Consider the following 144,179-nt stretch of genomic DNA (forward strand, 5'->3'; position numbering starts at 1 on the left):
TGAACATGGTTCAGTCCTGGATGTAAATAACAATAGCAATAACAGCAGAATCCAACCAATCACTTATGGACTCACTGGTGTCTTAGCATGTGGAATGACTGAGTGAATCCCTTCCTACATACAGAGTAGGTGAACGGCCTCTCCCCTGTGTGAACTCACTGCTATGTGAGTAGGTTGGATGACTGAGCGAATCTCTTCCCATACACGGAGCAGGTGAACAGTCTGTCGCCAGTGCGTTGGTGTGTTAGCAGTTCTTTTTTCCTTTTAAAGCTCTTCTCACAGTCAGAACATTGAAACAGTGTGAACTTACTGATGTGTCTGCAATTTTGATACATCAATGATTCCTCTCCCCAGTGTGACTACATCAATGAATTTCCTGCTGTGATAGATAATTAAATCCCTTCCCACAGTTTCCACATTTCCACAGTTTCTCTGTGGTGTGGGTATCCTTGTGTCTCTCCAGGTTGGAGAATGAGTTGAGGCTTCATCCACACACAGAATAAATCCACCCTTTCTTACACTACAAAAGACATCACTGTAAGTACAGAAGAGAAATTCAGAACAGACAATTCTAGTTTCTATGCAACATTTTTTTCCTCTCTTGTTTCCACACTCTCCCTCCTCCCTGTGCTGAAATCCAAATCCATGGCACCATCTGCACCATTTCTTTTCTCACTCAGTTTTCTCCCTCAGCCTCTAAGTTCTATGCCTGCAGGTTCCTGTCAAGGAGGCATGAGGTCACTGACAGTTTGGGAAATGATGGCTTGGTGTTCAGTCATGGGATTGTAGACCAGGGAAGGCAGAAAGAGTCATTTCTTTGACTTCACTGGCTCTTTAATTTCTTTACTGTCTCCCATTGTGCCTCTTTTTGTCTGTTGCTATAATAACTTGTGTCATTTACTCACTTCCTGCTCCCTGCCCAAACACTCAATCTTTTCCTTGCCTTGCATATGTTCTCTCTCTCTCTCTCTCCTGATTCCCTCGCTCTATTGGTCTCTCTAAGCTGTCGATCTGTAAATAACTTCTCGTTCTGGTTAAGGTCTCTCCCTGACCCTACATACTTTCATTTTCTTTATAGATGCTCCCTGACAAGTTTCCATTTCAGCTTCATTGACAGGCACTCCCTAACGACTTCCCATTTCACCTCCATTTACAGACGCTCCCTCACTAGTCCCCATTTCACCTCCATTTACAGATGCTCCCTGACCAGTCCCCATTTCACCTCCATTTACAGACGCTCCCTGACCAGTCCCCATTTCACCTCCATTTACAGACGCTCCCTCACTAGTCCCCATTTCACCTCCATTTACAGATGCTCCCTGACCAGTCCCCATTTCACCTCCATTTACAGGCGCTCCCTGAGCATCCCCATTTCACCTCCATTTACAGACGCTCCCTGACCATCCCCATTTCACCTCCATTTACAGACGCTCCCTGACCATCCCCATTTCACCTCCATTTACAGACGCTCCCTCACCAGTCCCCATTTCACCTCCATTTACAGACACTCCCTCACCAGTCCCCATTTCACCTCCATTTACAGACACTCCCTCACCAGTCCCCATTTTACCTCCATTTACAGACACTCCCTGACCGTCCCCATTTCACCTCCATTTACAGACGCTCCCTGATGAGTTCCTATTTCACCTCCATTTAGAGACAAACAAATTTCCTCACGTTGCCTCTCATTATTTCACCAATCATCTGAAAGCTCTGCCATAAAAACTGGAAAGTGCTGGAAATGCTCAGTGGCTCTGGCAGCTTCTGGTGAGAGAGAAACAGTTAATGTTTCAGTTCGATGACCATTCATCAGACCTGGAGCCAGAGATGGATCAAGTATTAAACAAAGAAAGAAGCAGGGAAAGGAGGGCGGGGAGGAAAGAACACAAGGGAAGGTCTGAGATGGGGTTGAGGGCAGAACTATCAAAAGGGATGATGGTGTAAGGCATAAGGAGATAGTAATGGAACCAGAAAAGAAACAAAATATAGATCTGGAGGCAGTGTAAATGAGAAAAACAGAATAATCGCCAAAAGCTACCATCCAAAAGTAAAATAGGGCAGAGATATGAAGGCTGCAAAATGCCTAATCAAAAAATGAGCTGCTGTTCCTCAAGCGTACGTTGAGCTTCATTGGGTTCATGTAAGAGGCAGAACATAGCAAGGTCAGAATGGAAGTGGGGGGTAGAATTAAAGTGACAGGTGTCCAGAAGCTTGGGGTCACCCTTGCCGACTAAACGGTCACCCAATGTGTGCTCAGTCTCCTCAATGTAGAGAAGACTAGATCGTGAGAAGCACAAGTAAAAGAGTTGTTTCACTGGGAAGGAAGGTTTGAGGCCAGGGATGGTGAAAAGGGAGGAGGGAAAAAGACAGCAGTTGCATCTCCTGTGCTTGCATTGCAAGGTTCCATGAAGAGGGGCTGAGAACCAGGCTGAATAAAGAACAAAAAGAACAAAGAACAGTACAGCACAGGAACAGGCCATTCGGCCCTCCAAGCCTGCGCCGATCTTGATGTCTGCCTAAACTAAAACCTTCTGCACTTCCGGGGTTCATATCCCTCTATTCCCATCCTATTCATGTAAAATGTAGAAGGTTCAGAGGGGAAATTAAAAAACAAAATAAGAGAAGCAAAGAGGCAGTATGGGATTAGACTATCAGCTGACATAAAAGGGAAACTCAAAGTCTTCTATGGGCATATAAATAGTAAAAGGGTGATAAAAGGAGTAGTGGGGCCGATTAGGGACTGAAAAGCGGATTTACGCATGGAGTCAGGGAATATGGCTGAGGTACTAAATGAGTCTGTCTTTACTAAGAAGACACTGCTCGAGTCATGGTAAAAGAGGAGTTAGTTGAGACACTGGATGGGCTAAAAATTGATAAAGAGGTGGTACTAGATAGGCTGACTGTACTTCAAGTTGATACATCACCAGGACCCGATGAGATACTGAGGGAAGCAAGGGTGGAAATTACAGAGCTCATAGAGTTATACAGCACAGAAACAGCCCTTCAGCCCATCATGTTCATGCCGGCCATCAAGCACCTATCTATTCTAATCCCATTTTCCAGCACTTGACCCATAGCCTTTTATGCTATGGCGTTTCAAGTGCTCATCGAAATACTTCTTAAATGTTGTGAGGGCTCCTGCCTCTACCATCCCTTCAGGCAGTGTGTTCCAGATTCCAACCACCATCTGGGTGAAACATTTTTTCTTCAAATCCCCTCTAAACCTCCTGCTCCATACCTTAAATCTATGCCCCCTGGTTATTAACACCTCCACGAAGGGAAAAGGTTCTTCCTATCTTTCCTATCTATGCCCCTCATAATTTTGTAATCCTCAATCAGGTCCCCCCTCAGCCTTCTCTGCTCGAAGGAAAACAACCCCAGCCTTTTCAGTCTCTCTTCATAGCTGAAATGCTCCAGGCAACATCCTGGTGAATCTCCTCTGCACCCTCTCCAGTGCAATCACATTCTTCCTATAGTGTGGTGCCCAGAACTGTACACAGTATTCCAGCTGTGGCCTAACTAGCATTTTGTACAGCTCCATCATAACCTCCCTGCTCTTCTATTCTATGCCTCGGCTAATAAAGGCAAGTATCCCATATGCCTTCCTAACCACCTTAAGTACCTGTGTTGCTGCCTTCAGTGATCTATGGACAAGTACACCAAGGTCCCTCTGACCCTCTGTACTTCCTAGGGTCCTATCATCCATTGTATATTCCCTTGTTAGTCCTCCCGAAATACATCACCTCACACTTTTCAGGATTAAATTCCATTTGCCGCAGCTCCGCCCATCTTACCAGCCCATCTATATTATCCTGTAATCTAAGGCTTTCCTCCTCACTATTTACAACACCACCAATTTTCGTGTCATCTGCGAACTTACTGATCATACCTCCTATATTCACGTCTAAATCATTAATGTACACGACAAACAGCAAGGGTCCCAGCACCGATCCCTGCAGTACACCACTGGTCACAGGTTTCCAATCGCAAAAACAACCCTCGACCGTCACCCTCCCTGATCTCTACACCTACATCGTCCTTCTCCATAGTGAACACATTTGAAAAGTAATCATTTAAAACCTCACCTACATCCTCCAGCTCCACACACACATTGCCACTTTGGTCTCTAATAGGCTCTACTCTTTCCCTGGTTATCCTTTTGCCCTTAATATACTTACAAAATGCCTTGGGATTTTCCTTTACCTTGCCCGCCAATGTTTTTTCATGTCCCCTCTTCGCTCTCCTAATTACTTTTTTAAGGACCTCCTACACTTTGTGTACTGCTCTAGGGCCTCCCCTGTTTTTAGCCCTATGAATGTGCCATAAGCTTCCTTTTTTTTCCTTATCCTATCCTCTACATCCCTTGACATTCAGGGTTCTCTGGACTTGTTGGTCCTACCCTTCACCTTAACGGGAGCATGTTGGCTCTGAACTCTCACTATTTTCTTTTTGAATGACTCCCACTGGTCTGATGTAGACTTTCCTACAAGTAGCTGCTCCCAGTCCGCTTTGGAGGTATTGGCCTTAATTTTCCCATCCTCCTTAGATACAGGCATGGTGCCAGTGGACTGGAGAATTGCAAATGCTACATCCGTCTTATAAATAGGTGTAAGAACAAGCCCAGCAAATACAGGCCAGTCAGTTTAACCTCAGTGAAGGGAAAGCTTCAAGAAATGATAATTTGGGACAAAATTAACAGTCATTTGGACAAATGTGGATTCATTAAGGAAAGTCAGCATGGAATCGTTAAGGGAAAATCATGCTTAATTAACTTGTTTGAGTTTTTTGATGAGGTAACAGGGAGGGTTGGTGAGGGTAATGTGGTTGATGTGATGTACATGGACTTTCAAAGGGCATTTGATAAAGTGCCACATAACAGGCTTGTCAGCAAAGTTAGAGCCCATGGAATAAAAGGGACAGTATCAGCATGGATACAAAACTGGCTTAATGACAGGAAACTGAGAGTAGTGGTTGTTTTCAGACTGGAGGAAGGTATATAATGGGGTTCCCCATGGGTCTGTACTAGAATCCCTGCTTTTCTTGATATATATTAATCAACTAGACTTGACTGTACAGGGCATAATTTCAAAATTTGCAATTGACACTAAACTTGAAAGTATTGCAAACTGTAAGGAGGATAAACTTCAAGAGGACATACTTAGGCAGGTGGAATGGCGGACAAGTGGCAGATGAAATTTAATGCAGGAAAGTTTGAAGTGATCCATTTTGTTAGGGAGAGTGAGGACAGGTAATATAGAGAGTTGAATTCTAAAGGGGTTGCAGAAGCAGAGGGACCTCGGGTATTTGCTCACAAATCCTTAAAGGTGGCAGAGCAGGTTAATAAAGCACATGGGATCCTTGGACTTATAAATAGGAGCATAGATTAGAAGAACAAGGAAGTTATGATAAACCTGCATAAAATACTGGTTCGGCCTCAACTGGAGTATTGTGTCCAGTTCTGGAAACCATACTTTAGGAAAGATGTTAAGGCAATAGATGGGATGCAGAAAAGATTCACGAGAATGGTTCCAAGGATGAGGATCTTCAGTTACGTGCAAAGGTTGGAGAAGATGGCCCTGTTCTCCTTAGAGAAGAGAAGATTAAGAGGAGATGTGATAAAGGCGTTGAAGATCATGAGGGGTCTGGACAGAGTAGACAGGGAGAAACTGTTCCCATTGGTCAAAGGATCCAGAACCAGAGGACATGATTTAAGGTGACTGGCAAAAGAATAAGAGGCAGCGCGTGGTTAAGATCTGGAATGCTCTGTCTGATCGTGTGGTGGAGGCAGGTTCAATCGAGGTGTTCAAAAGAGAATTAGATAATTATCTGAAGAGAAAAAATTTGCAGGGCTACGGGGAAAAGGCCGGGGAGTGGGATGAGGTTAATTGCTCTTGCAGAGAGTTGGCAAGACATGATGGGCTAAATGGCCTCCTTCTGTGTTGTAACAATTCTATGATTCTATGATTGGGGTGATTGAGGAGTGCATTAGCGTGTTGCAGAAAGAATGGTCTCTTTGGAATGCCTAAAGTGGAGAAGATGTGTTTGGTGGAGGCATCATGCTGGATGATGTGGAAAACGCAGAGGACGATCTGTTGAATGTGGAGGCTGGTGGGGTGGTAGGTGAGGACAAGAGGAACCCTATCGTGGTTCTGGGATGGAGGGGAAGGGATCAGAGCAGATGTGTGAGAAATGGAAAGCACACGGACGAAGGCAATGCCAACCAGGGATTGGGGGTGTGGGGTGGGGTTGGGGTGTGTTGGTGGAGGGAGTCCTCGGTTGAGGAAAAAGGAAGAAATATCAGAAGTGCTGGTATGGAAGAATAGGTACAATGAAGATGGAGAAACTGGGAGAAGAGAAGTGTCCTGCAGGAAGCAGGGTGTGACAAAGTGAAGACTAGGTAACTGTGAGGATCAGTGGATATTTGTCGATAGTTGTGTCCAAAAATGGAGACGGGAAGTTGAGGAAGGGAAGTGTCGGAGATGAACCACTTGAAGGTGAGGGAAGGGTGGAAATTAGAAACAAAGTTGATGAAATGTTCCAGTCCGAGATGACAGCAGGAAATGGCACCAATACAGTCATCAATGTGTCAGAAAAAGAGCTGAGGAAGGAGGTCTGAGTAGGACTGGAACAAGGAGTGTTCCACATATCCTGCAAAAAGGCTGGCATAGCTGGAACCTATCTGGGTTCCCATGACAACACCTTTTATTTGGAGGAAGTGAGAGGAGTTAAAGGAGAAGTTGTTCAACGTGTTTAGCCCTGATTCTTGGCGTGGCAGAATGTGCCCTGTCAATGGCTGCAGGAGCAGAGTGTGCATGCTCAGCACTGGACTTTACTCTGAGCATGTGCAGTGTGATTCTCACTCTACTCACAGGGGAAGAACAACAGAATCCAATTAGAGTAGAGGGAAGGAGAAAACTGGCATGAAGAAAAGAAATGATGGAGATGGTGCGATGAGTTTGGATTTCTGCACAGGGAGGAGGGAGAGTGTGTGGGATTTACAGCTTTGGGGGAATAAGACAGGAAAAAAAATATCATAAGAAATAAAAGCAGGAGTAGGCCATTCGGCCCTGCTCTGCCATTCAATAAAATCATAGCTGATTTGATTGTGGCCTTAACTCCACTTTCCTGGCATCCCCTCATAACCCTTGACTCTCATAGATCAAAAATTTGTTTAACTCAGCCTTGAATAATCGAGCCTCTACTGCTCTCTGGGGTAGAGAATTCCAAAGATTAACGACCCTCTGAGAGAAGGAATTCCTCCTCATCTCCATCTTAAATGAGAGACCCTTATTTTGAAACTGTGCCCCATAGTTCTAGATCCCCCCATGAGGGGAAACATCCTCTCAGCATCCACCTTGTTAAGGCCCCTCAGAATCTTATATGTTTCAAAAAGATCACCTCTCATTCTTCTAAACTCCAATGAGTATAGTCCCAACCTGCTCAACCTTTCCTCATAAGGCAACCCTTCATCCCAGGAATCAGCCGAGTGAACCTTCTCTGAACTGCCTCCAATGCAAATATATCCCTCCTAAAGTAAAGAGACCAAAACTGTACACAGTACTGTAGTGCAGACTCACCATTGCCCTGGACAGCTGTAGCAAGACTTCCCTACTTTTATACTCCATCTCACTTGCAATAAAGGCCAACATTCCATTTGTCTTCTTAATTACTTGCTGTACCTGCATGGTAACATTTTGTGATTTACATTATGAGGATACTGTGTACTGCAGCATTCTGTAGTCTCTCTCCAGTTAAATAATATTCTGCTTTTCTATTTTTCCTGCTAAAGTGGATAACCTCACATTTTCCCACACTATACAACATCTGCCACTCACTTAACCTATGGATATCTCTTTAGACACTCTTTGTATCCTCCTCACAATGTACTTTCCGACCTATATCTGTATCATCCATAAATTTGACTACAATACACTCAGTGTTTTTAGGAGAGCTGACAGGGAAATGACTATGGGTATTATTTATATTGACTTCCAGAAGTTATTTGATAAAGTCCCTCATAAAAGACAGATAAAGTTGAAGCTCATGGAATTGAAGACTAATTATTGACCTGGTTCGGGAATTGGCTAGCAACAGGAGGTAGAAATCAGGAATAATGGGCAGGAATTCTAATCAGCAGGATGTGACTAGTGATGTGCCACAAGGATCTGTGTTGGGGCTTCAGTTAGTCACCATATTTACCAGTGATTTAGATGATGGGACAGAAAGCCACATATCCAGGTTTGCTGCTGATACAAAGATGGGCAGCATTGTAAGCAGTGTGAATGGAAGCACAAAGAGATATTGACATCAATGGGCAAAACTGTGGCAAATTGATTTCAATGAAAGCAAATGTGAGGTCATCAACTTTGGAACAAAAGAGGATAAAATAGAGTACTTTCTAAATGCTGAAAAGCTCGAAACAGTGCAGATTTAAAGAGACTTGGGAATCCAGGTACATAGATCATTAAAATGTCATAGAAACATAGAAAAATACGAGCAGGAGTAGGCCATTCGGCCCTTCGAGCCTGCTCCGCCATTCAATACGATCATGGCTGATCATCCAAACTCAGTAACCTGTTCCCGCTTTCTCCCCATATCCCTTGATCCCTTTAGCCTAAGAACTATATCTAACTCTTTCTTGAGTATATTTAATGATTTGGCTTCAACTACTTTTCATGGTAGAGAATTCCACAGGTTCACCACTCTCTGGGTGAAGAAATCTCTCCTCATCTCTGTCCTAAATGGTTTACCCCTTATCCTTAGACTGTGACCCCTGGTCCTGGACTGCCCCGCCATTGGGAACATCCTTCCTACATCTAGTCTGTCCAGTCCTGTTCGAATTTTGTGGGTTTCTATGAGATCCCCTCTCATTCTTCTAAACTCGAGCGAATACAAGCTTAATCGACCCAATCTCTCTTCATACGTCAGTCCTGCCATCCCAGGAATCAGTCTGGTGAAACTTCGCTGCACTCCGTCCATAGCAAGAACATCCTTCCTCAGATAAGGAGACCAAAATTGCACACAATATTCCAGGTGTGGTCTCACCAATGCATTGTATAATTGCAGCAAGACATCCTTGCTCCTGTATCGAATCCTCTCGCATTGAAGGCCAACATACCATTTGCCTTCTTAACTGCCTGCTGCACCTGCATGCTTACTTTCAGCGACTGGTGCACAAGGACACCCAGGTCTCGCTGCACCTCCCCCTTTCCCAATCTATCGCCGTTCAGATAATAATCTGCCTTTCTGTTTTTGCCACCAAAGTGGATAACCTCACATTTATCCATATCATACTGCATCTGTCATGTATTTGCCCACTCACTTAACCTGTCCAAATCACACTGGAGCTTCTCGGAATCCTCCCCACAGCTCACACTTTCACCCAGCTTTGTGTTGACTGCATATTTGGATATATTACATTTAATTCCCTCATCTATATCATTAATATATTGTGAATAGCTGGGGTCCTAGTACTGATCCCTGCGGTACCCCACTAGTCATACAGTCATAGAGAGATACAGCACTGAAACAGGCCCTTCGGCCCACCGAGTCTGTGCCGACCAACAACCACCCATTTATACTAATCTTACATGAATCCCATATTCCCTACCACGTCCCCACCATTCTCCTACCACCTACCTACACTAGGGGCAATTTACAATGGCCAATTTACCTATCAACCTGCAAGTCTTTGGCTGCCACTCGGAAAAAGACACATTTATACCTACTCTTTGTTTCCTGTCTGCCAACCAGTTCTCTATCCATGTCAGTACCTTACCCCAATCCCATGTGCTTTAATTTTACACGCTAATCTGTTATGTGGGACGTTATCGAAAGCCTTCTGAAAGTCCAAATCCACCACACCCACTGGTTCTCCCTTATCTATTCTACTTGTTACATCCTCAAAAAATTCCAGTCGATTTGTCAAGCATGATTTCCCTTTCGTAAATCCATGTTGACTTTGTCCGATCCTGTCATTGTTTTCCAAGTGCTCTACTATTACATCATTTATAATGGACTCTAGCATTTTCCCCACTACTGATATCAGGCTAACCAGTCTATAATTCCCTGTTTTCCCTCTACCTCTTTTTTAAAATAGTGGGGTTACATTAACAACCCTTCAATCCGTTGGAATTGTTCCAGAGGCTATAGAATTTTGAAAAATGACCAGCAATGCATCTACTATTTCTAGGGCCACTTCCTTAAGTACTCTGGGATGTGGATTATCAGGCCCTGGAGATTTATTGGCCTTCAATCCCATTAATTTCCCGAACATCATTTCCCTACTAATACTGATTTCATTCAGTTCCTCCTTCTCACTAGACCCTATTTTCCCAAACATTTCTGGGAGGTAATTTGTGTCCTCCTTTGTGAAGACAGAACCAAAGTATGCATTTAATTGGTCTGCCATTTCTTTGTTCCCCATTATAAATTCCCTCATTTCTGACTGTAAGGGACACACATTTGTCTTCACTAATCTTTTCCTCTTCACATATCTATAGAAGCTTTTACAGTCAGTTTTTATGTTCTCTGCAAGCTTACTCTCATACTCTATTTTCCCCTTCTTAATCAATCCCTTTGTCGTCCTTTGCTGAATTCTAAACTGCTTCCAGTCCTCAGGTTTGCTGCTTGTTCCGGCCATTTTATATTTCTCCTCCTTAGATCTAATACTATCCCTAATTTCTTTTGTAAGCTACGGCTGAGCCACCTTTCCTGTTTTATTTTTGCACCAGACAGGAATGAACAATTGTTGTAATTCATCCATATGCTCTTGAAATGCTAGCCATTGCCTATCCACTGCCAACCCTTTAAGTAACGTTCCCCAATCTATCATAGCCAACTCGCGACTCAGACCTGCATAGTTTCCTTTATTTAGATTCAGGACCCTAGTCTCTCACTCTCCACCTTAATGAAGAATTCTATCATGTTATGGCCGCTCTTCCCCAAGGGACCCCACAAACAAGATTGTTAACTAATCCTTTCTCATTACACAATACCCAGTCTAGAATGGCCTGTTCTCTAGTTAGTTCCTCAATGTATTGGTCCAAAAAACCATCACGTACGCACTCCAGGAATTCCTCCTCTACAGTATTATTGCTAATTTGGTTTACCCAATCTATATGTAGATTAAAGGTCACCCATAATTACAGTTACACCCTTATTGCATGCGTCTCTAATTTCCTGTTTAATGCCAACCTCTACATCACCACTGCTGTTTGGGGGCCTATATACAACTCCCACCAACGTTTTCTGTCCCTTCGTGTTTCTTAGCTCCACCCATACAGATTCCACAGCACCATTCTCTGAGCTAATATCCTTCTCCAATATTGTATTGATTTCCTCTTTTACTAACAACGATACTCCACTTCCTTTCCCTTTTTGCCTGTCCTTCCCAAATATTGAATACAGAAAATAATCAAAAAGGCTAATAGAATGCTGGTCTTTATATCTACAGGACGAGAATACAAGGGGGCAGAAATCATGCTTCAGCTATACAAAAACCTGGTTAGACCACACCTGGAGTTACTGTGAGCAGTTCTGGGCATCACAGCTCAGAAGGATACATTGGCTTTGGAGGGAGTGCAGTGTAGATTTACCAGAATGATATCTGGACTCCAAGGTATCAAAGATATTACACAAACTAAGGTATTCCCTAGAATTTAGACGGTTGAGCGGTGATTTGATAGAAGATTTCAAGGTAGTCAGGAGAACAGAAAGGATAGAAAGAAACTAATTCCACTATTGAGGAAGTCTAGGACTAGGAGACATAGTCTAAAACTTAGAGCCAGCCCTTTCAGAAGGGAAATCAGTAAATACTTCTACACGCAAAGGTGTTCAAAGTTTGGAACTCTCTTCCACAAATGGCAATTGATGTGAGATTAATTGTTAATTTTAAATCAGAGATTGATAGATTTCTGTTAACTCAAGCTTTTAGGGCTATGGGGCAAAGCCAAATACATGGAGTAAGGTCACAGATTTGCCACTCATTGCATGGAAGAAACAGGCTCGAGGAGCTAAATGGCCTCCTCCTGTTCCTGTGTTCCACAGAAACAAGAACCGTCTGTTCTGAATTTCTATTCTGCACTACAGTCATGACCATTGTAAATTCCTTTTATAGAATCTTAGAAGGGGATGATCAGGCATGATGTAATAGAATGGTGGACTGTGGGAAGGGGCTCAGTTCCCCATTCAAGCTAGAAACTCATCGCTGGACTCACACTGGGGCGAGGCCATTTGAGTGCTTTCACTGTGGGAAGAGTTTGAGGCAGTCATCCCACCAAACACACCAAAGCACTCACACTGAGGAGGCCATTCACCTGCTTTGTGTGTGTGAAGGGATTTACTCAGTTCACTAACCGAGTGGAACACCGATGGGTTCAAGGGGGCAGAAACCAAACAACAAAGAACAGTACAGCACAGGAACAGGCCATTCGGCCCTCCAAGCCTGCGCCGATCTTGATGCCTGCCTAAACTAAAACCTTCTGCATTTCCGGGGTCCGTATCCCTCTATTCCCATCCTATTCATGTATTTATCAAGATGCCTCTTAAACGTCTCTATGGTACCTGCTTCCACCACCTCCCCCGGCAGCAAGTTCCAGGCACTCACCACCCTCTGTGTAAAGAACTTGCCTCTCACATTAAACCTATGTCCCCTAGTAACTGACTCTTCCACCCTGGGAAAAAGCTTCTGACTATCCACTCTGACCATGCCGCTCATAACTTTGTAAACCTCTATCATGTCGTCCCTCCACCTCCGTCGTTCCAGTGAAAACAATCCGAGTTTATCCAACCTCTCCTCATAGCTAATGCCCTCCAGACCAGGCAACATCCTGGTAAACCTCTTCTGTACCCTCTCCAAAGCCTCCATGTCCTTCTGGTAGTGTGGCGACCAGAATTGCACGCAATATTCTAAGTGTGGCCTAACTAAAGTTCTGTACAGCTGCAGCATGACTTGCCAATTTTTATACTCTATGCCCCGACCGATGAAGGCAAGCATGCTGTACGCCTTCTTGACTACCTTATCCACCTGCGTTGCCACTTTCAGTGACCTGTGGACCTGTACTCACAGATCTCTCTGCATGTCAATACTCCTAAGGGTTCTGCCATTTACTGTATACTTCCCACCTGCATTAGACCTTCCAAAATGCATTACCTCACAATTGTCCGGATTAAACTCCATCTGCCATTTCTCCGCCGAAGTCTCCAACCGATCTATATCCTGCTGTATCCTCTGACAATCCTCATCATTATCCGCAACTCCACCAACCTTTGTGTCGTCTGCAAACTTACTAATCAGACCAGCTACATTTTCCTCCAAATCATTTATATATACTACAAACAGCAAAGGTCCCAGCACTGATCCCTGCGGAACACCACTAGTCACAGCCCTCCATTCAGAAAAGCATCCTTCCACTGCTACCCTCTGTCTTCTATGACCGAGCCAGTTCTGTATCCATCTTGCCAGCTCACCTCTGATCCCGTGTGACTTCACCTTTTGTACCAGTCTGCCATGAGGGACCTTGTCAAAGGCTTTACTGAAGTCCATGTAGACAACATCCACTGTCCTTCCTTCATCAATCATCTTCGTCACGTCCTCAAAAAATTCAATCAAATGAGTGAGACACGACCTCCCCTTTACAAAACCATGACGCCTTTCGCTAATAAGTTTGTTTCTTTCCAAATGAGAGTAAATCCTGTCCCGAAGAATCCTCTCTAATAGTTTCCCTACCACTGACGTACGGCTCACCGGCCGATAATTTCCTGGATTATCCTTGCTACCCTTCTTAAACAAAGGAACAACATTGGCTATTCTCCAGTCCTCTGGGACCTCACCTGTAGCCAATGAGGATACAAAGATTTCTGTCAAGGCACCAGCAATTTCTTCCCTTGCCTCCCTCAGTATTCTGGGGTATATCCCATCAGGCCCTTGGAATTATCTACCTTAATGCTTTGCAAGACACCCAACACCTCCTCCTTTTTGATAATGAGATGACTGAGACTATCTACACTCCCTTCCCTAGGTTCATCATCCACCAAGTCCTTCTCTTTGGTGAATACTGATGCAAAATACTCATTTAGTTCCTCTCCCATTTCCTCTGGCTCCACACATAGATTCCCTTCTCTGTCCTTGATTGGGCCAACCCTTTCCCTGGTTACTCTCTTGCTCTTTATATACGTATAAAAAGTCTTGCGATTTTCCTTAATCCTGTTTGCCAATGACTTTTCATAACCCCTTTTAGCCCTCCTGACTCCTTGCTTAAGTTTCTTCATACTGTCTTTATATTCCTCAAGGGATTCATCTTTTCCCAGCCTTCCAGCCCTTACGAATGCTTCCTTTTTGTTTTTGACGAGGCTCACAATATCCGCATTATCCAAGGTTCCCGAAACTTGCCAAACTTATCCTTCTTCTTCACAGGAACATGCTGGTCCTGGATTCCAATCAACTGACGTTTGAAAGACTCCCACATGTCAGATGTTGATTTACCCTCAAACATCCGCCCCCAATCTAAATTCTTCAGTTCCTGCCTAATATTGTTATAATTAGCCTTCCCCCAATTTAGCACCTTCACCCGAGGACTCCTCTTATCCTTATCCACAAGTACCTTAAAACTTACGGAATTATGGTCACTGTTCCCGAAATGCTCCCCGACTGAAACTTCGACCACCTGGCCGGGCTCATTCCCCAATACCAGGTCCAGTACGGCCCCATCCCTAGTTGGACTATCTACGTATTGTTTCAAGAAGCCCTCCTGGATGCTTCTTACAAATTCTGCCCCATCCAAGCCCCTAGCACTAAGTGAGTCCCAGTCAATATAGGGGAAGATAAAATCACCCACCACCACAACCCTGTTACCTTTACATCTTTCCAAAATCTGTCTACATATCTACTCCTCTACCTCCCGCTGGCTGTTGGGAGGCCTGTAGTAAACCCCCAACATCGTGACTGCACCTTTCCTATTCCTGAGCTCCACCCATATTGCCTCGCTGCATGACCCCTCCGAGGTGTCCTCCCACAGTACAGCTGTGATATTCTCCTTAACCAGTAATGCAACTCCCCCACCCATTTTACATCCCTCTCTATCCTGCCTGAAGCTTCGAAATCCTAGAACATTTAGCTGCCAATCCTGTCCTTCCCTCAACCAAGTCTCTGTAACAGCAACAACATCATAGTTCCAAGTACTAATCCAAGCTCTAAGTTCATCTACCTTACCTGTTATACTTCTCGCATTGAAACAAATGCACTTCAGACCACCAGTCCCGCTGTGCTCCGCAACATCTCCCTGCCTGCTCTTCCTCTTTGTCTTACTGGCCTTATTTACTAGTTCCCTCTCATTTATTTCACTTGCTGTCCTACTGCTCTGGTTCCCACCCCCCTGCCACACTAGTTTAAACCCTCCTGAGTGACGCTAGCAAACCTCGCAGCCAGGATATTTGTGCCCCTCCAGTTTAGATGCAACCCGTCCTTCTTGTCCATGTCCCATCAGTCCCTGAAGAGATCCCAATGGTCCAGATATCTGAAACCCTCCCTTCTACACCAGCTGTTCAGCCACGTGTTTAGCTGCACAATCTTCCTATTTCTAGCCTCACTGGCACGTGGCACAGGGAGTAATCTCGAGATTACAACCCTAGAGGTCCTGTTTTTTAACTTTCTACCTAACTCCCTAAACTCCCCCTGCAGAACCTCATCACTCTTTCTGCCTATGTCATTGGTACCGCTGTGTACCACAACGTCTGGCTGTTCACCCTCCCCCTTCAGAATGCCCCCTGTCCGTTCAGAGACATCCTTGTCCCTGGCACCAGGGAGGCAACATACCATCCTGGAGTCTCTTTCACGTCCACAGAAGCGCCTATCTGCTCCCCTGACTATAGAGTCTCCTATAACTATTGCTCTTCTGCGCTTTGTCCCTCCCTACTGAACAACAGTGCCAGCCGTGGTGCCACTGCTCTGGCTGCTGCTGTTTTCCCCTGATAGGCCATCCTCCCCAACAGTATCCAAAACAGTAAACTTGTTAGAGAGGGGGATAGCCACAGGGGATTCCTGCACTGACTGCCTGCCCCTTCTAGCGGTCACCCATCTATCTGCCTGCACCTTGGGTGTAACCACTTCTCTAAAACTCCTGTCGATGACACTTTCTGCCACCTGCATGCTCCTCAGTGCAACCAGTTGCTGCTCCAACCGATCCATGCGTTCTGTGAGGAGCAGCAACTGGGTTGACTTCCTGCAGATGCAGGAAGTCTGGAATGCTGGAAGCGTCACGGACCTCCCACATCTCTCAGTTGAAGCGCTTTACCCCTCTAACTGACATTTCTAGCACTATTTAATAAATAAAAATAAATACTTATTAAATCCTTACTAAATTGTGATAATTAACTATATGTTCCCTAGTGCTAGATTCCTACTATAGAACACAGAACAGTACAGCACAGTACAGGCCCTTCGGCCCACGATGTTGTGCCGAACCTTTAACCTACTCTAGGATCAAACTACCTACCTACCCTTCATACGACTATCATCCATGTACATATCCAAGAGTCGCTTAAATGTCTCTAATGTATCTGCTTCTACTACCACCGCTGGCAGTGCATTCCACGCACCCACCACTCTCTGTGTAAAGAACCTACCTCTGACATCTCCCCGAAACCTTCCTCCAATCACCTTAAAATTATGCCCCCTGGTGATAGCCCTTTCCACCCTGGGAAAAATTCTCTGACTATCCACTCTATCTATGCCTCTCATCATCTTGCACCCCTCTAACAAGTCACCTCTCATCCTTCTTCGCTCCAATGAGAAAAGCCCTAGCTCCCTCAATCTTTCTTCGTAAGACATGCCCTCCAGTCCAGGCAGCATCCTGGTAAATCTCCTCTGCACCCTCTCTAAAGCTTCCACATCCTTCCGATAATGAGGCGACCAGAACTGAACACAATATTCCAAGTGTGGTCTAACCAGGGCTTTATAGAGCTGCAGCATAACCTCGCGGCTCTTAAACTCAATCCCCCTGTTAATGAAAGCCAACACCCCATACGCCTTCTTAACAACCCTTTGAGTGGCAACTTTGAGCGATCTATGGACACGGACCCCAAGATCCCTCTGTTCCTCCACACTACCAAGAATCCTGTCTTTAAGCCTGTATTCTGCATTCAAATTCGACCTTCCAAAATGAATCACTTCACACTTTTCCAGGTTGAACTCCATCTGCCACTTCTCAGCCCAGCTCTGCATCCTGTCAATGTCCCGTTGCAACCTACAACAGCCTTCCACACTATCCACAACTCCAGCAACCTTCGTGTCATCGGCAAACTTGCTAACCCAGCCTTCCACTTCCTCATCCAAGTCATTTATAAAAATCATAAAGAGCAGAGGTCCCAGAACAGATCCCTGCGGAACACCACTGGTCATCGAGCTCCAGGTTGAATACTTTCCATCTACTACCACCCTCTGTCTTCTATGGGCCAGCCAATTCTGTATCCAGACAGCCAACTTTCCCTGTATCCCATGCCTCCTTACTTTCTGAATGAGCCTACCATGAGGAACCTTATCAAACGCCTTGCTAAAATCCATATACCCCACATCCACTGCTCTTCCTTCATCAACGTATTTTGTCACATCTTCAAAGAATTCAATAAGGCTTGTGAGGCATGACCTGCCCCTCACAAAGCTATGCTGACTGTCTCTAATCAAACTATGCTTTTCCAAATAATCATAAATCCTGTCTCTCAGAATCCTTTCCAATAATTTGCCCACCACCGATGTAAGACTGACTGGTCTATAATTCCCAGGGTTATCCCTATTCCCTTTCTTGAACAAGGGAATACATTTGCCACCCTCCAATCATCTGGTACTACTCCAGTGGACAGTGAGGACGCAAAGATCATCGCCAAAGGTGCGGCAATCTCTTCCCTCGCTTCCCGTAATATCCTTGGGTGTATCTCGTCTGGCTCCGGGGACTTATCTGTCCTCATGTCTTTCAAAATTTCCAGCACATCCCCCCTCTTAACATCAACCTGTTCGAGCATATCAGCCTGTTTCACGCTGTCCTCACAAACGACCAGGTACCTCTCACTAGTGAATACTGAAGCAAAGTATTCATTTAGGACCTCCCCTACCTCCTCCGACTCCAGGCACAAGTTCCCTCCACTATCCCTGATCGGCCCTACCCTCACTCTGGCCATCCTCTTGTTCCTCACATAAGTGTAGAACGCCTTGGGATTTTCCTTAATCCTACCTGCCAAGACTTTTTCATGTCCCCTTCTAGCTCTCCTAAGTCCATTCTTCAGTTCCTTCCTGGCTACCTTGTAACCCTCTAGAGCCCTGTCTGATCCTTGCTTCCTCAACCTTAAGTAAGCTTCCTTCTTCCTCTTGACTAGCTGTTCCACATCTCTTGTCATCCAAGGTTCCTTCACCCTACCATCCCTCCCTTGCCTCATCGGGACAAACCTATCCAGCAGTCGCAGCAAGTGCTCCCTAAACAACCTCCACATTTCTGTCGTGCATTTCCCTGAGAACATCTGTTCCCAATTTATGCTCCCCAGTTCCTGCCTAATAGCATTGTAATTCCCCCTCCCCCAATTAAATATTTTCCCATCCCGTCTGCTCCTGTCCCTCTCCATGAATATAGTAAAGGTCAGGGAGTTGTGATCACCATCACCGAAATGCACTCCCACCGAGAGATCTGCCACCTGGCCTGGTTCGTTGCCAAGCACCAAGTCCAACATAGTCTCCCTTCTAGTCGGCCTATCTACATATTGAGTCAGGAAACCTTCCTGGACACACCTGACAAAAACTGCTCCATCCAAACTATTTGCACTAAGGAGGTTCCAATCAATATTAGGGAAGTTGAAGTCACCTTTGACAACAACCCTGTTACTTCTGCACCTTTCCAAAATCTGCCTCCCAATCTGTTCCTTTAGAGATACAGCACTGAAACAGGCCCTTCGGCCCACCGAGTCTGTGCCGACCATTAACCACCCATCTATACTAATCCTACACTAATCCCATATTCCTACCACATCCTCACCTATCCCTATATTCCCCTACCACCTACCTATACTCAGGGCAATTTATAATGGCCAATTTACCTATCAACCTGCAAGTCTTTTGGCTGTGGGAGGAAACCGGAGCACCCGGAGGAAACCCACGCAGACACAGGGAGAACTTTCAAACTCCACACAGGCAGTACCCAGAATTGAACCTGGGTCCCTGGAGCTGTGAGGCTGCGGTGCTAACCACTGCGCCACTGTTCCTCCGTGTCTCTGTTGCTATTGGGGGGTCTATAGAAAACTCCCAATAAAGTGACTGCTCCTTTCTTGTTTCTGACTTCCACCCATAATGACTCAGTGGACAAACCCTGCTCGATGACCTCCCTTTCTGCAGCTGTGATACTATCCCTGATTAGCAATGCCACTCCCCCACCTCTTTTACCTCCCTCCCTATTCCTTTTGAGACATCTAAACCCCGGAACATCCAACATCCATTCCTGCCCCTAAAATAATGGTAGAGTGGGGGATATGCCAGGACATGAGGTTACAGATTGTGGACTGCTCCAAGTGCTTTTCTGCAGTCGCTCAGTACTAGTCATAAATCAACTGGTGGCATCGATGCTGTAGTCCTGGTTGATCACTTTGGTCCCGCCCCCTACATTTGCCACAAAGATCCAGAAAAAGCTCGTCAATTTCTTCTGGGGCAAGAGGAAACACTGGGTCTCTACCATGGTCCTGAGTCTCCCGATTGCGGAGGGCAGTCACCAGTGTGTGTCTGTATCCAGGCTGCAAATCTCTGCCTTCGGACCCTGCAGGCATACATGCCCATTTAACATCCTCCTAGATGGTGTGCACTGGCAATGTACCTTTTCCGCCATGGGGTACTGCCTTCAAGACAACACGCTGCTCCCGGCAGCAAAAGTTAGACGCACCTCTCTGAAGGATTTGCCGATCTTTTACTAGGATCTATTCAGAGTCTGGAATACGGTTGCCTCCAGTCTGGGCGCACCCCCGCCGGCTCTGGGGCCAGACCGATAGGCGGAGGAGTAGCCAAAGCCTCCAGTATGCACCTCACTGCAGGTGTGGAGGGAGCTTGGAGCGCTCATTGGACCAAGACCACTAAACGCTCCTTGGCAGCCAGTCCCACACAACCTGAGTCGCCCTCCATGCCATTCCACACTATGTGGAGGGTTTTCCTCTACAGGCTGCTCCTGCACACTCTCTCCTTCCTCTCCCTCGCCTGCCACCTTGACACACTGTGGCGGTCCTGTTCCCATCTGGTGATGAGTGGAATCCCGATGGGGGGGGTTTCGCTAAATAGGAGTCCTCCCTTTCACATTGTGTCTTGGGCTGGTTTACAGACTCCCAAGCCGCCTGCAATTTCTGCAGCCTGGCCGAGCCCATGTTCCATGTATATATGCAGTGTGTAAGGTTGCATGCCCTTTTTGAGTATTTAAGGGGACTGCTTCTCACGTTTTGGTTGCACTTCAGCCCCACACTCCTGATCTTTGGGCACCCAGTGTGGAGCAGGTTGGGCCAGGAGGAGGATCTCCTCTCGGTCTGCTCCTGGGTCTGACCTAGGTGGCGATTCACAGGTCCAGGCAATGGGCCATCAGGGGTCGTCCATCCTGAATGCTTGCCCCTCTTCCAAGGTTATGTTCGCGTCCGGGTGTTCCTGCAGAGAGAGAGAGCATGCAGTGTCTGCCGGTTCGCTTCAGGCCTTCTATGACCGGTGGGCACTACAGGGACTGGAGGGCATCAAAGATGCTGAAAATTGTATTTTAATTTGCGTTTTGTTTTATTTACCTGTTCTTAATAAAGTTATTTATTTAAAATACATATAAAGGGGGTCTGAAGAATGAAGGCCCCCTCGACAAAAATAAAGGGGACCTGAAGTGTAATGGCCACTTTCAAAAAGAAACCAGGGTTAGAGAGAGTAAAGCTCCCCTGCACTGTCCCATCAAACACTCCCAGGACAGACACATACATGTGTTACCAATACCTTCCCTGGATACCTAGGCTAGTAGAGGCCCTCTTGAAGGGATGGGGAGCTGAGACTTGCCCAAAGGCCTGAGAACTGAAATAATCAAGAGTAAAGGTGAGGTGTTAGTCGTGGCTCAGTGCTTACATTGTCATCTCTGAGTCAGTAGGTTGTGGGTTCAAATCCATCTTCAAAGACTGGAGCACAAAACCTAGGCTAATATTCCAATGCTGTGCTGAGGGAGCACTACGCTGTCAGAGGCTGTCTTTCAGATGACACCTTCAACTGATGGGTATAAAATATGTTATTTCAAAGATCAGGGGAACTCTCCTCAGGGTCTTGGTCAACATTTATCCTGCAATCAGCATCACTAAAACTGATTAACTGGGCATTATTACAATGCAGTCGGTGGGATCTTGCTCTGTGCAAATTAGCTGGTACATTTCCTGGATTCCAACAGTGACTACACACTTCAATGGAACTTCATTGGGACATCTGATGTTATGAAAGGTGCTACAAGAATACAAGTCTTTAACAGAGCAGAAAAGACTCAGAAATGGATCAGTGAATGACAGGATTTCAATTAGTCTCCTCCTTTCCTGGAGAAAACAAATACTCAACACACTGGCACATTATGTTGGAAACAAAGCTGATTTATTTGAATTTTTTTTTTTTTTTTTTTAAGAGTAATTAACATCAGCAAAAGCAGAATCCAAACCCTGCAGTCACTTGTGAACTCGCTGGTGTCTCAGCAGTTGGGATGAACGAATGAATCCCTCCCCACGCATGGAGCGGGTGTCCGGCCACTTCCCAGTGTGAGTGTGTTGGTGTGTCAGCGGATCCCTTTTCTTTTTAAAGCTCTTCTCACAGTCAGAACATTTAAAAGGTTTGTTACCTGAGTGAACAGATTGGTGTGACTGAGTGAATCGCTCCCCACAAACAGAGCAGGTGAACGGTCTCTCCCCAGTGAGAAGATTGGTACATCCACTGATTTGGTAGATGATTGAATTCCTTCCCACACACAGAGGAGGTGAATGGTCTCTCCAGTGTGAGTGGTTTGGTGTTGCATCAGGTGTCTTCTGCTTTTAAAGCTCGTCTCACAGTCACAGGTCTTTTATTCGTGTGAACTCGCAGGTGTGACAGAAAGTGGGATGGCTGAGAGAATCCCTTCCCACAAACAGAGGTGAATATTCTCTCCCCAGAGTAAGTGTGTTGATGTGTCAGCAGATAATTTTTACTTTTAAAGCTCTTCTCACATTCAGACCATTTATTTAAAAGGTTTGTTTTCAGTATGAACAAGTTGGTGTGTCAGCAAGTGGGATAACTGAGTGAATCCCTCCCCACACATGGAGCAGGTGAACAGCCTCTCCCCGTGTGAACTCGCTGGTGTCTCAGCAGGTTTGATCGATGATTGAATCCCTTCCCACACACAGAGCAAGTGAATGGCCTCTCTCCGGTGTGAGTGATTTGGTGTTGCATCAGCTGTCTTCTGCTTTTAAAGCTCTTCTCACAATCAGAACATTTAAAAGGTTTGTTATCAGAGTGAACAGGTTGGTGTGACAGAAGGTGGGATGACTGAGTGAATCCCTTCCCACACACGGAGCAGGTGAACGGCCTCTCCCCAGTGTGAACTCGCTGATGTGTCAGCAGGGTGAATGACTGAGTGAATCCCTTTCCACATACAGAACAGGTGAATGGCCTCTCCCCAGTGTGAACAGACTGGTGCATCCGCAGGTTTGATGACCGAGTGAATCCTTTCCCACATATGGAGCAGGTAAACGGCTTCTCTCCAGTGTGAGTGGTCTGGTGTTGCATCAGCTGTCTTCTGCTTTTAAAGCTCTTCTCACAGTCAGAACACTTAAAAGGTTTGTTATCAGAGTGAACAAGTTGGTGTGTCAGCAGGTGGGATGATTGTGTGAATCCCTTTCCACACATGGAGCAGCTGAATGGTCTCTTCCCAATGTGAGTGCGTTGGTGTGTCAGCAGATCATTGCTGCTTTTAAAGCTCTTCTCACAGACAGAACATTTAAATGGTCTCTGATCAGTGTGAACTTGCTGGTGTTGCTGCAGATTGAATGACTGAGTGAATCCCTTCCCACACACGGAGCAAGTGAATGGCCTCTCCCCGGTATGACTGCGCCGATGAGTTTCCAGCTGGGATGGAGAACTGAATCCCTTCCCACAATCCCCACATTTCCATGGTTTCTCCGTGGGGCAGGTGTCCTTGTGTCTCTCCAGGTTGGATGATCAGTTGAAGCCTCGTCCACCCACACAACACGTGTTACGTTTCACCCAGCTGTGAATGGTGCAATTTTTTTTTAAGACTGTGTAACTGGTTAACGTCGTTTCTACAGTAAGTGCACTGGAACACTCTCACTCAGTTGTGTGTATCTCAGTGTGTTTCCAGTCACAGTGATGTTTGAAATCTTTTCCCAGACAGAACAGACAAACATTTCTCCTTCCACATTCAAAGACTGATGATGTTCAGGTCCTGATTAATTGAGTGACTGTCAGATCTTGATGTGATGTTTGGTTTGGTTTTCCTGTCTGTAAATCCTCCGCTAATATTCTGCAAAAGGAATTTACAAAATCCATCAATATTAGTGCAGGATAGAAATTCAGAACAAAGGATTCTAATTTCTATGTAACATTCTTTCCTCTTTTGTTTCCCCAAACATGTAATCCAATCAAATTAAAATAAGGCAAAATAAACAACAAAGTCCCAAGAAAAGCATGAGGTGCCCACAGGTCTTGCAAGGTATCACGTCTACTGGTGGACATCGCATACTCCCTCGGACAAGACCACAGAAGGCAGACTGGTAGCCAGGGTGACTGCCCTCGCCCCCACAATGGCCCCCTTCTCCCATCTTGCAGCTACAAATTGCTGTTTTAGGCAGGTCCAAGAGAAAATCCTCCGACTTACCCACCCCACACCAAGCGACCAAACATGAGGAGCGTAATGCCAAAGTGTAACCAAAACTTTCAGAGCAGCCTCTTCAGGGATTGTAACTTCTCACACTCAATATTTAAATGGCCCATGGACTCCTCTAGGCTGTAAACATCACATGCAGCCTGGGAGTGGGTGAAGCTGCTGAAGTCTCTGTTGTCCAAAATGTTCTTCATCCCGGCACTAGGACCCTGAAGCCCCGCCCACTCTTTATGTCCTCACTAAGATGGCCGCGCATTCACCCTGCTCAAGATGGTGGCCGGTTCCCCCTCCCTCCCCCGGGCCTGTCACTGTGGGGTAAACACGGGGCCTCAGGCCTTCCATAAGTGTTTATGAAGCTTCTCAGCCCACTCACGGCTCTAATTCCTTCCCTGTGCTCACAACCTCCTCCGGCCTCCTGTTCCCTCAGCCTGTCAGTGTTTTTGTTCGCGGATATTCCTGATCTCCCTTCAATGGGGGAACTTAGTCCCTCCTTTTAATTTATTATTAGTTTCAAACAGAGCCTGTCACCAGGAGAAGCTGCCACCCAGCTGGGTGCAACCACGGGACCTGGAGCTTCTTATTCGGCCCTTTCGGCCGACACTGGGTATTTCCGAAGCCTCCCCGCTCACCCGTCCACTCAGCCGCTGTAAAAACTCCAGCACTCACACGGAACTGCGCATGCTCCAGATACAGGCTTGCATAGCGCCTGCGCACTGGGCTCCTGTAGCATGAAGAAAAGCAAAATACTGCAGTTGCTGTTAATCTGAAATAAAAACAAGAAATGCTGGAAACACTCAGCAGATCTGGCAGCATCTGTGGAGCGAGAAATAGAATTAACGTTTCAGGTCAGTGACTCTTCATCAGAACTCAGAATAGGGCACGTTCACTGCCACGGGGATGCTGGGTAACAGGTCCGTCATTTGCAACCTCCATGACGAAAAGTGATTGTGATGAAATTGTTTAATAACTCATACAGAAACGCAAATGCATGGACCCTCTGTGAAAATTGAGATCCGAATTTGATTAATAACACTTTAGATATACTTACCTTAGAGGGAATGCAACAAAGGCTCTCTGGGTTTATTCTATGATTGTCCTGTGAGGAGAGATGACTGGGAAAATTCTGAAGTGGCTTGACAGAGTAGATGCTGGGAAGATGTTGCCCCTGACTGGTGTGTGTATAAATTGAGATCACAGACTCCAATAAGAGTTACCTGGCAGGGGAGAGACCATGATCAGTGGCCTTTGATCCTGTTCCAGGTAGGCTTTGAGTAAAATGGCTGTAACCAATTCCAGAGCTTCAGGCCAGGGAGTGTATAACACCGTTCGGATGGTGGTGAAGGACAAGGAAGGAGATGCATCAGTTGACCGTACCTTCTTCATCAAGAAAATCCTTATTGATTGCTGTGGATTCCAAGCTGCAGACATCTTCTGCCTGCAGGAATTCCCCAGCAGTGGATATTTCGACGTGACTTTCAAGAATGTGACAGGATGCATCAAGTTCCTGAAGGTGTTCAAGGAGAAGGGAAACCAGGCACCGCTGTCGATTCACGCTGCCGTCTCAAAGTGAGCGGGTGGTGACAATTCAGCTCTGTAACCTCCATGTTCCTGTGGTGGATGTACTCACCTTCCTCGCCAGGTACGTTGAGGTGGCCGGCAGCAGCACTGATGCCAAGGACCCATTTGGGATTTAGACCAGCAAGCGGCAGGTCAAGGTGACCTTGAAGGTCGATGCCAACAGAGCCATCATCCAGCCTCCCTCCAGCTTCGCTATCGGGGGAAGTCGAGGCTTCTTGGTCTATGCAGGGCAGCCCAGAGTTTGTCGCACCTGTGGCAAATCTGGTCCTGTGGCAACAAACTGCAGCACAGTCGTCTGCAAGAAGGAAGGCCATCAGACCAAGGACTGTAAGCAGAGTAAGTGCTGCAACCTGTGCAATGAGGCAGCCACCTCTACAAAACCTGCCCCAAACGCTGCCTCAGTTATGCTCAGGTGGCAAGGTCCAAGGAAAGGCCCAGGACACTCAAACACTCCCAGGTCAGGTACAGCATGGGGTTAGATACGCTCCTGATCTTTGGGCACCCGGTGCGGAGGGGCTTGGGCCGGGAGGAGGATCTCCTCGTCGGTCTGCTCCTGGGCCTGGCCAAGGTGGCAATTCACAGGTCCAGGTTGCGGGCCGTCGGGGGGTCCGTCCTCCCCGATTGCCTGCCCCTCTTCCACGGTTACGTTCGCGCCCGGGTGTCCCTGGAAAAGGAGCATGCGGTGTCCGCCGGTATGCTTGAGGCCTTCCGCGACCGGTGGGCACCGCAGGGACTGGAGTGCATCGTCGACGCCGAGAATGGCATTTTAATTTGAGTTTTTTGTTTATTTATCTGTTTTAATAAAGTTATTTTAAAACTGTAAATATGTACATAAAGGGGGCCTGAGGGATAAAGGCCCCCTCGATGTGAAAAATATAAAAGGGGCCTGGGGTATAAAGGTCACAAAAAAAAAGAAAAAAACAGGGGTTAGATACAGAGTAAATCTCCCTCTACACTGTCCCCATCAAACACTCCCAGGACAGGTACAGCATGGGATTGGCTGGGCAATTTGGGAAGCACTTCCTGCCTGCAATCAGGGGGAGCAGCTGCACCTGCGTTGCTGCAACTGGAGAGGAGAGAGTGAAGTAACTGGAGAGGAGAAAGCTGAGTGGAGTTACTGCAAAGAGGTGACTGTAGAGTGGAGGCAGCTGCAGTTATTGTGGAACTTTTGCACTTTTTCAAGACTAAGAAGACCTGCAAGTCCTTTTGGAGAGGTGGGTGTTGGAGCACTAGAGAACTGTTGGTTGTTTGGACTGTTGGGGGAGGGAGGAGGCATCGGAAGATCCAGGGGTGGGGCTGCCAAATTCTATAGGGAGCCCTTGTATTTGCTCTTGTGTTTATCTGCCATCCTGCACAAAAGGGACTCCCTCCCCACCCCCAACTGTGTGGCTCAGGATGGCTGGAGCTGCCCGACTGAAGACAATCTTTATACAACAGCAGAAAAGGAAGCGAACCAGGCGGCTCTAGCTGACCCGGGCGAAGAGCCCTCCCCTAACTGGAAAATTGGACTGTAGCAAGGTGCTCCAACCACCAATTGAACTGTAAAATCCTCTCTCTGCTTCCGGTCTCGGCTCCGGCTGGATTTCCGGAGTCGGGAACTTCCGTCTCCCCGGACCAGTCATTGGCCTGGGGACGAAGGTGGAGGGGGGTCCTGAACCACTGGTGCCCACAGGCTCTAGTTTCACAGTAGAACCCAGAGAGGATTCCTCTGCAATCGATCCTGGGGGTGGGATCGTGACGGAGGTGGGACCAGCTGGAGCGGCCGGGACGTCCGCCCCACGGTGTGTGGTGGGCATGTCAGCCGCTGGCAGTGACGACCCGGAGGAGGACGGTGACTCGGTGTGGGGCAAGGAGGACGACCTTGATTCCATCGCCAGTGAGGTGGTGGAGTCCCTCTTGCCTCCCACCGAGTCTCCTCTCATCCCCAAGGCGGAACTCCGGGATTTCCTTGCGGCTTGCAGGGGTTGCCGCGATAAAGTTCAGCTGGCCCTCGGCCATTGGTTGAGTCTGGCGCTGATTATCCAGTCCGTCCATGCCACCCTAAAGAAAGCGGGCAAGGGTGCGGGCATGAAACTGGTTGAGAGGCGCTGGTTTAATGCGTTCCTCAATGGGTTGCTGGGGGAGTAGAAGGCCAGGTGCACTTCCACTCCCTCCTCACAGTGAGGTGTTAGTGACGAGTTTTAAGTACCTTTGACATGAAGATAACCATAGCCAGCCTCAACATCAACGGCAGCAGGGGGTCTCACCACAGATTTCACAATCTCTCAGTCCTCAGGGAAGGGAGATATGCGGTGAGCTTTCTGCAGGAAACCCACACCGTTCTGGGAGACGAAGCCACCTGGCTGCTGGGGTGGCAGGGTGGGGTCACCTCACCCCTATTTCTAGTGGGGTGGCTATCTTGTTGGCCCCGACTTTTCAGCTGGAGATCTTGGGGGTCAAGGAGCTAGTGCCGGGCCGCTTGCTCCACCTCGCCGTTCGCTTGGGTAGCGTGTCGCACCACTTTGTGAACGTGTACGCGCCCAGGCCCAGCGCGTTGCAAGCGCGCTTCTTTGAAGAAGTGTCCGCTTTCTTGAGCACCATCAATAGCGGCGAGTGCATAATCCTCGGGGGGGGGGGGGGGGGGGGGGGATCGCTCCGGTCCCCAGCGCAGCGAAGCATCGGTGGAGAAGTTGAGGGAACTGTTCAGCTCCCTCAACTTGGTGGACGTCTGGCAGAATCTCCATCCCAACTCCAGCGCCTTCAAGTGGATGTCTGTAGGAGGAGGGTCCCGAATCGACTGCTTCTACTTTTCGCAGGCGTACGTCTCCCGCGTCTCGGCGGCCTCCACGTGGCTGGTGCCGTGCTCGGACCAGCACCTGGCGTGGGCGGAGTTCACGTACTGGCACTTTAGCAACCGGCTGCTGGAGGACGAGCAATTCCGGGACTCGTTCCGTCGATTCTGGACCGACTGGAGAAGGAAGCAGGGGGACATCCCCTCCTTGAGACTATGGTGGGATGTGGGCAAGACTCACATCCACGTCTTCGGTCAGGAGTACGTGAAGGGGTCGACCAAGAGGCGGGAAGCCGAGATCGGGCGCCTAGAGAGGGAGGTCCTCGACTTGGAGTCCTGCCTCGGTCATGCCGTCGTGGACCCGGCCCTGTGGCAGGCGTATAAAGAGAAGGGCGCACTGTGGGACCTGCAGCACATAGGGACCCGAGGCGCGTACGTGAGGTCGCGGATCCAGATCCTGGAAGATTTGGACCACGCCTCACCCTTCTTCTACTTGCTGGAAAAATGGCGGGGGTCCGTAAGCAGCTCATCGATCTACACTTGAACCATGCTGGGACCACTGTTTTAGTGAGCCACGTAACTAGGGAAGTAGAGAGGGTTTAAAACTAAATAGAGGGGGCAAGGGTCGAAGTTGGGAAGATGTGGTAAAGAAGAAGAAAGAGGGAAAGGTATTAAAATGGGAAAAGATAAACAGACCATGATAGGAAGGGACAGCGAGTACAAATCTAAGAGTAAACCAGTCGATAAGGCTAGAGGCTACAAAAATAATAAAAGGTCAAAACTAAATGCTCTGTATCTGAATATACATAACATTCGAAACAAAACAGCAATTGTAGGCTTTTTCTTTAACTGTTTTAGTTAACCACGGATGGCAGCTCCCACCTTTGGAATTTTTCTTTCTCATTGAAATGTATCTATTCTGTGTATTCTAAAATATCCCCTTAAGTGTCTGCCACTGCATCTCTATTGACCTATCCCTTAACCAAATTTGCCAGTTCATTTTAGCTCGCTTTGCTTTCATCCCCTCATAATTGCCCTTATTTAAGTTTAAAATACTAGTCTTGGACCCACTCTTCTCCTCCTTAAACTGAATGTAAAATTCAATCATATTATGATCGGTATTACTTAGGGGTGCCTTAACTATAAGGTCATTAATTAATCCTATGCCGTGCACAATACCAGGTCTAGTATAGCCTGCTCTCTGGTTGGCTCCAGAATGTATTGTTCCAAAAAATTATCCCGAAAACATTCTGTGTACTCCTCATCTAGGCTACCTCTGCCCAACTGATTTTTCCAGTCTATATGTAGATTAAAATCCCCCATAATTATTGCTGTATCGTTCTGACAAGCTGCCATTATTTCTTCCTTTATGTCCCGACCTACAGTGTGGTTAATGTTATGTGGCCTGTACACCACTCTCACAAGTGACTTCTTGCCTTTATGATTTCTCATCTCTACCCAAACTGCTTCTACATCATGGTCTCCAGAACTTAGGTAATCCCTCTATATTGCGCTAATAACATCATTAATTAACAGAGCTACCTTTCCACCTTTTCCGAGCTTCTTGTACTTCCTAACTGCCATATACCCTTCAATATTCTGGTCCCAATCTATGTCGTCCTGCAGCCATAGCTCTGTAATGGCTATCATAGAAACATAGAAAAAATACAGCACAGAAGGAGGCCATTCAGCCCATTGTGTCAAGATCAGCCAAATAAGTTATCCACCCAAACTAATCCCACCTTCCAGCACCTGGTCCATAGCCCTGCAGGTTACAACACCTTAGGTGCAAGTCCAGGTAACTTTTAAAAGAATTGAGGGTCTCTGAGTGTCTGGCAGATCAGATCGTATTTATTTATTTCTATTTGCGCTATCAGTTCATCTGTTTTGTTTCAAATGCTACGTGCATTCAGATACAAAGCCTTTAATTTTGTCCTTTTTATTATTTTTGAGACCTCTATCCTTATCTGTTTATTTACTCTTTATGCTCTGTCCCTTCCTGTCAGAGTCTGTTTATCATTTCCCATATTAATATCTTTCTCTCTTGCCTTGTCTCTACTCCTTAATTTACCATATCTTCCCAAATTGATCCTTTGTCCCCACTATTCAGTTTAAAACCCTCTCTACTTCCCTAGTTATGTGGTTCATCAGAACACCGGCCCCAGCACGGTTCAGGTGTAGACAGTCCCAACGGTACAGCCACCAATTTCCCCAGTACTGGTGCCAGTGCCCCACGAATCCGAACCCACTTCTATCCCACACCAGTCTTTGAGCCACACATTAATTTCTCTAATCTTATTTGCCCTGTGCCAATTTGCATGTGGATCAAGTAATAATCCAGAGATTATTACCTTTGAGGTTCTGCTTCCTAATTTGGCTCCAGTTCCTCATACTGACTATGCAGAACCTCTTTCCTTGTCCTGCCTATGTCATTGGTACCGGCATGGACCTTGACGACTGGACCCTCCCCCTCCTACTGTAAGTTCCTCTCCAGCCCTGAGCAGATGTCCAGAACCCTGGCACCGGGCAGGCAACACAGCCATCTGGACTCTCGCTCTTTGCTGCTGAGAACAGTGTCAATCTCCCTAACTATACAATTCCCAAATACCACGACATTCCTTTTTTCTACCTCCACTTGAATGGCTTCCTATATCATGGTGCCATGGGCGGGTTGTTCATGCCGCTGCAGCCCCCACTCTCATCCAAAAAAGCGTGACAAGGTCCCTCATGGCAGACTGGTACAAAAGTGAAGTCACACGGGATCAGAGGTGAGCTGGCAAGATGGATACAGAACTGGCTCGGTCATAGAAGACAGAGGGTAGCAGTGGATGGGTGCTTTTCTGAATGGAGGGCTGTGACAAGTGGTGTTCCGCAGGGATCAGTGCTGGGACCTTTGAAGTTTGTAGTATATATAAATGATTTGAAGGAAAATGTAGCTGGTCTGATTAGTAAGTTTGCGGACGACACAAAGGTTGGTGGAGTTGCGGATAGTGATGAGGATTGTCAGAGGATACAGCAGGATATAGATCGGTTGGAGACTTGGGCGGAGAAATGGCAGATGGAGTTTATTCCAGACAAATGTGAGGTAATGCATTTTGGAAGGTCTAATACAGGTGGGAAGTATACAGTAAATGGCAGAACCCTTAGGAGTATTGACAGGCAGAGACATCTGGGCGTACAGGTCCACAGGTCACTGAAAGTGGCAACACATGTGGATAAGGTAGTCATCAAGCTTGCCTTCATCGGTCGGGGCATAGAGTATAAAAATTGTCAAGTCATGCTGCAGTTGTACAGAACTTTAGTTAGGCCACACTTAAAATATTGCGTGCAATTCTGGTCGCCACGCTACCAGAAGGACATGGAGGCTTTGGAGAGGGTACAGAAGAGGTTTACCAGGATGTTGCCTGGTCTGGAGGGCATTAGCTATGAGGAGAGGTTGGATAAACTCGGATTGTTTTCACTGGAACGACGGAGGTGGAGGGGTGACATGATAGAGGTTTACAAAGTTATGAGTGGCATGGACAGAGTGGATAGTCAGAAGCTTTTTCCCAGGGTGGAAGAGTCAGTTACTAGGGGAAATAGATTTAAGGTGCGAGGGGCAAAGTTTAGAGGGGATGTGTGAGGCAAGTTTTTTTACACAGAGGGTAGTGAGTGCCTGGAACTTGCTGCCGGGGGAGGTGGTACGATAGCGACGTTTAGAGGCGTCTTGACAAATGCATGAATAGGATGGGAATAGAGGGATACGGACCTCGGCAGTGCAGAAGGTTTTAGTTTAGACAGGCATCAAGATCGGCGCAGGCTTGGAGGGCCGAATGGCCTGTTCTTTGTTCTTGTTCTTTGAAAGAACCTCAAACCCGTTGGACAATCGCAAAGGCTGAAGCTCCTGCAATCCTAGAAATATAAAAACAGATAGTAAGAGTTTCAATGGATATTTTAAAAAAGAAAAGAGTTAACAAAGTGAGCGTTGGTCCTATAGAAAGTGAATCTGGGGAATTAATAATGGAAAATAAGGAGATGGCAGATGAATTGAATTCACTGTATTCACTAAAGGGGATACAGGTAACATCCCAGAAATAGCTGTAAATCAGGAAATGGAAGGGAGGGAAGAACGCAAGAAAATTACAAACACCAGGGAAGTGGTACTGAGCGAATTGTTGGAGCTGTGAGCTGACAAGTCCCCGGATCCTGATGGACTTCATCCTCGGATCCTAAAATAAATGGCTAGTGAGATAGTTGATGCATTGGTTTTAATTTTCCAAAATTCCCTAGATCCGGGGAAGGTTCAATTGGAAAATAGGGAATGTAACTCCTTTATTCAAAAAGGGCGACAGAAAGCAGGAAACTACAGGTGAGTTAGCTTAACATCTGTCATAGGGAAGATGTTAGAAGCTATTATTAAAGACATCATAGCAGGGCACTGGGAAAATTTCAAGGTAATCAGGCAGAGTCAACATGGTTTTGTGAAAGGGAAATCATGTTTAACCAATTTATTGGAGTTCTTTGAAGAAGTAACATGTGCTGTGCATAAAGGGGAACCAGTGGATGTACTGTTCTTAGATTTCCAGAAGGCATTTGATAAGGTGCCACATCAAAGGTTATTGCAGAAAATAAAAGCACATGGTGTAAGGGCTAACATATTGACATGGACTGAAGATTGGTTACCTAACAGGAAACAGAGAGTAAGCATAAATGGGTAATTTTCTGGTTGGCAAGATGTAACAAGTAGTGTGCCACATGGATCAGTGCTGGGGCCTCATTTTTACAATTTATGGAAATGACTTGGATGAAGGAACTGAAGGTATGGCGGCTAAATTTGCAGATGACACAAAGATAGGTAGGAAAGTAGGTTGTGAAGAGGACATATGGAGGCTACAAAAGAATATAGATAGGTTATGTGAGTGGGCAAAGATCTGGAAAATGGAGTATTATGTGGGAAAATGTGAAATTGTCCATTTTGGCAGGAAGAATAAAAAAGAAACATATCTAAATGGTGAGAGACTGCAGAGCTCTGAGATGCAGAGGAATCTGGTTGTCCTAGTGCATGAATCACAAAAGGATAATAAGCAGATACAGCACATAATCAGGAAAGCCAATGGAATGTTATCATATTAACAAATTCAATGTCTGACTGTAAACTTCTTTCATTTCATTGTTATACTGAACTATATATTTAATCCTGTTTGTAATACTCCCTGGGTAAAAGCAGCTGAGAGGTGACATGATGGGAATCTGTGGTTTGGGCCTTCATTGACCAAATGGTTTATTGGCCCGAAAGGTGTAAAAGGGATTCAAATGGTCAAAAAGCAAACTTTAGGAGAAATCTAGTAAAGTGTGAAAACAAACAGCTTGCTTTTTAAAAATTCATTCATGGGATGTGGGCATTGCTGGTGGTACGACTAAGGTGGGAGTAATGCACCGTTAATTCAGTCCCACTACTCGCACTGTGGGCGGCACAGTGGCGCAGTGGTTAGCACCGCAGCCTCACAGCTCCAGCGACCCGGGTTCAATTCTGGGTACTGCCTGTGTGGAGTTTGCAAGTTCTCCCTGTGTCTGCGTGGGTTTCCTCCGGGTGCTCCGGTTTCCTCCCACAGCCAAAAGACTTGCAGGTTGATAGGTAAATTGGCCATTATAAATTGCCCCTAGTATCGGTAGGTGGTAGGGGAATATAGGGACAGGTGAGGATGTGGTAGGAATATGGGATTAGTGTAGGATTAGTATAAATGGGTGTTTAATGGTTGGCACAGACTCGGTGGGCCGAAGGGCCTGTTTCAGTGCTGTATCTCTAAATCTAAAAATCTAAAACCTAAACTACTCCACAGGTCACAGCATATTCGTAAAGTTTCCCACCTATCGGAAATTAGCCAAATTAAACACTTTATTTCTCCCCCAGAATAAAGCACACCAAACCAATTTCTTTAAACAACAACAAAATTAACTATTTATTAATAAACTAAAATCTTAAACAATAATGGGATAGATCTATATATATGAAACGATTTTAGAACTCCTTATTCTTCCTAATCCTCAGGCACGCACACATACATTCAAAAATCCTTAACAGGGGAAAAAGGGTGTTTTGAGTTCGAATGGTTTCTTAGGAATAATAAAATAATTGGTTGGCACGGTCTGGTAGGATATTTCTGGATCGGTGAGGTGTCCCAGAGTCAAATAGTCGGATGCCACTCGAAGTCTCTCCAGACGGGTTTGATGGACAGTCTGTGATGGGTAGGCATTCAAGGCAATTCATCTGCAGCAGCTGTCACACAGATCTTTCAGAAAAAGGGTGCAGCAACAGGTCTTCTCAAATTTTGAAGTAACAGTCTAACAGTAGAAGCTTTCTTGAGATTTCAGGATCTCCCAAAACACAAAAGGTAACAAGAATCACTCTTGAAGCAGGGATTCTTGAGACTGGAGGCAGTAGAAATTTGTTGCCTTTAAAATGCAGGAGCTTTCTCACTGCAAAGCAGTTTTACTCCACAGAGTGCAGCAACTCCTCTGTTCCTGGGTCTTTTCTCTCTTTTCAGGCAGGTCAAAACCACACCTTAAATGTAGAACTTCTTTCTAAGAGATGCAAGGCTTCTTTTCCAGAGAGTAGTATCATTGTTGCTGTGTTTTCCTCTCTTTCCAGACAAGGCAAAACAAAGATTTCAAAGCCTGCTCCTTGTAGAGTTCACTCTTCTTTCAATCCCAAAACAAAACAAACCTTTCAACAACCAAGTCACAAGCCAGTCATTAAACCTTTCTGTTGCTTGGATACAAGTTTTACAGCCTACACACTTCAAAAAGCAAGTCTCAACAGTCAGTGTTCACAAAAAATCCCTTTTCCCAGCTTTTAAAGGCAGGCCTCTTAGGTTTAAAAAAAAACAAAAGTCTTGTGACACCAGCTAGAACAGCATTTACTGCCCATCCCTAATTGCTAAATAGGGATTAGCAATTCCTAATTTGTGAGCCACCTTCTTGAACCACTGCAGTTCTTGGGGTCTAGGTACACCCACAGTGCTGTTAGGAAGGGAGTTCCAGGATTTTGACCCAGCGACAGTGAAGGAACGGCGATATAGTTCCAAGTGGTGGGTGGCTTGGTGGGGAACCTGTAGGTGGTGTTGTTCCCATGCATCTGCTGCCCTTGTCCTTCTACATGGTAGAGGTCGTGGGTTTGGAAGGTAATGGCTAGGGAGCCTTGGTGCGTTGCTGCAGTGCATCTTGTAGATGGTACACACTGCTGTCACTGTGCACCAGTGGCGGAGGGAGTGAATGTTTGTGGATGGGGTGCCAGTCAAGCAGACTGCTTTGTTCTGGATGGTGTCGAACTTCTTGAGTGTTGTTGGAGCTGCACCCATCCAGGCAATTGGAGAGTATTCCATCACACTCCTGAGTTGTGCCTTGTAGAAGGTGGACAGGCTTTGGGGAGTCAGGAGGTGAGTTACTCGCCACAGGCTTCCTGGCCTCTGACATGCTCTGGTAGCCATGGTATTTATATGGCTACTCCAGTTCAGTTCCTGGTTAATGGTAATCCCCAGGATGTTGATAGTGGGGGAATTCAGCGATCATAATGCCATTGAATGTCAAGGGGAGATGGTCAGATTCTCTCTTGTTCGTGATGGTCATTGCCTGGCACTTGTATGGCACGAACATTACTTGCCACTTATCAGCCCAAGCCTGGATATTTTCCAGGTCTTGCTGCATTTCTACATGGACTGCTTCAGTATCTGAGGAGTCGTGAATGGTGCTGAACATTGTGCAATCATCAGTGAACATCCCCATTTCTGACCTTATAATTGAAGGAAGGTCATTGATGAAGCAGCTGAAGATGGTTGGGCCTAGGACACTACCCTGAGGAACTCCTGCAGTGATGTCCTGGAGCTCAGATGATTGACCTCCAACAACCACAACCAGCTTCCTTTGCGTTAGGTATGACTCCAACCAGTGGAGAGTTTTCCCCGATTCCCATTGACTCCAGTTTTGCTAGGGCTGCTTGATGCCATACTCTTGTCAAATGCTGCCAGTCACACTCTTCCCACCTCTTAAAATCAGCTCTTTTGTCCATGTTTGAATCAAGGCTGTAATGAGGTCAGGAACTGAGTGGCCCTGGCAGAACCCAAACTGAGCATCACTGAGCGGGTTATTGCTAAGCAAGTGTCATAGCACTATCGATGACACCTTCCATCACTTTACTAATGATCGAGAGTAGACTGATGGGGTGGTAATTAGCTGGGTTGGATTTGTCCTGCTTTTTGTGCACAGGACATACCTGGGCAATTTTCCACATTGCTGGTTAGATGCCAGTGTTGTAGCTGTACTGGAACAGCTTGGCTAGGGGCACAGCAAGTTCTGGAGCACAGGTCTTCAGTACTTTTGCCAGAATGTTGTCAGGACCCATAGCCTTTGCAGTATCCAATGGCTTCAGTTGTTTCTTGATATCATGTAGAGGGAATTGAATTGGCTGAAGACTGGCATCTGTGATGCTGGGGACTTCAGGAGGAGGCCCAGATGGATCATCCACTTGGCACTTCTGGCTGAAGACTGTTGCAAATGCTTCAGCCTTATCTTTTGCACTGATGTGCTGGGTCCCCCATCAGTGAGGATGGGGACATTTGTGCACCCAGCTCCTCCAGTTAGTTGTTTATTTGTTCACCACCATTCATGGCCGGAAGTGGCAGGTCAGCACAGCTTAGATCTGATCCATTGGTTGTGGGATCGCCAAGTTCAGTCTGTCTGCTGTGTGGGAACTAAAAGGTAAGCACCTCCCAGAGGCCCAGACAAAATGACTGAGTACCAAGTCCACCATTTGGCCAGCCATTTAGGTTGTTTACAAGGTGATAGGTGCCGGAGTGTGGGAAGCCCAAGATGTTGAGAATTAGACCTGGCTTGGGCGGGCACAGATGGTTCAATTGCATCTTTTGTAATTGGTCCGTGCAAATATAGTGAGGTAACGATTGGGTTAAATATTGCTGCGTAGACCTTGTCGAGAAAATAAAGTATCAAAAGGGATCCCCTGGGCAGGGAGAGAGATATTCGGCCATAGGAGGTTTGGGACCATCTCGCAGACAGACCCTCACAGGAGAGCAGAGTTGGCGAAGGGTCCCATGTGTCCATGCTGCATTGATTGGTGCAAAAAGGGAGTGATTACATACAGATCACACTTTTACCCAGACTGGAATGGTAATACTGCTGGGCTTTGATATTACTGTTCAGTCATCAGCATGTGTCAAGTTCTGTTTATACTGAATAAAAGATAACCATTATCATCAATAAGGGTAATCACTTCGAATATTTCAAAATTTGGGAAAAGAGGATAAAGATACGACATATTCAAGGTGTTCAGGAAATATAGGGAAGGAAAGAAAGGAGGAAAGGTGACAGTCTTGATTAGGGATAATATTACAGTGCTGTTAAGAGTGTAAGTCCCAGAGGCATCAAGAACTGACTCTGTTTGGTTAGAGCTATGAAACAATAGAGGTACTGTTACACTACTGGGTATATGCTATAGGTCATCAACCAGTGGGAAAGATAAAAGAAATAATTTGCATGGAAATTAGAGACTGCTGGAATGGGTGGACATGTGACAGATGAAATTAATGCAGAAAGGTTTGAAGTGATACATTTTGTTGAGAAGGATGAGGAGAAGCAATATAAACTAAAGGGGATGCGGAAAGAGGGACCTGGGAGTATACATAAACAAATCGCTGAAGGTGGCAGGGCAGGTTGAGAAAGTGGTTTCTAATCTTAATCTCTAACTCCTAATAACATCCTATTGACTACCCACAATTATTGATCCCAATTCCAATCAGTAACAACTAACCCTAGCCCCTGACCCCAATCCTAATCAATAACCACTATCCCAACCACTAACCCCAACCAATAACCACTGACCCTAATTCCAAACGATTCCTACTAACCCCAACCTAATCAATAACCACTGACTCCAACCACTAATGCAAATTCTAATCCACAACCACTAAACCCAACCAACTGACCTAATCCTACTCCATAACCACAAGTCCCAACCACTAACACATGAAACTACACCCTAAACCCAGTCCTTAACCCTAACCCCAGCCACTAACCCTACCCTAACCCCAGTGCCTAAACCTAAGTCTCTAATCCTAACACCAGTCCCTAATCCTAATTCCTGCCTCTATCCCCAGTCCCTAACCTTGACTCGAGAACCCTAACCACTGTGCCTAGCCCTAATCCCTGCCCCTAACCCCAGTCACTAACCCCTGTGCTTAACCCTACACCTCTAACACTAACCCCAGTCCCTAACCCTAATCCCTGTCCCTAACCTCAGACCAGAACCCTCGCCCCTGTGCCTAACCCTAACCCCAGTCCCTAACCCAAATCCCTGCCCCCAACCTGAGCTCCTAACCTAAACCCAAGCCCCTGTTCCTAAGCCTCTAACCCTAAATCCTGCCCCTAACCTCAGTACAGAACCCCAACCCCAGTCCCTAATCCCTGCCTCTAACCTCGGACCAGAACCCTAGCCCCTGTGCCTAATCCTAACCTCTCTAACCCTAACCCCAGTCGCTAACCCTAATCCCTGCCCCTAACCTCGGACCAGAACCCTAGCTCCTGTGCCTAATCCTAACCCTTCTAACCATCACCCCAGTCCCTAACCCTAATCCCTGCCCCTAACCTCGGACCAGAACCCTAGCCCCTGTGCCTAATCCTAATCCCTCTAACCCTAACCCCAGTCGCTAACCTTAATCCCTGCCCCTAACCCAAACCCAAGCCCCTGTGCCTAAGCCTCTAACCCTAAATCCTGCCCCTAACCTGAGTACAGAACCCTAATCCCTGTGCCTAACCCTAACCCTCTAACCCCTGCCCAGAATCCTAACCACTGTGCCTAACCTAACCCCAGTCCCTTACCCTAACCCTAATCCCTGCCCCAACCCCTGTACCTAACCCTACCCTATCCCTCTAAACCTAAACTCAGTCACTAACCCTAATCCCTGCCCCTAATCCGATCTCCCAACCCTAACCCCAGCTCTTAACCACAGTCCAGAATCCTAACCCCAGTGCCTAACCCTAATCTCTGCCCCTAACCCTAGCCCCAGCCCAGAACCCCATCCAAGGATTGTTGACAGGGATCAATGGAGGAGCTAAAGAGGTGATAAATGTAGAGTTTTAAACAATTCTCTCAATTAAAGAAATCATGCAAGGTATGTTAGTAACAAGAGACTAAATCAACAAAAGCATCAAAATCAGCAATGGCAATGACAAAGACCAGAACATTTCAAAGGCTCTCACGCGCAGTATGTGTGCAGGAGTTTCAATAAATCAGATCCATAAAGAGTGAAATGATACAGAAAATAACATTACAAATCTTATACAAAAATGTTCTATACAGGGGTGGTTAAAAGGAACTCCAGATGTGTGTAAAGTGAGACACGACAGTGCAGTCGATGGCACACACAATCTGTGGACTCAAACAGAACAAGCTTGGGGTTTGATATGGTGGAAGGTGAACTAGATGAGAATTGATAATTATCTCAAGTAAGGAAATACCCACAAATGGACCGTCAATAACAGAATATCAATGGAGAAATCTTAATGAAGAAATCAAATATTCCACACAGTGTTTGAAATAAAGGTAATTTATTCCATAATTAAACCAGAATATTAAACTCCAGCCCAGTTACGGTGATTATTAATATCAGCAAAAACAAACACCAGCTATCAGAATGAACATGGTTCAGTCCTGGATGTGATTAACAGCAGCAATAACAACAGAATCCAACCTCTGCATTCACTTGTGAACTTGCTGGTGTCTCTGCACTTGGGGTGACTGAGTGAATCCCTTCCCACACACTGAGCAGGTGAACGGCCTCTCCCCAGTGTGAACTCGCTGGTGTGTGAGTAGGTTGGATGACTGAGCGAATCCCTTCCCACATACAGAGCAAGTGAACGGCCTCTCCCCAGTGTGAACCCGCTGGTGTGCGAGTAGGTTGGATGACTGGGTGAATCCCTTCCCACACATGGAGCAGGTGAATGGCCTCTTTCCAGCGTGAACTCGCTGGTGTAACAGTAGGCTGGATGACTGGGTGAATCCCTTCCCACACATGGAGCAGGTAAATGGCCTCTCCCCAGTGTGAACTCGCTGGTGTAACAGCAGGCCAGATGACTGAGTGAAACCCTTCCAGCAGACGGGGCAGGTAAATGGCCTTTCTCCAGTGTGACTGCGCCGATGACTTTCCAGCTTGGATGGGTAATTGAATTCCTTCCCACAGTCTCCACATTTCCATGATTTCCCCATGGTGTGGTTGTCCTTGTGTCTCTCCAGGTGGACAATGAGTTGAGACTTTGTTGACACACAGAACAGGTGTACGGTTTCTCCCGCTGTGAATGGTGCAATTTTTTTCAGGCTATGTAACTGGTTAAAGCTCTTTTCACAGTCAGTGCACTGGAACACTCTCTCAGCTGTGTGTGTCGTTGTGCTTTTCCAGTCACACTGATGTTTGAAATCTTGCCCCACAGACAGAACAGCCAAACATTTCTCCTTCCACATTAAAAGGCCATGATATACAGGCCCTGATGAATCGAGTGATGGTCAAAGCTTGACGTGATGTTTGGTTTCAGTTTCCCCATCTGTAAATCCTCTCCTAATACCCTGTAAAAGGAATTTACAAACGTCATCACGGTCAGTCCAGGATAGAAATTCAGAACAGACAATTCCAGTTTCTATGGAACATTCTTTCCCCTATCGTTCCCCCAAAGCTGTAAATCCCTGTCCCACACATTCCCCCTCCTCCCTATGCTGAAATCATAGAATCATAGAATGGATACAAGCACAGAAGCAGGCCATTCGGCCCATTGTGTCCACGCTGGCACTTTGCAAGTTCAACACACCTTGTAACAGTCCCCTGCATTTTCCCCATAGCTGTGCAATTTTTTTCTCTTCACATAATTATCCAATTTATTTGAAGGCCTCGACTGAATCTGCCTTCACCACAGTCTCAGGCAGTGCATTCCACATCCTTATCACTAGCTGTGCTAAAAAGATTAACTTCATTTTGCCATTGCTTCTTTTGCCAATCAACCTAAATCTGGTTTTGGATCCTTACGCCAATGAGAAGTTTCTCCCTATCTACTCTGTCCAGACCTCTTATGGCTTTGAACGCCTCTATCAATTTTCCTCTCAACTTTCTCTTCTCCAAGGAGAACAACCCCAACTTCTCCAATCTATCCACATAACTGATGTTCCTCATCCCTGGAACCATGCTCGGAAATCTTCTCAGCACCCTCTCTAATGCCTTCACAACTTTCCTAAAGTGTGGAGTCATACCTAGCGCAAAGGAAGATGGTTGTGGTTGTTGGAGGTCAATCATCTCAGCCCTAGGGCATTGCTGCAGGTGTTCCTCAGTGTAGTGTCCTAGGCCCAATCATCTTCAGCTACTTCATCAATGATGTCAGAAATGGGGATGATCGCTGAAGATTGCACAATGTTCAGTACCATTCGCAACTCCTCAGGTACTGAAGCAGTCCATGTCCATATGCTGAAAGATCTGGACAACAGTCAGGCTTGGGCTGATAAGTGGCAAGTAATGTTGGTGCCACAAAAGTGCCAAACATTAACCATCTCAAACAAGAGAATTTAATCATATCCCCTTGACATTGGCATTGCTGAATTCCCCACTATCAACATCATTGACCAGAAACTGAACTGGACCAGTCATATAAATATTGTGGCTACAAGAGCAGGTCAGAGGTTCGGAATTCTGCGGCAAGTGCCTCACCTCCAGTCTCCCCAATGCCTGTCCACCATCTACAAGGCACAAGATAGGAGTGTTATGGAATACTCTGCACTTGCCTGGATGAGTGCAGCTCCAACAACACTCAAGAAGCTCAACACCATCCAAGACAAAGAAGCCCGCTGATCGATAACCCATCCAAAACCTTAAACATTTATTTCCTCCACCACTGGTGCACAGTGGCAGCAGTGCTTACCATCGACAAGTTGCACTGCAGCAACTCACCAAGGCTCCTTCAACAGCACCTTCCAAACCCACGAGCTCTCCCACCTAGAAAGCTAAGAACAGCAGATGCATGGGAACACCACAACTTGCATGTTCCCCTCCAAGCCACACACCATCCTGACTTGGATCTATATCGCTGTTCCTTTACTGATGCTGGGTCAAAATCCTGGAACTCCCTTCCTAATTGCACTGTGGGAGTATTACACCACACAGATTGCAGCGGTTCAAGAAGATAGCTCACCACCACCTTCTCAAGGTCAATTAGAGATGGGCAACTCCAGCTGAGGCCAATCCAGTATTTTATACATGTTTATCATACCTTCTTTGTTTTTGTACTCTATGCCCCACTCTTCCATTTACCATCTTTTACTATTAATATGCCAATAAAAGACTTTTGGATTCCCTTTTATGTTAGCTGCCAGTCTCTTCTGATTGCATATCATATTTGTTTGTTCACTTCCTCTATGAAGCTCCTATATTAAGCCTGGTTCTAATATCCATTTGCCATCTGTCACATGCAAACCCATGGCACCATCTGCACCATTTCTTTCCTCCACTCCCAGTTTTCTCCCTCCCTCTTTCTCCAGCCCCTGTGTGCAAAGAATAAATTCAATGAGTCAATGATTTTCTCTCCTGTTCACTGGGACCCTGAAACCCCGCCCACTATCTGTGCCATCACCAAGCTGGCCGCACATGCATGCTGCTCCCCGCTGCACCAAAATGGCAGCGCACTAAACCCTCCCGCCTTTCTTTACAAAGATGGCGCCCATTAACCTGGGCCTGTTCTGGGGAAAAAGTCCCAAAGCTGCAAATGCGGGATCTGGAACTTCTTATTCGGAGCTTACGGCCTACACCAGGTGTTTCTGAAGCTTCCCGGCAGCTCCATTCCTCCCCTGCAACCCACCGACTCTCACTGCTGCAAAAGCGTCTCCAGCACTTGCATGGCTCTGATCACATGTGCATGCTCCAGATACAGTCCATCACTTTGCCTGCGCACTGGGCTCCTGTGGAGTGAATAGGGCACACTGACTTCCACGGTAAATGCTGGGTAACAGACATGCCATTGAAATCAACAAGTATTCTCTCAAGGGATTGTGATGAAATCATTATATAGCTTATACAGAACGCAAGTGTTTGGGCCCTCTGCTAACATTGCGCGAAAGGATGTAATTCATATAGAATATAGAAGGTTCAGAGGGGAAGTCAAAAAGCAAATTAAAAAAAAGCAAAGAGAAAGTATGAAAGGAGAGGGGCAGTAAAGCCTGGCTGTGGTATAAAATTAAAACCCGACGCGGGCCTGACCCGACAACAGCCAACCCGACCCGGGCCCCAGTCCATTAATTTTTTTAAATGCCTGACCCAACCCAAAAATAACAAACATATTAATGAAACAGAAAAAAAATTGTATGTTAAAACAAAAACAATACGAAACAAAACAGTACAGTCCAGCCCAACCCGACTCAAGCCCGGATGCAGAATACAGAACCAACCCGAATGTGACACATATAGTCGGGTTCGGTTCGGGTCGGGTGGCCAGGCTTTAACTGGCAGCTAGCATAAAATGGAATCCCAAAGTCTTCTATAGGCATATAAACAGTAAAATGGTGGTAAAAGGAGGAGTGGGGCCAATTAGGGACCAAAAAGGGGATTTATGCATGAATGCAGGAGGCATAGCTGAGGTATTAAATGAATACTTTGCATCTTGACCAAGGAAGAAGATGCTACCTAGGTCATGGTGAAAGAGGAGGTAATTAATACACTACAAGGATTTAAAATTGATAAGGTGGTGTTATTGGATAGGCTGTCTGTACTTAAAAGTTGATATGGCACCAGGGCCGGATGAGATGCATCCAAGGATACTGGGGTAAGTGAGAGTGGAAATTGCAGAGGCACTGGCCATAATTTTCCAGTCTTCAGACTCAGGGGTGGTGCCAGAGGACTGGAGAATTGCAAACGTTACAAACTTGTTCAAAAAAAGGTGTAAAGATAAGCCCAGCAACTACAGGCCAGTTTAACGTCAGTGGTGGGGAAACGTCTAGGAAAAATAATTGGGGCCAAATTAAGAGTCACTTGGACAAATGCGGGCTCATTAAGGAAAACCTGCACAGATTTGTCAAGAGGAAATCGTGTTTAACTCATTTTCTGGAGTTTTTTGAAGAGGTAATAGAGATGGTTGATGAAGATAATACTGTTGATGTGATGTACCTTGGCTTCCAAAAGGATTTACTACAGTGCCACACAACAGACTTGTGAGCAAAGTTATAGCTCAAGGAATAAAAAGGACAGCAGCAACATGGATACGAAATTGGCTGTGTGACAGGAAACAGAGAGTAGTGGTTAATGGATGTTTTTGGACTGGCGTGGAGTTTTGTAGTGGAGGTCCCCAGGAGTTAGTGTTGGAACCCTTGCTTTTCCTGATATATATTAATTACCTAGACCTTGGTATTCAGGGCACAATATCAAAATTTGCAAATGATACGAAACTTGGAAGCATTGTGAACTGTGAGGAGGATAGTGCAGAACTTCAAAAGGACATAGACAAGTTGGTGAAATGAGCAGGTGGCAGATGAAGTTCAATGCAGAGAAATGTGAAGTGATTCACTTTGGTGAGAAGAATATGGAGAGACAATACAAAGTGACTCCTGACAACGCAGAGCACGCGCAGAGTAATCGCGGAGGTCATTAGTGCGTGCAAACATTTGCCAGCTTGCCAGTATGAATGCGCATGACATCACCACGCAGCTCACCACCACCTTCTCAAGGGGAATTAGGGATGGGCAATAAATGCTGGCCTGGCCAGCGACGCCCACATCCTATGAATGAATTTTTAAAAAATGATGTCCTCACCCCTTCATTCACCCGAGCAGTACCCCGCTCCCTCCCACCATCCCTGCTTCAATCACTGCTTCACCCTGCTTGACCGCTTGTTTCATGCCATGCCATTGCCTTCCCTCAGCCACTCGCTCCTCCTGCCCCCGGCCGCTTCCCCCCCCCCACTGGCCGCTTGCTCCAGGCCTCCCCGCTTCCCCCTACTCAGCCACTCACTCTGCCACCCCCCCCACCAGCCGCTTCCCCCTTAGACCGCCGCCTCCCCCTGTCAGCTGCTCGCTCCAGACCTCGCCACTGCTTCCCACTCCCCTTGGCCGCTCGTTCCCCACCATGCCACCTGAAAAAGCAAGGCTGGCTGTGAGGATTGACAGGGTGATGTGAGAGTGAGTGGCCAAGAGGAAGGAAGCGACTTGGCCTGGAGCAAGCGGGCTGGGGGGGAGGTTTGGGGGAGGGTTTGGAAGCGGGGAGCGAGCGGCCAGAGGCGGGGGGAGGGGTGAGTGGCTAAGGGAAGGCAGCGAGGAATGAGCGGCGAGAAGATGGACGCAGACGGGAGCGGTGAAGAGAAGTGCGATGGCAGGAGGGAGTGGGGAACTGTTGGGGGTGGGATGGATATGGCGATGGCAACCATTGAAGGGATTTTCAGGTTGATGGGGTCGTAGCGGCGAGCGGGAGTGAGTGGATGATACGGTTGGAGTTTGAAGCGGTGAGCGAAGCGAGCAGCTGATGGGGATGAAGCAGCGAGGGGGAGCAAGTGTCCAACAGGTGATGGGGGGGTGGGTGTCAAATCAGGAAGCAAGTGGCTGAGGGAAGGCAGCGGTGAGGCGCAGCGAGCAGATGGGCACAGGAGACAGCATCGGGATAGAGAAGTGGGATATTGTTTGGGGTGGGATCGCAGCAATTAAATTTAATTTGTTTTTTTATGTCCTTATGTTCCCTCTCCACAACACCATCCCCTGAAGATTGGGTTCAGTTCTACACTGACTGGTTCCCATCTCTCTCTCCTCTCCTGAAGGACCAAGCAGGCAGTGGGCATAGAGAAGGCGAGGCCCTCACCAGCCCTCCAGACCCACCCCCCTCTTCCTATTGGTCCGGAGCTGCCATCAATCACCTGGGCATTGTGAGCTGTCGGGTGAGAGGTCACTGGCGGGAGCTTCAGATACCGAGTGCGACCCCGAGCCCCAACATTAAACAAAGAACATTATCCACTCTCACTATCCTTCTCTTCCGTCTCCTCTCTGGCCCCAACCTGAACCAAAGGCCCGAAGCCCCTGGGCTGCTGCGACCCATGGGCAAACCTCTTACACAGTAAGTGGTTCAGATCTGGAAAGCTCTGTCTGAGAGTGTGGTGGAAGCAGATTCAATCGAGGCTTAAAAAGAGAACTAGATAACTAACTGAACAGCAAGAATTTGTAGAGCTACTGGGAAAGGGCAGGGAATGGGGGCTGGATGAGTTGCTATTACAGACAGCCAGCATGAAAATGATGGACTGAATGGTCTCTTTCTGTGCTGTAACCATTCTATCACCATCATGGAAGGCATCACAAAGCATGGCAGAGGAAAACATGCTGAAAAGGGTTGTTCTAGCACACAGCTCTGCTTAACTCCATTAGTGACTGTGACTGGGTCGGCAGTCTCACCTGCATCCAGACACGTGCAGGCATGCTGTCATGGAGCTGCCAAACCATTGTGATGAATTTTTCAGGCCAGCAGAGTTTCTCCAGTATCTTCCAAAGGTCCTCACGACTGATTGTATCGAAGGCCTTGATCAGGCCAACAAACGTAGTGCAGAGGCCCATGCTCTGTTCTTGGCATTTCGCCATCCCATGATGGTGATCCTGCCATTGAAATTAGATATCGTATGGACGGGAAGCTGCTCAATCCGAAAAGACTGCAGGCAAAATCCAAGATCTCCAAGGACATACTTTGCTATTTCCTGTTTGCCAATGACTGTGCACTAGTTTCCCGTTCAAAAGAACAGTACAGCACAGGAACAGGCCATTCGGCCCTCCAAGCCTGCGCCGATCTTGATGCCTGCCGAAACTAAAACCTTCTGCACTTCCGGGGTCCGTATCCCTCTATTCCCATCCTATTCATGTATTTGTCAAGATGCCTCTTAAACGTCGCTATCGTACCTGCTTCCACCACCTCCCCCGGCAGCAAGTTCCAGGCACTCACCACCCTCTGTGTAAAAAAAACAATTTGCCTCGCACATCCCCTCTAAACTTTGCCCCTCTCACCTTAAACCTATGTCCCCTGGTAACTGACTCTTACACCCTGGGGAAAAGCTTCTGACTATCCACTCTGACCATGCCGCTCATAACTCTGTAAACCTCTATCATGTCGCCCCTCCACCTCCGTCGTTCCAGTGAAAACAATCCGAGTTTATCCAACCTCTCCTCATAGCTAATGCCCTCCAGACCAGGCAACATCCTGGTAAACCTCTTCTGTACCCTCTCCAAAGCCTCCACGTCCTTCTGGTAGTGTGGCGACCAGAATTGCAAGCAATGTTCTGAGTGTGGCCTAACTAAAGTTCTGTACAACTGCAGCATGACTTGCCAATTTTTATACTCTATGCCCCGACCGATGAAGGCAAGCATGCCGTATGCCTTCTTGACTACCTTATCCACCTGCGTTGGCACTTTCAGTGACCTGTGGACCTGTACGCCCAGATCTCTCTGCCTGTCAATACTCCTAAGGGTTCTGCCATTTACTGTATACCTCCCACCTGTATTAGACCTTCCAAAATGCATTACCTCACATTTGTCCAGATTAAACTCCATCTGCCATTTCTCCGCCCAAGTCTCCAACCGATCTATATCCTGCTGTAACCTCTGACAATCCTCAACACTATCCGCAACTCCACCAACCTTTGTGTCATCCGCAAACTTACTAATCAGACCAGCTACATTTTCCTCCAAATCATTTATATATACTACAAACAGAGCTGGACATGCAAATGGAGCATCGAATTTCACTCCAATGTGTGCAACAACTTCAGCCTTATGATCAGCACAAAGAAAACTGAAGCAATGTAGCAGCCTGCTCCAGGAAAGCCCTATCTCGAGCCTAAAGTTTCAGTTCATGGCCAGAACTTGTCAGCAGCAGGTCAGTTCACCTCTCTCAGCAACACACTCTCTCGAGCTGTCTATACCGATGACGAGACACATGCAAGAATTACCAAAGCAATTGTAGCCTAAAGGTGACTTTGAACATCAGTCTGGGACCAGAGAAGAATGAGTCTGCATACCCAACTGTAAGTCTATAGAATAATTGTTCTGCCTATTCTGCTCTACAAATGTGAGACTTGGACTGTGTACCAGCATCATGCCAAAAAACTCATCCACTTTCACTTGAGCTGCCTTCGGAAGCTTCTGAAGATTAGAGGGCAGGACAAAATAGCAGACACTGAGGTGTTTACCTGAGCTGGCATGCCAAGCATCGACACCATATTGAGACAGTCACAACAGAGTTCGGCTAGTCATGTCGCCAGAATGCCTGACACATGCTCACCAAAGTGAATCTTATATGGAGAGCTTGAATCTGGGATGTGCTCTGATGGCGGTCAAAGGAAGTTCTACAGAGAAACTCTGAAAGCTTTGCTTAGGAGTTTTGATATTGACCCCGAGTCCAGGGAGTAGCTCACCCAGGAACGCTGCACCTGGTGCTAGCAAATTAAAAAGCATGCAGCCTCCTTCGAAAGCAAGCACATATCAGAGGCAGAGAGAGAATGCAAGGAGAGGAATTCCTGAGACAGCAGCTCATCCCAAACTCAATTGTCTGCGGCATCCTGCCCTATTTGCAGCAGAACCTTCCGGGTGCAGATAGGCCTTAGCAGTCACCTACGTACCCACTGCATCTCGACCAAACACCCCAGATGATGCACATGATCATCTTTGCCTCCAAGAATGATCAGCAACACCCATTCGATGAATCTGGGGCATTTAGAGAGGTTTCTGAGGTACATGGGATTGTGCCATTAGAAACTGATTCTCAGTGAATCTTTCTCTGAATCTGGGGACCTGAAGGTGAGATTCTGCATACATAGGGATTGTAAAATAAGAAAAACTAATTCCATTGCTTGCCATCTACACCATCTGATAATGGAGTTGTTGTCTAATCTTAACCAGTCTCTATCAATCAGTCTGTAACACACCAATACTCTTGCTAAGCTATGCATTTTAATGGGAATTACAAGCTGTTTGTGCCACTGTAAGCTTGGACTGAGCACAGTAACATCTTCACTCTTGTCTGCTGATCTTGTGCAGAAGGGCTGGTGTCGATAGAAGGACTTGGTCTGTGAGGTCTGTGTGAGAGTGATAATGGAATATTATTGGTGACCATCAGGTAGTCAAGACAGACCGGGCAAATAGTGCAGGATTCCCCAGAGTGCATCTCACTCACCAACTAGTATTCCATTCTCAATACTGGTGAGAGTGATGGTTCCTCTGGGGTGTGCAGCCAGAGTCTAGACCACGTCTGGCTAAGCTGTACACGGGGGCAGCAGGAAGATTGAAAAAGTAATAGTGATAGGGGATTCCATAGTTAGGGGAAAAGACAGGCATTTCTGAGGCCACAGAAGTGAACCAGGATGGCATATTCCCTTCCTGGTGCCAGGGTCAAGGGTGTCACGGAGCAGCTGCAGAGCACTCTGAGTGGAAAGGCTGAGCAGCCTGCAGTCATGGTCCATATTGGTATCAACGACATAGGTAAAAAGAGAGTTGAGGTCCTAAGGGCACAATTTAGGGAGCTAGGAAAGAAACTAGCAAGAAGGACCTCAAAGGTAGCAGTCTCCAGATTACTTCCAGTAACATGTGCGAGTGAGTATAGAAAGAGAAGGATAGAACAGATGAATGCATGGCTGGAGAGGTGGTGCAGGAGGGAGGGTTTCAGATTCATAGAGTCATAGAATCGTACAGCATAGAAACAGGCCCTTCGGCCCACTGCGTCCATGGCTGACCATAATGCCTATCTATACTAATCCCACCTGCCTGCATTAATTCCATATCCCTCTATGCCTTGCTCATTCAAGTACCTGTCCAGATGCCTCTTAAATATTGCTACTGTTCCTGCCTCCACCACCTCCTCATTCCAGATACCCACTATTCTTTGTGTGAAAAATTTACCTTTAAACCGCCTCCCTCTCACCTTAAATCTATGCCCTCTAGTTTTACTCACCCCTACCATGGGAAATAGACTCTGGCTATCTACCCTATCTATGCCTCTCATAATTTTATATACCTCTATCATGTCCCCTCTCAGCCTCCTTCGCTGCAGGGAAAACAGACCCAGGCTATCCAATCTCTCTTTCAACTCAAGCCCTCCAAACCAGGCAACATCCTTGTGAATCTTTTCTGCACCCTCTCTAGTTTAATCACATCTTTCCTGTAGTGCGGCGACCAGATCTGCACACAGTTCTCCAAATGTGGCCTAACCAACGTTATGTACAACTGTAACATGACGTCCCAACTCTTGTACTCAATGCCTCGGCCGATGAAGGCAAGCATGCCATACGCCTTCTTCACCACCCTGTCTACCTGTGTTGCCACTTTCAGGGAACTATGTACTTGCACTCCAAGGTCTCTCTGCTCAACAACACTCCACAGGGACCTGCCATTTACTGTTTCTGTCCTGTCCTGGTTTAACTTCCCAAAATGAATCACTTTGCACTTGTCTGCATTAAATTCCATTTGCCACTGCCTTGCCCACTTCCCCAGTTGAGCTATATCCTGTTGTAACCTTAGACAACCTTCTTCACTGTCCACTCAACCACCAATTTTGGTGTCATCTGCAAACTTACTAATCATGCCCCTTACATTCACATCCAAGTCATTAATATAACGACAAACAAGAGAGGGCCCAGCACCGATCCCTGCGGCACACCACTGGTCACCGGCCTCCAATCTGAAAAACAACCCTCCACTACCACCCTCTGCCTCCTATCACCAAGCCAATTTTGTATCCAATTGGCTAGCTCACCCCAGATCCCATGTGTTCGAACCTTCTTGACCAGCCTACCATGCGGGACCTTGTCAAAGGCCGATTTAAAGTCCATGTAGACAACGTCCACCGCCCTGCCCTCATCAATCCTCTTGGTCACCTCCTCAAAAAACTCAAATCAAATTCGTGAGACATGATTTCCCACGCACAAAGCCATGCTGACTATCCCTAATCAGACCTTGCCTTTCCAAATGCATATAAATCCTGTAACTTAGAATCCCTTCCAATAACTTTTTCACCACTGATGTAAGGCTCACCGGCCTGTAGTTACCTGGCTTATCCCTGCTGCCCGTTTTAAATAAAGGCACAACATTAGCTATCCTCCAGTCTTCCGGTACCTCACCCGTGGCTAACGAAGATACAAAAATCTCTGCCAGGGCCCCAGCAATCTCCTCCCTTGCTTCCCATCGCTTCCTAGGATACACCTGGTCAGGCCCTGGGGATTTATCCACCTTAATGCGCTTCAAAACCTCCAACACCTCCTCCTTTGTAATGTTGATATGCTCCAGGATATCGCTGTTCCCTCCCTTGAACTCACTAGCTTCCATGACCTTTTCCATGGTAAATACAGGCGAGCAATATTCATTTAAGACCTCGCCCATTCCCCGTGGCTCCACACATAGATTGCCACACTGATCCTTAAGGGGACCTACTCTCTCCCTAGCTACCCTTTTACTCTTAATATACTTACAGAATCTTTTAGGATTCTCCTTTATCTTATCTGCCAGGGAAATCTCATGGCCCCTTTTCGCCCTCCTAATTTCCTTCTTAAGTGTACTCCTACATCCCCTATACTGCTCGAGGGACTTGCTTCATCTCAGCTGCCTATACCTGACATATGTCTCCTTCGTTTTCCTGACCAGACCCTCAATATCCCACGTCAACCAAGGTTCCCTAAACTTGCCAGCCTTGCCCTTCAATCTAACAGGAACATGCCGGCCCTGAACTCTTTCTATCTCACTTTTAAAAGCCTCCCACTTGCCAGACGTCCCTTTACCTGTAAACAGCCTCTCCCATTCAACTTTTGAGAGTTCCTGTCTGATGCCATCGAAATTAGCCTTCCCCCAATTTAGGACTTCAACTTGAGGACCAGTCCTGTCCTTTTCCATAACTATCTTGAAGCTGATAGAGTTATGGTCACTGATCCCAAAGTGCTCCCCCACTGACACATCAACCACCTGCCCATCCTCATTTCCTAAGAGGAGGTCGAGTGTAGCCCCTTCTCTGGTTGGGCTACCCACATACTGCTTCAGAAGATTATCCTGGACACACTTAACAAATTCTTCCCCATCTGATCCCTTAGCACTAAGGCAGTCCCAGTCAATATTAGGGAAGTTAAAATCACCTACTATTACAGCCCTATAATTCCTACACCTATCTGTGATTTCCCTACATATATGCTCCTCCAATTCCCTCTGACTATTGGGGGGCCTATAGTATAATCCCATCAAAGTGATCACCCCTTTCTTATTCCTAAATTCTACCCTTATGGCCTCGCTAGACATTCCCCCCAGGATATCCTCTCTAAGTACTGCCGTGATGTCCTCCCTAATCAATAGTGTAACTCCCCCTCCTCTCTTACCTCCACCTCTGTCACGCCGGAATGATCGGTACCCCGGAACATTGAGCTGCCAGTCCTGCCCATCCTTCAACTACATTTCCCTAATAGCTATAATATCACAATCCCATGTACCGATCCATGCTCTAAGTTCATCTGCCTTACCTGTAAGTCTTCTTGCATTAAAGTAAATGCAATTTAGCCTACCAGACCATCCACACTCCCTGTCCTGCCCCTGCCCCTGCCCCTGCCCGGCCTGCCTACTGGACTTTCTTGCTTTAACCTCTACATTTGCCTCAACTATCTCATCCTGGGACATTGGATCAGGTCTGGGGGAGATAGGATTTATTTGGACTAGAAGGTTTGCATCTGAACAGAGCCAGGACCAATGTCCTTGTGGGACGATTTGCTGGTGCTACTGGGGAGGGTTTAACCTAACTTGGCAGGGGTGTGGGAACATGGAGGTAAATTTAGTGAGAAAAACCAAGGTACACAGAGAATCAGGAGAGACAGATGACACTCAAGTAGGAAATAGTAAGGTGGGGTCAGTGTAAGAGGGAATGTAATAGGTCTAAATTATGTTTACTGTGCATGTTATGTAAATGCAAGTAGTGTGGTAAATAAGGTCGATGAGCAGCAGATGCAGATACCACATGGAAATATGATGTAGCAATAATGGTGACCTGGCTCAAAAAAGGGCAGTATTGGACACTAAATATTACTGATACAAGGTCTTCAGGCAAGTTGGGGAAGGACGGAGGAGGGGCAGCTGTATTGAATTAAGAAGAAAATTACAATGCTGGAGAGAGGATGTCCTCGAGGGGTCAAGGACTGACTCTATTTGGTTAAAGCTAAGAAACAATAGAGGTCCCATTACATTGCTGAGGGTAGTCTACAGGCCACCAAACTAGTAGGAAAGTATGGAGGAACAAAGATGCAAGGAAATTACAGAGAGGTGCAAGAATTATAGAGTAGTTATAATGGGGGACTTTAATTATCCTAATACAGACTGGGATAGTAATAATATGAAGATTAGAGGGGAGCAAGAGTTTCTCGAGCGTGTTCAGGAGAATCTTCTACCTCAGTATGTATCCAGTCCAAAGGAGAAGGACACATTGCTGGATCTGGTTCTGGGGAACGAGGTGGGTCAAGTGAATCAAGCTACAGTAAGGGAACATTTAGGGGACAGTGACCATAGCATCATAAGGTTTAGGTTAGGTATGGAAAAGGACAAGGAGCAATCCAGAATAAAGATAATTAATTGGGGGAGGGCCAACTTCAATGAGGTGACAATGGATCTGACCTATGTAAATTGGAATCAAAGATTCAAAGGCAAAACTGTAACTGTATATAGAATGTACAGAGGGGAAGTGAAGCAAAGAGTATGAGACGAGACTCATGACGAACATAAAAGGGAATCTAAAAGTCTTCTATAGGTAGATGAATAGTAAAAGGGGTTGTAAAAGTATGAGTGAGACTGATCAGGGGCCTAAAAGGGGATTTACAAATGCAGGCAGAGGGTATGGCTAAGGTTCTACATGAGTACTTTGGATCTGTACTAAAGAAGATGCTGCCCAATTCATGGTGAAAGAGGAGGTAGTTGAGACACCAGATGGGTAAAAATTTATAAAGAGGAGGTATTAAATAGGCTAGCTATACTTAAAAGTTGATAAGTCACCAGGACGAAATGAGATGCATCCAAAGGTACTTAGAAAAGTAAGGCTGAAAATTGCAGAGGCACTGGCCATAATCTTCCAATCCTTCTTACCTACAGGTGTGGTACCAGAGGGTGTGGCAAAGGCAGATTCAATAGAGGCCTTCAAAAAAAAAAAGCATAATTATCTGAACCAAAAAAGATTTGAAGAGGTACAGGGAAAAGGCAGGGTTGTGGGACTAGCTAAGTTGATCTTGCAGAGAGTCAGCAGGGAGGTAATGGGCTGAATAGCCTCCTGCTGTGCTGTAACCTATGATTCTTGTGCCATTGTTCAGTGAGATCTGAACACTTACCAAGTGAGTGAATCCGTATAAATGTAATTCAGATAGACAGAGCTTGTTGGAACAGAATTGCAGAGAAGGAAGCTCTGAACTAACCACTGGACTTTCTCTTCTCTACAATTGGGAAAAGGTGATGTTTTGAATGCATACAGAACTACTAATAAAATCATTCATTTGTTGATGTGAGCCAAATTATTTAGTAGAATTGGAGTCAATGAGTGGAATTGAGCCACAGCCCGAGCCACCACATTAAGGACAGGAAGAGAGAAAATCTGCAGAGGAGAAAAGAATTAGGAGGAAACCAGACACTGAATCTGGAACAATGAGCAGAGAGCAGTAGGAGTAAGTGAGCCATGAATCTATAGATTTAATGGAATGCAAGGAGAAAGAATATTCCACAGAAACTAGATTTGTCTGCTCTGATGACTTTTGTAAACTCCTTTTACAGAGTATTAGAAATGTAAGATTTTCAGAAGGGAACTCAAACCAAAATCTCAGCAAGATCTTACAGAATCATTTAATTCAAATATGATCGACCTCTGATTATGGAAGGAAAAATGTTCTGTGTCGGAAAATATTTAAATGATCAGTGAGGCTGAAAAAGCACTGAGACACACACACCCAAGTGAGAGTGTTCCAGTGCACTGACTGTGGAAAGAGCTTTAACCAGTTACGCAGCTCAAAAAACATCGCACCATTGACAGCGGGGAGAAATGGTAAACATGTTCTATGTGGACAAGGCTTGAACTGATCGTCCAAACTGGAGACACACGACACCAACACCCAGGAGAAACTGTGGAAATGTGGGGACTGTGGGAAGGGATTTAAGTACCCATCAGAACTGGAATTTCAACTGCTCACTCATACTGGGGAGAGGCCATTCACGATTTAATCTGTCAGGAAAACTTCAGGGACACCAGGCTGTCACACTTGGGAGAGGCTGTTCACTTGCTGTGTGTGTGGAAAGGGATTCACTACTTCATTCAACCTCTGACACACCAATATGTTCACTCTGATAAAAGACCTTTTCAATGTTCTGATTGAGAGAAGAGACTAAAAGCAACTGTTGACACACCAGCACACTCAGTGGGGAGAGGCCACACACCTGCTGTTGTGTGTGAGAAGAGGGTCACTGCATTATCCTACTTTACAACACACCAGTGAGCTCACAGCGGGGAGAGCACATTCATTTGCTCCTTGTGTGGGAAGGGATTCACTCACTCATCCATCCTGTAAAAATACCATCAAGTTCACATGTGACTGCAGAGGTTGGATTCTGCTGTTATTGCTGTTGTTAATCACATCCAACAACTTACCTGCATACAGCATTTTTAATGTAGTAAAGCATCCCAAAGAGAGAGTTATCAAACAAAATTTGAAACTGAGCCACATAAGGAGAAATTAGGGCAGATGACCAAAAGCTTGGTCAAAGAGAGAAATTTAAAGGACCATCTTGAAAGAGAAGATGTAGAAATGCAAAAAGGTTTAGGGAGGGAATTACAGAACTTAGGGACTAGGCAGCTGAAAGCATGGCCGCCAATGGTGGAGCAACCAAAATACGGGATGCGCAAGAGGCCAGATATCTCGGAGGGTTGTAGGGCTGGAGGAAATTACAAAGATAGGGAGGGGCAACGCCATGCAGGGATTGAAAACAAAGAATTTTAAAATCGAGGCATTATTTGACCAGAAGCCAATTTAGTCCAGCAAGCACATGGGTGATAGGTGAACAGGATTTGGTGTGTGTTGGAACAAGGGCAGTAGAGTTTTGAATGGCCTGAAGTTTATAGTGGGTAGAATGCGAGAAGACGGCCAGGAGTGCATTGGAATAATCAAGTCTAGAGGGAATAAAGGCATGGATGAGGGTTTCAGCAGCAGATGAGCTGAGGTAGAAATAGGTAGTCTTAGTGATGGAGCAGATGTGTAGTTGGTATCACCTCAGGGACAAATTTGACATTAAGTTTGCGAAATGTCTGGTTTAGACTCAGTTGCCAGAGAGGGGGATGGAGTCAGTAACTAGGAACAGAAACAATGGCTTTAGTCTTTCCAATGTCTAACTGGAGGAACTTTCTGCTCATCCACCACTGGATATCAGAGAAGCAGTCTGATAATTTAGCAAAAATGGAGTGTTGAACGAGGTGTAGGTAGTTTTGTGATGGTTAGAATTAGCTTTACTTTATACTCTAATCTGATATGAACATTAGTTAAAGGAGTCAGACATATTTTATATTTTACAATAATGTATTAAATGTGATCAGTCACAATTAATCCTAAAATCTTTATTGAATTATGCATTTTATATATATCAAATTATGTCTTTATTATGTAGCTTTAATAATGAAAATGTCTAAAGCATGTTTAAAATCTTTAAATAATCATTTTCTATAACTCTAATATAAATGTCAGCAAAAAGGCATTGTGCACTTATGACATTCAATAGCTTAAAGCTAACGAAGAATCAGTTTTTGTACAAATTCTGTATTATCAGCATAAGGAGATAATAACTAAAATGAATAAAGCTGTTCATAAAAGCAAAATACTGCGGATGCTGGAAATCTGAAATAAGAACAAGAAATGCTGGAACCACTCAGCAGGTCTGGCAGCATCTGTGGAAAGAGAAGCAGCATCAACGTTTTGGGTCAGTATTTGTCAGTTCCGAAGAAGGGTCACTGACCCGAAACGTTAACTCTGCTTCTCTTTCCACAGATGCTGCCAGACCTGCTGAGTGGTTCCAGCATTTCTTGTTTTTATTAAAGCTGTTCATAGTTTGTTCATAATTACAAGGTGGCCTGATGGTCAAGGAGGATTAAAAGCCAGGGTCCACAAAGCCTCGTTGTGCAGATTCTAAAGAAGAACTCCAGAATGTGAAAAACCATTAATTGCAGCACGTGGCAAAGAGAGGACAGAAGAACTGAAAGAGTCTTCACGTCATCTGCGACCAAAACTCAATCAGAAAGCACAACATGAGAGCTGTAAAGTCACTACCTGAATTTTGTTAAGTATAACTTGTTATTTCTTAATCAAGTTTTGCTAAATTACCACAACCAAGTATCCTGGTACCACATTGGTCATGGCAGGACAGGAGTTAAAAGCGAGAAGGACTTGATAAAAAGGGAAATCTCATATATAGAGGTGGTGATGAGGTAGAGCTGGGTGTGGTCAGCGTACATGTGAAAACTAACGCAATGATTTCAGATGATGTTGGCGAGGGGCAGCATGTAGATGAGAAATAGGAGGGGGGCCAAGGATAGATCCTTGGGGGACACCAGAGGTAACTGTGCAGGAGAGGGAAGAGAAGCAATTGCAGGTGATACTCAGGATATGATTAGATAGACAAGAAAGGAACTAGGGAAGTGCAGGCTCACACTGCTGGACAACATTGAAGAGGCATTGGAGGAGAATGGTGTGGTCAGCTGTGCCAAAGGCTACATACAGGTCGAGAAGGACAAGGAGGGAAAGTTTACCTTTCTCACTGTGAATATAGGATGTCATTTGTAACTTTGGCAAGAGCCATTTCGATAGGTGGTAGGGGTGGAAACTTGATTGTAAGGATTGAAACATGGGAGTTCTGGGAAAGATGGGCATGGACTTGGGAGGTGACAAGATGTTCAAGGAATTTGGAGAGGAAAGGGAGGTTTGAGAAGGTGGCAGTTTGCAAGGATGATGGGGTCAAGGTTTTTTTTGAGGAGGGCGTGATGACGACTGATTTAAAGGATTGAGGGACATTACGTGAAGAGAACCGTTAACAATATCAGCTCACATGGGCAAGTTGGCTGGTCAGCAGTTCAGTGGGAAAAGGGTTGAGGGAGCAGGAGGTGTGTCTCATGGACAAGCTGAGCTCTGAGAGGGCATGACGGGAGATAGGAGAGTAACTAGAGAAAGATGTGAGTTCAGGGCTCAGACAAGGGGAAGCTTGAGAGGAAGTTTGGCCCAATGGGTTTGCGGGAGGGAGAGACGCGGCAGAGGCAGGCGATCGGATGGTCTCAATCTGAGTGACAAAGACGTCCATGAGTTCCTCGCATTTTTATTGGAGGTCAGAGTGGAGGAGACTAGGAAGAGGGAGAGCACTTAAAAAGGAACTAACGTGTTAGAGATATTAAAAAGAAGCAAAACACACAATGTGTTTAACACAATGCAGATTTATTTGACTTTTATCCAGATAATTAACCCCTATAACTTGCTGGGAGTTTATTAACATCAGCAGAAACAGACTCCAATGAACATAGATCAGTCCTGGATGTGATTAATTTCAGAATCCAACCACTATAATTACTTGTGAACTTGCTGGTGTCTCAGCAGGTTGGATGACTGAGTGAATCCCTTCCCACACACAGAGCAGGTGAACGGCCTCTCCCCAGTGTGAACTCGCTGGTGTTTCAGCAGGGTAGATGACTGAGCAAATCTCTTCTCACACACGGTGCAGGTGAATGGCCTCTCCCCAGTGTGAACTCGCTGATGTGTCAGCAGGTGGGATGAGTGAGTGAACCCCTTCCCACACACAGAGCAGGTGAACAGCCTCTCGCCAGTGTGAGTTCGCTGGTGTGTCAGCAGGTGGGATGAATGAGCAAAGCTCTTATCACACATGGAGCAGGTGAATGGCCTCTCCCCAGTGTGAGTTCGCTGGTGTGTCAGCAGGTTGGATGACTGAGTGAATGCCTTCCCACACACAGAGCAGATGAATGGTCTCTCCCCAGTGTGAGTACGCTGATGTGTCAGCAGGTTGGATAACTGAGTGAATCCCTTCCCACATACAGAGCAGGTGAAGAGCCTCTCCCCAGTGTGAGTACGCTGGTGTCTCAGCAGGTTATTTGAATCAGTGAATCCTTTTCCGCACTCCGAGCAGGTGAACAGCTTCTCCCCAGTGTGAGTACGCTGGTGTGTAAGCAGGTTGGATGGCTGAGTGAATCCCTTCCCACACACGGAGCAGGTGAATGGTCTCTCCCCAGTGTGACTGCGCCGATGAGTTTCCAGCTGAAATGGGTAACTGAATCCCTTTCCACAGTCCCCACATTCCCACGGTTTCTTCCCAGTGTGACTGCGCTTGTGATTCGACAGGCCAGATGAATGGCTGAAGCCTCGTCCACACACAGAACACATGTATGGTTTCTCCCCAACGTGAACGGTACTTTTTCCTTTCATGTTCAAAATCCTATGATATTTAGGTTACGATAAATTGGACGACTCCGTCAGATCCTGATGTGATGTTTCGCTGAGTTTCCCAGCAGTAAATCCTCTCCCTCTAATACCCTGTGAAACTGATTTAAAACAGAAAAAAAAGGGATTGTAAGGGAACCCATAAAAACACAAAGGCAGGTTGTGAAATTAAGCTGAATTAATCTGGTAATTTGTGGAGTGGCATTAGGAAAAAGTGACTATGATAGCTGTTGGATTGTTGTAAACACCCAACTGATGTCTGGGCCTACACAAGCCTCTATGGGAGAGGAGTGGAGAGTAAAGGCCTGCTCAGGTCAGGAAAAGAAAACCCAACCCGAACCAGAGTCCCTCCATTTTTTCCCGTGCCTGACCCAACCCGACCACCGGAATGTTCACTTTACCTAACTTGCGATTCCGAATCTGCAGGAAGCTGCAGCATGAGCGTGATGATGTCATAGACACTCAGTTGCTCACTGCACAGACTCAGTGTTTCCCTCCTTGACCTCCTGGACTCCCAGCTCAGGTAGGCTTTTCGACTTTTGACACTTACCAACAGAGAAAAATGCAATACTTACTGTATGTGTCCAACTCTGACCCGGCCCGACCAGACCCGAGCCCGAAAGCTGGACCCGGAAGAGCGACCTGACCCGAACCCGACACATGTTGTCAGGTCCCGTCGGGTTCGGGTCGGGTAGCAAGCCTTTAGTGGAGAGGGAGGGAGAGATGGGAGCGGGAGGGAGCGATGGAGAGGGATTTTCTATATCTACACTCGACCAGAGCTTTGACAGAACTTCTGAAACCCTCAACCTTTACCACCTAGTAGGACCAGGGTAGCAGATGTATGTGAACACCATCCCCTCCAAGTCACACTCCATCCAGACTTGTCTGACATCCAGTACTAGATGAGCAGAAATTTCCTCCATTTAAATACTGGGAGGATTGAAGCCATTGTCTTCAGTGCCCATTACAAACTCCACTGCCTTGCCACTGAGTCCATCCCACTCCCTGTAACCAGACTGTTAACTACCTTGGTGTCGTATGACCCCACGATGAGCTTCTGACCACATATTCGTGCCATCGCCAAGACCACATTGGCTCCTGGATAAGCAACACCTCAATTTTAAAATGCAGATCCTTGTTTTCAAATCCCTCCATGGCTGTACCCACACGAGCTCTATAATCTCCTCCAGACCTAGAACCCTTGAGATATCTGGGCTCATGTAATTCTGGCCTCCTGAACATTCCTGATTTTAATTGTTCCACCATTAGTGGTTGTGCCTTCAGATGCCAAGGCCATAAGCTCTGGAATTCCTTCTCTAAACCTCTCCGCCTTTCTACTTTGCTTTCCTCCTTTAAGACACACTTTAAAATCTACCTCTTTGAGCAAGCTTTTGGTGATCTGCCCTAATATATCCTTATGTGGCTCAGTGTTAAACATTACTTTATAACACTCCTGTGAAACGCCTTGGAATGTTTTATGTTAAAGACACTATATAAATAACAGTTGTTGTTGTTGACATGGACATATATCGCTATTCCTTCATCATTGCTGAGTGAAAATCCTGTAACTCCTTACCAAACAGCATTGTGGGAGCACCTTCACCACACGGACTGCAGTAGTTCAAGAAGAAGGCCCACCATCAACTAAGATCATAGCATCAAATGAATGGTTACAACACACAAGGAGGCTATTCGCCCCGTCTTGGATCTCTGTAAGAGCTACTCAGCAAATCCTACTCCCAAAACACTCTGCAAATCTTTTCTCTTCAGATTATTACCCAAATTCCTTTTGAAAGCTTCAGTTGAATCTGCCTGCACTACACTGTTATGCAGTGACTTCCAGATCCTAACCATTTACTGCATAAAAATGATTTTCCTCATGTTGACATTGGAAAGCGAGCTGCACTTCAGGGACTCCTGCACTGCAAGCCCGGTCCTCTTTGACTGCCTGGCGGTCACCCGTTCCCTATCTCCTGCTCACCCTTAAGCTGTAGGGTTACTCCATGCAGAAACGTGCTATCTACGTAGCTCTCAGCCTAGTGGGAGAACCACAGTGACACCACTTCAAGCTCAGAAACCCAAAGCTCCAGCTGTGTACTTCCTACACATGCAATTGTCCAGTACACGAGAAGTTTCCGAGAGATCCCACATGTATTTAACGGGACTGAGGTGCCCTGCCATAACTTATTAGACTATTAACTGCTTCCGTTCTGCTGATATTTTATAGGGAGATTATTTTAAATAATACCCAAGACTTACTTAGACTTAAGCCTACTTAACATACCTAATTTAAAATTTGCAATTTAAAAACATATTAAGCAATTAACTAAAATTATTAGCTTAACCCACTGTCTGCACTTACAGAAATATGCACCAACCAATCACCTACCTGTTGCTTTGTAATGCCAATTCCTATTTCATTTTTGATAAATGTATGTTGTCACCACTCAGGTGTCCGATGTCCGGGAAAAGGAGTTTACAGAAGCCATCACAGTCAGTCCTGGCCCAGGATGGCCGCGCATGTGCCCTGCTGCACATTGCCCCCTTGTAATATGGGGCCGTTAACCTGGGTCTACTAACGGGAAATGTTGGGTAACAGCAAAGGCCATTAAAAGACCACATCCTACCTGTTCACACTGAGAATCCCAGGGTGGAGAGCTGGGACATCCTGTCTCAAAACACATCCCACCCTGTTCATACAGAGAATCCCACATCCCACCCTGTTTATACAGAGAATCCCACATCCCACCCTGTTCATACTGAGAATCTCAGGGTGGAGAGCTGGGACATCCTGTCTCAAAACACATCCCACCCTGGTCATACTGAGAATGCCAGGGGAAGGACCAAGACCCAGAGTATGGAACAAAATTAAGGTCGGGGGAAGGGGAGGAGAGAACTGGAGGTTAATCAAGGAGTAGGGACTGAGGGACACCAGTCTTCAGTTTTAGAGCCTGTAGACTTCAGGAGGAGAAGACTGAGTTCAGTAGTTGTAGCAGTCAGGGAGAGAGCAAGGAGCAGATGGGGAGACTGGTATGGATTCCACTAGTGAGGATGTAGGGGGAGGGAGATTGTGTAAGGCTGTGTATTAGGAGTGTAGGAAGGACAAGAGAAGAAAGGTCAGAGGAGCAATTACTGCAGTAGTGTCCATAAATAGTGAGAGGGAGGGAGGTAGGGGTTAAAGTGGTCCATGGACAGTTTGTCAAACTGTCCGTTTGCTGTGGCCAGTTATCCTTCTGCCATATAAAAGCATCCTGTAGCCCAGTGATACAAACAGCCCATGAAATACCACCAATGAGCTTTGGTCTGGTTAGGTCTCCTTTTGTGAAACATCGGCTATTGTGAATGCTTTTCATTGTGTGAGAAATGTGTGAAATGAGCTGAAGAACAGCAGGCACTGTCAACTTTACGGAGACGTTTCCCCTTGGAGGTCAGATTGCTCATTGAGTTTGATCAGGGGGATATTAGGTTTACATGGCCCGGGGTGGATTAATGCTCGAGTTACCAGACTCAGCGGTGGATTAATGCTCGGGTTCACAGGATGCATTTGTAGATTAATGTTTGAGTTTACAGGGTCCAGGGGTGGATTATTGCTCGGGTTTATTGGGCACAGGGTAGATTAATGCTAAAATATACAGGACCCAGGAGCACAAGAACTCAAGAAACAGGAGCAGGAATAAGCCATATGGCCCATTGAGCCTGCTCCGTTATTCAATACAATCAAGGCTGATCTTAGGCTTCAACACCACTTTCCCACCTGTTCACCATATCTCTTGATTCCCTGAGATACCAAAAATCTGTCTCCCCCAGCCTTAAATGTATTCAATGATGGAGCATCCACAACCCTCTGGGGTAGAGAATTCCAAAGATTCACAATCTTTAGAGTGAAGTAATTTCTGTATTGCTAAAAAGACATTTTGTCGAAGCTTTTCGGCTTGCACTCATCAGGACAATTCGCAAGAATACCAATGTAAGGGAAACAACAAATTTATACTGTATGAGAAGAGAGTGCTGATTGGTTGGCAAGTTGACTCTGATTGGCAGAGGCATTGCCATGGAGAATGCACCAGTTTATGGTGACTGACAGTTAACTGCCAAGCTATGTTTGAAATTTAAACCAGGCAGCTTCACTCTGATTGGTCAAGGCATTGCCCTGAGGAATGAACCAGCAAATGGCTGTCACTGATTTTGTTTAGCTGAAACAGGTGCAATGTGTGTACATGTTCTCTCTGTCTGCAAAGAACAGGGTCCTGTGTATTAATATATGTAGCTTCCACTATGCGCAAATGTGCCACACTGCAAACTCGACTGGTTAATTCTTAGCATACTGAAGATTATGTAGCAAATATTATCCAATGGCAGAGTCACATCTCATGTTGGACACTGTGTTTTGAGTTTTATAAGCTCGAGCTGGTTGGGTACGGCCGGTAGAGTCATAGAGTCGTACAGCATAGAAACAGGCCCTTCGGCCCACCGCGTCCATGCCGACCACAATGCCTGTCTATACTAATCCCACCTGCCTGCATTAATTCCATATCTCTCTATGCCTTGTTCATTCAAGTACCTGTCCAGATGCCTCTTAAATGTCACTACTGTTCCTGCCTCCACCACCTCCTCTGGCAGCTCATTCCAGATACCCACTATTCTTTGTGTGAAATATGTACCCCTTTCATCCCCTTTAAACCTCCTCCCTCTCACCTTAAATCTATGCCCTCTAGTTTTAGTCACCCCTACCATGAGAAACGGACTCTGGCTATCTACCCTATCTATGCCTCTCATAATTTTATATACCTCTATCATGTTCCCTCTCAGCCTCCTTCGCTGCAGGGAAAACAGACCCAGCCTATCCAATTATGAACATGGCTGATCATCCAACTCAGTAACCTGTTCCCGCTTTCGTCCCATATCTTTTGATCCCTTTAAACCCAAGAGCTATATCTAACTCCTTCTTGAAAACATACAATGTTTTGGCCTTAACTGCTTTCTGTGGTAGTGAATTCCACAGGCTCACCACTCTCTGGGTGAAGCAATATCTCCTCATCTCAGTCCTGAATGGTCTACCCCGTATCCTTAGACTATGACCCCTGGTTCTGGACTCCCCCACCATCGGGAACATCCTTCCTGCATCTACCCTGTCAAGTCCTGTTAGAACTTTGTAGGTTTCTATGAAATCCCCCCTCACTCTTCTGAACTCCAGCGAATGTAATCCTAACCGACTCAATCTCTCCTCAAACGTCAGTCCCGCCATCCCAGGAATCAGTTTGGTAAACCTTCGCTGCACTCCCTCTATAGCAAGAACATCCTTCCTCAGATGAGGAGACCAAAACTGCACACAATATTCCAGGTGTGGCCTCACCAAGGCTGTGCATAATTGCAGCAAAACATCCCTGCTACTGTACTCGAATCCTCTCGCTATGAAGGCCAACATACCATTTACCTTTTTTACCGCCTGTTGCACCTGCATGCTTACCTTCAGGGACTGGTGTACAAGAACACCCAGGTCTCGTTGCATATTCCCTTCGCTCAGTTTATAGCCGTTCAGATAATCTGCCTTCCAGTTTTTGCTACCAAAGTAGATAACCTCGCATTCATCCACATTACACTGCATCTGCCATGCATTAGCCCACTCACTCAACTTGTCCATATCACCCTGAAGCCTCTCTGTATCCTCCTCACAACTCACCCTCCCACCCAGTTTTGTGTCATCTGCAAATTTGGAGATATTACATTTACTTCCCTCATCTAAATCATTAATATATATTGTGAATAGCTGGGGTCCTAGCACCGATCCCTGAGGTACCCCACTAGTCACAGCCTGTCATTCAGAAAAAGACCCATTTATCCCGACTCTTTGTTTCTTGTCTGTCAACCAATTTTCTATCCATTGCATACACTGCCCCCAATCCCATGCACTTTAATTTTACACGCTAATCTCTTATGTGGGACTTTGTCGAAAGTCTTCTGAAAGTCCAAATAAACCACATCCACTGGCTCCCCCTCATCAACTCTACTGGTTACATCCTCAAAGTAGTCTAGTAGATTTGTCAAGCATGATTTCCCTTTCATAAATCCATGCTGACTCTGTCCGATTCTACCACTGTTCTCCAAGTGCTCTGCTATAAAATCTTTGATAATGGACTCTAGAATTTTCCCCACTACCAATGTCAGGCTGACTGGTCTATAATTCCCTGTTTTCTCTCTACCTCCCTTTTTAAATAGTGGGGTTACATTAGCTACCCTCCAATCGGTAGGAACTGTTCCAGCGTCTATAGAATCTTGGAAGATGACCACCAATACATCCACTATTTCTAGGGCCACTTCCTTAAGTACTCTGGGATGCAGACCATCAGGCCCTGGGGATTTATCGGCCTTCAATCCCATCAATTTCCCCAACTCCATTTCTCTACAAATACTAATTTCTTTCAGTTCTTCTCTCACGAAACCCTGTGTTCCCCAACATTTCTGGTCTGATATTTGTGTCCTCCTTTGTGAAGACAGAACCAAAGTATGCATTTGGCTGGTCAGCCATTTCTTTTTTCCCCATTATAAATTCCCTACATTTGTCTTCACTCATCTTTTTCTCTTCACATACCTATAGAAACATCTACAGTCAGTTTTTATGTTCCCCGCAAGCTTGCTCTCGTACTCTATTTTCCCCTTCTTAATTAATCCCTTGGTCCTCCTTTGCTGAATTCTAAACTGCTCCCAGTCCTCAGGTCTGTTGTTTTTTCTGGCGACTTTATATGCCTCTTCCTTGGATCTAATGCTATCTCTAATTTCCCTTGTAAACCATGGTTTGGCTACCTTTCCCGTTTTATTTTTGCGCCAGACAGGAATAAACAATTGTTGCAGTTCATCCATAAGCTCTTTGAATGTTTGCCATTGCCTTTCCACCGTCATCCCTTTAAGTAACGTTTCCCAATCCGTCATGGCCAACTCGTGCCTCATACCTTCGTAGCTTCCTTTACTAAGATTCAGGACCCTAGTCTCAGAATCAACTATGTCACTCTCCATCTTGATGAAGAATTCTATCATATTATGGTCGCTCATCCCCAAGGGGTCTCGCACAACTAGACTGCCAATTAGTCCTCTCTCATTACACAATACCCAGTCTAGAATGGCCTGTTCTCTAGTTGGTTCCTCAATGTATTGGTCCAGAAAATCATCCCGTATACACTCCAAGAATTCCCCCTCTACGGTATTGTGATTAATTTGATTTGTTCAATCTATATGCAGATTAAAGTCACCCATAATTACAGATGTTCCTTTATCGCATGCATCTCTAATGTCCTGTTTAATGCCATTCTCAACATCACCACTACAGTTTGGGGGTCTATATACAACCCCCACTAACGTTTTTTGCCCCTTAGTGTTTCTCCGCTCTACACATACAGATTCCACATTGTCAGAGCTAATATCTTTCCTCACTATTGCGTTAATTTCCTCTTTAACCAGCAATGCAACTCCACTGCCTTTTGCTTTTTGTCTGTCCTTCCTAAATACTGAATACCCCTGGATGTTCATTTCCCAGCCCTGGTCACCATGCAGCCATGTCTCCGTAATCCCGACTACATCATACCCATTTACATCTATTTGCACGATTAATTTATCCACTTTATTGCGAATGCTCCGTGCGTTAAGCACAAAGCCTTAAGGCTTGTCTTTTTAACATTACTTGTCCCCTTCCCACTATTTTTCACTGTGGCCCTGTTTGATTCTGGCCCTTGATTTCTCTGCCTATCACTTTTCTTAATCCCCTTACTGTCTTTTGTCCTTGTCTTTGATCCCCTCCTCTTCTGACTCCTTGCAAAGTTTCCCTTCCCCATGCCATTTTATTTTCAACCTTCCCCAACAACTCTAGCAAATACTGTATTAATGCTGTATTGTATTAATGTTGTGTTAATGCTTGGGTTTACAGGGTGCAGGGGTAGACTAACATTCAGGTTTACACAGTCCAGCGGTGGATTGATGCTCAGGATTACAGAGACCACGGCTGGATTAATGCTCAGGTTTACAAGGCCCAGGGATGGAAAATTGCTTGGCTTTACCAGGAACAGAGATGGATTCATGCTCAGGTTTACAGGACCCAAGGGTCCATTAATGCTTGGGTTTCAAGGATTAACACAGATTTACAGAGCCCAGATGGATTCATGCTCAGGTTTACAGATCCCAGGGTAGATTAATGCTCGGGTTGGATTAATACTCGGATCTACAGGGCACTGGGTTGGATAAATGCTCATGTTTACAGGGTCCAGGGGTGAATGAATGTTCGGTTTTCTCAGGGCCTAGGGGTTAAGTAACGGTTGGGTTTACAAGAGTGAGCGGTGGAATGATGCTCAGTCATACAGGGTCCAAGGGTGGATTAATACTCGGGTTTACAGAACCCAGAATAGATTAATGCTCAGGTCTTCGGGGCACGGGGTAGATTAATGCTTGAGTTTACAGGGCCCAGAGATGGATGGGGTTACAGTGCCCAGGGGTGGATAAACTCGAGTTTACAGAGCCCTTCTCAGTCTCTCCCTCTCAGTCACTCCCTGTCTGTCCCTCCTCTCTCTTCCTCCTCACTCTCTGTCTGTCCCTCCTCTCTCTCTCCTTCTGTCAAGCCATCCTTTCGCTCTCTCTCCCTTTCTGTCTGTCCCTCCTCTCTCTGCCCCTCCTCTCTGTCTCTCTCTGTCCCTCCACTGTGTCTCTCTCTCTCTGTTCCTCCCCTCTCTGTCCCTCCTCTCCACTCTCTCTGTCCCTCCACTGTGTCTCTCTCTCTCTGTTCCTCCCCTCTCTGTCCCTCCTCTCCACTCTCTCTGGCCCTCCAGCTGTGGCCTAATTAGCGTTTTATACAGCTCCATCATAACCTTCCTTCTGTTCTATTCTATGCCTCAGCTAATAAAGGCAAGTATCCCATATGCCTTCCTAACCACCTTATCTATTTGTGCTGCTGCCTTCAGTGATCTATGGACAAGTACACAAAGGTCCCTCTGAGCCTCTGTACTTTCTATTGTCTCTACCATCTGTTGTACATTCCCTTGCCTTGTTCGTCCTCCCAAAATGCATCACCTCACGTTTCTCAGGATTAAATTCCATTTGTCACTGCTCTGCCCATCTTACCAGCCATCTATATCGTCCTGTAATCTAAGGCTTTCCTCCTCACTACGACACCACCAATTTTCGTTTCATCTGCGAACTTACTGATTATACCTCCTATATTCATGTCTAAATCATTAATGTACTCCACAAACAGCAAGGGTCCCTCCTCTCCTCTCTCTCTGTCCCTCTCTCTCTTTGCCCCTCCTCTCTCTCTCTGCCCCTCCTCTCGCTCTCAGTCCCCAGGGCCTGATGGGATCTACCCCAGAATACTGAGGGAGGCAAGGGAGGAAATTGCTGGGGCCTTGACAGAAATCTTTGTATCCTCATTGGCTACAGGTGAGGTCCCAGAGGACTGGAGAATAGCCAATGTTGTTCCTTTGTTTAAGAAGGGTAACGAGGATAATCCAGGAAATTATAGGCCGGTGAGCTTTACATCAGGGGTAGGGAAATTTTTGGAGAGGATTCTTCAGGACAGGATTTACTCCCATTTGGAAACAAATGAACTTATTAGCGAGAGGCAGCATGGTTTTATGAAAGGGAGGTCGTGTCTTACTAACTTGATTGAGTTTTTTGAGGAAGTGACGAAGATGATTGATGAAGGAAGGGCAGTGGATGTTGTCTATATGGACTTCAGTAAAGCCTTTGACAAGGTTCCTCATGGCAGACTGGTACAAAAGGTGAAGTCACACGGGATCAGAGGTGAGCTGGCAAGATGGATACAGAACTGGCTCTGTCATAGAAGACAGAGGGTAGCAGTGGAAGGGTGCTTTCTGAATGGAGGGCTGTGACTAGTGGTGTTCCGCAGGGATCAGTGCTGGGACCTTTGCTGTTTGTAGTATATATAAATGGTTTGGAGGAAAATGTAGCTGGTCTGATTAGTAAGTTTGCGGACGACACAAAGGTTGGTGGAGTTGCGGATAGTGATGAGGATTGTCAGAGGATACAGCAGGATATAAATCAGTTGGAGACTTGGGCGGAGAAATGGCAGATGGAGTTTAATCTGGACAAATGTGAGGTAATGCATTTTGGAAGGTCTAATACAGGTGGGAAGTATACAGTAAATGGCAGAACCCTTTGGAGTATTGACAGGCAGAGAGATCTGGGCATACAGGTCCACAGGTCACTGAAAGTGCCAACGCAGGTGGATAAGGTAGTCAAGAAGGCATACGGCATGCTTGCCTTCATCGGTCGGGGCATAGTGTATAAAAATTGGCAAGTCATGCTGCAGCTGTACAGAACCTTAGTTAGGCCATGCTTGGAATATTGCGTACAATTCTGGTCGCCACGCTACCAGAAGGATGCGGAGGCTTTGGAGAAGGTACAGAAGAGGTTTACCAGGATGTTGCCTGGTCTGGAGGGCATTAGCTATGAGGAGACATTGGATAAACTCGGATTGTTTTCACTGGAACGACGGAGGTGGAGGGGCGACGTGATAGAGGTTTACAAAGTATTGAGTGGCATGGACAGAGTGGATAGTCGGAAGCTTTTCCCCAGGGATGGAAGAGTCAGTTACTAGGGGACAAAGGTTTAAGGTGCGAGGGGCAAAGTTTAGAGGGGATGTGCGAGGCACATTGTTTTTTACACAGAGGGTGGTGAGTGCCTGGAACTTGCTGCCGGGGGAGGTGGTGGAAGCAGGTACGATAGCGACGTTTAAGAGGCATCTTGACAAGTACATAAATAAGATGGGAATTGAGGGATATGGGCCCCGGAAGTGCAGAATGTTTTAGTTTAGACAGGCATCAAGATCGGCGCAGGCTTGGAGGGCCGAATGGCCTGTTCCTGTGCTGTACTGTTCTTTGTTCTCTCTCTCTGCCCCTCCTCTCGGTCTCTCATCTGCCCCTCCTTTCGCTCGCCCTGTCCCTGTTCCCCTTTCTCTCTCTCTGTCTCTCCGCCTCTCTCTCACTCAGTTGCAGAGAGTGGAACACTAAGCAATTGGTTAGTCAGTTCCTTTAAAAAAGACCGTTGCCACTTTCATGGCTGACAGCTGCTGACATCGGGAACAGCAGTTCCCAACAGACTCTGGGTTTGCAGGCGGGCCTTTTTAAAAAAAGTCAGAACCCGCTGGAAAACCTCGAGTCTGTTGGGAAACACTGTTCCCAATATCAGCAGCTGTCAGCTGTGAAACTGACAAGGTGATGTTTTTAAAAAGGCCCCTCTGTAGGAAGAAGATAATGGGAAATTTCTCATCTCCAGTCACGGTGAGGATGAGAAACGGCCCCGGGAACAGTTTACATCTGTGCGCCGGGTGGAAACGTTTGGCGGGCCGGATCCTGGCCCGTGGGCTCCATGTTGTACAACACTGCTTTAGCATGTTCCCTGCTACTGATGTCAGGCTAACAGGTCTGTCATTCCCCATTTTCTCTCTCCCTCCTTTCCTAAATAGTGGGGTTACATTTGCTACCTTCCAATCTGCAGGAACCATTTCAGAATCTATAGAATTTTGGTAGATGACCACCAGCACAGCCACTGTCTCTACAGCCACCACTTTCAACACTCTGCAATGTGGGTCATCAAGTCGAGGGGATATATCTATTTTCAGTACCATTACTTTCTCCAGTATTACTTTTTTACTAATATGAATTTCTTTCCGTTCCTGATTCTCACTAGTCCCTCGGTTCTCTAATATTTATTTATTGATACAGCACTGAAACAGGCCCTTTCGGCCCACCGAGTCTGTGCCGACCAACAACCACCCATTTATACTAACCGACAGTAATCCCATATTCCCTACCACCTACCTATACTAGGGGCAATTTACAATGGCCAATTTACCTATCACCTGCAAGTCTTTGGCGGTGGGAGGAAACTGGAGTACCCGGCGAAAACCCACGCGGTCACAGGGAGAACTTGCAAACTCTGCACAGGCAGTACCCAGAATTGAACCCGGGTCCCTGGAGCTGTGAGGCTGCGGTGCTAACCACTGCGCCACTGTGCCGCCCTATTCCGAGGAAGTTTTTTGTATCTTCCTCCATGAGGACAGACACAAATTATTTGTTTAGTTTCTCTGCCATTTCCTTATTCCCCATTATAAATTTTCCTGTCTCTGCCTGTAGTGGGCCCACATGTGTCTTTGCTAATCTTTTCCTCTTTACAGATCTATAGAAGCTTTTACAGTCCGTTTTTATGTTTCTCACTAGTTTACTTTCATATTTTATATTCTCTATCTTAATAAGTTTCTTGGTCCTCCTTTCCTGAATTCTAAAATGCCCCCAGTCCTCAGGCTTACTAGCAGCAGAGCACATTGGGGGAGAAAGAGGGAGGAGAGTTTAAAAACAGCGCAGGAACTCAAGGTGTGACATCACAGGAAAGTCGTAAGTTGATTGGCTGGTGAGTATTGCTGCTTAGGGACTGAGTCTAAACAATTGGCAAATTAAAAATGTTAAAAATATCAAGTAGTAATAAGAAGTAACAAATGAGCAGCTGGTGAGTGTTCGCTTTATTTTTAAGTAAGGTTTATTACTACCAGTAAGGTGTGTTAAGTATTAGTCGGGTTTATCACTATTAGTAAGGTTTATTAATAGCAGTAAGGTGCATTAGTGTTGGAAGGTTTTTTATTAGCAGTAGCAAGGTTAACAAATAAAGGCAGGGCTGTTCCAACCTCTGGGGTGCACAGCCTCTGCTTTGTGTTAACTCCAGGACACTGCCCATGTCCTGGATAACCATTTGAGCAGGAAGTATTGTCAGTTGCAGCAGCTTGAGTTCCGGGTTTCAGAAAATGAGCAGCAGCTGGCATCACAGTAGTGCATCTGTGAGTTTCAGAGCTTTGTGGATAGCATGTTTATAGATGTGGTCATGCCACAGCTTAAGGAAGAGATGGAATGGGTGACCACCAGGCAGTCCAGAGGAACAAGCAGGTAGTGCAGGAATCACCTGAGTGCATACAAACATATAAATTAGGAGGAGTAGGCCACTCGGCCCCTTGAGCCTGCTCTGCCATTCAATAAGTTCATGGTTGAACTGATTACTCCATATTACCACCTACCCCCGATAACCTTTCACCCCCTTGCTTATCAAGAATCTATTTACCTCTGCCTTAAACATATTTAAAGACTCTGCTTCCACCGCCTTTTGAAGGAGAGTTCCAAAGACGCATGACCCTTTGAGAGAAAACATTTCTCCTCATCTCTGCTTAAATGGGCGACCTCTTATTTTTAAACAGTGACCCCTCGTTCTAGATTCTCACACAAGGAGAAACATCCTTGCCACATCCACCCTGTCAAGACCCCTCAGGATCTTACATGTTTTAAACAACTCACCTCTTACTCTTCTAAATTCCAGCGGATACAAGCATAGCCTGTCCAATCTTTCCTCAGAAGATAGCCTGTCCATTCCAGGTATTAATCTGGTAAACCTTGTCTGAGCTGCTTCCAACGCATTTACATCCTTCCTTAAATAAGGAGACCAATACTGTACACAGTACTCCAGATGTTGTCTCACCAATGCCCCGTATAGCTGAAGCATAACACTCTACTTTTGTATTCAATTCCCCTCATGATAAACAATAACATTCTATTAGCTTTCCTAATTACGTGCTGTATCTGCATACTAACCTTTTGCGATTCATGCACTAGGACACACAGATCCGTCTGCATCACAGAGTTCTGCAATCTCTCACCATTTAGATAATATGCTTTTTTTTTATTCTTGACAAAATGAACAATTTCACATTTTTCCATATTATACTCCATTTGCCAGGTCTTTGCCCACTCACATAATCTTTGTATCCTGATCCCTTTGTAGCCTCCTATGTCCTCTTCACAAGTTACTTTCCTACCTATCTTTGTGTCATTAGCAAATTTAACAACCATACCTTCGGTCCCTTTATCTAAGTCATTTATATAAATTGTAAAATGTTGAGGCCCCAGCACAGATCCCTGTGGCACACCACTCGTTACATCTTGCCAACCAGAAAATGACCCATTTACGCCTACTCTCTGTTTCCTAGCCAATCTTCTATCCATGCCAATATGTTACCCGCTACACCATGAGCTTTTATTTTTTGCAATAACACTTTATCAAATGCCTTCTGAAAATCTAAGTACAATACATCCACCCTTCATCCACAGCACTCAAAGAACTCCAATAAATTGGTTAAACATTATTTCTCTTTCACAAAACCATGTTGACTCTGCCTGATTACCTTGAATTTTTCTAAATGCCCTGCGATATCGTCTTTAATAATAGAAGCTAACTGGCCTGTAGTTTCCTGCTTTCTGTCTCCCTCCCTTTTTGAATAAAGGAGAGTTACATTTGCTATTTTCCAATCTAACGGAATCTTTCCCAAATCTAGGGAATTTTGGAAAATTAAAACTAACGCATCAACTATCTCACTAGCCATTTCTTTTAAGATGCTAGGATGAAGTCCATCAGGACCCAGGGACTTGTCAGCCCGCAGCTCCAACAATTTGCTCAGTACCACTTCCCTGGTGATTGTAGTTTTCTTGCGTTCCTTCCTCCCTTCCACTTCCTGACTTACAGTAAATTCTGGGATGTTACGTGTATCCTCTATAGTGAAGACAGATGCAAAATACCTATTCAATTCATCTGCCATCTCCTTAATATCCATTATTAATTCCCCAAACTCACTTTCTATAGGACCAACGCTCACTTTGTTAACTCTTCTTTTTTAAATATCTATTGAAACTCTTACTATTTGTCTTTATATTTCTAGCTACTTTCTCTTGTACTCTAATTTTACCTTCCTTATCAATCTTTTAGTCATTCTTTGCTGTTTTTTATATTCTGTCCAATTTTTGAACCTGCCACAATCCCACTATCCAACCAGTATTCAGTTCTGAATACTGTTGAGAGTTATGGTTTATCTGGGGAGTGCAGCCAGAGCCAAGTCCATGGCACCACGGGTGGCTCAGCTGTACAGGGGGTACAATGAAGATTGAAAGAGCAATAGTGATGGGAGATTCGATAGTTGGAGGAAGAGACAGGTGTTTCTGCTGCTGCAGACATGAATCCAGGATGGTGTGTTGCCTCCCTGGTGTCGGGGTCAAGGTTGTCACTGAATGGCTGCAAAGAACCCCGAGGGGGGAGGGTGAACAACCAGCAATCATGGTCCACATCGGTAAGAACGACATAGGCAGAAAGAGGGATGTGGTCCTGCAGTCAGAATTCAGGAAAGTAGCAAGCAGGACCTTAAAAGTAGTAATCTCCAGATTACTCTCAGTACCATGCGCAAGTAAGTGTAGAAACAATGGATAAAGAAGATGAACGCATGGCTGGAAGATGGTGCAGGAGAAGGGATTTAGATTCTTGGGACATTGGGGCCAGCTCTGGGGGAGATGGGACCTGTACAGGCCAGACTGCTTGCACCTAAATAGAGCCAGGACTGAGTTCCCTACGGGCGTTTTGTTAGTGCTACTGGGGAAGGTTGAAACCAACTTGGCAAGGGTGTGGGAACCAAGATATAATACCAGACAGGAATACCAAGGTGCAGAGAATACTGGGAGAGATAGATGGTACTAGAATAAGGAATAGTAATTTAGTAGCTGGGGTCAGAGAAAGGGAGAAAGAAATAAAGTCTAAATCAGGGTTACTGTGCATGTATGTGAATGCGCAAAGTGTGGTAAATAAGATTGATGAGTTACAGGCTCAGATTGCCATGTGGAAATACGATGTATTAGCTATAACAGAGACCTGGCTCAAAGAAGGGCAAGCCTGAAGGCTCAATATTCCTGGATACAAGGTGTTCAGGAAAGATAGGAAAGGGGAAAAAAGGGGGACAGGCGGCAGTATTAACAATGCATTGCAGTGCTGAAGAAAGAGCATGTCCCAGAGGGGTCAAGGACTGAATCTATTTGGCTAGAGCTAAGGAACAAAAAAGGTGCAGTTACATTGCTCGGTGTTGTCTATAGACCACCAACTAGTCGGAAGGATGCAGAAGAACAAATTTGCAAAGAAATTACAGAGAGGTGTAAGAATTATAGAGTAGTTATAATGGGGGACTTTAATTATCCAAACGTAGACTGGGATAGCCGTAGTGTAAAGGGCAGTGAGGGGCAAGTGTTCCTAGAGTGAGTTTAGGACAATTTTCTACAGCAGTATGTTTCGAGTCCAATGACAAAGCAGGCACTGCTAGGCCTGGTTCCTGAGAACGAGGTAGGCCACGTGGATCAAGTGTCAGTTGGAGAATCTTTAGGGGACAGTGATCATTGTATCATAAGGTTTAGGCTGACTATAGAAAAGGAAAAAGAACAATCTAGAGTAAGAATAATTAACTGGGGAATAAGCCAACATCAATGGGGTAAGAATGGATCTGAGATGAATACATTGTAGCCAAAGGTTCGCAGGAAAAGCGGTTGCTAAACATTGGGCTACCTTCAAAGAAGAGGTATTTTGGGCGCAGTCACGATATATTCCGTCAAAAGGGAAAGGCAAGGTAAACAAAGCCAGAGCTCCTTGGATTAGAGATAGAAATTAAGATAAAGAAGAAGGGTGCTTATGACAGATGTCAGGTAGAAAATACTACTGAGAACCAGGCTGAATATAGAAGGTTCAGAGATGAAGTGAAAAAGAAAATAAGAGAAGCAAAGAGAGAGCATGAAAAGAGACTGACAGCTAACGTAAAAGGGAATCCGTAAGTCTTCTATAGACATATAAGTAGTAAAAGGGTGGTAAAAGGAGGAATGGGACCGATTAGGGATCTAAAAGGGGATTTACGTAAGGAGGCAGAGGGCATTGCTGAGGTATTAAATGAATACTTTGTATCTGCCTTTACCAAGGAAGAAGATGCTACCCAGGCAATGGTGAAACAGGAGGTAATTCAGACGCTAGAAGGGTTTAAAATTGATAAGGAGACGGCATTGGATAGGCTTTCTGTACTTAAAATGGATTAGGAAAGGACCAGGGGAGATACATCCAAGGATAATAAGGGTGGAAATCGCAGAGGTACTGGCCATAATTTCCAGTCTTCCTTAGACTCTGGAGTGGTGCCAGATCACTGAAGAACTGCAAACATTAACCCTCTAGAAACAATAATTTGCGACAAAATTAATAGTCACATGGATAAATGCGGGTTAAATAAGGAAAGCCAGCATGGACTTCTTAAGAGAAACTAACTTGCTGGAGTTTTTTGAGGAGGTAACAGAGAGGGTTGATGAGGACAATGCAGTTGATGTGATTTATTTATTTATTTACTTAGAGATACAGCACTGAAACAGGCCCTTTGGCCCACTGAGTCTGTGCCGACCAACAACCACCCATTTTATACTAATCCTACATTAACCCCATATTCCCTACCATCTACCTACACTAGGGGCAATTTAAAATGGCCAATTTACTGATCAACCTGCAAGTCTTTGGCTGTGGGAGGAAACTGGAGCACCTGGCAGAAACCCACGCGGTCACAGGGAGAACTTGCAAACTCTGCACAGGCAGTACCCAGAACTGAACCCGGGTCGCTGGAGCTGTGAGGTTGCGGTGCCAACCACTGCGCCACTGTGCCGCCATGGACTTCCAAAAGGTGTCTGATACAGTGCACAGAACAAAGCTGTGAGCAAAATTATAACTCATGGAATAAAAGGACAGGAGCAACATGGATACAAAATTGGCTAAGTAACAGGAAACAAAGAGTAGTGGTTAATGGATGTTTTGCGGGCTGGAGGAAGGTTTGTAGTAGAGTTCCCCAGGCATTAGTGTTGGAACCCTTGCTTTTCATGATAAATGCTCATGAATTATATGTTACGACCAAGGTGGGAGGAGTGGACTGTCTTTTCTAGTTCCACTTCTTCACAGGTCACAACATATATTTAAATGTTTACCCAGTTACCGATATGGTCAATCATAGACTCAACTCTTTATCCCAGAATAAAAGACCCCAACCAGATTTCTTCAATAAAGAAGTAAATTATCAGTTTATCATAAAACAAGTGTTAACCGGTACCAAAGCAGCATTAAAGCACAGATAAATATGAAAGTTCCCTTTTTACCTTAGTCACACACACACACACACACCACTTAACCGAAAAAATAGCGATTTTCTCTTTATAACTGTTACAAAAAAAAAGACAAAAATGAATACTTTGGCCAAATACTTGCTAATTCTTGAAGAAAAAGAGAGAAGATGTGAAAAGATGTCAGTTGTCCCTTTTTGGTTTGGCATCCCAAGTACATATAGACGGCTGTCACTGGGATCTTCATTAGAAGGCAGGCGAAACAAAGGCGAGCATCAACTAGGCTTTGAAAGCAGAATGTCAAGACGACAAGGTTAAGGGCACTCTACCTGATTGCATGCAGCATTCACAACAAGGTAGATGACTTAAAGGCCCAAATAGAGGAAAATATGATCTAATTGCCAAAACAGAAACGTGGCTACGGGGCGACAAAGACTGGGAACTGAATATTCAAGAATATTCGACATTTAGGAAGAACAGGCAAAAAGGAAAAGGAGGTGGTGTTGCACTGATAATAAGGTATGGGATCAGTACATGAGTAAGGGAGGATCTCAGATCGGAAGAACAAAATAGAGTCATAGAGAGATACAGCACTGAAACAGGCCCTTCAGCCCACCGAGTCTGTGCTAACCAACAACCACCCATTTATACTAATCCTACATTAATCTCATATTCCCTAACACATCCCCACCATTCCCCTACCACCTAGCTAAACTAGGGGCAATTTACAATGGCCAATTTACCTATCAACCTGCAAGTCTTGGGCTGTGGGAGGAAACCAGAGCACCCGGTGGAAACCCAAACTCCGCACAGACAGTACCCAGAACTGAACCCAGGTCACTGGAGCTGAGGCTGCGGTACTAACCACTGTGCCACATGGAATCTGTTTGGGTGGAGCTAAGAAACAGCAAGGGGCAGCAAACATTGGTAGGAGTTGTTTATAGGCCACCAAACAGTAGTGGTAGTGTGGGGCATGGTATTAATCAGGAGATTAGAGAAACATGTAGCATGGGTAATACATTAATCGTGGGTGACTTCAATCTGCATATAGACTGGGTAAACCTAATGAGCACTAATGTTGTGGAGGACAAGTTTCTGGAGTGTGTTTGGGAAGGTTTTCTAGAGCAGTATGTTGAGGAACCGACTAGAGAACAGGCTATTTTAGATCTAATATTATGTAATGAGAAAGGGCAAATTAATAATTTTGTTGTAAAAGAACCTTTAGGAATCAGTGACCATAATATGATAGAATTTAACATTATGTTTGAAAGTGAGATAGTTCAATCTGAAGCCAGGGTGTTAAATTTGAACAAAGGAAATTATGAAAGTATGAGGGGCAAATTGGCTGAGGTGGATTGGAAAAATACATTGGGACAGTACATAGGCAATGGATAGTCTTTAAAGAAATATTACATAGTTTACAGCAACTATACGTTCCTTCAAGGCATAAAAACCCCAAAGGTAAAGGCAGTCAACCGTGGATAACAAAGGAAGTTAGGATTGTATAAGATTAAAAGGCCTATAAAGTTGCCATAAATAGTAGTTACCGAGGATTGGGAGGATTTTGGAAAACAACAAAGAACGACGAAGAAACTGATAAAGGGAGAATAGAATACGAATGTAAGCTAGCAAAAAATATAAAAACGATCTGTAAAAGCGGCACAGTGGTTAGCACTGTTGGAGTTTTTTGAGGATGTTACTAATAGAATTGATACATGGGAATCAGTGGATGTGGTATACTTGGATTTTCAAAAGGCCTTTGATAAAGACCCCCACAGGAGGTTGGTTAGCAAAATGGGATAGGAGGTAATATACTTGCATGGATTAAGGATTGGTTAATAGGCAGAAAGCAGACAGTAGGAATTAGCGGGTCATTCTTGCATTGGCAGGCTGTGACTAGTGGAATACCGCAGGGATCAGTGCTTGGGCCCCAGCTGTTCACAATATATATCAATGATTTGGATGTGGGGACCAAATGTAGTATCTCCAAGATCGCGGATGGTACAAAACTAGGTGGGAATGTGTTGAGGAAGATGCAAAGCAGCTTCTAGGGGATTTGGAAAGACTTAGTGAGTGGGCAAGAACGTGGCAGATGTAATATAATGTGGAAAAATGTTAGGTTATTCACTTTGGTAGGAGGAACAGATGTGCAGAGTATTTCTTAAATGGTAAGAGTTTAGAAAGTGTAGATGTACAAAGGGACCTGGTGTCCTTGTCAATAAGTCACTGAAAGCTAACATGCAGGTGCAGCAAGCAATTAAGAAGGCTAATGGTATGTTAGCCTTCATTGCAAGAGGATTTATGTACAGGAGTAGTGAAGTCTTAATTCAATTGTATGGAACCTTGGTTAGACCGTACCTGGAGTACTGTGTGCAGTTTTGGTCCCCGTACCTTAGGAAGGATATTATTGCCATAGAGGGACTGCAACGAAGGTTCACCAGACTTGTGCCCAAAATGGCGGGACTATCCTATGAAGAGAGAGTGGAGAAACTGGGCCTGTATTCTCTTGAGTTTCGAAGAATGAGAGATGATCTAATTGAAATCTCCAAAATGCATAAAGGAATAGACAGGGCAGATGCAGGTAAGATGTTTCCCCTGGTTGGGGAGTCTAGAACCCGGGGGCACAATTTCAAAATTAGGGGGAAGCCACTTAGGACAGAGATGAGGAGAGATTTCTTTACTCAAAGGGTTGTGAATCTTTGGAATTCCCTACCCCAGAGGGCTGTGGAAGCTCAGTCATTGAGTATGTTTAAAGCAGAGATTGACAGATTTCTAAATACAAATGACATAAGGGGATATGAGGATAGTGTGGGAAAAAGGCACTGAAGTGGAAGATCAGCATGATCATATTGAATTGCAGGGCAGGCTCGATGGGCTGAATGGCCTTTCCTGCTCCTATGTTCCTAGAACAGTTCTTTTCTGGCGACGTTGAGGATTAGTTTGGCAGGCTTTCCAGGAGAAACGCGGCAACGGGTATTTCTGGTAGGCCTTTCTGGAGGAATGTGGCATCAATTTCTCTATTTCATACACTCGCTTCTAAGAGCTTCTCAAAGAGATGGAAAAGCTGGCAGGCTTTTCAAAGAGCTGAAAAGGGCTGAGCTGGGGTTTTGCCCTTGGCAGGTTGATTCTTAAACTCCTTTCAGAACACTGTCCAAGCTCCAACTGACTGTCCAAAACAAAACCAAAAACAATCTCAAGAGTCAAGCCTTCTGATCCCTATAAATCTTGGCCTGTTACTTCTCTGTAAACATCTCCCCCAAGTTACAAAGCCCCTGCTGGGTATTTAACTAAAGACAGGTGACTCCCAGTAAAGGTTGTTTACGAACCAAGTCCAAAAGACCTTCCGATGACCTCAGTGAGAAAAACACCCATGGAATCCATTTCAGTTTTCCCAAATAAAACAATGTCCCTAATTCTAAAATACATGAGTCCTCAAAAAATACTTTAAAAATATAGATGCACCATAATAATAATGATCTAGACCTTGGTGTACAGGGCCAATTTCAAAGTTTGCGGATGATATGAAACTTGGAAGCACTGTGAACTGGGAGGAGGATACTGTAGATCTTCAAAAGGACATAGACAAATTGGTGAAACGGGCAGACAGGTATCAGATAAGTTCAGTGCAGAAAAATGTGAAGTGATTCATTTTGGTAGGAAGAACATACAGAGACAATATAAAACAAATGGGACAATTCTAAAGGGGGTGCAGGAGCAGAGAGATCTGGGGGTATATGTGCTCAAGTCAGTGAAGGTGGCAGAACAGATTGAGAGCACAGTTAATAATGCATACAGTAATCTAGGCTTTATTATAGGGGCACAATGAGCAAGGAGGTTATGTTGAATTTATCGAAGATGCTTGTTCGGCCTCAGCTAGAGTATTGTGTCCAATTCTGGACACCACACTTTGGAAGGATGAGAAGGTATTGGAGAAACTGCAGAAACAATTGACAAGAATGGTTCCAGGGATGAGGAACTTCAGTTTTGAAGACAGATTAGAGAAGTTAGGACTGTTTTCTTGGAGAAAAAAAGGCTGAGGTGATTTGATAGACATATTCAAAACCATGAGGGGTCTGGACAGAGTAGTTAGGGAGAAACTGCTCCCCACTCGTGAAAGGATCAAGAATGAGAGGACACAGATTTAAAGTAATTGGTAAAAGAAGCCAAAGCGACAAAGGAAAATCTTTTTCACTCAACGTCTGATTAAGGTCTGTAATGCACTGCCTGAGAGTGTGGTGGAGGCAGGTTCAACTGAAGCATTCAAAAGGGAATTTGACTGTTAGCTGAAAATGAAGAATGTGCAGGGTTAAGGAGAGATTGATGGTGTCATAAGTAGTGAGGAGGAAAGCCTTAGATTACAGGGAGATATAGATGGGCTGGTAAGATGGGCAGAGCAGTGGCAAATGCCCAGCAGGGGCTTTTTAATCCTGAGAGTGTGAGGTGATGCAGTTTGGGAGGACTAACAAGGCAAGGGAATATACAATGGATGGTAGGACCCTAGGAAATAGAGGATCAGAGGGACCTTGGTGTACTTGTCTATAGATCACTGAAGGCAGCAACACAGGTAGATATGGTGGTTAGGAAGGCATAGGGATATTTACCTTTATTAGCTGAGGCACAGAATATAAGAGCAGGGAGGTTATGATGGAGCTATATAAAACGCTAGTTCGGCCACAGCTGGAGTACTGTGTACAGTTCTGGTCACCACACTATAGGAAGGATATGACTGCACTGGAGAGGGTGCAGAGGAGATTCACCAGGATGTTGCCTGGGCTGGAGCATTTCAGCTATGAAGAGAGATTGGATATGCTAGGGTTGTTTTCCTTAGAGCAGAGAAGGCTGAGGGGGGATCTGATTGAGATATACAAAATTGAGGGGCATTGATAGGATAGGAAGAAACTTTTTCCCTTAGCGGAGGGTTCAATAACCAGGGGGCATAGATTTATGTTAAGAGGCAGGAAGTTTAGAGGGGATTTGAGGAAAAAAAAATTCTCCCAGAGGGTGGTTGGAATCTGGAACAAACTGCCTGAAGGGGTGGTAGAGGTAGGAACCTTCACAACATTTAATAAGTATTTAGATGAGCACTTGAAAAGCCATAGCATACAAGGCTACAGGCCAAGTGCTGGAAAATGGGATTAGAATAGATAGGTGCTTGATGGCCAGACACGATGGGCCAAAGGGCCTGTTTCTGTGCTGTATAACTCTATGACTCTAAGGCGGGGAATGGCAATCAGTGAATTGTTCATTTGGAGAGCTGGTGCAGACACAATAAACCAAATGGCTTCCTTCTACAGTGTAACAATTCTGTGGTTCTGTGAAACTATTTGGCAACGCTGTAACCCTCTTCAATTGATCTAATACAATCTTTAACCTCTCTTATCAGCCATGGTTTGATTACCTTTCCTGCTGGGTTTTTGTGCCTCAAAGGAATGTTAATTTGTTTTAAACCATATACTAAGTCATTAAATCTAACCATTGCCTGTCTAACGTCATACCATTTAATGTAGTTTCTCAATCTACCACAGCCAATTTGGCCCTCATACCTTTATAGTTTCCTTTGTTTAGATTTAAGACACCTAGTTTCGGATTGAACTACATCACTTTCAAACTTAAGGCAAAATTCTGTCATATTATGGTCACTCTTCCCTAGTAACTCCTTTATGAAATTATTAATTGGCCCTTTCGCATTGCACAATACTAGATCTAAAATACCCATTCTCTAGTCGCTTCCTCAACATACTGTTCTGGAAAACTCTCTTGTAGACATTCGAGGAATTCGTTCTCCACAGCATTAGCGCTAATTAGATTTATCCAGTCTACATGTAGATTGAAATCACCCATGATTACTGTATTACCCTTGTGACATGCACCTCTAATTTCCTGATTTATACCATGCCCTACATTACTACTACTGCTCAGGTTTACAGGATCCAGAGGTGGAATAATGTTCAAGTTTAAGGGGCCCAGCGGTGGATTAATGTTTGGCTTTGCAGGACCCAGGGTGAATTAATGCTTGGGTTTGCAGAACCTGGGGTGGATTAATGCTTGGATTAGTGCTCTGCTTCACAGAGCCCAGAGGTGTATTAATGTTCAGTGATATGACTAGGTGAGAAGGAGTCTAGGGTTCCCTCTCAGCCTTAATCTGGTTTTACCATAACAGGGTTTTATTTTTAAACACACCATTTTTTTTAGCTCCCCCTTAGTGAATCCTTGTTCACTGCTTTCCAATTGCAAGGCAAAGAAACCAGCCAAACAGGTTTTCTTAGGTTTAAAGAAGAATGGTTGAACTTTATTAAACTTAAACTCTAATTCAGTTAACACCTACAGATACGTGGCGCACTCACACTAGCATGCACACGCGATACACACATGTAGATAGAGACAGAAAAGAGAAGAAATAAAGTGGAAACGTTTGAGACAATATCTGAAGATAGTTTTTGTTACTGTTCTTCAAGCTCGTTGTAGAGTTCTTGATTGTAGGTAGGTCTTGCTTTTTGTTGAGGCCCAGTATTCTTCTTAAACCTTGTTCGATGTTGGAGACTTTTCTTCCTTGTGGTTCATGTCTTCAGTGGATTTGGAGTTCCTTGATGAAGAGATGGGAGCAGACAGGAGAGGCTATGGTGAACCAGCCAGGAGAGGTCTTCACAGTCAAGGAGCAAAACAGTCTCTCTCTCTCTCAAACTGTCTGTACCTTTCAGAAAAACTCAGGTTGCCCAGCAGGTTAGTCATGTGACTATCTGCTTTGACCATGTCGATTTGTGGATTCAGCCATCTTAGCAGTCATCCTGGAATGTGAGCTGCCTCACCTTCAATGTCTGGCGATCAAAGACCATTGTGGGACGAACGGGTCAGGGAACGGTCCTTTGTCTCCACAAGCACTGTCAGTTAGCATGTAAATATTTTTTACAGCTACGGCTGATCTGTTTAACAATTCATTTCCTCGCTCCAGCAACAGTTTAAAATCAACGTTCATATGACAAAATTAATATTCCTCCTTCTTGGCAGGTGGGGGTCTGCATGACATCAGGCTGACAGGACAAGCAAGGGGGTGGAAGGTTATTGGGGGTAGGTGGAAAGGTGGAGTAATCAGTTCAGCCATGAACTTATTGAATGGTGGAGCAGGCTCGAGGGATCAAGTGGCCTACACCTGCTCCTAATTCATATTTTCAGTGAACTGATGCTCAGGTTCATGGGACTCACCGGTGGACTAATGCTTGGGTTTACAGGACCCAGAGATAGATTAATTCTCAGGCTTACTCAGCTCAGGGATTTATGAATCCTCGGGTTTACAGTGCCCAAGGATGAATTAATGGTCGGGTTGACTGGGCTCAAGGGTGGATTAATGTTTGCGTTTGCAGAGCTCAGGGTGGATCAATGCTCTGGTTTACAGGACCAAGGATGGATTAATGCTCGGGTTTACAGGAGGCAGGAGTGGACTAATGCTCAGGTTAACTGGACCCGGGGGTGGATTAATGCTTGGGATTACAGAGCCCAGGAGTGGATTCATGCTCAGATTTACAGACTATAGGGGTGGATTAATTATGGCTTTACAATATCCAGGGATGGATTAATGCTCAGGTTTACACAGTCCAGGGGTGGATCAAAACTCTAGTTCACAGGACACTGGTGTGCACTAATGCTCGGGTTTATAGTACCCAGGGCTAGATTAATCATGGCTTTCCAGGATCCGTGGAGGGATCAATGCTCAGTTTTACAAGGCCCAGGGCTGGATTAAAGTTTCAGTTTACAGGACACAGGAGTGGATTAATGCTTGGGTTTGTGGATGCAGGGGTGGATTAATGCTGAGGTTACAAAGCCCAGATGGGGATTAATGTTCGGGTTTACAGGATCAAGTGGCTTCCGGTTGCTTGCCATTTCAACACTTACCACCCCCCCCCCCCCCCCCCCCCCCACCCGCTCTCATGCTCACATCTCTGTCCCGGATTGCTGCAGTGTTCCAGTGAACATCAACGCAAGCTCGAGGAACAGCATCTCATTTACCGATTAGGCACACTACAGCCGGCCGGACTGAACATTGAGTTCAATAATTTCAGAGCATGACGGGCCCCCATTTTATTTTTATTTTTCCTTTTTTAAATTTTTCTTTGTGTTTATTTTATTTCATTTTAGTTTGTTCAGTTTGCTTCCCCACTTTTTTTTAATGTTTGTACTTGCAGCTGTTCAATTTTCAGTCTGTTAACACCCTATCTGTACTAATGCTTTGTCTTTCAACACACCATTAACATATTATTTGCCTTTGCTCCTCGACCTTCTGGTCAGCTATTCTGTGACCTCGTCTTACCTACACCTTCTCCTTTGTAATCTCTTGCCCCACCCCTACTTTACTTGCTTATAACGTTTTACATTTCTAATATTTGCCAGTTCTGATGCAGGGGCACTGACCTGAAACGTTAACTCTGCTTCTCGCTCCACAGATGCTGCCAGACCTGCTGAGTATTTCTAGCATTTCTTGTTTTTATTATATAAGGCATTTCTATTAACTTTGCTGCAAGTGTTTGCAAAACCCCAGTATCTCTGAGGATGGCTTTCACTTTGCCTGGGATACAAAAGAAGTAATTTTTCCCCTTTTGCAAAAAGTTTGTGTAGGTATTCTGATCCTGAGTTATACTGGAGCACATGTTCACCACCTTCATAGCTACAGACACTGTCTTGACTGCAGTGCCCCTGTTGGTTTTTTGGAAAAGCAACAATCTGCCTGGACATGCCAAGATTTGCCACACTGGAAACATATAGAGTGTGCCCCTGCTGGTTTATCATCTGGGTCCCTTCTTTTAAAAGTTGGAGACTGATCTGATTTTCCTTCCCTACTCTCCTTTTCTCTCAAGCCCATTTCTGCTTCTTCACTTACCCTTGTAAGTCTTTGCTCTTCAATATGGATCCTTATATTAACTGGGATGTTATGTTTAAATTCTTCCAGCAACATCACGTCTCAAATTTTCATAGGAGGATTCTGGTTTGAGAGATCGTATCCAGTGATCAAAAGCCCTATGTTTACATCTTTCAAATTCCATGCAAATCTGGGTAGCTCTTTTCCTGGCGTGTCTGAATTTCTGTCAAGATGCTTCGGGTTTTAACTCATATGTATTTAGAATTGCTGTTTTAGTTTGTTCATAGTCAGAGTAGCTCGCTTCTGGTAACAGAGAAAAAGCTTTGCAAGCCCTCCCACTAACTCGCCTTGTAAGAGGAAAGCCCAATATTCTTTTGGCCATTTTAGCCTGGTAGCCATTTTCTCAAAGGAGATAAAATATGATTCAACCTCCACCTCATTAAATTTTCACACGAAGCATGAGTGTCTCTGCACATCAAAGTTTTGCTCCGAATTAGGAATAAGGCTCAAGTGGCTGGTGGCATTTTCATCTTACGTTTGTAGCCTTTCTAACTCAAACTTTTTTGCTGCTTCCTCTCTTTCCTTCTCACAGAAATAGGAGAGGGGATCTCATAGAGACCTACAGAATTCTAACGGGACTGGACAGACGAGATGCAGGAAGGATGTTCCTGATGGCAGGGGAGTCCAGAACCAGGGGTCACAGTCTAAGGATAAGGGGTAAGCCATTTAGGACTGAGATGAGGAGGGATTTCGTCACCGAGACTGGTGAACCTGTGGAATTCTCTACCTTGGAAAGCAGTTGAGGCCAAATCGTTAAGTATATTCAAGAAAGAGTTAGATACAGTTCTTAGGACGAATGGGATCAAGGGATATGGGGAGAAAACGGGAACAGGTTACTGAGTTTGGATGATCAGCCATGATCGTATTGAATGGCGGTGCATGCTCGAAGGGCCGAATGGCCTACTCCTGCTCCTATTTTTCTATGTTTCTATTTTTTTTTACAATTGCATCATCTCTCTTCTCAACTGCATCTCCTCCCTTTCCTTCTGAAATCTGTCCAGGGCTATGCTCTAGTTTCAGATTCCATGCTTTCCTCTTCAGGCTCAGGGTAAGTTTAAAATGGTTAGCTTGACTCTTCATTTCCGATTTATTTGCTTTTTCTTTGAAAGCGAATCCTACCTCAGTAGCTAAGCTTTTAAAATCTCCAATACTTAATGTTTTTAACTCATCATGGCATGTCTCCCTGCTCTACATACTCTTCAGCATTAAATGTGGCATCTCTTTTGTTTCTAGCACTGTAGAGAAAAAACAGAATACAAAGAAAACTTGTTTGTTTACTTTTGCACAATTTGAGGTCAATTTTCCTCCCATTTTCAAATTTCTCGTTTGTGTGAGGAATCAGATGCTGGCTTCAAGCCCCCAATTTGTTACAGCCAGGTAGTAAGAGGTGTGGGTGGTTCTCACTGTTCACCTCCCAACTGAATACAGCAAATGTTTTAGTTACTAGATTTTTACCACTTGTTTTGTTTGTCAAATAAACAGTGACAGTTTGAATATATAGGCCAAGTCAGCCCGACCTTCAGCAGCTATTTTGCAGCACATGGTCCACGTTATAAAGGAAATGTCAATTTTTTTATAACTCTTCAGTTTGGTTCTGTATTTTCATCGCTGCACGTGAGCGTGACAGCTCCCTGACATACAGTGGCTCCTGATCAAGCAAACTTTTGGTTTTAAAATTATCTTTGTTTTCAAATCCCTCTATGTCCTCGCCCCTCACTATCTCTGTAATCCCCTCCAGCCCTCCGAGAAATCTCCGCTCATCTAATTCTGGACGCTGCAGCATCTCCGATTTTAATTGCTCCAACATGTGTGGCTGTGTCTTCAGTTGCCTCGGCCCCAAGCTCTAGAATTTCCTCCCTAAACACCTCTCTGCCTTTCCTTTAAGATACTCCTTCAAACCTATTTATTTGACCAAGCCTCGGGTCATCTGTCCTAAGATCTCCTTATGTGGCTCAGTGTCATATTTTGTTTTATAATGCTCTTGAAGCGCCTTGGGACGTTTTATTACTTTAAAGGCACTATATAATGTGTTTTTTTACCTGTACTTCTTGCAATCTAGTATATTGTATTCGCTGCTCTACATTGGGAACATCAAACACAGATTGGGTGATCATTTTACGGAACACCTTTGTTCAGTCTGCAAGCATGCCCCTGAGTTTCTGGTTGCTTGCCATTTTAATTCTCTGTCCCAGTCTGACCTCTCTGTCCTTGGCCACCTGCACTGTTCCAATGAAGCTCAATGGGAGCTCAAGGAACAGCAGATCATCTTCCAATCAAACACTTTACAACCTTCCGGATTCAACATTGAGTTCAACAGTTTCTGTACCAACAGTGTTGTTGGGATCTGGAACATTCTACCGTGCCACCTGAAAAGGTGAAGGAATGTTATTCTATCAGTAATTTTAAATGGAGTTGGCAGGTTTTTGAGAATGAGGAACTTGCAGGCTTACAAACAACAAGTGGGTGTGTGGGACTAAACTTGACTGCTCTTTCAAAGAGCCAGCACAAGCACAAAGAGCTGAACTGTCTCCTTCTGTGCTTTAAGTTTCTATGATTCTAGGAGTTGGCCATTTAGCCCCTCGAGCCTGCTCTGCCATTTGATAAGATCATGGCTGATCAGAATGTGCCCTCAACTCTACTTTCCTGTCTGCCCCCACATCAGATTTAAAATTAACATTGATCTCACATCAACTGCTGTTTGTGGAAGAGAGTTCCAAACTTCGACCGCCCTTTGTGTGTCGAAGTGTTTCTGAACTTCACTCATGAAAGGTCTCGTTCTGGTTTTTAGACTATGCTCCCGAGTCCGAGATTCCCCAAACAGTGGCAATAGTTTCTCTATATCTACCCCTCTCAGTTCCAATTAGTATCTTGAAAACTTTGATCAAATCACTCCTTAATGTTCTAAATTCCTCAAAGTGAGTTGATGCATTCTGGCAGAGGGATAGGGAGAGGCAATATACACTTAATGGTACAGTTCTAATGAGTGTTCAGGGACAGAGGGACCTGGGGATTCATATGCATAGATCTTTGAAGATGGCAGGACATGTTGAGAGAGTAGTTAGCAAAGCATATGGGAACTTGGGTTTCGTAAATGGAGGTATTGAGTACAAAAGTAGGGAAGTTATGCTCTGGTGAGTCCACAACTAGAGTTCTACTTCTGGTCACTACACTTTAAGATGGATAACAGGGTGCAGATTTACCAGAATGGTAGAAAGCAATAAAGTCTAAATTGGGCTTAATGTGCATGTACGTGAATACACGGAGTGTGGCTAATAAGACTGATGAGTTACAGGCGCAGATGGCCATGTGGAAGTATGACATTGCAGCTACAACAGAGACCTGGCTCCAAGAAGGGCAGGATTGGGTGTTAAATATTCCTGGATACAAGGAGTTCAGGAAAGATAGGAAAGGGATAAAGAGGGAGGGGTGGCAGTGTTGATTAAGGAGAGCATTACAATGCTGGAGAAAAATGATGTCCCAGAGGGGTCGAAGACAGAATCAATTTGGCTAGAGCTAAGGAACAGAAAAGGTGCAGTTACATTGCTTGGTGTTGTCTGTAGGCCACCAACTAGTGGGAAGGACGTGGAGGAACAAATTTGCAAGGGAATTACAGACAGCTGCAAAAATTATAGGGTAGTTACAATGGGCAACTTTAATTATCCACACAGGGTACCCACAGTAAGAGGATAACCAGGGAAAAAGTAGGGCCCATTAGGGGCCAACGTGGCAATCTGTGTGTGGAGCCGGAGGACATAGGTGAGGTTTTAAATGATTACGTTTCATCGGTGTTCACCATGGAGAAGGACGATGTAGGTGTAGAGATCGGCGGGGGGGGGGGGGGAGGGGGGTGGAATTGTGATATACTTGAACATATTAGCATTGAAAGGGAGGAAATATTAGCTGTTTTAGCAGGCTTAAAAGTGGATAAATCCTCAGGCCCAGATGAGATGTATCCCAGGCTGTTATGTGAGGCAAGGGAGGAGATAGCAGGGGCTCTGACACAAATTTTCAAATCCTCTCTGGCCACAGGAGAGGTACCAGAGGACTGGAGGACAGCGAATGTGGTACCATTATTCAAGAAGGGTAGTATGGATAAGCCAGGTAATTACAGGCCGGTGAGTCTAACATCAGTGGCTGGGAAAATATTGCAAACAATTCTGAGGGACAGGATTAATCTCCACTTGGAGAGGCAGGGATTAATCAGGGATAGTCAGCGTGGCTTTGTCAGGGGGAAATCGTGTCTAACTAACTTGATTGAATTTTTTGAGGAGGTGATGAGATGTGTTGATGAGGGTAAAGCAGTTGATGTAGTCTACATGGATTTCAGTAAGGCTTTTGATAAAGTCCCGTATGGGAGATTTGTTAAGAAGTTAAGAGCCCATGGGATCCAGGGCAATTTGGCAAATCGGATCCAAAATTGGCTTAGTGGCAGAGGTTAATGGTCAAGGGCTGTTTATGCGATTGGAAGCCTGTGACCAGTGGTGTACCGCAGGGATCGGTGCTGGGACCCTTGCTGTTTGTAGTGTACATTAATGATTTAGACGTGAATATAGGAGGTATGGTAAGTAAGTTCACAGATGACATGAAAATTGGTGGTGCTGTAAATAGTGAGGAGGAAAGCCTTAGATGACAGGGAGATATAGATGGGCTGGTAAGATGGGCAGAGCAGTGGCAAATGGAATTTGATCCTGAAAAGTGTGAGATGATGCATTTTGGGAGGACTAACAAGGCAAGGGAATATACAATGCATGGTAGGACCCTAGGAAGTACAGAAAGACCTTGGTGTACTTGTCCACAGATCACTGAAGGCAGCAGCACAGGTAAATAAGGTGGTTTGGAAGGCATATAGGATACTTACCTTTATTAGCCGAGGCATAGAATATAAGAGCAGGGAGGTTATGATGGAGCTGTATAAAACGCTAGTTAGGCCACAGCTGGAGTTCTGTGTATAGTTCTGGTCACCACACTATTGGAAGGATGTGATTGCACTGGAGAGGGTGCAGAGGAGATTCAACAGGATGTTCCCTGGGCGAGAGCATTTCAGCTATGGAGAGAGACTGAAAAGGCTAGGGTTGTTTTCCTTGGAGCAGAGAAGGCTGAGGTGGGACATGATTGAGGTGTACAAGATTACGAGGGGCATTGATAGGTTAGATAGGAAGAAACTTCTTCCCTTAGCAGAGGGGTCAAGAACCAGAGGGCATAGATTTAGAGTAAGGGGCAGGAGGTTTAGGGGGGACTTGAGGAAAATTCTTTTCACCCAGAGGGTGGTTGGATTCTGGAACGCACTGCCTGAAGAGGTGGTGGAGGCAGGAACCCTCACAGCATTTAAAAAGTATTTGGATGAGCACTTGAAACGCCATAGCATACAAGGCTACGGGCCAAGTGCAGGAATATGGGATTTGAATAGTTGGGTGCTGGATGGCCAGCACAGACACGACAGGCCGAAGGGCCTGTTTCTGTGCTGTATAACTCAATAAACTGGGATAGTCATAGTGTAGAGGGCAGTGAGGGGAAAGAGTTGTTACAGCATATTCAGGAAAATTTTCCACAGTAGCATGTTTCTAGTCCAATGAGGAAGGAGGCACTGCTGGACCTGGTTCTTGGGAATGAGGTGGGCCAAGTGGAGCAAGTATCAGTGGGAGATCATTTAGGGGACAGTGATCATTGTATCATAAGGTTTAAGCTGACAATGGAAAAGGGCAAAGAACAATCCAGAGTAAGAATAATTAACTGGGGGAAAGCCAAGCTGGGGCAAATAAACTGGAGTCAAAGGTTGGCAGGAAACACAGGTAAATGAACAATGGGCTACCTGCAAAGAGGAGATAGTTCGGGCACAGTCAAGGTATGTTCCCTCGAAGGGAAAGGCAGGGCAAACAAATCCAGAGCTCCCTAAATTACAAAAGCAGGAGAGATTAAGATAAAGAATAAAAAGTGTGCTTATGACAGACGCCAGGTAGAAAATACGATTGAGAACCAGGCTGAATATAGAAAGTCCAGAGAGGAAGTTAAAAAGCAAATAAGAGAATCAAAGAGCGAGCAAGAAAAGAAACTGGCACATTATATTAAAGGGAATCCCGAAGTTTTCATTAGACATATAAACAGTAAAAGTGTGGTAAAAGGAAGAGTGGGGCTGATTAGGGACCATAAAGGAGACTGAGACATGGAGGCAGAGGACATAGAACATAGAACAGTACAGCACAGTACAGGCCCTTCAGCCCACAATGTTGTGCCGAGCCTTTAACCTACTCTAAGATCAAACTAACTACCTACCCTTCATTCTACTATCATCCATGTACCTATCCAAGAGTCGCTTAAATGCCCCTAATGTATCTGCTTCTACTACCACCGCTGGCAGCGCATTCCACGCACCCACCACTCTCTGTGTAAAGAACCTACCTCTGACATCTCCCCGTAACCTTCCTCCAATCACCTTAAAATTATGCCCCCTGGTGATAGCCCTTTCCACCCTGGGAAAAAGTCTCTGGCTATCCACTCTATCTATGCCTCTCATCATCTTGTACCCCTCTATCAAGTCACCTCTCATCCTTCTTTGCACCAATGAGAAAAGCCCCATCTCCCTCAATCTTTCTTCGTAGGACATGCCCTCCAGTCCTGGCAGCATCCTGGTAAATCTCCTCTGCACCCTCTCTAAAGCTTCCACATCCTTCCTATAATGAGGCGACCAGAACTGAACACAATATTCCAAGTGTGGTCGGACCAGGGCCTTATAGAGCTGCAGCATAGCCTCGCGGCTCTTAAACTCAATCCCCCTGTTAATGAAAGCCAACACACCATACACCTTCTTAACAACCCTATCAACTTGGGTGGCAACTTTGAGCGATCTATGGACATGGACCCCAAGATCCCTCTGTTCCTCCACACTACCAAGAATCCTGTCTTTAAGCCTGTATTCCGCATTCAAATTCGACCTTCCAAAATGAATCACTTCACACTTTTCCAGGTTGAACTCCATCTGCCACTTCTCAGCCCAGCTCTGCATCCTGTCAATGTCCCGTTGCAACCTCCAACAGCCTTCCACACTATCCACAACTCCAGCAACCTTCGTGTCATCGGCAAACTTGCTAACCCAGCCTTCCACTTCCTCATCCAAGTCATTTATAAAAATCACAAAGAGCAGAGGTCCCAGAACAGATCCCTGCGGAACACCACTGGTCACCAAGCTCCAGGCTGAATACTTTCCATCTACTACCACCCTCTGTCTTCAATGGGCCAGCCAATTCTGTATCCAGACAGCCAAATTTCCCTGTATCCCATGCCTCCTTACTTTCTGAATGAGCCTACCATGGGGAACCTTATCAAACGCCTTGCTGAAATCCATATACACCACATCCACTGCTCTTCCTTCAGCAATGTGTTTTATCATATCCTCAAAGAATTCAATAAGGCTTGTGAGGGATGACCTGCCCCTCACAAAGCCATGCTGACTGTCTCTAATCAAACCATGCTTTTCCAAATAATCATAAATCCTGTCTCTCAGAATCCTCTCCAATAATTTTCCCACCACCAACATAAGACCGACTGGTCTGTAATTCCCAGGGTTATCCCTATTTCCTTTCTTGAACAAGGGAACAACATTTGCCACCCTCCAATCATCCGGTACTACTCCAGTGGACAGTGAAGACGCAAAGATCATCGCCAAAGGCGCAGCAATCTCTTCCCTCGCTTCCCGTAATATCCTTGGGTATATCCCGTCTGGCCCAGGGGACTTATCTGTCCTCATATCATTCAAAATTTCCAGCACATCCTCCCTCTTAACATCAACCTGTTCGAGCGTATCAGCCTGTTCCACGCTGTCCTCACAAACGAACAGGTCCCTCTCACTAGTGAATACTGAAGCAAAGTATTCATTTAGGACCTCCCCTACCTCCTCCGACTCCAGGCACGTTCCCTCCACTATCCCTGATCGGCCCTACCCTCACTCTGGCCATCCTCTTGTTCCTCACATAAGTGTAGAACGCCTTGGGATTTTCCTTAATCCTACCCGCCAAGACTTTTTCATGTCCCCTTCTAGCTCTCCTAAGTCCATTCTTCAGTTCCTTCCTGGCTACCTTGTAACCCTGCAGAGCCCTGTCTGATCATTGCTTCCTCAACCTTAATTAGTTTAGTTTAGAGATACAGCACTGAAACAGGCCCTTCGGCCCACCAAGTCTGTGCCGACCATCAACCACCCATTTATACTAATCCTACACTAATCCCATATTCCTACCACATCCCCACCTGTCCCTATATTTCCCTACCACCTACCTATACTAGTGGCAATTTATAATGGCCAATTTACCTACCAACCTGCAAGTCTTTTGGCTTGTGGGAGGAAACCGGAGCACCCGGAGAAAACCCACGCAGACACAGGGAGAACTTGCAAACTCCACACAGGCAGTACCCAGAACTGAACCCGGGTCGCTGGAGCTGTGAGGCTGCGGTGCTAACCACTGCGCCGCCCTTAAGTAAGCTTCCTTCTTCCTCTTGACTAGCTGTTCCACATCTCTTGTCATCCAAGGTTCCTTCACCCTACCATCCCTTCCTTGCCTCATCGGGACAAACCTATCCAGCAGTCGCAGCAAGTGCTCCCTAAACAGCCTCCACATTTCTGTCGTGCATTTCCCTGAGAACATCTGTTCCCAATTTATGCTCCCCAGTTCCTGCCTAATAGCATTGTAATTCCCCCTCCCCCAATTAAATATTTTCCCATCCCGTCTGCTCCTGTCCCTCTCCATGACTATAGTAAAGGTCAGGAAGTTGTGATCACTATCACCGAAATGCTCTCCCACCAAGAGATCTGCCACCTGGCCTGGTTCATTGCCAAGCACCAAGTCCAACATAGTCTCCCCTCTAGTCGGCCTATCTACATATTGAGTCAGGAAACCTTTTTGGACACACCGGACAAAAACTGATCCATCCAAACTATTTGCACTAAGGAGGTTCGAATCAATATAGCTGAGGTATTAAATTAATACTTTCCATCTGTCTTTACCAAGAAGATGCAACCCAGGCAATGGTGAAAGGGAAGGTAATTCAGACACTAGAAGGGTTTAAAACTGATAAAGAGGACTTAATAGATAGGCTGTCGGTACTTAAAGTAGATAAAACACCATGGCCGGATGAGATGCATCCAAGAATACTGAAGGAAGTGAGGGTGGAAATCGCAAAGTCACTGGCCATAATTTTTCAGTCTTCCTTAGACTCTGGGGTGGTGCCAGAGGACTGGAGAATTGCAAACATTACACCCTCGTTCAAAAAAGGGTGTAAAGATAAGCCGAGCAACAACTGGCCAGTCAGTATAACTACGGTGGTGGGCAAACTTCTAGAAAGAATAATTTAGGACAAAATTAATAGTCTCATGGACAAATGCAGGTTAATTAAAAGAAAGGCAGCATGGAGTTCTTAAGGGAAAATCATGTTTAACTAACTTGCTGGAGATTTTTGAGGAGGTAACAGAGAGGGTTGATGAGGGCAATGCTGTTGATGTGGTGTACATGGACTTTTAAAGGGCAGTTGATACAGTACCACACAACAGACTTGTGAGGCAAGTTAGCTTATGTAATAAAAGGGACAGTAGCAACATGAATACGGAATTGGCTGAGTGACAGGAAACAAACAGCTGTGGTTAATGGATGTTTTTCGGGCTGGTGGTAGGTTTGTAGTGGAGTTCCCCAGGGGTCAGCTTAATGACCTAGACCTTAGTGTACAGGGCACGATTTCAAAGTATGCGCATGATACGAACCTTGGAAGCATTGTGAACTGTGAGGAGGATAGCGTAGAACTTCAAAAGGGCACAGGCAAGTTGGTGGAATCGGCAGACAGGAGGCAGATGAAGTTCAATGCAGAGAAATGTGAAGTGATTCATTTTGCTAGGAACAACATGGAGAGACAATATAAAACAAATGGTACAATTCTAAAGGGCGTGCAGGAGCAGTGGGCCCTAGGTGTATACGGGCCTAAGTCATTGAAGGTAGGACAGGTTGAGAGAGCAGTTAATAAAGCTTACATATCCTGGGCTTTATTAATAGCAACATGGAGTACAAGAGCAAGGAAGTTATGTTGAACATGTATAAAACACTAGTTCAGCCTCAGCTGGAATATTGCATTCCAGTTCCAGGAACTGCACTTGAGGAAAGACGTGAGGGCATTGGACAGTGCAGAAAAGATTCACACGAATGGTTCCAAGGATGAGGAACTTCAGTTATGAAGATAGATTGGGGAAGTTAGGACTGTTTTCCTGGGAGAAGGCTAAAAGGTGAATTGATAGAGGTATTCAAAATCATGAGGAGTCTGGACAGAGTAGATAGAGAGAAACTGTTCTCACTCGTGAAAGGATCAAGAATGAGAGGGCACAGATTTAAAGTATTTGGTAAGAGAAGCAAGTGACATGACGAAAAACCTTTTCACACAGCGAGTGGTTAAGGTCTGGAATGCACTGCCTGAGAATGTGGTGGAGGCAGGTTCAATTGAAGCATTCACAAGGGAATTAGACTGTTATATGAAAAGGAAGAATGTGCAGGGTTATAGAGAGATACAACACTGAAACAGACCCGTCGGCCCACCATCAAACACCCATTTATATTCTTCTTCTTCGGCCTCCTTATCTCGAGAGACAATGGGTAAGCGCTTGGAGGTGGTCAGTGGAGTAAGCGCCTGGAGTGGCTATAAAGGCCAATTCTAGAGTGACAGACTCTGCCACAGGTGCTACAGATAAAATTGGTTGTCGGGGCTGTTACGCAGTTGGCTCTCCCCTTGCGCTTCTGTCTTTTTTCCTGCCAACTGCTAAGTCTCTTCGACTCGCCACACTTTAGCCCCGCCTTTATGGCTGCCCGCCAGCTCTGGCGATCGCTGGCAACTGACTCCCACGACTTGTGATCAATGTCACAGGACTTCATGTCGCATTTGCAGACGTCTTTAAAGCGGAGACATGGACGGCCGGTGGGTCTGATACCAGTGGCGAGCTCGCTGTACAATGTGTCCTTGGGGGTCCTGACATCTTCCATGCGGCTCACATGGCCAAGCCATCTCAAGCGCCGCTGGCTCAGTAGGGTGTATAAGCTGGGGATGTTGGCCGCCTCGAGGACTTCTGTGTTGGAGATACGGTCCTGCCACCTGATGCCAAGGAGTCTCCAGAGGCAGCAAAGATGGAATGAATTGAGACGTTGCTCTTGGCTGACATACGTTGTCCAGGCCTCGCTGCCGTAAAGCAACGTACTGAGGACACAGGCTTGATACACTCAGACTTTTGTGTTCCGTGTCAGTGCGCCATTTTCCCACACTCTCTTGGCCAGTCTGGACATAGCAGTGGAAGCCTTTCCCATGTGCTTGTTGATTTCTGCATCGAGAAACAGGTTACTGGTGATAGTTGAGCCTAGGTAGGTGAACTCTTGAACCACTTCCAGAGCGTGGTCGCCGATATTGATGGATGGAGCATTTCTGACGTCCTGTCCCATGATGTTCGTTTTCTTGAGGCTGATGGTTAGGCCAAATTCGTTGCAGGCAGCTGCACCCATTTATACTAATCCTACATTAATCCCATATTCCCTACCACATCCCCACAATTCTCCTACCACCTACCTACACCAGGGGCAATTTACAATGGCCAATTTACCTATCAACCTGCAAGTCTTTGGCTGTGGGAGGAAACAGGAGCACCCGACGGAAACCCACGCGGTCACAGGGAGAACTTGCAAACTCCACACAGGCAGTACCCAGAACCGAACCCGGATCACTGCAGCTGTGAGGCTGCGGTGCTAACCACTGCGCCCCTGTGCCCTGCACTGTGTCGCTATGGTGAGAAGCCAGGGGAATGGAACTGAGTGAATTTGTCTTTCGGAGAGCAGACAAGATGGGCCGAATGGCCTCCTTCTGCACTGTAACCATTCTGTGATTCTGGTTACAGGGATGAGGGAATTTAGCTAAAAGGTTAGGTTAGAGAAGTTGGGGTTGTTCTCCAAAAGTAGTTTGTGGGGAGATCTGAAAGAAGTATACAAGATCATGACAGGTTTAGTTAGGCAAGATACAGAAAGAAAATATGTTTGCATCAGCTGATGATACAAGGTCTAGGGGACACAGATTTAAGGTTTTGGACAAGAGATACAGGGGGGATGTGAGGTGGAACTTTTTTATGCAGCGACTGGTAATGACCAGGAACTCGTTGCCTATGAGGGTGGTGGAAGCCGAGATACTCAATGATTTTAAAAGGAAATTGGATAGCCACTTGAGGGAAGTAAACTTGCAGGGTTACAGGGATAGAGCGGGAATGGGACTGACTAGCTTGCTGTATTCCTAGCTGGCATGGACTCGATGGGCTGAACGGCCCCCTTCCGTGCCATAAAGACTCTATGACTCATTTGTGTAATCGCTCCTTGTAACTTACTCCTTGGAGTCCAGGTATCATTCAGGTAAATCTGTGCTGCACTCCCTCCAAGGCCAATATATCCTTCCTAAGATGTGTGCCCAGAACTGAAAAGCACTGAGGTACGTTCTGCCCCACAGGAAAGGCTGGGTAACAGCTCCACCATTACTGAAGGGCTTTGTGTACCTCAGTGCTTTTCCAGTCACTCTTAATACCTGAAATCTTTTCCCACAGCTAGAACAGACTAACCTTTTTCCTTCAATGCTCAAAAGCTGATGATATTCAGGTCTTGATGAATCGAGTGACTCTGTCAGATCTTGATCTGTTGCTTGGTTGGAGTTTCCTGTCTGTAAATCCTCCCTTTTACTACCCTGCAAAAGGAGTTTACAAAAGCCATCACTGTCAGTCCAGGATAGAAATTCACATCATTTTGTCCTCCTGCTCGATGGCCCAGGATGGCTGCACAATTCCCTCTAGGAAGATGACGGCCATTAACACAGGCCTGTCACCAGGGGAATCCAGCAGCTGTCGCCCCTGTCAATGCAAACACGGGATTGGAAGCTTCTTACTTGGGGCTTGAGGCCTGCACTGGGTGCTTATGAAAAGCCCCTCCCCCACTGCCCATTCCTGCTCGATTCCTCTCCTGCACTCTGCAGTTTCTCATTTGCTGCGAATCGGACACGACCGCGTCGACTCAGCTACACCCAGCACAGCACCTGCATAAGGAGCTCCTGTAGTGAGAAGAGGGTACGTTCTGCCCCACAGGAAAGGCTGGGTAACAGCTCCACCATTGAAAGGCCATATTGAAGAAAATAATGTTATTTAATTCGATTGAGATTGGAGCCAGATGGCCAAGATATAATAAATTAGAAAACAAACTCAAGTGATGGCTTTTGTACAGACTTTCTACAGGGGTTAAAACCAGAGGGATACACTGTCCCATCAAACACTCCCTGGCCTGGTACAGCACGGCTTCGATAAAAAGGAAAGCTCCCTCTACACTGTTCCATCAAATACTCCCAGGGCAGTGTGGAGGGAGCTATGTTCTGTATCTAAACAGTCATGACCCTGCCCTGTGAATCTTGAATGAAGAAAGCTGCTCTAACTGATAAAATTGCCTGTTACTGTGCAGACATCCATCACGTCAATAAGCACAAGATTCACCTACAAAAGGGAACACAAATCCAACAAGCTTTTCCCTCAAACATAGATACAGAGGACAGGGAGTCTCCGGGACAATTACACCTCTCAATCAATAAGGTAGAAACTGAAACAGTAAGTGCTGGAAACACTCAGGTCAGGCAGCATTTGTGGAGAAAGCAGCAGAGTTAAAGTTTCAGGTTTTTAGTTGATTTCCAGCATCTACAGTATTTTGCTTTTATTAAGGTAGAAATTGATCCTGTATCACTCCCCATTAATCTGGGTTCCACACGCTTGAAGCCTGCTCCTGTTTCCCTTCCTGTAACAGCACTGAACTAAACCTAGCCCATAATGAGCAATGCAGTGATGACATAAAGCAGCATCATTCAGCCCAGCTGTCCCTTTGAAGGTAGAGACCTGTCTCAAAAGACATCCCAGCCTGGGAGTGGGTGAAACTACTTAAAACCCAATTGTCCAGGATGCTCCATCTCCCGGCACTAGAACCCGAAACCCCGCCCACTCTTTGTCCTCACGAAGATGGCCACGCATTCACCCTGACCCCGCCCTGTTCAAGATGGCGGCCAGCGCCCGCTCTACCCCGGGCCTGTCACTGCTCGGTAAACACGGGGCCTCAGGCCCACTCCAGATGTTTATGAAGCTTCCCAACCCACCCACGGCTCCAAGTCCTCCCCTGTGCCCACAAACTCCTCCCGCCTCAGTCCGCCAGTGTTTTTGTTCTCGGATATTTCTGGCCTCCCTTCAACAGGGGAACTTCGTCCCTCCTTTTATTATTATTTTCAAACACGGCCTGTCACCGCGAGAAGCCCCACTCGGTGCAAACGCATGACCGGGAGCTTTACATTCGGGCCTAGCGGCCTATACCAGGTATTCCTGAAGCCTCTCCGCCCGCTCAGCAACGGACCGACTCTCACCCGCTGCAAAGGTGTGTTCAACACTCTAATCAGAGTGATACTGCGCATGCTCCAGATACGGGGGAGTACTGCGCACTAATCTCCTGACGCGTGTATAGAACACATTTACAACAGCGGGAGATGCTGGGTAATAACTCCGTCATTGGCAGCACCAATTAGTGACAAAATTGTGGTCGGATCGTGATAATTAATAACTCATACAGGAAACCAATTACATGGACCCTCTGCGAAGATTGACACCTGGATTTAATTAATATCAATCGCCTGAGAGGGAGTGCAACAAAGGTTCTCTAGAGTGATTGTATGATTTTTCGATGAAGAGAGATTGAGTCGAAGAGGCCTAGATTCCTTTGAGTTTGATGAATTTTAGGTGATCTACTGAAACATATAAAATCCTTAAGGACTCCATCCCATTCTCCCAGTTTCTCTATCTCTGAAGCATCTGCTCTGATGATGCAACCTTCCATTACAGTTTTAGAGATACAGCACTGAAACAGGCCCTTCGGCCCACCGAGTCTGTGCCGACCATCAACCACCCATTTATACTAATCCTACACTAATCCCATATTCCTACCACATCCCCACCTGTCCCTATATTTCCCTACCACCTACCTATACTAGTGGCAATTTATAATGGCCAATTTACCTACCAACCTGCAAGTCTTTTGGCTTGTGGGAGGAAACCGGAGAACCCGGAGAAAACCCACGCAGACACAGGGAGAACTTGCAAACTCCACACAGGCAGTACCCAGAATTGAACCCGGGTCGCTGGAGCTGTGAGGCTGCAGTGCTAACCACTGCGCCACTGTGCTGCATGATGTCTTTTTCCTCAACCGAGGATATGTCTTTTTCCTCAACCGAGGATTCCTCCCCACTGTGGTTGACAGGGCCCTCAACCGTGTCTGACCCATTTCCCGCACCTCTACCCTCACCCCTTCCCCTCCCTCCCAGAACTGTGACAGGGTTCCCCTTGTCCTCACTTTCCACCCACCAGCCTGCACATCCAAAGGATCATTTTCCGCCATTTCCGCCACCTTCAGCATGATGCCACCACCAAGCACATCTTCCCTTCCCCTCCATGACACCCTGGTCCACTCCCCCATCACCCCCAACACCTCATCCACTTCCCACAGCACCTTCCCATGCAATTGCAGGAGGTGTAATACCTGCCCTTTTACCTCCTCTCTCCAAGGCCCCAAACACTCATTCCAGGTAAAGCAGTGATTTACTTGTACTTCCTTCAATTTTAGCATACTGTATTTGCTGCTCACAATGTGGTCGCCTCTATATTGGGGAGACCAAACACAGATTGTGTAGCCGGACAGCTAAACATCTGCAGAGCATGAAGGGAAAAATAGCGATCCTTACACAAGGGCGAGAACTGTGAGAAACGAACCCTCCTGAATAAGCAGTGTGTGAGATAAGATGTGCTACTGCTAGACAAGGACAGAAAACAAGAACAAGGCCAGCAGATGTATTTTGTTTTTTTTTTGCAACTAGCACTAAGCAAAACTGATAACTCCAAGTCAGGGGTGTACATGACTAAGGACATTCTCAAGGCTGGAAACAACTGGATAAAAAGGAGAGGCTAGGAGTCCTGAAAAGGAAAAGACCTGCAGGACCATCGCAGAAAGGGAATCCTGAATCCGCTTCAGTGAAGAGGGAGACTGATCACCTTGCCTCGCAATGGGTAGTATTTAAGTCCAAGCCGTAGGTCTTGTGATTTATTGTAACAAGTAGTTTAACAAGTGAAAAAAACAGCAGATAAGTGACTTAAGTATCAATAAAAGTGTTTATATGAAGTATCTCATGCAGGTGTCTTGTCTGCCACGTCAGTTGACACCCTAGTTTGAGGGTGAACATTTTGGCATCCCTGGGTGGGCACAGTTAAGTGATCACCTTAAAGTCACACGGTGTCCGACCCACAGACGTGCCGGACAAACAGCAGAATGATGGATGCCTGTCCAGATTGGGAGAAGGAGCTCCGGGAGTACCTAAAGCGTAAATAGCCCAAATGGGTCAAATATGCTGATAAGGTTTTTGAGGGTCCGGGACCCATTGGACAGAAACACTGGGAAGAGGCTAGGAAAGAACAAGAAAAATGCTCCTCGAAGCTTAGTAAGGCTACAGCAATAGCCAGTTGTATGAGGGAATTGTGTGAAAAGGAAATGGAGAATGTTAGATTAAAAGCAGAACTCAAGGGGACCAAACTACAGTCAGAAGTCTCAAGGCTGGAGACAGATGATTTGAAAAGAAAGGTGTGTGAGGAGGAGTGTAAAGCACAAATGTGCTTAACTCATATGAGTCAGTTTCAAACTCAATATGAACAGGCGCACCAGGAGAGAGAGAGAGAGAGCAGTGCAGAAGAAAGAAGCAGCTAATAAGGCCGTGTCTGACTTAGATGAAAAATGTTACAATTTGCAGGCGGCCCTTAAAACGCTGCACCAGTTCCACTTACAAGGGCAGCGTAAAGGAGCCGACCATAGTAAGTGTCAGCAAGAAATGGATAGATTAAAAAGTCAACTTGCCGCCAGCTGTGGTATGATATGTGCTTTTCGGGAGACACAAGGGAACGATGATGACGATGTGGATTGGGGCAGTCCAGATGAAGCAGCCCGTAGGCATGGAGAACGAGAAGAGGAAGGACAGTGTGATTGGGGCTGGGTTGATCCGCTGCCACAACACAACAACAAGCCTCTCCAGTATGGGTGTGTAGTGCCAAATAGGATGGTGTGGGATGACTTCTGATGGAAGGTGAGGTAGGAGGCCGCCCCACTGAATTTTTATGGGATACTGGAGGTTCCTGCACCACCCTTAACACATCCAAAGGAATCGATCCGTCATGGCGTACGCATGAATGTTAGGTATTGACAGCACATGGTCCCAAGGGACCATTTGTGCCAAAACTAAAAAGGGTGGGGGGAACCTGGCAATCAGACCCTAAAAACTTTTGTTGATGGATCCTCCATAGTGGAGGATGGAATTAGGAAAACAGGATGTGGCATCTATGCAGAAGACTACCAAGGTGCACCGCCAGCAGAGATAGCTTTAAAACTGCCAGCTGTTGGGCTAGCAGCGATAGTGTATGTGGTCAGCCACCCCGACCAATTCCCCCCACCAGGAGATCTATATTCGGACAGCATGTACATATGCAGCAGTTTAACTGATTTCCTGCCCTTGTGGGAAGCAAGAGGCTTTGTATCAGTGGACGACAAACCTTTACCGTCTGCACCCCTTCCCCAGCTGGGAACATACGAGCAGACAAATTGGCAAAGCAAGGCACCCGAGACGGAGAGCCATGGCAACTCCAAATAGGTGAGCAAGTAAACACAGTCACTGTCAATCAGACTTTCGATGGCAAGGTGTTAGGTCTGTCGATAATGATATAGGACGAAATTTATGCTGTAGGTCCACCAGCCAGGCACATTCCTGTCCCCTAAGTATTTCAGCCCCCACTCCATAGTGGACAAAGCTAGTCCCTCGGTATACAAAGTCCTGCTGGACTCTGGGAAGACCGGATGGTATCATGTAAACCAATTAAAATTGTTCAGCAAACAAAGTAACCACCAGCATCATGTGTTGCTGGACATGTGCGAAACATCATCTTCGGCCCCTATCCTTTTGCCACTGCCACAAGTGCCGCAAGCAGGGCAGGCCATAGGGAACATTCAAGGGACCCAACAACAACAACCACCCCTGAATCAGGACCAAAGGCAAAGAAGGCCTAGGCAGACACCGATCGACCCGACCTGGACTCGCTTACGTGGGAACAGGCATTTAAATTGCCTGGATCATGATATTGATCTCAGCCAGGTTAATTGGCTAAAAGAAACTGTAAATAAGAGCAGAAATTACCTTGTGTTTTGTAAATAATAAGTAATTTGAAATGAAGCTGTTAATCGTGTTTGTGATGTATGGACTGCTAAATACCAAATCCACCGAACCAAGGTCTGACCAGGCCCACACTTTCAGGGAGAACAGCCATATGGAGAGATCATGATATCCGGAGAACACAAAATGGCTTCAACTCGTGATGCATCGGAAAGTAAGGGTCATCCACATCATGATTAGATTAGATTAGAGATACAGCACTGAAACAGGCCCTTCGGCCCACCGAGTCTGTGCCGAACATCAGCCACCCATTTATACTAATCCTACACTAATCCCATATTCCTAACAAACATCCCCACCTGTTCCTATATTTCCCTACCACCTACCTATACTAGTGACAATTTATAATGGCCAACTTACCTATCAACCTGCAAGTCTTTTGGCTTGTGGGAGGAAACCGGAGCACCCGGAGAAAACCCACACAGACACAGGGAGAACTTGCAAACTCCACACAGGCAGTACCAGGAATCGAACCCGGGTCCCTGGAGCTGTGAGGCTGCGTTGCTAACCACTGCGCCGCCCTCAAACCATTCCCGGGGCCACAACTGGACGGCAAGGTACCTGGTTCGGTATTTACCTGGTGTGTGGGCATAAATTTTGAACTGACTATCAGTGTCCCATTGAATAGACAAGTGTGTATTAATTGTCCCTCAGCATTTCCCAGTCTGATGTTCGGTGAGGCATCGGCACAGGGCGAGCAGGTTCAGGAGCCTGGGAACCATATAACCCTGACAACACCAGCCAGGATAGGCCATATTGAACTGGTTGATATACATAAGAGGGAAGAAACTAGGATTAATGTCATGGAAGAAATTAAACAAAGTTTAGGAAGCTATTTTGAAAAATACGAAACTTACATTAGACTTTTACCCGAGGACTTGCAATGGATCAAGAAACATTTAGCTAAAACCCACCAGACATTTGTCAAAGTCATTCAGAAAGCTGAGGGAACCAGGTGAAAGATTGAAACGATTAGAGAAACCAACTGGTGGGATGATATTTTGAATTGGGATACCAACATACAGATACATCCATGGATAAGAATTGTTTCACACATTGTGATTATTGGTATGATTGTGATTTTGATGTATCAAATGTATAATCTGATGATGTTTAAACAATTGAAAGTTGAAATGGAAGGGAAGTTACAAATGGACCGGTATGTGCGAAAACGCGAATGAATGATAGATATAAACAAATGTAACACGGCCTGGACTTGAATATCTGATCGCGAGGTGGGGTATGATCAGGGCTCCTTTATGATCCAATTCGCTAACGCTTAATGGATCAAAGGGGGAACTGTAGCCAGATGGCTAACAGGATTCTTAAGGGGGAGGGGGAGCAGCCAGAAGTCGTGGTACACATCGGTACCAATGACATAGCTAGGAAAAGGGATGAGGACCTGAAAAGCAAATATAGGGAGTTAGGTTGGAAGCTAAAAGGCAGGACAACCAGAGTAGTAATCTCAGGATTGATACCGGTGCCATGTGCTAGTGAGGCTAGAAACAGAGAGCGAGTGCAGCTGAACACGTGGCTACAGAGCTGGTGTAGGAGGGAGGGCTTCAGATATGTGGATCATTGGGATACCTTCTGGGGAAGGTGGGACCTGTACAAGAAGGACGGGTTGCATCTGAACTGGAGGGGCACCAATATCCTGGGCGGGAGGTTTGCTAGAGCTCTTTGGGAGGGTTTAAACTAGTTTGGCAGGGGGATGGGAACCGGAGCTACGGATCAGTGGATGGGGTAGCTGTTGAACAGGTAGATACAGAGTGCAGAGAGTCTGTGAGGAAGGTTAGACAGTTGACAGGGCAAAGTTGCAGCCAGTATGATGGGTTGAAGTGTGTCTATTTTAACGCAAGAAGTGTCAGGAATAAGGGTGAGGAACTTAGAGCATGGATCAGTACTTGGAGCTACGATGTTGTGGCCATTACGGAGACTTGGATATCACAGGGGCAGGAATGGATGTTGGATGTTCCAGGATTTATATGTTTCAAAAGGAATAGGGAGGGAGGTAAAAGAGGTGGGGGAGTGGCATTGTTAATCAGGGATAGTATCACAGCTGCAGAAAGGGAGGTTGTCGAGGAGGGTTTGTCTACTGAGTCATTATGGGTGGAAGTCAGAAACAGGAAAGGAGCAGTTTTCTATGGACCCCCCCCCCCACAATAGCAACACAGACACAGAGGAACAGATTGGGAGGCAGATTTTGGAAAGGTGCAGAAGTAACAGGGTTGTTGTCATGGGTGAGTTCAACTTCCCTAATATTGATTGAAACCTCCTTAGTGCAAATAGTTTGGATGGAGCAGATTTTGTCAGGTGTGTCCAGGAAGGTTTCCTGACTCAATATGTAGATAGGCCGACTAGAGGGGAGGCTATGTTGGATTTGGTGCTTTGCAATGAACCAGGCCAGGTGGCAGATCTCTCGGTGGGAGAGCATTTCGGTGATAGTGATCACAAATCCCTGACCTTTACTATAGTCATGGAGAGGGATAGGAGCAGACGGGATGGGAAAATATTTAATTGGGGGAGGGGGAATTACAATGCTATTAGGCAGGAACTGGGGAAAATAAATTGGGAACAGACGTTCTCAGGGAAATGCACGACAGAAATGTGGAGGTTGTTTAGGGAGCACTTGCTGCGACTGCTGGATAGGTTTGTCCCGATGAGGCAAGGAAGGGATGGTAGGGTGAAGGAACCTTGATGACAAGAGATGTGGAACAGCTAGTCAAGAGGAAGAAGGAAGCTTACTTAAGGTTGAGGAAGCAAGGATCAGACAGGGCTCTAGAGGGTTACAAGGTAGCCAGGAAGGAACTGAAGAATGGACTTAGGAGAGCTAGAAGGGGACATGAAAAAGTCTTGGCGGGTAGGATTAAGGAAAATCCCAAGGCGTTCTACACATATGTGAGGAACAAGAGGATGGCCAGAGTGAGGGTAGGGCCGATCGATGATAGTGGAGGGAACTTGTGCCTGGAGTCGGAGGAGGTGGGGGAGGTCCTAAATGAATACTTTGCTTCAGTATTCACGTTTGTGAGGACAGCGTGAAACAGGCTGATATGCTTGAACAGGTTGATGTTAAGAAGGAGGATGTGCTGGAAATTTTGAAAGACATGAGGATAGATAAGTCCCCGGGGCCAGACGGGATATATCCAAGGTTATTACGAGAAGCGAGGGAAGAGATTGCCGCGCCTTTGGCGATGATCTTTGCGTCCTCACTGTCCACTGGAGTAGTACCAGATGATTGGAGGGTGGCAAATGTTATTCCCTTGTTCAAGAAAGGGAATAGGGATAATCCTGGGAATTACAGACCAGTCAGTCTTATGTCGGTGGTGGGAAAATTATTGGAGAGGATTCTGAGAGACAGGATTTATGATTATTTGGAAAAGCATAGTTTGATTAGAGATAGTCAGCATGGCTTTGTGAGGGGCAGGTCATGCCTCGCAAGCCTTATTGAATTCTTTGAAGATGTGACAAAACACATTGATGAAGGAAGAGCAGTGGATGTGGTGTATATGGATTTTAGCAAGGCGTTTGATAAGGTTCCCCATGGTAGGCTCATTCAGAAAGTAAGGAGGCATGGGATACAGGGAAATTTGGCTGTCTGGATACAGAATTGGCTGGCCAATAGAAGACAGAGGGTGGTAGTAGATGGAAAGTATTCAGCCTGGAGCTCGGTGACCAGTGGTGTTCCACAGGGATCTGTTTTGGGACCTCTGCTCTTTGTGATTTTTATAAATGACTTGGATGAGGAAGTGGAAAGCTGGGTTAGCAAGTTTGCCGATGACACGAAGGTTGCTGGAGTTGTGGATAGTGTGAAGGGCTGTTGTAGGTTGCAACGGGACATTGACAGGATGCAGAGCTGGGCTGAGAAGTGGCAGATGGAGTTCAACCTGGAAAAGTGTGAAGTGATTCATTTTGGAAGGTCGAATTTGAATGCAGAATACAGGCTTAAAGACAGGATTCTTGGCAGTGTGGAGGAACAGAGGGATCTTGGGGTCCATGTCCATAGATCGCTCAAAGTTGCCACCCAAGTTGATAGGGTTGTTAAGAAGGCGTATGGTGTGTTGGCTTTCATTAAAAGGGGGATTGAGTTTAAGAGCCGTGAGGTTATGCTGCAGCTCTATAAAGCACTGGTTAGACCATACTTGGAATATTGTGTTCAGTTCTGGTCGCCTCATTATAGGAAGGATGTGGAAGCTTTAGAGAGGGTGCAGAGGAGATTTACCAGGATGCTGCCTGGACTGGAGGGCATGTCTTATGAATGGAGGGAGCTTGGGCTTTTCTCATTGGAGCGAAGAAGGATGAGGGGTGACTTGATAGAGGTGTACAAGATGATGAGAGGCATAGATAGAGTGGATAGCCAGAGACATTTTCCCAGGGCAGAAAGGGCTATCACCAGGGGGCATAATTTTAAGGTGATTGGAGGAAGGTTTAGGGGAGATGTCAGAGGTAGGTTCTTTCCACAGAGAGTGGTGGGTGCGTGGAATGCACTGCCAGTGGTGGTAGTAGAAGCAGATACATTAGGGACATTTAAGCGACTCTTGGATAGGTACATGGATGATAATAGAATGAAGGGTATGTAGGTAGTTTGATCTTAGAGTAGGTTAAAGGGTCGGCACAACATCGTGGGCCGAAGGGCCTGTACTGTGCTGTACTGTTCTATGTTCTAGCTAAAACTGTGCAAAGCATGAAGGGAAAAATAGCCATCTTACACAAGGGCGAGAACTGTGAGAAACAAACACTCCTGAATAAGCAGTGTGTGAGATACGATGTGCTACTGCTGGACAAGGACAGAAAACAAGAACAAGGCCAGCAGATGTATTTTGTTTTTGCTTTGCAACTAGCACTAAGCAAAGCTGATGACTTCGAGTCAGGGGTGTACATGACTAAGGACATTCTCGAGGCTGGGAACAACTGGATAAAAAGGGGAGGCTCGGAGCCCTGAAAAGGTAAAGACCTGCAGGACCATCGCGGAAAGGGAACCCCGAGTCCACTTCGGTGAAGAGAACCCATCAGAGGGAGACTGATCACCTCGCCTTGCAACAGGTAGTATTTAAGTCCAAGCCGTGGGTCTTGTGATTTATTGTAACACATAACAAGTAGTTTAGCAAGTGAAAAAACAGCAGATAAGTGACTTAGTATCAATAAAAGTGTTTATACAAAGTATCTCATGCAGATGTCTTTTGTCCGCCACATTAGTTGACACCCTAGTTTGAGGATCAACAATTGGGTGACCACTTTGCAGAGCACCTCCACTCATTCCAAAAGCACAACCTCGAGCTTCCAGTCACTTGCCATTTCAACACTCCCCTCCGCCCCCCGCCCCCCGCCCCCCACTCTCATGCCAACTTTTCTGTCTTTGGCCTGCTCCAGTGTTCCAGTGAACATCAACGCAAGCTCGAGGAACAGCATCTGATCTTTCGATTAGACACTCCACAGCCTTGCAGACTGAACATTGAGTTCAATAACTTCAGAGAACGACTGGCCTTTTTAAAAATATTTTTTATTATTTTTTTTATTTTTTAACCATATACCTGTTTATCATGTAGACAGCTGCTCATTATTCCTATTAACACTCTCTCTGGACTAATGCTTTGTCTTTCAACACAAGCATTAACACAATCTTTGATGTAAAAACAAGAAATGCTGGAAATACTCAACAGGTCTCACAGCATCTGTGGAGAGAGAAGCAGAGTTAACGTTTCAGGTCAGTGACCCTTCATCAGAACGGTCTTTGCCTTTGTTCCAGGACAGCTTTGTTATTTAATCTCTCCTGTGCTCTGCCCCATCACACACCTTCCCTTCTGTTCTCTTCCCCACCATCCCCCTGCCACCCCCTTCACTTGCTTAAAACCTAATTTTTTTCTAATCTTTGCCAGTTCTGATGAAGGGTCACTGGCCTGAAACATTAACTCTGCTTCTCTCTCCACAGATGCTGCCAGACCTGCTGAATATTTCCAGCACTTCCTGTTTTATTTCAGATTTCCAGCATCTGCAGTATTTTGCTTTAAAAATCCATAAGGGACTTGACAGAGTAGATGTTGGGAAGATGTTTCTCCCTGGCTGCTGCGTCTAGAACTAGAGGTCACAGACTCAGAATAAGAGTTCAGCCATTTAGGATTTGAGTATTGCTGAAAACAGAGACATTTTGTCGAAGCTTTTCATCTTGTACTCATCAGGACAATTCGCAAGGATACCAATGCAGGGAAAAGTAACTAATTTATACTGTATGCTGATTGGTTGGCAAATGGACTCTGATTGGTAGAGGCATTGGCATGGAGAATGCACCAGTTTATGGTGACTGACAGTGAACTGCCAAGATTTGTTTGAAATTTAAACCTAGGCAGTGATTCCACGATTGGACAATATTTGTTAAAAAATCCTCAGTGTGCTAAGAATTACACTGACAACCAATTTAAGATTGTCAGTCAGGTTCGCAGTGTGGTGCATTTGTGCATACTGGAAGCTACATATATGAATACACAGGGCCCTGTGCTTTGCAGACAGAAAGAACATGTGAACATGCGCCTGTTTTAGCTAAACAAAATAAGTGACATCCATTCGCTGGTTAATTCTTCAGGGCAATGCATTTCCAGCAGTCCTGTTTTTATTTGATATTAGAGCAGGTGGGGAGACTGGTGTGGATTCCAGCACAGTGAGGATGTAAGGGGAAGGAGATTGTGTACGGCTGTGTATTAGGAGTGTTGGAGGGACAAGAGAGGAAAGGTGAGAGGAGCAAGTACTGCAGCAGTGTCCATAAATAGTGAGAGACAGAGAAGATGGAGATTAGAGTGGACCATGCCTGTTAAACTGTTTAATATAAAATAAAAGCAAAATACTGCAGATGCTGGAACTCTGAAATAAAAACAAGAAATGGTGGAAATACTCAGCAGGTCTGGCAGCATCTGTGGAGAGAGAAGCAGAGTTAATGCTTCAGGTCAGTGACCCTTCATCAGAACTGGCAAATATTAGAAGGGAGGCGGTGGCGTAGTGGTATTATCACTGGACTAGTAACCCAGAGACCCAGGGTATTAATCTGGAGACATGTTGTAAAAACCCATCTGGTTCACTAATGTCCTTTAGGGAAGGAAATCTGCTGTACATACCTGGTCTGGCCTACATGTGACTCCAGACCCACAGCAATGTGGTTAACTCTTACATACCCTCTGAAATAGCCTAGCAAGCCACTCAGTTGTACCTAACCTTGTTCAAGAAGGGGAGTAGAGACAGCCCTGGTAATTATAGACCTGTGAGCCTTACTTCGGTTGTGGGTAAAATGTTGGAAAAGGTTATAAGAGACAGGATTTATAATCATCTTGAAAAGAATAAGTTCATTAGCGATAGTCAGCACGGTTTTGTGAAGGGTAGGTCGTGCCTCACAAACCTTATTGAGTTTTTCGAGAAGGTGACCAAACAGGTGGATGAGGGTAAAGCAGTGGATGTGGTGTATATGGATTTCAGTAAGGCGTTTGATAAGGTTCCCCACGGTAGGCTACTGCAGAAAATACGGACGTATGGGGTTGAAGGTGATTTAGAGCTTTGGATCAGAAATTGGCTAGCTGAAAGAAGACAGAGGGTGGTGGTTGATGGCAAATGTTCATCCTGGAGTTTAGTTACTAGTGGTGTACCGCAAGGATCTGTTTTGGGGCCACTGCTGTTTGTCATTTTTATAAATGACCTGGAAGAGGGTGTAGAAGGGTGGGTTAGTAAATTTGTGGATGACACTAAGGTCGGTGGAGTTGTGGATAGTGCCGAAGGATGTTGTAGGGTACAGAGGGACATAGATAGGCTGCAGAGCTGGGCTGAGAGATGGCAAATGGAGTTTAATGCGGAAAAGTGTGAGGTGATTCACTTTGGAAGGAGTAACAGGAATGCAGAGTACTGGGCTAATGGGAAGATTCTTGGTAGTGTAGATGAACAGAGAGATCTTGGTGTCCAGGTACATAAATCCCTGAAAGTTGCTACCCAGGTTAATAGGGCTGTTAAGAAGGCATATGGTGTGTTAGCTTTTATTAGTAGGGGGATCGAGTTTCGGAGCCACGAGGTCATGCTGCAGCTGTACAAAACTCTGGTGCGGCCGCACCTGGAATATTGCGTGCAGTTCTAGTCACCGCACGATAGGAAGGATGTGGAAGCTTTGGAAAGGGTGCAGAGGAGATTTACTAGGATGTTGCCTGGTATGGAGGGAGGGTCTTACGAGGAAAGGCTGAGGGAATTGAGGTTGTTTTCGTTGGAGAGAAGGAGGAGGAGAGGTGACTTAATAGAGACATATAAGATAATCAGTGGGTTAGATAGGGTGGATAGTGAGAGTCTTTTTCCTCGGATGGTGATGGCAAACACGAGGGGACATAACTTTAAGTTGAGGGGTGATAAATATAGGACAGATGTCAGAGGTAGTTTCTTTACTCGGAGAGTAGTAGGGGCGTGGAACGCCCTGCCTGCAACAGTAGTAGAATCGCCAACTTTAAGGGCATTTAAGTGGTCATTGGATAGACATATGGATGAAAATGGAATAGTGTAGGTCAGATGGTTTCACAGGTCGGCGCAACATCGAGGGCCGAAGGGCCTGTACTGCGCTGTAATGTTCTAATTCTAACCGCTACTAAGTCAATAAAAAGGAATGAAACCGGACGGACCACCCGGCATCGACCTAGGCACCAGAAACGACAACGGCAAACCCTGCAAAGTCCTCCTTACTAACATCTGGGGGCTTTTGCCAAAGTTGGGAGAGCTGTCCCACAGATTAGTCAAGCAACAGCCTGACATAGTCATACTCATGTAATCATACCTTACAGACAATGTCTCAGACACTGCAATCACTATCCCTGGGTATGTCCTGTCCCACCGGCAGGACAGACCCAGCAGAGGTGGCAGGACAGTGGTATACAGTAGGGAGGGGGTTGCCCAGGGAGTCCTCAACATCGACTCCGGACCCGATGAAGTCTCTTGGCATCAGGTCAAACATGGGCAAGGTAACCTCCTACTGATTACCACCTACCGCCCTCCCTCAGCTGATGAGTCAGTACTCCTCCATGTTGAACACCAGTTGGAGGAAGCACTGAGGGTGGCGAGGGTACAAAATGTACTCTGGGTGGGGGACTTCAATGTCCATCACCAAGAGTGGCTCGGAAGCACCACTACTGACCGAGCAGGCTGAGTACTAAAGGACATAGCTGCTAGACTGGATCTGTGGCAGGTGGTGGGGGAACCAACAAGAAGGAAAAACCTACTTGATCTCGTCCTCACCAATCTGCCTGCTGCAGATGCTTCTGCCCATGACTGTATTTGTAGGAGTGACCACCGCACAGTCCTTGTGGAGACGAAGTCCCACCTTCACATTGAGGATACCGTCCATCGTGTTGTGTGGCACTATCACCGTGCTGAATGGGATAGATTTCGAACAGATCTAGCAATGCAAAACTGAGTATCCATGAGACGCTGTGGGCCATCAGCAGCAGCAGAATTGTACTCAACCACAATCTGTAACCTCATGGCCTGGCACATCCCCCACTCTACCATTATCATCAAACCAGGAGACCAACCCTGGTTCAATGAAGAGTGCAGGAGGGCATGCCAGGAGCAGCACCAGGCATACCTCAAAATGAGGTGTCAACCTGGTGAAGCTATAAACTGCGTAAGCAGCATGCAATAGACAGAGCTAAGCGATCCCATAACCAACGGATCAGATCTAAGCTCTGCAGTCCTGCCACATCCAGCCATGAATGGTGGTGGACAATTAAACAACTAACTGGAGGCAGTGGCTCCACAAATATCCCCATCCTCAATGATGGGGGAGCCCAGCACATCAGTGCGAAAGATAAGGCTGAAGCATTTGCAACAATCTTCAGCCAGAAGTGCCCAGTTGATGATCCATCTCGGCCCCCTCCTGAAGTCCCCAAAATTACAGATGCCAGACTTCAGCCAATTCGATTCACTCCGTGTGATATCAAGAAACGACTGAAGGTACTGGATACTACAAAGGCTATGGGTCCTGACAATATTCCGGCTGAAGACCTGTGCTCCAGAACTTGCCGCACCCCTAGCCAAGCTGTTCCAGTATAGCTACAACACTGGCATCTACCCAGCAATGTGAAAAATTGCCCAGGTATGTCCTGTACACAAAAAGCAGGACAAGTCCAACCCGGCCAATTACCGCCCCATCAGTCTACTCTCAATCATCAGCAAAGTGATGGAAGGTGTCATCAACAGTGCCATCAAGCAGCACTTGCTTGGCAATAACCTGCTCAGTGAGACCAGGTTTGGATTCCGACAGGGCCACTCAGCTCCTGACCTCATTACAGCCTTGGTTCAAACATGGACAAAGGAGCTGAACTCAAGAGGTGAGGTGAGAATGACTGCTCTTGACATCAAGGCAGCATTTGACCGAGTATGGCATCAAGGAGCCCAAGCAAAACTGGAGTCAATGGGAATCAGGGGGAAAACTCTCTGCTGGTTAGAGTCATACCTAGCGCAAAGGAAGATGGCTGTGGTTGTTGGAAGTCAATCATCTCAGTCCGAGGACATCACTGCAGGAGTTCCTCAGGGTAGTGTCCTAGGCCCAACCATCTTCAGCTGCTTCATCAATGACCTTCCTTCAATCATAAGGTCAGAAGTGGGGATGTTCGCTGATGATTGCACAATGTTCAGCACCATTCGCGACTCCTCAAATACTGAAGCAGTCTGTGCAGAAATGCAGCAAGACCTGGACAATATCCAGGCTTGGGCTGATAAGTGGCAAGTAACATTCGCGCCACACAAGTGCCAGGCAATGACCATCTCCAACAAGAGAGAATCTAACCATCTCCCCTTGACATTCAATGGCATTACCATCGCTGAATCCCCCACTATCAACATCCTAGGGGCTACCATTGACCAGAAACTGAACTGGTGAAGCCATATAAATACTGTGGCTACAAGAGCAGGTCAGAGGCTGGGAATCCTGAGGAGAGTAACTCACCTCCTGACTCCCCAAAGTCTGTCCACCATCTACAAGACACAAGTCAGGAGTGTGATGGAATACTCTCCACTTGCCTGGATGGGTGCAGCTCCAACAACACTCAAGAAGCTCGACACCATCCAGGACAAAGCAGTCCGCTTGATTGGCACACCATCCACAAACATTCACTCACTCCACCACTGATGCACAGCGGCATCACTGTGTACCATCTACAAGATGCACTACAGCAACGCACCAAGGCTCCTTAGACAGCACCTTCCAAACCCGCGATCTCTACCACCTCGAAGGACAAGGGCAGCAGATGCATGGGAACACCACCACCTGCAAGTTTTCCTCCAAGTCACACACCACCCTGACGTGGAACTATATCGCCGTTCCTTCACTGTCGCCGTTCCTTCAGGGTCAAAATCCTGGAACTCCCTTTCTAACAGCACTGTGGGTGTACCTACCTCCCATGGACTGCAGTGGTTCAAGAAGGCAGCTCGCCACCACCTTTTCAAGGGCAATTAGGGATGGGCAATAAATGCTGGCCTAGCCAGCGACACCCACTTCCCATGAATGAATAACAAAAAGGTTTTAAGCAAATAAAGTAGGTGTGGGCCAAAAGAGAACAAAAGGAAAGGTGTTGATAGGTCAGAGGGTCACAGAGAATAACTGACAAGGAGGTCATAGGGTAAAGGCAAAGGTTGTGTTAATGGTGTGGTGAAAGACAAAGCTTTAGTGCAGAGAGGGTGTTAAATGGCAGAATAATTAAAGCCCTTGCCAAAAGTACAAACATGAAAAAGTGGGTAGGCACATGGTAAAAAAAAAAATTGAATGATGAGACAAACTAATATAAAATGAAATAAAAATAAAAAGTAAAACTAAAAATAAAAAGGAGGGGGGGCAATCATGCTCTGAAATTATTGAACTCAATGTTCACTCCAGTAGGCTTTAGCGTGTCCAATCGGTAAAGGAGATGCTGTTCCTCGAGCTTCGGTGGAACACTGCAGCAAGCCTCGGTCAGAGATGTGGGCATGAGAGCAGGGGTATGTGTTGAAATGGCAAGTGACAGGAAGCTCGGGGTCATGTCTTCGGACTGTTAAACTGTCTGTTTGCTGTGACCAGTTTTCCTTCTGTTAAAAATAGCCTCCTGTAGCCCAGTGACACAAATAGTCCATTAAACTCCACCAATATCCTTTGGTCTGGTGAGGTCTCCCTTTATGAAACATAGGCTGTTGTTAAAGCTTTTCATTCTGACACACTCACACTGTGAAATGTGAGCTGCAGAACTGCCGACACCGTCAGCTTTAAGAAGACATTTCCCTTTGGAGATGGGATTGTTCATTGAGTTTGATCAGGGGGATATTGGAGAGGAAGCAGACAGCACAGACATTACACTGCAGCTGGGATATGTGAGAGTGTTACAGTGAGGCTTTCAGGCACTTTATTAAACACACACACAGCAGAAGCACATTAATCTGATGGGAGATCACTTACACACGAGCAGCCAGTGGTGTGGAGCCTCCTGAGAGTCCGCTCCCTTTCCAGCCAGTATTTACAGGAGCTGGGACACGGAAAAGAGACTCAGTAAAATCAGGGATAGATTTGTTCACACAAACCAACCCCAAAAATATTGAGTTATTTCTCCTTCATTTACAGACACTCGACTGCCCAGGTGATTGACGGGAGCTCCGGACCAATCAAAAGTGTGGGGCGGGGCTGGAGGATCGAACAAGTGATAGGTCCTCCAACCAATTGAAGTGAATGAGGGCGGGGCCTGTGGTACCGAGTGGGCGGGGCTGAGCCTGGATCTCTCTCATTGGCTGAAACGCCGCAACATTTTGAAAGCTGATTTAATACAAACTCCAGCAGCAAACTGGCCCTTTCTGTTGTGGCTTTAAACATATGAAACCCTGTGGGTGTGGAGCAAATATTTGTTAGTGAAATGGATTCATTCAGGACAGACAGCAGGGATTATTTGAGGGAATAACACAGTGTAGTGAGAAAGGAAATGCAGTGGATGTTGTGTAGATGGATTGTCAAAAGGTGTTTGATAAGGTGCCGGACAGGAGGTTTGTTGATAAAATTAAAGCACTTGAAATGCCATTGCATACAAGGCTACAGGCCAAGTGCTGGAAAATGGGATTAGAATAGATAGGTTCTTGATGGCCGGCATGGGCACGATGGGCCAAAGGGCCTGTTTCTGTGCTGTATAACTATGACTCTAACATATTAAAGGGAATGGGGCAGTGTGGATAGGAAGTTGGGAAGGCTGCGTCTGCCGACAATGCAACCACTAGGTGGCACAGTACTTGCACATGCACAAACACAGCCTCAAGTACTGAAATGTTACTGTCTGTGACGTTTTTGGCAGCTGCCAGGAGTAAAAATGGTGCTGCTCTATTTATCACAAAACCAAAAACAAATGAAAACCAAACCCCCACAGTGGCGGCAATTGCCGCCTCCATCCCACCTCCAACAGTACCCCGCTCCCTCCTGCCATCATGCTTCCCTTCGCCCCTGCCTTCCGCACTCACCTGCTCGCCATTTCTCCCCACTTGGCCACTTGCTCCCTGCTTTACCACCCACCCCCCCACCTGTCGGCCACTCGCTCTGGGCCTCGTCACTTCCTCCCTTCTGCTCTATCTCTGCTCCCCGCTGCCTCCAACTTCTGCTCCCCACTCCCTCCCGCTCACAGTCTCCCTTCCTTCCCTATCTTGTCACTCTCTCTCTCCCCCACTTCCCCCGTGCGGGGAAGAGAGGCAGCGATTACGGGGACCTGAAGCGGAAGGGAGCGGGGAGCAGCGACAGAGCAGAGGGAGGAGAAGTGGTGAGGTGGGGAAGCGAGTGGCCAACAAGTGCGGGGGGCGGGGGTGGTGGTGGTGAAGCGGGAAGTAGATGTTGCAGTACACAATGACATTTTCGCACGAATGCGTGAATTAGTCCTGGCAAGCCAGGTGCTGATTAGGCTGTGCATGCACAACACCATACTGACAGCAAGAGTCTGCTCTGCATGTGCGAAGCTGGGAGCTCTCTGATGACGTTGATGCTGGGCTGCGTTGTCAGGAGTCACTTTGAATTGGGCAAAGGGCAGAAAACAGAGTGTAGTGGTTAATGGATGTTCTTCAGACTGGAGGGATGGAAACAGTGGTGTCCCCCAGGGTCAGTGTTGGGACCATTGCTGACCTCAATATAGAGAAATGATCTGGGCTTGGGTATATGGGGCAAAAGATCAAAATCTCCAAATGACTTTAAAATTGTGTGGGGAACTGTGAAGAGAAATGTGAGTGACTCGGTGTGAATATACAGATTAGTAAACGGGACAGGAAGAAGCCGGATGAAATTTGTCACACATTAAAGTGACATGATAGATATTGGGGGAAGGAAAGGGGAGAAAATGTATATTAAATGGTAAAAGTTTAAAAGGAGTAGAGGAGCAGAACAGTAAAGAGGTGGAAGATTCTAGCTAACAACTTGTTTTTTTATGTTGCATGTTTGAGAGTCCAGTTCAGCTATTTTAATACTTATTAAGAAATATAAGCTGAGCAGATTCTCTGTCCTCTACCGTATCTTATATTGATCCATCAATCAGAGTAAACATGTAAGTCCCACGTGTCCACAGTCACTTACACGAGGTCAGCCCACTGGATGGAACCTCGGGCACCCTGAGCTTGATCTTCGGTGTCTCCAGTCCCGACTGCCCCCTTACATCAGTATCCCCTCACTTTTATACCCTGTAGTGATCCAGCTCTGGCACCTGACTCTTCTTTGTCTTCTCTGCTGGGATTTGGCAGGAAGTGAGGAAAAGACAGCTGGAATTTCTCTAATCTGTGATTTACAAGGACACATTCCCTGGTTCCCAGCAGTTACTTTTCTTCAGTAATTTTCCCATTATCCTGAAATTACCCTTCCTACTGTTAATTCTGTTATTTCTTATGGTTTCACAATTGTATAACCATCACACATTATAATCTAATCTATTCTATTACTCACTCTGATTTAAGTTTATATTGTGGTTAATAGCGGACAAACTCTGTCCTTTCCCCAATTCGATTAGAGTTTCCAATGAGTCGAATCTGTAGAACAGAATGTCTTATCAGTGTTGCCATGGCGACCTGTCTGCAGTGAAGCACCTGTTTGAATTTCCAACTCAAACTCAATTTCTCTTTCCCATAATACACATTATATCAGACATTTGATGTCAATGTCTTTTAAAAATGTTATGTTAATATCTCTAAAACCTACAAGGGGTTCACAGACACAAACCTTTAAAAGTGGGAAGACAAGTTGATAAAGTGGATAAAAAGCATTTGGGATCATAGGTTTTATAATCATGGGTGTAGAGTACAAAAGGACAGAGGGCATATAAATCCGTACAAATCATAGGTTTGGCTGCAGTTAGAATATTAGATCAAGTTTTGGGATCTTACAACAGGAAGGATGTCAAGGTCATGGAGAGGGTGTAGAAGAGATTCACTGAGAGATACTGGGGAAGAGAGGCTTTAGTTATCAGGAGTCATAGAGTCATAGTGTTATACACACAGAAACAGGCCCTTTGGCCCATCGTGTCTGTGCTGGCCATCAAGCACCTAACTATTCTAGTCCCATTTTCCAGCATTTAGCCCGTAGCCTTGTATGCTGTGGCGTTTCAAGTGCTCATCTAAATACCCCTTCAGACAGGGTATTCCAGATTCCAACCACCCTCTGGTTGAAAATTTTTTTCCTCGAATCCACTCTAAACCTCCTGCCCCTTGCCTTAAATCTATGCCCTCTGGTTCTTGACCGCTAAGGGATAAAGTCTCTTCTTATCTAACCTATCAATGCCCCTCACAATTTTGTATACCTCAATCATGTCCCCACTCAGCCTTGTCTGAATCATAGAGTCATAGAGTCGTACAGCATAGAAACAGGCCCTTTGGCCCACCGCGTCCATGCCGACCATCATGCCTATCTATACTAATCCCACCTGCCTGCATTAATTCCATATCCCTCTATGCCTTGCTCAGTCAAGTACCTGTCCAGATGCCTCTGAAATGTTGCTACTGTTCCTGCCTCCAACACCTCCTCAGGCAGCTCATTCCAGATACCCACTATTCTTTGTGTGAAAAATTTACCCCTTTGATGCCCTTTAAACCTCCTCCTATGCCCTAAAGTTTTAGTCACCCCTACCATGGGAAACAGACTCTGGCTATCTACCCTATCTATGCCTCTCATAATTTTATATACCTCGATCATGTCCCCTCTCAGCCTCCTTCGCTGCAGGGAAAACAGACCCAGCCTATCCAATCTCTCTTCATAACTCAAGCCCTCCAAACCAGGCAACATCCTTGTGAATCTTTTCTACACCCTCTCTAGCTTAATCACATCTTTCCTGCAGTGCGGCGACCAGAACTGCACACAGTACTCCAAATGCAGCCTAACCAACGTTATATACAACTGTAACATGACGTCCCAACTATTGTATTTAATTAATTTACATACCTGATTTAATGAGGGTCCTGTCACCTCCCTAATCACCGCACCGATCTTCATTCGGGCGGCCAACAATACCATGCCTTCGAATTCCCATTCGGTGAAACGTGGCGTGACTCCTGTTAGGGTTGCGGGGGGTGGAAGAGAAGATTTTTTCCTCTGTGCGGAAGGGGTGGAGTGGGGTTAAAATGCTGCAGATTGGTTGGAGGGGGTAATGGGAAGGGGTAAAGGGCAACGGTGCTGAACTTTGGTGGGGGGGGAGGTCAAATTTTAAATATCTGTATTCCGAGAGGGAAAAGGGCAGGAATGTTGAGATTTTCCATTGGTGAGGGCAGGGGCGGCATGTGTGGAGAATGCATGGTAAGTTTATTTTATTTACTTTTAGGAAACTTAAACTTAACTGGCCTTTTAAATTTTAAATGTGCATTGGGGGCTGTAAGCCCTTTAGAAATGGCGCCGGTGCCTGTGACGGCTCGCCCGCCCCCTCCAGGTTATCGCGGGGGGCAGGTGCTATGGCCATGCAAATGAGCCGCCGTGTTTGAAACATTCCATGACGTGGTACCTGTGCGCACAGGCCGCATTTTTTTACATCCACCGCCTACTTCGATGGCGGAGTCTTCAAATACAGCCCAACATCTCTCATCAGAGTGAACAAGCTGCTGGCTCAGGAGACTGGATAACTGAGTGAATCCCTTCATGCACACAGAGCAGGTGAACAGCCTCTCTCTAGTGTGACTGCATTGATGAGCATCCAGGTGGGATAGGTAATTGAATCCCTTCCCACAGTCTCCACATCTCCACGGTTTCTCCGTGGTGCAGGTGTCCTTGTGTGTCTCCAGGTTGGACGATCAGTTGAAGCCTCGTCCACACACAGAACACGTGAACGGTGTGATCTTTTTTCACACACAACCAGTTCCGAAGAAGGGTCACTGACCCGAAACGTTAACTCTGCTTCTCTTTCTACAGATGCTGCCAGACCTGCTGAGTGAATCCAGCATTTCTTGTTTTTGTTTCAGATTTCCAGCATCCGCAGTATTTTGCTTTTATTTTAGTGATCTTTTTTCAGTCTGTGTAACTGGTTAAAGTTCTTTCCACAGTCAGTGCACTGAACACTCTCACTCGGGTGTGTATGTCTCAGTGTTTTTCCACTGAAATTTGAAATCCTTTCCCATAGACAGAACAAATCAACATTTCTCCTTCCACAGGTCGATGATATTCCGATCCTGATGAATTGAGTGACTCTGTCAGATCTTGACATGATGTTTGGTTTAAATTTCCCATCTGTAAATCCTCCCTTTCCAATATCCTGTAACAGGAGTTTACAAAAGTCATTACTGTCAGTACAGGACGGAAATTCAGGACAGACAATTCTAGTTTCTATGGAACATTCTTACCTCTCTTGTTCCCCCAAACATATGGTCCATTCAAACTAAAAGAAGCCAAAACAAGAAATAAAGTCACAACAGAAAAGAGAACCTTCCCAACAAAACGAGATTGTTGTTCCCAGTGTTTATGAGACACTCTGTACCTTGAGGTGCCCACTAGTTGCAGAAGGTATCAGGCGTGTTCCCTCTCCGGGGCCACCTGGGCATGGACAAGACCCCACGGAAGAGAGGCCGGCGACCAGAGTGACCCCTCACCATCTCCCCTCCCACAACATGGTCCCTGCACATCTTGACCCTACACATTGCTGTTTTAACCAGGCCCAAGAGCAGGTCCAGAAGATTCTCTGACTGACCCACACCCTCCACACCGAGTGACCAAAGATTAAGAGAGTGGGGCTAAAGTGTAACCAAGGCTTTTGGTAAGGTCCCACGTGACAGACTGGTCATGAACGTAAAAGCCCATGGAATCCAAGGCAAAGTGGATCCAAAATTGGCTCAGAGGCAGGAAGCAAAGCGTAATGGTTAATGGGTGTTTTTGTGACTGGAAGGCTGTTTTCAATGGGGTTCCACAGGCTCAGTACTAGGTCCCTTGCTTTTTGTTATATATATCAATGATTTGGACTTGAATGTAGGGCGTGTGATTAAAAAGTTTGCAGATGATACAAAAATTGATACTGATGAAGAAAGCTGTCGACTGCAGGAAGATATCAATGGACTAGTCAGGTGGGCAGAAAAGTGGCAAATGGAATTCAATCTGCTGAAGTGTGAGGTAATGTATTTGGGGACAACTAACAAGGAAAGGGAATACACAATAAATGGTAGGATACTGAGAAGTATCGAGGAACAGAGGGATCTTGGTGTGCATGTCCACAGACCCCTGAAAGTGGCTGGGCAAGTAGATAAGATGGTCAAGAAGGCATACGGAATACTTGCCTTTATTAGCTGAGTCACAGAATATAAAAGCAGGGAGGTTATGCTGGAATTGTATAAAACACTGGTTCTGTCACAGCTGTTACTAGTGGACATAGGTTTCAGGTGAGAGGGGGAAATGTTTAGATGGGATGTGTGAGGCAAGTTCTTAACACAGAGGGTGGTGAGTGCCTGGAACTTGCTGCCGGGGGAGGTGGTGGAAGCAGGTACGATAGCGACATTTAAGAGGCATCTTGACAAATACATGAATCGGGTGGGAATAGAGGGATGCGGACCCCGGAAGTGCAGAAGGTTTTAGTTTAGACAGGCATCATGATCGGCGCAGGCCTGGAGGGCTGAATGGCCTGTTACTATGCTGTACTGTTCTTTGTTCTTTGAGTACTGTGTACAGTTCTGGTCACCAGACTATAGGAAAGATGTGATTGCAACAAAGAGGGTACAGAAGAGATTTACAAGGATGTTACCAGGACTGGAAATTTTTAGTTATGAGGAAAGATTGGATAGGCGAGGGTTGTTTTCTTTGGAACAGAAGAGGCTGAGGGGAGACCTAATTGAAGTATATAAAATTATGAGGGGTCTAGATAGAATGGATAGGAAGGACCTATTCCCGGTGGTTGAGGGATCTGTAACCAGGGGGCAGAGATTTTGGGTAAGAGGTAGGAGGATTAGAGGGGATATGAGGGGAAATGTTTGCACCCAGAAGATGGTGGGATCTGGAACTCACTGCCTGGGAGGGTGGTGGAGGCAGAAACCCTGTAGTCATTGATAGGGGATTTTCTGCCACGTGACAGATTCTGGCCAAGTAACCCACCATTCAAATCTCCAATTTTTGAATGAATGATTATTTTTGGTGTCATCTCATGGAGATTGGGGCCAGAGAGGCAATGAACTAGGACTCAGGAATTAGAGGGATATTTTCGCAATTTGCAAAGGACACCAAAGGTAGAACTAATAAGATGGAGGTCTGGCACTGAAATCCAGGAAGACATAAACAGGCTGCAGACTGGACAGATAAATGGGAAATGAAATTCAACAGAGTGAAATGTGAGCTGGTTCATTTAGGGAGGCGGAATAAGGAGGCCAGTTATTGGTTAGAATGTAAGAAATTCAGTGAAGTCGAGGAGAAGAAATCTGGGAACAGAGCCACATAAATCACTAAAAAGAGCAACGCAAGTCGATAAGAGAGCAAAGAAAGAGATGATGTTCTTTTCTAGAGGAATAGCAGGAAGGGGAAGTTAAATTTATAGAGAACCTCGTTTAGAAGGACTGTGAGCAGTTCTGGTCTCCACATTATAAAAGGATTTTGAAGCAGTGAAGAAAGTGCAGAATCGATTTACAAAGATGTCACCAGAGAGGATGTTACTGTCCAGCAAGATTGAGCAGGCTGGAGCTCCTTTCTCTGGAAAAGAGAAGACTAGGAGGAGATCTGATAGAGGTCTTTAAAATTATCAGTCAGTCAGAACAAGGAGGCAGCAATATAAGACAGACATTAACAGGTTAAATACAGAACTTCGGAGGAATTTCTCTACTCAGAGAGTGGTGAGAATGTGGAACTCATTGCCACGTGGAGTGGTTGAAGCTGATAGCAATGATGTGTTTAAGCGGAGGCTCAATACATTTATGAGGGGGCAGGATGGGACTAGATAATTAGAGGAGGAGGCTCATATTGTTTATAAACACCAGCAGATTAGTGGGGCCAAATGGCCTATTTCTGGGCTGCAATTCTGTCTATGTACAGCGGGAGTGGAATGATATTTAAGCCTACAGGACCCAGAGTTGATTAATACATGTGTTTACAGGGTCCAGGAGTGGATTAAGGCTCAAAGACCAGGAGTGGATCAATCCTCGGTTTACAGAGCCCAGGGGTGGATTATTGCTTGGGTTTGCAGGGCTGGGGTGAATAATGCTTGGGTGTATAGGGCCCTCCCCCCACATCCTCTCTGTGCTGGAATCCACACCAGTCTCCCCATCTGCTCCTTGTTCTCTCCCTGGATCATAAAACTACTGAACTTAGTCTTCCCCTCCTCAAATCTACAGGCTCTAAGACTGCAGCCTGATGTCCCTCAGTCCCTATTCATTAATCTACTCCTGTTCTCTGCTCCTCTTTCCCACATTGGCTTTTTTCTGCACTCTGAGCCTTGACTCTTCCCCTGGGATTCTCAGTATGAACAGGGTAGGATGTGTTTTGAGACAGGATGTCCCAGCTCTCCACCCTGGGATTCTCAGTGTGAACAGGGTGGGATGTGTTTTGAGACAGGATGTCCCAGCTCTCCACCTGAGGATTCTCAGTATGAACAGGGTGGGATGTGTTTTGAGACAGGATGTCCCAGCTCTCCACCCTGGCATTTTCAGTGTGAACAGGGTGGGATGTGTTTTGAGACGGGATGTCCCAGCTCTCCACCCTGGGATTCTCAGTGTGAACAGGGTGGGATGTGTTTTGAGACAGGATGTCCCAGCTCTCCACCCTGGGATTCTCAGGATGAACAGGGTGGGATGTGTTTTGAGACGGGATGTCCCAGCTCTCCACCCTGGGATTCTCAGTGTGAACAGGGTGGGATGTGTTTTGAGACAGGATGTCCCAGCTCTCCACCCTGGGATTCTCAGTGTGAACAGGGTGGGATGTGTTTTGAGACAGGATGTCCCAGCTCTCCACCCTGGGATTCTCAGTGTGAACAGGGTGGGATGTGTTTTGAGACAGGATGTCCCAGCTCTCCACCCTGGGATTCTCAGTGTGAACAGGGTGGGGTGTGTTTTGAGACAGGATGTCCCAGCTCTGCACCTTTAAAGGGATAAGGAGGGGACCAGCTGGGCTGAATGATGCTGCTTTATGACATCACTGCATTGCCTGGTAACCAACCTCCCTGAGCCCTGCTTATTAAGGGCTGGGTTTCACTCAGTGCTGTTACAGGAAGAGAAACAGGAGCAGGATTCGAGCCGTGTGGAGCCCAGGATTAATGTTGAGAGATACAGGATTAATGGTACAGGATGAATTCTAACTTATTAAAGGGGTATTTGATGGGACGGTGCAGTGGGAGCTTTAATCTGTATATAGCTCATGCTGTACCTGCCCTGGGAGCACTTTTCCTCACTTACCTGATGAAATGTTGAACTCTACTTCAGATCTACAATGATCCTTTGTTCCAATGTAAAGAGCCCCAGTTTCTCTAATCTCTCCTGATAACTAAAGCCTCTCTTCCCTGGTATCATCTCAGTGAATCTCTTCTCCACCCTCTCCATGGCCTTGACATCCTTCCTGGTGTAAGATCCCAGAACGTGACCCAATATTTTAACTGAAGCCGAACCAATGATTTGTATGGGTTTGCATGACCTCTGTCCTTTTGTACTCTACACCCCTAATTGTAAAACTTAGGATCCCATGTGCTTTTTAATCACTTGATCAATTTGTCCTCCCACTTTTAAAGGTTTGTGTCTCTGGACCCCTTGTGGGTTTTAGAGATGTTAACATAACATGACTGAAATACATTGACATCATAGAGTCATAGAGTTATGCAGCACAGTAACAAGCCCTACGACCCCTTGTGTCTGTGCCAGCCATAAAGCAGCTAACTATTCTAATCCCATTTTCCAGCACTTGGTCCGTAGCCTTGTATGCTATGGCGTTTCAAGTGTTTATCTAAATACTTCTTAAATGTTGTGAGGGTTCCTGCTTCTACCACCCCTGCAGGCAGTGTGTTCCAGATTCCAACCACCCTCTGGTGAAAAATCTTTTCCTCAAATCCCCTCTAAACCTCCTTCCCCTTACCTTAAATCTATGCCCCCTGGTTATTGACCCCTCCGCTAAGGGAAAAAGTCTCTTCCTATCTAACCTATCAATGCCCCTCATAATCTTGTATACTTCAATCACGTCCCCCCCTCAGCCTTCTCTGCTGTAAGGAAAACAACCCTAGCCAATCCAGTCTCTCTTCATAGCTGAAATGCTCCAGCCCAGGCAACATCCTGGTGAATCTTCTCTGCACCCTCTCCAGTGCAATCACATCCTTCCTATAGTGTGGTGCCCAGAACTGTACACAGTACTCCAGTGGTGGCCTAACTAGTGTTTAATTACAGCTCCATCATAACCTCCCTGCTCTTATTTTAGAATTTTAGAACATTACAGCGCAGTACAGGCCCTTCGGCCCTCGATGTTGCGCCGATCATCTGCCTACACTATTCCATTTTCATCCATATGTCTATCCAATGACCACTTAAATGCCCTTAAAGTTGGCGAGTTTACTACTGTTGCAGGCAGGGCGTTCCACGCCCCTACTACTCTCTGCGTAAAGAAACTACCTCTGACATCTGTCCTATATCTTTCACCCCTCAACTTAAAGCTATGTCCCCTCGTGTTTGCCATCATCATCCGAGGAAAAAGACTCTCACTATCCACCCTATCTAACCCTCTGATTATCTTGTATGTCTCTATTAAGTCACCTCTCCTCCTCCTTCTCTCTAATGAAAACAACCTCAAGTCCCTCAGCCTTTCCTCGTAAGACCTTCCTGCCATACCAGGCAACATCCTAGTAAATCTCCTCTGCACCCTTTCCAAAGCTTCCACATCCTTCCTATAATGCGGTGACCAGAACTGCACGCAATACTCCAGGTGCGGCCTCACCAGAGTTTTGTACAGCTGCATCATGACCTCGTGGCTCCGAAACTCGATCCCCCTACTAATAAAAGCTAACACACCATATGCCTTCTTAACAGCCCTATTAACCTGGGTAGCAACTTTCAGGGATTTATGTACCTGGACACCAAGATCTCTCTGCTCAACTACACTACCAAGAATCTTCCCATTAGCCCAGTACTCTGCATTGCTGTTACTCCTTCCAAAGTGAATCACCTCACACTTCTCCGCATTAAACTCCATTTGCCATCTCTCAGACCAGCTCTGCAGCCTATCTATGTCCCTCTGTACCCTACAACACCCTTCGACACTATCCACAACTCCACCGACCTTCGTGTCATCCGCAAATTTACTAACCCACCCTTCTACACCCTCATCCAGGTCATTTACAAAAATGACAAACAGCAGTGGCCCCAAAACAGATCCTTGCGGTACACCACTAGTAACTAAACTCCAGGATGAACATTTGCCATCAACCACCACCCTCTGTCTTCTTTCAGCTAGCCAATTTCTGATCCAAAGCTCTAAATCACCTTCAACCCCATACTTCCGTATTTTCTGCAATAGCCTACCGTGGGGAACCTTATCAAACGCCTTACTGAAATCCATATACACCACATCCACTGCTTTACCCTCATCCACCTGTTTGGTCACCTTCTCGAAAAACTCAATAAGGTTTGTGAGGCACGACCTACCTTTCACAAAACCGTGCTGACTATCGCAAATGAACTTATTCTTTTCAAGATGATTATAAATCCTATCTCTTATAACCCTTTCCAACATTTTACCCACAACCGAAGTAAGGCTCACAGGTCTATAATTACCAGGGCTGTCTCTACTCCCCTTCTTGAACAAGGGGACAACATTTGCTATCCTCCAGTCCTCCGGCACTACTCCTGTCGACAATGACGACATAAAGATCAACAACAACGGCTCTGCAATCTCCTCCCTGGCTTCCCAGAGAATCCTAGGATAAATCCCATCTGGCCCAGGGGACTTATCTATTTTCACTCTTTCCAAAATTGCTAACACCTCCTCCTTGTGAATCTCAATCCCATCTAGCCTAGTAGGCTGTATCTCAGTAATCTCCTCGGCAACATTTTCTTTCTCTACTGTAAATACTGACGAAAAATATTCATTTAACGCTTCCCCTATCTCCTCTGATTCCGCACACAACTTCCCACTACTATCCTTGATTGGCCCTGTTCTAACTCTTATCATTCTTTTATTCCTGATATACCTGTAGAAAGCCTTAGGGTTTTCTTTGATCCTATCCGCCAATGACTTCTCGTGTCCTCTCCTTGCTCTTCTTAGCCCTCCCTTTAGATCCTTCCTGGCTAGCTTGTAACTCTCAAGCGCCCGAACTGAGCCTTCACGTCTCATCCTAACATAAGCCGCCCTCTTCCTCTTGACAAGCGCTTCAACTTCTTGAGTAAACCACGGCTCCCTCGCTCGCATATTCTATGCCTTCGCTAATAAAGTCAAGTATCCCATATGCCTTCCTAACTACCTTATCTACCCGTGCTGCTGCCTTCAATGATCTATGGACAAGTACACCAAGGTCCCTCTGACCCTCTGTACCTCCTAGGGTCCTACCATCCATTGTATGCATCACCTCACAATTCTCAGGATTAAATTCCATTTTTGCAGCTCCACCCATCTTACCAGCCCATCTATATCTCCCTGAAATCTAAAGAACAAAGAACAGTACAGCACAGGAACAGGCCATTCGGCCCTCCAAGCCTGCGCCGATCTTGATGCCTGTCTAAACTAAAACCCTCTGCACTTCCAGGGTCTGTATCCCTGTATTCCCATCCTATTCATGTATTTGTCAAGATGCCTCTTAAACGTCGCTATCGTACCTGCTTCCACCACCTCCCCCAGCAGCAAGTTCCAGGCACTCACCACCCTCTGTGTAAAAAACTTGTCTTGCACATCCCCTCTAAACTTTGTCCCTCATACCTTAAACCTATGTCCCCTAGTAACTGATTCTTCCACCCTGGGATAAAGCTTCTGACTATCCTCTCTGTCCATGCCACTCATAACTTTGTAAACCTCTATCATGTCGCCCCTCCACCTCCATCGTTCCAGTGAAAACAATCCGAGTTTATCCAACTTCTCCTCACAGCTAATGCCCTCCAGACCAGGCAACATCCTGGTAAACCTCTTCTGTACCCTCTCCAAAGCCTCCACGTCCTTCTGGTAGTGTGGCAACCTGAATTGCACATAATATTCTAAGTGTGGCCTAACTAAAGTTCTGTACAGCTGCAGCATGACTTGCCAATTTTTATACTCTATGCCCCGACCAATGAAGGCAAGCATGCCGTATGCCTTCTTGACTACCTTATCCACCTGCGTTGCCACTTTCAGTGACCTGTGGACCTGCGCGCCCAGATCTCTCTGCCTGTCAATACTTCTAAGGGTTCTGCCATTTACTGTATACTTCCCACCTGTATTAGATCTTCCAAAATGCATTACCTCACATTTGTCCGAAGTGAACAGCTTCACATTTTCCTCATTATATTCCATTTTCCATCTTGTTGCCCTCTCACTTAACCCGTCTATATCTCTTTACAGCCTCTCTCTAACCTCCCCACAGCTTACTTTTCCACCGAGCTTTGTATCATCAGCAAACTTCAATACATTACTCTCTGTCTCTTCAAACAAGTCATTCATATTTAATTGTAATTGTAAAATGTAAATAGCTGAGGCCTCAGCACTGATCCTTGTGGCACCCCACTATTCACTGCCTGCCAACTTGAAAATGCCCCATTTCTGCCCACTCTCTGCTTCCTGTTTGTTAACCAATCCTCTATCCATGCTAATATAATACCCCCAACACCATGAGCCCTTATCTTGCCTATTATTCTTTTATGTGGCACCTTATCGCATTCCTTTTAGAAATCCAGGTATACTACATCTACTGGTTCCCCTTTCTCTACCTTACTAGTTACATCCTCAAAAAACTGTAATAAATTTGTCAAACAGGATCTCCTTTTAGTAAAACCATGCTGACTTATTCTAATCATGCTATGTTTTTCATAAGATCATAAGATCATAAGAACTAGGAGCAGGAGTAGGCCGTCCGGCCCCTCGAGCCTGCTCCGCCATTCAATAAGATCATGGCTGATCTTTTCATGGACTCAGATCCACTTACCCGCGCTCCCACCGTATCCCTTAATTCCTTTATTGTTCAAAAAGATATCTACCTTCGCTTTAAAGACTTTTACTGAAGAAGCGTCATCTACTTCACTGGGCAAGGAATTCCATAGATTAACAACCCTCTGGGTGAAGAAGTTCCTTCTTAATTCAGTCCTAAATGTGCTCCCTCTAATCTTGAGGCTATGCCCTCTTGTCCTAGCTTCACCTGCCAGTGGAAACATCCTCTCTACTTGTATCTTATCTATTCCCTTCATGATTTTATATGTTTCTATGAGATCCCCCCTCATTCTTCTGAACTCCAATGAATATAATCCCAATCTACTCAATCTCTCCTCATAAGCCAACCCCCTCAACTCCAGAATCAACCTAGTGAACCTCCTCTGCACCCTCTCCAGTGCCAGTATATCCTTTCTCAAGTAAGGAGACCAAAACTGCACGCAGTACTCCAGGTGCGGCCTCACCAGTACCTTATACAGCTGCAACATAACCTCTCTGCTTTTAAACTCAATCCCTTTAGCAATGAAGGACAAAATTCCATTTGCCTTCCTAATTACTTGCTGTACCTGCAGACCAACCTTCTGCGATTCATGCACAAGGACACCTAGGTCCCTCTGCATAGCAGCATGCTGCAACTTTTTACCATTCAAGTAATAATCCTTTTTACTGTTACTCCTACCGAAATGAATGACTTCACATTTATTAACATTGTATTCCATCTGCCAGACCTTTGCCCACTCACTCAATGTATCTATGTTCCTCTGCAAAGTTTCACAGTCATCTGCACACTTTGCTCTGCCACTCATCTTAGTGTCATCTGCAAACTTTGACACCCTACACGTGGTCCCCAACTCCAAATCATCTATATAAAATGTAAATAATTGCGGTCCCAACACCGATCCCTGAGGCACACCACTAGTGACTGATTGCCAACCAGAATAGCACTCATTTATCCCCACTCTCTGCTTCCTGTTAGTCAACCAATCCTCTATCCATGCTAATACTTTACCACTAACGCCATGCATCCTTATCTTATGCAGCAGCCTCTTGTGCGGCACCTTGTCGAAAGCCTTTTGGAAATCTAGGTACACCACATCCACTGGGTCCCCATTGTCCACCTTGCTCGTAATGTCATCATAGAATTCCAAAAGATTTGTCAAGCATGACCTGCCCTTCATGAACCCATGCTGCGTCTGCCCAACGGGACAATTTCTATCGAGATGCCCTGCTATTTCTTCCTTGATAATAGACTCAAGCATCGTCCCCACTACAGAGGTTAAGCTAACCGGTCTATAATTCCCCATCTTTTGTCTACCTCCCTTTTTAAACAGTGGCGTCACATCTGCTGTTTTCCAATCAGCTGGGACTACCCCAGAGTCCAGCGAATTTTGGAAAATTACCGTCAGTGCACCTGCTATTTCTCCCGCCATCTCTTTTAGTACCCTGGGATGCATTCCATCAGGGCCAGGAGACTTATCAATCCTTAGCTCCATTAGCTTGCCCAACACTACCTCTTCCGTAATAATGATTGTTTCCAGGTCCTCACCTATGTTCGTCTCTTTGTCAATTACTGGCATGTTATTAATGTCCTCCACTATGAAGACCAATACAAAATACCTGTTCAATGCCTCGGCCATTTCATCATATCCCATAACTAAATTCCCCTTCTCATCCTCTAAAGGACCAACGTTTACTTTAGCCACTCTTTTTCGTTTTATATATTCATAGAAACTTTTGCTATCAGTCTTTATATTCTGTGCTAGTTTTTTCTCATGTTCTAACTTACTTTTCTTTATAGCTCTTTTTGTAGCTTTCTGTTGACCTTTAAAGTTTTCCCAGTCTTCTAGTTTCATGCTGCTTTTGGCCACTTTGTATGCCTTCTCTTTCAATTTGATAGCCTCCCTTATTTCCTTAGACACCCATGGCAGATTACCCCTTTTCTTCCAGTCCTTCCTTTTCACTGGAATATACTTTTGCTGAGCACTTTGAAAAATTGCTTTGAAAGTCCGCCACTGCTCGTCAACTGTCCCACCGTAAAATCTTTGTTTCCAGTTCACTTTAGCCAAGTCCTCCCTCATTCTATTGTAGTCCCCCTTGTTCAAGCACAGGACCCTGGTATTGGATTTTATCTTCACACTCTCCATCTGTATTCTAAATTCAACCATACTGTGATCACTCCTTCCAAGAGGATCCCTAACTATGAGGTCATTAATTATTCCTGTCTCATTACTCAGGACTAGATCTAGGATAGCTTGCTCCCTCGTCGGTTCCATTACATACTGTTCAAGAAAACTATCACGGATACACTCAACGAACTCCTCCTCAAGGCTACCCTGACTGAGCTGGTTCGACCAATCTACATGTAGATTAAAATCCCCCATGATAATTGCCGTACCATTTTTACAGGCATTAGTTATTTCTTTGTTTATTGCCCGCCCCAATGTGATGTTATTATTTGGTGGCCTATAGACTACGCCTATCAATGACTTTTTCTTCTTAGAGTTTCTAATTTCCACCCAAATGGATTCAACCTCATTCTCCATAGAACCTATATCATCTCTCAGCACCACCCTGATGTCGTCCTTGAGTACCAGAGCTACACCACCTTCCTGTCTGTCCTTCCGAATAGTCTGGTACCCCTGGATATTTAACTCCCAGTCATGACCAACCTGTAACCATGTCTCCGTAATGTCTGCCAAATCATATTCATTCGCGATGATTTGTGCCGTTAACTCATCAACCTTGTTACGAATGCTACGAGCATTCAGGTAAAGTGCCTTTATGCTAGCTTTCTTACCCTCATGATTTCCAACATCTCTAATAATAGCTCCTGAGTTATCCTTCCTTTCTGCTTCTTTCATAGTCTGCCTTGAACTTAAACCCTCCTGCACACATGTTAACCTGCTGCTTACCTTTTTATTTATCATCATACTCCCTGTCGTTTTCCCTTTCCCTTCCCCCCGAGTCACTAGTTTAAAGTCCTACAGACCACCCTATTTATCCGTTTCGCTCGAACACTGGTTCCAGATCGGTTCAGGTGGAGACCGTCCCATCAGTACAGATCCCCCCGGTTCCAAAACTGATGCCAATGCCCCATGAAATGGAACCCCTCTTTCCCACACCACTCCCTTAGCCATGTGTTTACTTCCCTAATATTCTTATCCCTAAGCCAATTTGCACGTGGCTCGGGCAGTAATCCGGAGATTATGACCCTCGAGGACCTGTTCCTTAATTTCGCTCCTAGTGCTTTATAATCCCCAAACAGGTCCTCCATCCTAGCCTTGCCGATGTTGTTAGTCCCAACGTGGACCACAACAACTGGATCCTCCCCCTCCCGCTCCAATATCCTTTCAAGCCGGTCAGAGATGTCCTGCACCCTGGCACCGGGCAGGCAACACACCATGCGGGACTCCCGATCCGGCTTGCAAAGGATACTATCAATCCCCCTAATTATAGAATCCCCTATAACTACCACTTGTCTTTTTGCTCCCCCCTCTTGAATGGCCTTCTGCACCATGGTGCCATGGTCAGTTGGCTCATCCTCCCCGCAGCCCTTTTCCTCATCCACACAGGGAGCAAGTATCTCGTACCTGTTGGATAAGGTCAAAGGCTGAGGCTCCTCCACTCCTGAACTCAGGATCCCCCTACCTGCCTCACTTGCAATCACACCCTGTTGTCCCTGATCACTAACTGAATTTGAATTACTTAATCTACCAGGTGTGACTGCCTCCTGAAACAAAACGTCCAGGTAACTCTCCGCCTCCCGGATGTGCCGCAGTGTTTGAAGCTCAGATTCCAGATCATCAACTCTGAGCCGGAGTTCTTCCAGCAACCAACACTTGCTGCAGATGTGGACCCTGCCGTTCACAATGGGGTCAGCCAGCTCCCACATCACCTACAGCACATCACCTGACCAGCCATCTCTACTTAGTTAATTACTTTATTACTTTATATAAATTTATGAGTTAGATACTTTCTGATACTTCTCTGCTATGGTCTTTTTCAAATAACCAATTAATAGATAAATCAAAAAAAGTAATTTAAAAAAAGAAAGTAAATTTTTAACCAATCACACGATACAGAAGAAATAAAAGGCTTACCTTATCAACACACTGGAGTCCTTTTTTTTGGTTAGAGGAGGAGGGCGGGTGGGAGACACTACATGTGTAGTGTCTCGGGTTCAGCCACTGCCCAAATATATAAGTTTTTACTTACCCAGTAGTCCCCTGGTCCACTGAAACAAATGGTAATCTACTCTAAGATGAAACTGACTTCCCAGCTGGTCACTCGCTCGCACTGTCTCTGCTTCCGAAAAAGCTGCTTTTTCAAGTGCACCGTGAAGACTGCTCTCATAATAATTTCCAGCATCTTCCCAATGACTGATGTTCCACTAACTGGCCTGTCGTTCCTGTTTTCTCTGTACCTCCTTTCTTGAGAAGTGAAAAACTGCCTCCTTCACAGTGTTTCAGATTGTTAAAAGCAAGAATGCTCACACTATGGGAGAGGAGCTGATTATTCCAACTGCTGCAGAAATGGACAAAGCGATGGGGAGTGAAGATGTAGCACAAAAGCTGATGGTCATCATTTCAAGAGATATGAAATGCCAAGTATTTTTTTTATTCATTCGTGGGATGTGGGCATCGCTGGCTAGGCCAGCATTTATTGCCCATCCCTAATTGCCCTTGAGAAGGTGGTGGTGAGCTGCCTTCTTGAACTGCTGCAGTCCATGGGAGGTAATACACCCACAGTGCTGTTAGGAAGGGAGTTCCAGGATTTTGACCCAGCAACAGTGAAGGAACGGCGATATAGTTCCAAGTCAGGATGGTGTGTGGCTTGAAGGGGAATTTGCAGGTGGTGGTGTTCCCATGCATTTGCTGCCCTTGAACTTCTAGGTAGTAGAGGTCGGAGGGGTTGGAAGATGCTGTCTAAGGAGCCTTAGTGCTTTGCTGCAGTGCATCTTGTGGATGGCACACACTGCTGCCACTGTGGTGGAGGGAGTGAATGTTTGTGGATGGGGTTCCAATCAAGTGGACTGCTTTGTCCTGGATGGTGTCGAGCTACTTGAGTGTTGTTGGAGCTGCATCCATCCAGGCAATTGGAGAGTACTCCATCACATTCCTGACCTGTGCCTTGTAGATGGTGGACAGGGTTTGGGGAGTCAGGAGGTGAGTTACTCGCCGCAGGATTCCGAGTCTCTGACCTTCTCTTGTAGCCATGGTATTTATATGGCTACTCCAGTTCAGTTCTGGTCAGTGGTAACAACCAGAATGTTGATAGTGGGGGATTCAGCGATGGTAATGCCATTGAATGTCAAGGTGAGATGGTTAGATTCACTCTTGTTGGAGATGGTCATTGCCTGGCACTTGTGTGGCGTGAACGTTACTGCTTATCAGCTCAAGCCTGGATATTGTCCAGGTTTTGATGCATTTCTGCACAGACTGCTTCGGTATCTGAGGAGTTGCAAATGGTGCTGAACATCATACAATCATTACAGAACATCCCCACTTTTGACGTTAGGATGGAGGGAAGGTCATTGATGAAGCAGTTAAAGATGGTTGAGGCTAGTACACTACCCTGAGGAACTCCTGCTGCAATGGGTTGAAACCCCTAACAACCACAACCATATTCCTTTGTGCTAAGAATAACTCAAACCAGTGGAGAGATTTCTCCCTGACCTCCATTGACTCCAGTTTGGCTAGGACTCCTTGTTACCACACTTGGTCAAATGCTGCCTTGATGTCAAGGGCAGTCACTCTCATCTCAATCTAGAATTCAGCTCTTTTGTCCATGTTTGGGCAAAGGCTGAATGAGGTCTGGAGCTGAGTGACCCTGGTGGAACCCAAACTGAGCGTCAGTGAGCAGGTTATTGCTGAGTAAGTGCTGCTTGACAGCACTGTCAACAACCCCTTCCATCACTTTGCTGATGATCGAGAGTAATCGGCTGGGTTGGATTTGTCCTTCTTTTTGTGCACAGGACATACCTGGGCAATTTTCCAATTGCAGGGTAGATGCCAGTGTTGTAGCTGTACTGGAAAAGTTAGGCTAGGGGTGCAGCAAGTTCTGGAACACTCGTCTTCATTACTACAGCTGATTGGCTGACTGCACTCAGAAGGAGGGACTTCCATCACTGGGGTCGTTAATCCTGGGTAAGGCCCATCGCTGTCCACTTAATTGGCACCTAATTCAGCGGGCCTTCCCCAGAGGAGGTGACGCGGGGCTCTCACTGGCACTTTAGCAGGTGGCCAAGACCCCCGTCACCAAGATAAAATCTCAGCCATAGAGTGTGAAATACAGTCGTGTCCCCTTGAATGGACATTATCCTGACATCAGTGACCCGAACGGACTGATACATCACCAGAATCCCAAATATGGTCAGTGCATGTGCTGGCAGTGTCTTCATTCATCACTCCTGAAACAACAAGTGTTATGAAGTAAGATGGGCCCAGTTCTGGGGCTGTTTAAAGGGACACTCAACAAGTTGCAGTTGAGGTGTTTTACACTGACTTGTGCTGAGGTAAAGTTTGTGGAAGCGCTGTGGTGAGTTACTGCAGCAATTTGGAGAGAGTTCACAGTAAGGGAGGAAAGACCGGTGCCTTGCAGAGGTATGGTGGCAGTAGTTGCTATAACACTTGGTCTGCAAGATGAGCAGGACATGGGGAGGAGGAGGCAGGGAGGGGAAGCTCTGTGAGGAGGGAGCAGAAGGAGGGCTCTCCATAGAAGGCCCTACCCACAAAGGGTGTTCTGGGATCACCATTCCGACTGAGCCGGGAGTCAGGAGCAGTGTCTGAGGAGGCTATGGATCACAAAGGAGGTCAGCACCGAGTTGTGTCACCTCCTCACACTGACCTGGAACCTCAAAACAGGGCAAGGATGGTCCTCCCAGATGACCTGGAGGATGCAGTCTCGGTGACAAGGGCACCCCCTCCACACGTGGCTGATGACCCCCTTCCACCATCCCACCACATGAGATCAGAGGGCCTGTAATGAGAGACATGGAGCATCCTGTCACACAGTGCAACAAGTCATCGGCCTCTACAAGCAATGGCTTCACTGCGGAGATTGATCAGGGGGAATCTCTGAACCACGTGCAGCTAGACGGAGTGAGAGGGATCACATTGTGAGGCTTCACTTCAGTTAAAAGGAACTACCCCACCCCAAACATGGAGACATCATTCCCTAACAGTTCATTGTTATGACTAGGTGAGGAAAGGGTTGTCAGGCTCCCCTTTTCTGGTTTGACTGGAAAGGTGTTTACCTTTTTTAACACAGTGATTGAACTTACCATCTCAGTGAACGTTTGCTCTGTTCCTCTCCTATAATTGCAAATGAACCAATCCCACAGGTTTTCTTGAGTTTAAACAAGAATGATGTATGTTTATTATCCTTAGGCTTGTATTCGCTAGAGTTTAGAAGAATGAGAGGGGATCTCACAGCAACCTACAAAATTCTAACAGGACTGGACAGACTAGATACAGGCAGGATGTTCCTGATGGTGGGGGAGTCCAGGACCAGGGGTCACAGTGAAAAAGGATAAGGGGTAAGCCATTTAGGACTGAGATGAGGAGAGATTTCTTCACCCAGTGAGTGGTGAACCTGTGGAATTCTCTACCGTGGAAAGCAGTTGAGGCCAAATCATTAAATATATTCAAGAAAGAGTTAGCTATAGTTCTTAGGGCTAATGGGATCAAGGGATACGGGGAGAAAGCGGGAACAGGGTAGTGAGTTTGGATGATCAGCCATGATCGTATTGAATGGCGGTGCAGGCTCGAAGGGCCGAATGGCCTACTCCTGCTCCTATTTTTTCTATGTTTCTATGTTTTCAAGCCCACATTCACACAAGAGCCACACACACACACAAAGATAACAGAGGGAAAAACAGAGTTGGGTGGTTGGAGTAGAGTCTGTAATAAATGGAATTTCAATGCAGCTCAGTAATCCCTGGGCTCTTAGTTGAAATTGTCGTCCTGAAATCCTCGCTGGGCCATGTGCATCGTTGCAGACTTGCCTGTTGGTTGTCGGGGTCTGTAGACTTGGCTTTACCAGCTGCAGCTTGAGGCTTCTCTGGATCTCTACTGGAGAGAGGAAGAGAGAGAGGGAAGTGCTCTGTGAATGGCTTCTCAGTTACTGTATGCTTTCTGAGTCACAACTCACAATCTCCGACAGTTGCACAAGCAGTCACATGACATGAAACTCTTGTGTTTTAATGAGGTTCTTCTGGAATTTTCTCTGAAATTCAAGGCTCTCCCTTAGGCTGTCCAGACATACTTGGTGAGGGTTTGGCTTTTCAAAGTCAATGTGACCACATTAATAAGGCTATCCCAAGTAATTGAATCAGAGAGCACCCCATTGTTCTGGCTAGGCTGAGTTAATCATGTTTGTCCCAGAATACTGAGGGAGGCAACAGAAGAAATTGCTGGAGCCTTGACAGAAATCTTTGCATCCTCATTGGCTACAGGTGAGGTCCCAGAGGACTGGAGAATAGCCAATGTTGTTCCTTTGTTTAAGAAGGGTAGCACAGTGGCGCAGTGGTTAGCACCGCAGCCTCACAGCTCCAGGGACCCGGGTTCGATTCCGGGTACTGCCTGTGCGGAGTTTGCAAGTTCTCCCTGTGTCTGCGTGGGTTTTCTCCGGGTGCTCCGGTTTCCTCCCACAAGCCAAAAGACTTGCAGGTTGGTAGGTAAATTGGCCATTATAAATTGTCACTAGTATAGGTAGGTGGTAGGGAAATACAGGGACAGGTGGGGATGTTTGGTAGGAATATGGGATTAGTGTAGGATTAGTATAAATGGGTGGTTGATGGTCGGCACAGACTCGGTGGGCTGAAGGGCCTGTTTCAGTGCTGTATCTCTAATCTAATAATCCAGGAAATTATAGGCCGGTGAGCCTTACGTCAGTGGTAGGGAAATTATTGGAGAGGATTCTTCGGGACAGGATTTACTCCCATTTGGAAACAAATCGACTTATTAGTGAGAGGCAGCATGGTTTTGTGAAGGGGAGGTCGTGTCTCACTAATTTGATTGAGTTTTTTGAGGAAGTGACGAAGATGATTGATGAAGGAAGGGCAGTGGATGTTATCTGTATGGACTTCAGTAAAGCCTTTGACAAGGTCCCTCATGGCAGACTGATACAAAAGGTGAAGTCACATGGGATCAGAGGTGAGCTGGCAAGATGGATACAGAACTGGCTCGGTCATAGAAGACAGAGGGTAGCAGTGGAAGGGTGCTTTTCTGAATGGAGCTATGTGACTAGTGGTGTTCCGCAGGGATCAGTGCTGGGACCTTTGCTGTTTGCAGTATATCGAACATAGAACATAGAAAAGTACAGCACAGTACAGGCCCTTCGGCCCACGATGTTGTGCCGAACCTTTAACCTACTCTAAGATCAAACCAGCTACCTACCCTTCATTCTACTATCATCCATGTACTTATCCAAGAGTCGCTTAAATGTCCCTAATGTATCTGCTTCTACTACCACCGCTGGCAGCGCATTCCACGCACCCACCATTCTCTGTGTAAAGAACCTACCTCTGACATCTCCCCGAAACCTTCCTCCAATCACCTTAAAATTATGCCCCCTGGTGATAGCCCTTTCCACCCTGGGAAAAAGTCTCTGACTATCCACTCTATCTATGCCTCTCATCATCTTGTACCCCTCTATCAAGTCACCTCTCATCCTTCTTCACTCCAATGAGAAAAGCCCTAGCTCCCTCAATCTTTCTTCGTAGGACATGCCCTCCAGTCCAGGCAGCATCCTGGTAAATCTCCTCTGCACCCTCTCTAAAGCTTCCACATCCTTCCTATAATGAGGCGACCAGAACTGAACACAATATTCCAAGTGTGGTCAAACCAGGGCTTTATAGAGCTGCAGCATAACCTCGCGGCTCTTAAACTCAATCCCCCTGTTAATGAAAGCCAACACACCATACGCCTTCTTAACAACCCTATCAACTTGGGTGGCAACTTTGAGGGATCTATGGACATGGACCCCAAGATCCCTCTGTTCCTCCACACTACCAAGAATAAATAAATATATAAATGATTTGGAGCAAAATGTAGCTGGTCTGATTAGTAAGTTTGCGGACGACACAAAGGTTGGTGGAGTTGCGGATAGTGATGAGGATTGTCAGAGGATACAGCAGGATATAGATCGGTTGAAGACTTGGGCGGAGAAATGGCAGATGGAGTTTAATCCGGACAAATGTGAGGTAATGCATTATGGAAAGTCTAATGCAGGTGGGAAGTATACAGTAAATGGCAGAACCCTTAGGAGTATTGACAGGCAGAGAGATCTGGGCGCGCAGGTCCACAGGTCACTGAAAGTGGCAACGCAGGTGGATAAGGTAGTCAAGAAGGCATACGGCATGCTTACCTTCATCAGTTGGGTCATAGAGTATAAAAATTGGCAAGTCATGCTGCAGCTGTACAGAACTTTAGTTAGGCCACACTTAGAATATTGCGTGCAATTCTGGTCGCCACAATACCAGAAGGACGTGGAGGCTTTGGAGAGGGTACAGAAGAGGTTTACCAGGATGTTGCCTGGTCTGGAGGGCATTAGCTATGAGGAGACGTTGGATAAACTCGGATTGTTTTCACTGGAACGACGGAGGTGGAGGGGCGACATGATAGAGGTTTACAAAGTTATGAGTGGCATGGACAGAGTGGATAGTCAGAAGCTTTTTCCCAGGGTGGAAGAGTCAGTTACTAGGGGACATAGGTTTAAGGTGAGAGGGGCAAAGTTTAGAGGGGATGTGCGAGGCAAGTTCTTTACACAGAGGGTGGTGAGTGCCTGGAACTTGTTGCCGGGGGAGGTGGTGGAAGCAGGTACCATAGAGACGTTTAAGAGGCATCTTGACAAATACATGAATAGGATGGGAATAGAGGGATATGGACCCCGGAAGTGCAGAAGGTTTTAGTTTAGGCAGGCATCAAGATTGGCACAGGCTTGGAGGGCTGAATGGCCTGTTCCTGTGCTGTACTGTTCTTTGTTCTTTTGTTTGTCTCCAGTCTAATCCTTTGGTGTTTCAAATGCAAATTGTTGTGGCCATCTTAGCTGCTAGCTGTTCTTTATTTAAAAAGTTATTTGTATCATTTTCCAGTAAAAGTCTCAGGCAAAGTTCCAAATCAATGAAATTAATATTTCCCATTTGGGCATGTGGGGTTTTCATAACAATATCCATATCGGACTCCCCATCACAAAGTCCCCTGGGCCAATATCACTCTTTAAAGGCGAACAGCAGTCACTGAGTCCAGAGGCTGAAGGAGGGAAGCAGGGAGGATGTGTAGCTGAGAAACCTGGGCTGGGAGGGAGGAGAGAACAGGGATTTTAAAGGAGAGAAGATTGGAACAACAGCTCTGATGTCACAGCGGAATGCAGTGATGTAACAGTGGAATGCTCTGATGTCACAGCGGAATGCTCTGATGTCACAGCGAAATGCTCTGATGTCACAACAACTTCCTGATGACATCATGAAGCAGCTTCAGTCCCTTTCGAGTTTACTTCCTGTCAATATACAAATAAAAATAGTGGAATTATTTGTTTCGATACTGATGAACGTTTAACCCACAACCGGGGAATTATAAAATGATCCTTTCTAGTGCAATGTAAATGGGATCTGACCTGTTCCATATTATTTCTGACAATCTGACTGAAGTAAAGGAGCCTTTTAGTTCTCCCATATTACCTGGACAGGAAATGATGCTTCCACATTCTAACCCCGGAATGACCTCATGATTTAAATCTTTCATTTCTTTTGGATTTAAAATTGATTTCAGTTACATGAACATCCCAATTTGGGGCAATTCTGCTCGAAATGTCTGTTCTACATTCCCGTTTCTACATCTTTAATCACATGTACTTTGAGAGTCTGTGGTTCGGTGGATTCTTTATTCGGGACAAACAGCTGCTCCGTCCAATATGGCTGTCAAAGATTGTGAATGTTGTGTTGTCCGTACAGTTTGTATCTCAGGTCTGGGTCTTAACTCCCAACGACCACCTTAAACTGGCACAAACAGCTGGCAGGACCTACATGGGCACATCACCCAGGACCACATCTCAACTGAGGGGTTATGTAACCGGGCCTCACAATGAAAACCATGGCAACACAGACACAGCAGGAGTGAACAAAATACAACAAAGTAGAACAAACTGTGCACTTGTGCCTGAGAGAGCAACATGGACAGAGTTTAATGACAAGTACGTTCAGAAAATCCATCAACTCTTGCAAGCTCACCGGAGAACAGAAACACTGTGAAAAGGAAGTGTTCATTGTTGAAGAGCAAGAAAGAAGAGAGTCAGTCCAAGTAGATATCTGATTTTAACTGTGAGTGAATGAACAAAGACACTCTTTAATTGTTCATCACTCAGAAATGAAATGGTTAAAGCATTTCTTCATATTGAAGAGCAGTAGGATTTAGAATCATAGAATTTAGTGTAAATAATAGAACTGAGCGACAGTGAGTCTATCAGACAGCCCAGTGAGAGGGTAGGAACAAAGTCTCGTCCAGAACTGAGCCATTCTCTACTTCCAGTGAGCTCTGGAAAGACTGATCCAATGTTTCTCAACATAGAATCATTCACAGTTACCCTGGTGAAGAAGATAGCTGAGGAAGAAAATATCAAAGATCCTGCAGACATTGGGGTATCATCAGACAGAAGTAGTGTTAAGGAGCTGTCATGACTATCTGTGTCACCCCACCACGTGGACATCTCCACAGGGGGTTGTAGTATT

At 45.8% G+C, this 144,179-nt stretch overlaps 1 protein-coding gene across 1 annotated transcript; it reads right to left on the bottom strand.

The window, feature by feature from the left end:
- Positions 1–39,814: 39,814 nt before the first annotated feature.
- Positions 39,815–101,094, bottom strand: LOC137347509 (zinc finger protein 271-like). Its single transcript, XM_068011955.1, has 13 exons — positions 101,009–101,094; positions 99,236–99,357; positions 58,858–59,840; positions 54,601–54,702; positions 54,253–54,410; positions 53,674–53,754; positions 48,886–48,970; positions 48,356–48,409; positions 46,676–46,873; positions 44,812–45,022; positions 44,174–44,244; positions 42,210–42,254; positions 39,815–40,777 (listed from the first exon to the last, which is right to left on the bottom strand). Exons 3-13 carry the CDS (start codon positions 59,722–59,724, stop codon positions 39,983–39,985), a joined length of 2,667 nt encoding a protein of 888 aa, XP_067868056.1. The 5' UTR covers positions 59,725–59,840; positions 99,236–99,357; positions 101,009–101,094; the 3' UTR covers positions 39,815–39,982.
- Between the last annotated feature and the right edge of the window lie 43,085 nt (positions 101,095–144,179).

This window comes from Heterodontus francisci, chromosome 32, assembly GCF_036365525.1.
Source record: "Heterodontus francisci isolate sHetFra1 chromosome 32, sHetFra1.hap1, whole genome shotgun sequence".
NCBI classification, from domain to species: domain Eukaryota; kingdom Metazoa; phylum Chordata; class Chondrichthyes; order Heterodontiformes; family Heterodontidae; genus Heterodontus; species Heterodontus francisci.

Bases quoted from the DNA above. Each gene is read 5' to 3' on its own strand.
- LOC137347509 (XM_068011955.1), bottom strand. From the start codon at position 59,724: ATGAAAGGAAAAAGTACCGTTCACGTTGGGGAGAAACCATACATGTGT. The intron at 53,755-54,252 runs GTATAGCTAGCC...CCCTTACTGTAG, and splicing joins GGTGACTTATCAACTTTTAA to CTTGATTCACTTGACCCACC. The intron at 42,255-44,173 runs GTTTGTAACGTT...TTAGCTTTCTAG, and splicing joins TTACACCTTTTTTTGAACAA to GTGGGAGAGCTCGTGGGTTT.